Below are 134,686 nucleotides of genomic sequence, written 5' to 3'. Positions count from 1 at the left end.
GAATTTTTAAGGTTAAAAGTCACACCTCTAGATTACTATTAGGCTAAAAAGATTGAATATAAAAACCAGGGTATATTCTGATATCCTCTTCAATCTTCTTTTCAGAGCAGTCTAAATTTAAGTGTATAGCTCTTGCACCTCCTCTGTTAGATTGATTCCTAAATATTTCATTATTTTGGGTACTATTGTGAAAGGTGTGTTTTCTCTAATTTCTCTCAGGGAGTTTGTCTGTATACAGGAATGCTATTGATATTTGACAGTTGATTTCAAATGGCAAATAAATATATGAAAAAATGCTAAACATCACTGTTAATAGAGAGATGCAAATTAAAATACAGCTGAGATTCTGTCTTATTCCAGAAAAAATGGTTCTTATCAAGAAATCAACTAATAATAAATGCTGGAGGGGCTGTGGGGAAAAAGAAACCCTTCTTCACTGCTTGTGGGAGTGTTGACTGCTGCAACCACTGTGGAAAGCAGTGTGGAGATTCCCCAAAAACTAGGGTTAGAGGACCCCTCTGAGTATTTTTCTGAAAGAATTAAAAATATCAGACCACAGAGATATATGTACACTCATGTTTATAGTAGTTCAATTTGCAATAGTTAAATCTTGGGAACAACTCAAATGCCCATCAACCACAGAATTGATAAAGAAGATGTGAGTTTTTTTCTTTTTTGATACAATGGAGTACCACTTGGCCATAAAGAAGGATAGAGTTGAGGTATTTCTAGGTAAATGGATGCAGTTTGATACCATATTCTTAAATGAAATAAATCAGACTCACATGCTGAAACATTATAATGTCTCCTTGGTGTGAGAAACTGAAAGAGTAAATAAGGATCAAAATTTACAATAGATATTGTGAAATGAGAAGAAATTGTTCAAAAGGAAAGAAGAGATAGGGTAGGGGAAAGGAGGAAGGAAAAGGGGAAAAAGATTTTTTAAAAAAAGGACAAAATGGAAAGAAAATTTTGTAAATAAAGAGGGGAAGATAGATTGAAGGGAGGAGAGGGGATTGGGAAAAATAAAGAAATCAAAATATATCATATCCAGGTACAAATTTCCTATGATGACTATGATTATTATATACATTTCAAATGTACAAATAAATTTAATTATATAAAAATGTGTGCTAGTGCTGATCCCATGGAAGAATTTGTTGGAACTGTTGGTGGGATACAACCTTTGATATTTTTGTTTGGTATCAAAATTTTACTGTTAAGTAAGTTACCTGTCAATCCTTTCATGGCTTGTGCTGTGGCTGGACTCCCGCAGAGATAGTAGTAAAAGGTAGGGCTTTTGGGAGATATGTAGTATTAAAATTCCCATTAAAAAAGGGTTGGAGCAATCCTCTTGCTTTTATGCCACATATTAACACACAGAAGGACCCATCTCTGAAGAGGAGGGCCTACACAGGCACCATAGCCTTGGTGATTGAGCTTGTACTTCCGGGTATCCAGACCTGTAAGCAGTAATTTTTTTATTGTTTTTAAATTACCCAATCTAAAGTAGTTTGTCAAAATGGTCTGAACCAAGTAAAACTGCATTTCAAATGAACTAATTTCCCTGGTTTATTTGTGACCCTAAAGTTCTATCTGCCTTTTCGTTCTAACAAACATTTTGGTTAGTAATTTTAGATTTGTGCGAACTGGTGGACACATTACCATGTGTTTTGGTTGGGTTTTATTAGTATTTAACCTGATGGTGACAGTTCATTTGATGTCTTTTTAAATTTTATACTGGATGAGCTGATGCTTGTCTTGTGAGTATAGACCTACTCCAAAGAATTCCAGTTCCCTCTTCTATGTCTGGGTACTAAGTCAGCTTGTGTAAAGGTAATTCACAATTCTCAAGCATGCACAGAGTCTTGAAATGAAATAATTTTTAATTACCTCTTAAAAAAACAGAGTGTATCTCTGAACACTTGCCTGATGGCATTCCCTACTTAAAATGTGTAGAAAAGAAGTAGAAAGAAGGAGGATCATAACCTCTTAGACTGGACTCCCTGTGGATATATAAATTCACATTGGTTATCTTCTTCATGCTTATGTAGCTAAGACTTACAATGCAGGAATAAGAAAGGGGAAATAGCGAGGTACCTGACTTCAGTACGCAGGAAGAGACCAAGGGGCCTGTTTAGGAGAAGCTTGAGGATACCATTCAAACCTGATTCTAACCTGAGATTGAAAGAATAGACCTCCAGGGTCAGTCTTTTGGATTTTCAAAGAATTCTGCTGTCTTCTGAAAAACAAAGCCCTTGCCACAACCTGTCCCTGACCTCTCCTTCACCCTACCCACTGGGATATGTAGAACTGCCTATATTGAAACTGTTCTTGGCAGTAAATGTTCCAGCCTTGCAGACATCTAAACTATCTGTGCACTGCTAATTGGAGGCCTCTGTGCCTGGTATGGCTACAAAGTTTCTTTTCCCTATGCATTCTGCCAGGACTCCCAACCACCTCTCTGATGGATACCAATAAAAGCCAGGAGCTTTTGGAGACAAAGCCTTTTTCTTCCAGAGAGAACATTGGGTCATCCCAGAGCTCCTGAACTGCAGAATGTTCTTTCTTTGTCTTTCTTTTGAATCTCTGTGCCATATTGCCAGGTGGGTTAGACTGATGCCCTTCATCAGGAGTTTAGGTAACTGTAAACTTTTAGACCGATACCCTCAGGAGGGTTATCAGTATTTGGAGTTTTACCATAGTGAAACAGATTTTGTGAGTTATATCTCTAAGATTTTGTAGAGATGCTTCCTTAACACCCAGATGCCTAGCTAAGAAATCATTGCAGGGTAACAGAACCAAGCACAAATCCTTCACAGCTAACCCTTAAATAACAAACACATTTTTTAAGGGTTCAATGGAATATTCAACAATTTATTTATAAATCTATGAGGGGATATAAAATGAGCAATTTCTTTTTCTTTTTGACCAAGTAACTTGCATTTGAATATCAATCTAACCTCCAGGAAGGATGTTTTATTTTTGATTTTTTCCTTTTTGACACAGAAATACATTTTATTAATAAAGAATGTTGAGATGAGTGTTCCAATTTAAATAGAAGAATGCTTTTCAACTTGACAATCATTACACTAAATCTGACAATCTTGTTGGCAGCTATCATAGTTTACAGGTCCTTTAATTAACATTTCCTCTATTTGAGGAGGGATGTTTTAGAACAAACTCCAGGAAGAAAAGAACAATCTCTTTGATTAAGCTTCTTCCATCAGGTAAAACCTGGAAATGGTAGGAGTGCCAAGCGTTTGGCCAGCGCACTCAACATCCTCCTTACAGCAGAGCTCAGCAGCTCGTCATGTCTCAGTGCAGAGAGCCGGGACCACAAATGCTCAGCCTGCTCCAGTTCTGCCCCAACCTTGCAGCCTCCTGGGTGGCCCAGAGTCACCTGTGTTCATCATGAGTTTGAGTTTCCATAAGTTCTATCCTTTTGCCGATGCTTTCCCTCTTTCCCTTTTGGCTGAGAAGTCTGACCATATTGCTTACAAGTAAATATCCCTGATAGCAATTCTTGACCTGTTCTTCCAAGACTTGTACACAATGCATAATACAGACTATCACCTTTCATGAGGCTTCCAGTGAGCGAGGCCATCAGACTACTGTGGTTGCTATCATAGTTGTTGTTGCACTCATGTTATACATAGGGCCAGTCAGTCTAAAAAAGGTTAAATAATTTGCCTCATACAACTTAAGCTAGCATACATGCAGGGTTATCATCTGAACCCAACTTTTCCAGCTTCAGAGTTTTGTATTCTTTCCACTACGTTTTTCACCTACAATGGCAAGAACATATGTCCTACATTTCTCTGTTCAGCCCCGCAACTGGAAAGACTTTTCTCCATCATTCCAGATGCCTCTGTGCAAAGTATGATGATAAACTTTCACAGATGTCTCTCAGCCATCTCTATTTCTGTCCTGCTCAGCTTGAATGTGAGGGTGTCTTCCACCATCCTCCCCTTTGTACTCTGTCTCATTGATGAATCATTGGTTAGTAGAATGCTGGAAAATCAACTGTTTTTTCCATTCTACAAACTTTTTTAAAAAGATTTCCAGTTCCTTCTACTTACTCCCACTATATAAAAGCTACAGATTCTGAGATTCTACTACTTTCATTTGGGAGAACATTCAGCCATAAAAAAAACATTTTATAGCTAATTTATTATGTCTCCAACCTCTCTACTATTTAAGTTGTAAATGTTTTACATTATCCTTAATTTATTAAAATGTGCTGTGAGAAGTCAGAAAATGTTGAGGGAGCACAGCTAATATGCCCTGGCATCAACACTCACAAAAGGTTATGCCTCCTTGGGAAAGCAGATGCTTAAGTCATACCAAGGCTTATTTTAAAGTTCAAAAATGAAATTATCACTGCACAGAGACATCAAAACAGTACTTAGATAAAGAGTATGGTAAGAAATCAATGAGTGATACTTTACATGAACAAATACTATTTTACGGTCTGTTAACAATTCTGTGCTTGGATGAGCAGTTATTCATATTATTTTCTAACTGGAGCATTGTTTAAAACCACTGGGCTATAAAATTATGTATTACATTGCCAGTAGAATAAAGTGATAAAAGAGTTGAACTGTTTTCAAATGACAGCAACAGAAATCTTCCAGGACCAGTGAGTTTATGCATAAGATGGGTGGGGAGTGGAGAAATGTAAAAATGCTTCAGTGTGTCCAAATAAGTGACAATGCCAGAAATTGGGATAGAAGAGCCATAGGTTTCATTGAATCTTTTGATATAAACAGAGGTACAATTAGGATTTTCTGGGTCAGAAGACTCAGCTGAATCAATAAACACCAGAGAGGGTGCTGGTGTGGAAAAAATATGATTATTAGATCCCATTAGGCTGGGCAGGGTCTCCAGAAGTCCTCAGGCTAGTAGGGAGCCCCAAAGATAACTAGGCATTTGAGGCCTGCTAATAAAGCAGGAGTACTGAGAAGGAAACTTTCTGAGGCACAAAGATAATCAAGACTCTTAGGAAATAGGATGAATACCAGGATTAGAGCTCAGTGATTTTAGATTGGGCTTCTCATGTGTTTTCAGTCTGATTTGAAGAACTGACCACACAGAATCAATGATTACCTCCACCTATTTGTTTGCTAAATCCTTCTACAAAATCTGAATAAACTCAGCGTTTAAAACCTTGATGATTCTTCCAGTGCACTTTTGTTTACTACTGTATCTTACTCACCTTTGCACTGTGCACTCCATAGCTGAAGGGTTACCTGTTTTAGTTCTTGGTAAATCTATAGTGAAGTTCTTCCTTTAAAACTAACCTGTAGCCTGAAGGAGAGTATTATTTCAGCAGTTCAGAACAGGTATTTTAGACTCAGAACTGCAGCAGGCAAAGGATTGTTGGTAGACTTAGAGGATGAAAGTGAGACTTTTCAGTCAAGGACACAGTTCAAAATAAAATAAATTGAAGGTGTCTGATTCAGTCATTTTGTGTTGCTATACAGAACAAATGCCCAAGACTAGGTAATTTATAAAACAAATGGATTGATATCTCATAGTTCTGGAGACTGAGACATCCAAGGTCAAGGGGTTGCATCTGTGAGAGCTCACTTCCTGTGTCATAACATGACCGGAAGCATCACAAGGGGGGTAGGGGTGAGGGAAGAGGAGAGAGAGGGAGAGAGAGAAAGAGAGGGAGGGAGAGAGAGAGAGAGAGAGAGAGAGAGAGAGAGAGAGAGAGAGAGAGAGAGAGAGAGAGAGCACTTTCAAACCCTAGCCCTTTTCCTCTTCCTACAAATCTGTTAATGCCATAATGAGAGTCCCACTTTCCTGACTTAATTTCACCTTCATCACCTGCCAGGAGCCATTAACATGTAAATTTGGGAATGGTTTCCAATACTTGTACTTTGGGGGCGGGGGGGACACATTCAAACCACAGCTGTGGTGAACAAGCAATTAACAAGCATTTGGGTGCTAGATGGAAAAAACCCAGAACAAATAAGAAGCAGAGAAAAGAGGTAGCTGAGAGAAGAAAAGTCAGATGAATCAATGAGATATTCCCAGTGGTGGGAGAGTTCAACCACAGGGATGCTTAATCTTTGAGTCTGAGGTGTTTCTGTAATTGGTAACTTGTTTCTCTGAATCTCCAGGCTTTATATTTGTGACACATCTCCCCCTGCTTGTGGGGAGGGAAATCACTCAGTTTAATACCAAATGATTTGTTGATTATGCAAAGCATCACAAGTCTAGACAGTAAGACCAAAGACAAATTGTATACCTTTCACCTTTCCACTTTGTATTCAGTATAGATCTGGCATTAAAATAATGGATCTTAAAGCACTCTGATCATTGCAAATACACACTTAGAATCCTTCAGAATGATGCATTTCTTAATTCAGCATCCAACTTCATATTTTCATGTCCTAAAAGTTCATTATTAAACTCATTAGTGGAGGGTAGTTAAAATTTCAACACAAAGGAGTGAAAGTGAATATATAGAATTCTATGCATTCACCTTGTGACCAAAGCTTTTCATAAAATCTCTGACACTATTATCTCTTGAGGTTGAGAAATTATTTTTTCCAAGAATGACTGGGATGAGGGAAAGGTAACATAAAGAAAGAAGGAAAAATATGTACACACACACACACACACACACACACACACACGATAGATAATTGTACCACTAATTTCTATTGCGTTTTGAAAGGAACATTTGATATTTAATTGTTTGATCATGCTCATATACCTATATTTGTTTATCTGAGTAGCCAATATGAAGATAACAGTATATAATACAATAACCATTTGTTAGTTTCAGATCACCTTGTCTGAAATTCTGTATTGTTTTATGTTGGTTTATTTATGTCTGTGTATTTGCTGATATGTTTTGGTTCTTTTATCTTTAAAAATAAAATTTAAAAAAGGAAATTATTCTTTCCAAATGACTTCTTGTAGAACACCAACATTTCAAAATTACCCTGAATTGCTCTTACATTTTTTATTGATTTTTGTCAACAAGCTTGTATTATTCCCATTTAGCAAACCTGATACTCATGAATTAACACTGAGTGTTAACTTGTATAGGGAGAAACCAGCACAAACTTCACATCTTCTGACCATGAGACTAAAGAACAGGAAGTATTGGTAAGTGAGGGATTAATCCAGCCATCATGGCCTGTTCCACAAATTTGTTCACTTAAACTTTCCACAAAACACTTGTGACTTTTATGCAGGGGGGAACCTTGCTTAAGCCCTTTTGGAAAAATACAGAAATTAAAGCAAAATTTCTATTACTAAAAATTCTGGCACTGGACAATGTCATAAAATAAGTTATACAACAAAATAAGATAATTATGGCAAAATTATTAATCAGAGTTACTCAAAAAATTATAGTATATAAAAATTCACTGCACACATGCAATTCTGGCTATAGAGTGACACTTGTCACACCCAGGCCTTACCTACAAAGAAGAAACAAGTTTTCTCTGCCTTGTCTTACTTTCTCTTCTTAGGTAGTAATGATAATAGTGATGTTAATTTAAATATCATTAGACTGCACACCTCATGCAGATTTTCACCATAGACTCTAATTTTATCAAAACTGTAACACTGTGTGGTACAGAATCAAGGTACAAATATTTTAATCTGAAAACGAGAGGTGTTAAGCATAGAAAATTCTGTCTTCTATTTCTATGCTGAAAGAAACTGTCAATGAGTCTTTGGTTGACCAGTATTGCATGTCTATATCTGTTTTCATGAGAAGCCACTTTGAAGATATCAATATGTAATACAACCACCATTGTTAATTTCCTATCACTTTGTTTGTAACTCTGTATTGTCTGTATTGTGCTTGTGATATGTTGTAAAATGTTGTATGTCTTTTAATGTTTCCCTCCTTTTATCTTTAAAAAAAAAAAAGCATAGAAAATTTAGGAATTGAGTGTTTTTATTATTTATTTTTTTTGTACCAGGAATCAAACTCAGGACCTTGCCCTTGCCAGGCAGGCATTGTGCCGCTGAGCTATTTCCCGGGCTCAAGCATAGACAATGTAGATTGCTTACTTTCACAGTACTCATCAAGGGCATTGATGAGGCTCTGACCCAGATCTTGTGGCCAGCTCTGTGGCTGTGACACAGTGGAGAGGAATGTCACCTTGGCTTAAAGGCACTCCTGTGCACAGGGAGCTGATGTTATGTTCAACCAGTCCCACAAGCCTGCACATAAGCAGCTTTCTTTCTAGTAACAGTCGTCATTAAACAGCACTCTCCCCTTTCTGATGGCTTTGCAATGGTTCCCAGATGTCTCTCAAATTGAGTTAAAGACTTCCCAGTTGTAGGCTTTGTTCTTTTAGCAACTGGCTTGTTTTCCCCACTTTGTGTTCTAGGTGTTGTCAAAGTTTTATCCTCTTGTGACACTCCTCCTAAAGCTCTCCTCCCTGCCAAACCACATTCTTCTCCTTTAGATCATAAGAACTCCAGAAAGCGTCCCAACTTCCTTCCTTTTTGCTTTCTGTGTCTACTTCTCGGTAACTTTCCATAGCCTGGCTGGTCCATGATGTTTTTTTGTCAGATGCAAGCAGATGGATTTAATGAGGAGGTTAACAGTTTTTAAATTTAATGAGGAGGTTAACAGTTTTTAAATTAAACTGCAGGCCTTTTAAACTGAGGTGAACACGGAAAGTTAAGAAAAAGTGAAGGTAGGACAGAACTGATGCTAAGAGAAACAACTCAAGGGCCCAAAATTCTGGAAGACAAAAGGAAGGAGATTTATAGAGGGAGTGTGTCTGTCAGCGCTTCTTGATCTGAGATGGCTCCACTTAGGATCAGTCTCTGAAAATTCTGTTTTTGTCTCCTGCCTTTTCTTTCTCTGATCCCCTGTTATGTCTTTACCTAGATGTCCCCACTCATGTGCTCATAGGTGTGGCTCTTCAAAGGTGACTAGATCTAGGGTGTGTAAATGTGGATCTAGGGTGTGTGAATATGGGTGAAAGATATGATAATTAAATTAGTGAACTGGTTTGTTTAGCATAGTTCTAGGTGTGGATAATTGGAAACCCCACCCTGCGTGTGGTTGGTGACATGAAAAGGCTTATTGCCTGCATGGGATAAAAGGGTAAGGTGGGGCCTTCTGCCCCTTCTTTGCTTTGCTTTGTCCTGTCTGCCCTGCCATGGACTGTTTCTCCTCTGCCTTGCTGCCCTGCCTCAGAGCCAACCAACAGTAGACTGAAACCTCTACAAATAGCAAGCTAAAATAAATCTTTCCTCCTTTAACTTGTGGGCATAGGATATTTTGTCTCAGTAACAAGAAAAGTAAAGACATCTCCTATGGAGACCAAGAGCTGATTGTCCACACTGCACAGGCCTAGCATCCTCTAGCAGCCTTGGAAACACCTCCACCCCCATTGTTTTTATGTCTTTTGGTTGATATACAAGACACTTCCTTCACTAAATTAGATTACAGTGATTCATACACCATTTTCCCTTCCCTAAAAGTCTGAATAATTTAAAAGTTATAGCCACAAAAACAACTTTCTATTTTAATTTACAGAACACTATCACATTTTTAACCCTATTAAAGCTATGACATGTGGGAGTCTCAGCAATTTGTTAAAATGAAAAGAACAGTCTGGAAAACAAATGCAACTTCAAAGTAATTAATTTTTTTTTACTTTATTAACACCTTCAACTGTATGAGGGATAGTAAATACTAGAGCCACTTGAAAATTATTAGCTTTCATCTTAGAAGCAATTTACGTTCACCTCCAACCCTCACAATCACAGTCTGAATGAGGTAGATCACACATAATCATTTCATTTTCTGTGTTAGGAGGGTGAGGATTGCAGGATAAATAAATTTCCTAAAGAACATGCAGCCACAAGAAGCCAAATACATGTTAAGCATCTCTAATCTGAAAAACCTAAAATTTTTAATTGCTCCAAAATTCAAAATTTTTTGAGAACCATGACACCACAAGTAAAAAAATTCCACACTTGCCTGCATGTGATGGGCTACAGTCAAAATGCAAATGTATGAAAAAATTGTTTAAGTTTATCTTCAGGATAATGTGTACAAAGTATATATGACATATAAATGAGTTTTGTGTTTAGGCTTGGGGCCCATCCCCAAGTCATCTCGTTATGTAATATAAGTTAAAAATCAAATTCTAAATACACCTGGTTCCTAGCATTTCATATGAGGGATCCTCAACTGCTATGTATTTTAACCCATCCTGCCCAATATACTGACTACATCCCATGATGTACTAGTAAGCAGCATTCAGTCCTTGCTTGAACTAACACTGTTCTACTTGATCAGAGACAAGGCACATGGTAAATGGTAATGCAAAGTCTAAATTTTTATTTTCTGCAAAAATAGCATAATCCACAGATGGAGACTATTATATATTTGTGTATTATCTCAATATGATATAATATTCTCAATTTGTGGTTAAGGAATATTACAATTTTACTTTAATGTGGCAAAGTCACATGTTCTTTTATGCTTGTTCTGTTTTCTATCTTTGAATGCAAGTTAAATTTCAGAGTAGAGGTCTCCTACAAATATAATCTGAGTACTTGGACACTGGAAGGGAATTCTTACAAGATAAAATTTTTCTCTTTAATTTATTAACTTCTTTACTAGCTGTTATGTGGAATGAGACTTTTATTAAGTAGGAAGTAAAGTTTGGAATTTGAGTATTATGATAAAAGTAATTGTCTAATGACTAAAACTGTCAAATGACTACAAATGACTTTTTCAATTAATATACCTCATTTCTTCTGAATAAGATGTTTAATAATATCACAAGCTGACTTACCATCTAGTTCAAGATGTTTGGCATATACCGAAGTGATGATTAACACATTTGTTATCCCTTGGTGTTCTCCTCCTCCCTTCTTGTCTTTTTTCTACTCTCCCTCCCCTCCTTCCCTCATTCCCTTCTTCTTCCCTACTTCTCTCCCTCCCTTCTTCTGTTCTAAACTCTTCAACTTTATCCCTTCCACTCTTGTCATTGCTCTGGCAGCTGATTTGGATATATGACATGTTATCTGGGGCTCATTCTGTCACTTTTTCCTTCTCTGAGATTTCACTTTTGAATCCTACTCTTCCCAAGATGCATTGCACCACTACCAGGCCTCACTTAATCCAGCATCTTGCCCACTTCTCTTCTGTTTTGTCTTTTCTTTCTTTATCCATTTCTTTTATGAAAACTTCAGCCGTTTAAAAATTGAGTGTAGTACACCACTCATCCTGTCTCGAAAAGGTAGCATGACAGCAAGAGAGACAGAGAGATACGGGGGGTGCAGGGAGAAAGAGAGAGAAGATTTTTAAAAATTCATTTAAAAGGTAGAATTTTTGCTTACCACTTGGAGGACACACAAACACAAATATCTTTCTACTCAATTTGAAGCAGTTGGGTTTACTCTATTTTTAGTATTGCAACATATATTAAAACATCTTCATAGTTTTAGATATTACAGATTTTAAACACTATATATATAAAATAATATAGAAGATACTCTAAGATCAGGACACATATTAATACCATCTCATATTTACAAACATATACATGTGCAAAGTGTATTTTCATTTGCAGACATGTTCATATCGGCATATATTTCCAGACACATGTAAAGCTCTCTGTCCCCTTTCAACTCTTTCCCTACCTTCCCAGGCTATTATTTTGAGGCTATCATATTGTTTCAATATATGATTGTGTATATTTACTGCACAAAGTTAAATCCATAAACAATACTGGTTTATTTTATTATAATCACATTTTATATGTCATTTTAAAGAATACTGTATATGCATTTTAGAGCTATGGTCGATTCTCTGTCTATTTTATAAGATTTATATAAGAAGGTCTGTTTATTGTCTATTTGTATTGTATTCTATAGTAAAGATGAAAGAATGTTTATCCATTTGCCACTGATAGAAAGTTAAGACACTCTTGCCTTACTTAATAGCAGGCAGACATGAATAAACTTGAGATGATACTATGAACATATGAGAAGATATTTTTTAAAAATTTTATTTCAGAAAGCCTAATGCCTGAGATACATGTTAGGCAGTAAATCAATGTCAGTGAGTAGTAAGTTTCTATCTGGTCTATATTTCCACAACCAATATGAAGATCTTCATACAAACACATAGTTTGTGTTTGCTCCATTTCTTCAAGCATGTAATATTAGCAGATATTAATTTTTTGCTTATCCAATAAGTATATCTCATTTAATCACTCTCATTTTAATTAGAATTTATTGGATTATTAATGAGGCAGAGAATTTATTATTTGTTTTTAGTCATTTCTGTGTCTCTTTTATGACAGTTTTTAGTCTGAGAAATTGGTTTATTGTAACTGTTTATGTGTGCTATATGGTAATCATCTGATATTCAGATTTTCTAATTTCCTTTTTGATGGTTCATTATAGATGGTGAGAAATGAAACTAACATTTAAAAAGATCTCATACCCTGAAACTTTGCTGAATTTATTACTTATAGTAACATTCTTTTGGATTCTTTCAGACTTTTTATACATACTATCATGTCGTCAATAAATAATGATAGTTTTACTTTTTCTTTTCCTTGTGGATGCTTTTTTTTTTTTTTTTTTTTTTTAACCTTATACAACAGATCTGGCTAGAAGTTCTAGTACAATATAGGGTTATAGGAGTGATGGCAGATACCCTTTTCTTGTTCCTGATCTTTGAGAATAGCTTTTGTTCTTTCATCTTGAAGTATGATATTAGCTATGGTCTTTTCATAGGCACCATTATCATGTTACCTGCTATCCCTCAATTTCTAGTTTTCAGACCATTTTGTTCAAATGCTTTGCCTGAGTCAACCGAGATAACCATTTGGTGTGTGGTCTTTATTCTATCAATGCACTGACTGATTTTCTTCTACTGAATCATTTTCGCATTTCTGAAATAAATCTCACCTTTACAATGTGTAATCCTTCTAATATGCTCTTTGTTTTGATTTTCTAGTATTTTGGGGATTGTTTTTACACCTATATTAATAAAGAATATTGTTCTATTATTTTCATTCCTTGTGGTGCATTTTTCTGATTTTTATATCAGTACTGCTAAGCTTTTAGCTTAAGGTCTTTTTTGTCTGCTTTTAACATAGCAACCTCAATTCTCTTTTGGTTACTATTTGCATGGACTATCTCCTTGTACTTCTACTTTCAATTTATTTGTGTATTTAGATCTAATGCAAGTTTGTTATGGATAACATGTACCTGACTCACGCTTGTTTATTTTAAATCAATTCTCCCAATTATTGTCTTTTGATGGAAGAACTTAATCTACTTTCTTTCAATGTAATACTGCTTAAGGATTAAATTCTACCATTTTGCCATTTTCTGAATATTTGCATGTTACTCTTTTCCTTTATTATTGTTGTTATTACCTGTTTTATGTTTATTTGATTATTTTCTGGAAACCATTTTTATTTCCATTCTAAAATGCATAGTTTATGATTACTATGAAGATTAATTAGTATCCTAAATTTATAACATCTAATTTATACTAATACCAACCTAAATTCAGCAACATACAAAACCGTTGGACTTTATGATGTTACAAATCATATATTTATAAATTGTGGGCTAATACTATACATGTATAGTTGTTTTAATATCATAATCTTTTAAATCATGTAGGTATTTAAAGGGAAGTTATAAGCCAAAAATGTAACACTACTAACTTTTATATTTTCTTACATGTTTTCCTCTGCTTGAGACATTTATTTCCTCATTTTGCATTGAGTTAATGTCTAGTGGTCTTTCATTTAATCCTGAAGGACATCTCATACCAGAACAAATGGCTACCATCAAGAAATTAACCAATAACAAATTCTGGAGAGGCTGTAGGAAAAAAAAGAACACTTCTCCACTGTTGGTGGAGTGCAGACTTGTGCACTCACTGTGGAAATCAGTATGGAGATTACTCAAAAACCTGGGATTAAAGGTATCATTCGACCTACCTATTCCTCTTTTTGGTATCTTCCCAGAAGAATTAAAAACATTATATCACAGCAATATATGCTCACCCATGTTTATAGCAGCACAATTTGTCATAGATAAATCTTGGAAACAACCCAAATGCTCATCAACAAAGGAATGGATAAAAAAAGATGTGGTCATTTTATACAATGGAGTACTTCTCAGCCATAAAGAAGGATAAGTTTGAGACTTTTACAGGTAAATGGATGCAACTCAAGACCATACTCATAAGTGAAATAAATCAGATTCACATGTATAAACACTTATTGTCTCCTTAGTGTGTGAAATTGAAAGAGTAACATCCAAATAATATCCAAAATGTACAGTAGATACTGTGAAATGGGCAGAAACTGTTCAAAAGGAAAGAGAAACTCAGTTTGGGGGAAAGGAGAAAGGAAGGAAGGGAAAAGAAAAAATACATATGAAAGATAGTTAAGATATACTATTAATTTCTCTTGTTCATTGTAAAGAAATGTTTGTGCTAGTATTGTTTAAACAAATTTTCATGCCCATATTTGTACTCTGAGTAACTACTTTGAAGATAAGAATATGCAGTGCATTAACTATTGTTACTGTCCTATTATCTTGTTTTGAAATTTTGTTTTATTTTTTTCTTTAAAATAAAATTTTAAAGAATGAATTAAGATGCTTTATGTACATGAAAAAGGTAATCACTTTGTACTGAAAACATGTGCTAATAAACATATTAAAAAACCCTGAAGGACACTAAAATTTCTCATAAGGTGGGCCTCATGGCAGTAATGTCTCAGCTTTTGCTTATCTGTAAATTCTTAACTTTTCCCTCATTTCTGAAGGTCAATTTTGACAGAAATAAATCTCTTTGTTAATAAGCCTTCCTTTCTTTTAAATACATCACCCAAATGTCTTCTATCCCAATGTTTTCTAGTGAGAAATGTGATGTTTACCTTATTGATAATCAATCATATACAATAAGGAGTTTCTCATTTGGTAATTTTAAGATTCTTGTTACTTTTATCTTTGTACAGTTTGATTATAATATGTTTTGGTGTAGGTCTCTTTGACTCTTGTATAGAATTTGTTATATTTTTGGACATGTAGTTGCATGTCTTCCATCAAAGTTTGGAAATTGAATCCACTTTCTTCCATTGTCTTTCTCTCTTCTGTTTCTGGGACTCCCATAATATATATTTTGGACCATTTGATGGTGTCTGATGGATCTCTAAGGGTCTTTCAAATTTTCTTTCTTTTTTTTCTTGTTTGAGTCTCAGACACAATAATTTCAATTATCTTCATATGGATCATTTTTTCTACTGGCTCAAATATGCTGTCATGCTGCTCTAGCTATAACTTCTAGTGAAGTTTAGCATCAAAACTTTCTCAGTGTTCCTTTTGCTTTCAATTTTTTCTTTCAGTAGGTCATATTTACCTATTTCTTTATACTTTGTGATTTTTTTTTGTTGAAATAAATCATTTAAATATTATACTGTGGTAAGTCTCAAAAACCAATAGTCTTCTTTTGCTATAGTTTGCATTTTGTACTTGTTAAAGTGTACTTTTTAAAAGTGGCTTTCCACAATGGTATTCCTTATTACTGGTATTCTCTGAAGTCTCTATTCCTTAGCTGGTGGTTGGCTAATGTTTTGAATAGTAGGACCTAAAACAAAATAGAAACAAAAAACCCTACAAAAAACACAAAACCAATATCAATTACAACCCACCAATCCCAGTATTTCAGATTATTTCTATAATAGGCCACTTTAACCTTTAGCCAGACTTGCGCTTACCCTGAAGATCAGCCCAGGGAAAAAGTATAGGCTATTCTTATGGTATTTCCGTGCATATATTTTGCATTGGCCAAGCACATCTTTTCTAAATTTCTCTGTGCACATTTTTAATATCCTGATTTCCTATGAAAATTCTCCCCAGCTTTTACCCCCATCCCATACACAGTCTATGTTATGTCTCCACTGCACTCATTTGACTCAGGAGCTTATGGGGTGTTCCTTCAGTTTGCAGAGTTTTTAGACAATGCCTGCTGCTTTTACAACCTAAATTCCAAGTTGAGCAAAACAGGTGAATGCCTTACATCAGTGGTGGCAAATCTATGGCGTGTGTGCTGTAGTGGGCTGTTTGTATCACAGAAAGCTCTAATCATTGCCTGAACATCATTCCTTCAGTTACATTTTATGAGAGCTACAGCAGACATGCACAATGTTTTGTGAAGAACTGAGCTTCCTCTGGAACCAGGTACAATATTTCCAAGTTGGGAACACAGGCTGTTGCTGCCTCAAGACCAAAGCCACGGCTGCAGCGAAAAGAGGCTAGGACAACGGCAAGTGAAAATGTCACAACATTTTCCTATTGCTTTGAAGCTCACTTTTTGCTGACTTAATATTTCCTTACTTGTCATAAAATTTTGACTCTTTTCCTGGTATTCTAGCACAGTGAGTTCTCACAGTTTCTTCTTGCTTGTCGATGTTTATATGGAAGAATGAGATACAATTATCTTCATGATTTCCACTGTGATCGGACTAGGTATAAATATTGCTACCTTATTTTCTTTGTTTTGTTGAGACAAGGTCTCACTATGTAGTGCAGACTGGCTTTGAAATTGCTTATGTAGGGGCTGGGGATTTAGCTCAGCGGCAAAAGCGCCTGCCTGGCGAGTGCAAGGTCATGAGTTCGGTTCCTGGTACCGGATAAAAACCAAAAAAAAAAAAAAAAAAAAAAAAAAAAGAAATTGCTTATGTAGCTCAGGCTGGCCTTAAACTTATGGTGATCCTCTTGCTTCAGCCTCCTGAGTTCTGGGATTACAGGAATGTGCCATCACGCCTGGAAATACACATATTAACTAACACTCCAAATGTTCTATTTTCCACTTAAAGCAAATATTACTATGGGATTTAATATAAGCACATGCTTCAGTTGAAATAGCGCTTGAATACAGTATTTTACCATGGTGAAGTAGCGGATTAGGGCATTGCCAGAAGGCTGGATATTAGGGCATGACCTGTAAATCATGCCCTAGATCTGACATTGGAAGAGGACAGAAAAGACAGCAGCAATTGACTTCACTGTGACTGATTCCCCTTTGTTCTTGCAGGGGTCTGTCTGGTGTTCACGGCATATCTTTGCTTTTCTCACTTGTTGCACTTCACTTTTTCTTCACTTCTTTTCCTTCTTCTTCACTTACTTTAACTAAATGTTGCATTTTCAACTTCATTGATTGTCTTATCCAGTTCTTTGAATGTGATAACAAGAACCTAGAACCACTGAATTCCCTAATGTCTTCCAACGGTGGTTCACAAAGTTTGGAGAAATTGCAAGTTTTTATATAAAATCATTCAGATAATTGAGATAAAATGTTTAGTACTTCAGTGTCAACTCATGTATTATTTCTTCATTTTCTTCTTCATCTTCATCTTCTTCCTTTCTTCTTTCTATTCTTACATTTTGTGTTTAATTTGATGCTAGATGACCAAACAAGTGTAATATTGCTTTGGCTTAGCTGCTCTTTGTTAAAAATACACACACACATACACACACACTCACACACATGCAAAAACACAAATCACAAATGTCTGCTTCTTGGAGTTAATGCTGTTACTCCAAAGTAATCTGAGCCCTCGAGTTATATTGACATTGTTAAATTCTTTTGTAGATTGTACTGAGCTCAGTAGATTTTCTCAATTACTAAAAAGTTTTTAGATTACTTATTACAGATACAATTATCTTCAAAGTTTCCACATAAGTAGGAAGTCATTATCTATATTTCCTATAGCAAATAATATTCTAAATCCCTCATATATTAATTAATCTGACTTTAATAGTGCACAGAAATAAAAATTATTTTGCAACAATGATTTTATAAATGTGAGTGAAAACATGATAATTATACAGTGCATGTGACTCCAGCATCTTCGGAATGTGTACAGACTCTCACACCCCATTTCCTGATTTTACATTCTTCAATGGATGATTCTCTCCCAAAACAAAATACTTCACTCAGCCATATTGGACCAGTGCCTGCAATAATCAAATACAACTGCATTAGTAAGTATAGGTAAATATCTATGTTTTAGGAGGATAAAATTATTGATCTATCCACTAATAAAACAAAAATTTTAATATTCAAGTTCTTTATTCTGACGATATAAAAATGAATCTTCTGCTTCAGAAAACTTTATACTCAGCCAACATACAAAGTACTAAACTGCAATAATGAGTTGAAACAAAGGTACAAGTTCTGTGAAAGAATAGATTAAAGAGTAAGAATAGATTGTGGAGGACCATGCTTTAACACAGTAACTATGCTTTGAAAGATTAGTAGCTGTTATTGAAATCTAACTGAACTCAATTTTGTCCCTAACAGGAGCTTAATTTTCAGATATGCTATGTTCAATTTATAGAAACATGATTATAGAAGAGTATTATTGTGGAATTGTTATATGAAAATTTTCTTTGAAGACTAGTGTTTTTATAAATTTTTAGAATTAAACAGGACACTGGAGCCTGGCCTGGTTTTGCACACCTGTAATTCCAGCACTTGAGAGGCTGAGGCAAGAAGAACACCGTGAGTTCAAGGCCGGCCTGGGCTACATAGTGAGTGTAAGGCCAGCCTAGACTAACAGCCAGACCCTGTCTCAAAAAAAAAATAGAAAAAAAAATTAAACGACATTTTTATTTCCACATGTAAAATAAACCAATACATTCATGTAATCTTTGCTTTCACTAGAAGGATCCAAACATGAGACAAAATCATATTTGGTGTTCATTATTAAGGTACTGTAATTATATTTTTACACTACACTATATTTTCTATTTATTATGATAGTAATTTAATAGTTAGAAATCAAGTAATGTAGAACCTGTATTTTTGTTACCATTCTTTTGTTTACTTTTATGGTACTAGAGATATTACCTATGGCCTTGGGTATGCTATAGAAGTTCTCTATCTTTGGGCCACACTCACCAGTCATAATACTGGTAGTATAAAAAAGAAAATATTTTTCTGGGGTGATCAATTACAACAGTAATAACTAAGTTGGAGAGGTCAAATATTTTTTGAAGTACTTCTAGCAAGATCAAGCCTTTTTGACTTGGAATTGTATGGCAGACAACAAGAAGGGTCTAAGAGGATATGATTTCTAAATCATAAACCTTATCAGGAATTCTGTTTTTTTCAAAATGATCTTACAGAGTGTAACATGTCTCTCACATGTATGTGGGAGTGTGTTTGTGTGTATTTCAAGGGCGTAAAGTCTTATAAAAATCTTTGGAAAACCCCAAAGGGCTACTCAAATACACAGGCAAATGATAATAATTGTAAGAATAGTAACACTACTTTCATGATAACATGGAAAGGAGTAAAAGCAGCAGGACACTTGTAATTTGTATTTATTACATTTCATTCTTTATAAACTAAGTTTTTAAATTTTTATTTTATTTTTAGTTTTTATATTTAGCACCAGGAATCAAACTCCGAATCTTGAGCTTACTAGGCAGGGACTTCTGCTGCTCAGCTATATCCCAGGCCCCTATGAACTGGATACATAAACAGCAGTAAAACTGTTGGAGGTAGCCAGGGCTCTCTCATATTTCTGGAAGGCCAAGAATGCAGTGGTTCCATGGCTTTGTTATCAGGTACTGTGATGTGGTAGCTGCATATTTTGCGATCACGTGATTGGATTTAGATCTCAGCAGTGCCGAACTTTCAGAGCTCAGGCAGAAAGAATCAAGAACAAGCATCCTGCCATTGGCTGTCCCACTTCTCCAGCAAGGCAGAATAGGAGGGAAATTACTTAGTCAGTTAACACACTGCAGTGTGAGCACCCATTTTAAAAAACAGAGGTAAAGGAATTCATGACTGCTGAAATACCAAACCTATGCTGATTATGCCAGTGTAAGCTTACTATTTTAAAAATTTACTATGAAGCAGAAAAATATCCAATGTGCATTTGGTCTATTATATTCTCGAATCCTCAAATAACCTTCAAAAATGAAGTATTGTTATTGTGCCATTTTACTGCTGAGAAATGTGAAAATTAGACAGAAGAAGGAACTTTACCCATTATATTTATCTGGTGTCTGCCCAGACCTGGTACCTTTCATCAATGATTTACTACAATCCCCTGCATTTTAGACTCAATCATGCCACAAATCTTTTTTGAGTGCCTGTCTGAGTGAGCAAAACTGAAGTACCTACTCTCAAGGACAGATCTCCCACTGGGAGCTTCTGTTCTAGTAGATGAAGCACTGAGGCATGTTGCAGTGGTAGAGGTGATATTTGTGTGTAGAACCTGTGGTTCTTCTTCTACTCCTTTTTCATGCAGACACATAGATGTGATAAATAAATGCTGCCTTTCAATAACTCACCTCTTTTGCTAAGTGGAAAAGATTCAGAAACAGTGAACATGTTTCCAGTGCTTGCATAAAAGACAATTTGTTACATCTTTGTGCTTCTAATTCTTAAGTTTACTTCTTATAATAACCTTGCAAAATAATGGCAATTATTTCCATTTCATAGATAAACTGCGAGTTGGAAAGGGTGTATGCCTTTCTCAAAAGAACAGAGAACAGAGCCAAGCAACAAAACATAATGATGTTTAAAACTAAGTGATATTCATTGGTTACATAGGTGCCCAAATAGAGTTATGGAAATAATTTCCAAAGATTTGTTATTTTATTTTTATGTTAACATATTCAGGACTATGGCGCCTAAGGGAAATTTTTATTTAATACATATATCCCATCTGATTCCACATTGTTTTCTGCATTAAAAAATTAATGCAAAGGTAGCAAAAAGTTCATAAAATTTTATCCTCATTTATACCTAAAACAATAAAAAACAAATTTGTTTTTATTTCTTTAGATAATAACAGTCATTCCAGGATTTTTGTTGTTACTATCTTTTCTTTCTTTTTTTCCTCTCTAATCTACTCAACGGAAACATATAAAATTGATGGATATATTTTAAATGTGTTTTATCCTCTAATCTTTCATCTCTCTCCCTGCCTTTTCCCCTGTCTGCCTACCTGCCTATCTATTTTATCTGTCATCTATCTATCTATCTATCTATCTATCTATCTATCTATCACCTATCATCTATGTATGTCTGTCTATCTATCTATATCTATCCTTCTATGTATCAGTAATTTGCTTTACAATTCAGTGGCTGTAGGGAGGACTTATATTGTAATTCTAAAGGTAGGCAACAATTAAAGTGTTGCCTGTGGGTTCTGGAGTTCATGAGCTTGGTTTTATGATGGCTGGAAGTATTCTTTGCAGATTTCACACATAATTTTATTTGCTCTTATTATTTTATTTTTTTTTTGGTTTTTCTCCGGTACCGGGAACCGAACTCACGACCTTGCGCTTGCCAGGCAGGCGCTTTGCCGCTGAACTAAATCCCCAGCCCCAATTTTATTTGCTCTTAAATGTGTGTGTGTGTGTGTGTGTTTGTGTGTGTGGTGTGTCTAGGGATCAAACCCAAGGCCTTGTACGTGCTGGGCAAGTGCTCTGTCACTGAACTGCATCCCCAGTTCCGACCCACCCCCGCCCATATTTTTCTTAAAAATGAAGATATTAGCTGTGTGTGGTAGCACAAGCCTCTAATTCCAGCAGTCTGAGAAGGTGAGGCAGGAGGATCACAAGTTTGAGACCAGCTTTGAAAACTTAGTGAGACCTTGTTTTTTTTAAAAAAGGGATAGGGATTACCTCAGTGTGAACTGTCTGTATTTAATTCTAAGTAGTAAAAAAAAAAAAGACATATTAATATTCTTTGCTTTTTAGATTATCATCATTTTATAGGGAAATAGCAATCATATTTCATATATCATCCAGACATACAGTAAAATGATGCAATTTAAAATTAGCTGTTGAATAGATTTTTTGAGAAAGTAAGTCATTAATAGTTTAAAATGTCTGGATATATCTAGTAGTAGTGGTAAATGCATTCACATCACTCTTATGATTCTAGTTGGAAGTGCTTTGTGAAGAGCTTCTCTGAATAAAAACATCATGTTCTGCATGAAAGTTAAACTGCCATTGGAATCAGAATACAGCAGAATGGAGAGACATAGACTGCAGTTTGGATTCTAGTTTTGCGGTTATGGGGAAGCCACTTACTTTTCCTGCATTTTATTATAGGCAGAATAAAGGGATGAGGCTATATAATAGTACTAAAATTTCACTTGTTTTTAGCATTTTATGATTTTAAAGAATCAAGATTTTAAAATATCGTATTGCTTAAGGGTATTCAGAAGGATGTTCTATCTAGTGGAAGCAGTGTGATATGGGATCCAGATTAAGAAATGAACTTGATATGCTCATTCCATCACCCTCCTCGCTATAGAAATTTGGGCAAGTTTTGTGACCGCTATTAGCCATGCTTCCTTTCTCTCTGGAATACTGGGGCCATCACCTCTTTTTCTTACAGACACTGTGAGCATTGAACATCATAAATAATGTTTTGCCATGTCCAAAACATTTATCATATATCATATAATTATGATATCAGTATATTATAAGTAACAAAATAGATATGTTATGAACTCTGTAGGCTATAAAATCCCTTCCATAATACCCAACACCCAAACGTCTACATTTCCGAGCTTTTAGTATGGAAGGAGTAGTATGTAAAAATCTGAGATACTGACTATGAACTCAGGAGAAGATGAAATAGCTACTCCCGTCCAGCTTTTACTTCCCTCATCAGGATCCACACAGGCTCAGCTACACCTGAATGGACTCCCAGAGGTGCTCCAGTGTCAGGTAAAGCTCACCTGTGTGTGCTACAGGCAGACCCTGGAACAACAGAGAGGAAAGCCTTGATAGGAAATGAGAAGTGACTCCTCTCCCTTCACTGTGCCATGCAGTGAAAAACACCAGATGCCTCTCAGAGCTTCCTTAATTTAACTGGTTTTGTCTACTCAGGAAAAATAAAGAACATTTCACTTTATGAAAAAAGTGCATCCAAATGAAAGAACCTATTTAAGGGAATGTGCTTGAAGCTTTATTCCAATGAATTGTTTTGCTTGCAGCTGCAAAACTAGTTGTTCTTAAAGCTAACAAGGATTATCTCTGGTAAGCCAGGTTTGCTATTTTAAAACCAGAAAACTAGAGAGGAGGGGGTATTGACACTGTGTCCAGAAAATTATATTCTTTTTGTAATGGGGAATTATACCAAAAGGATACATTTACATTTTTCTCTTTTTGTTCCAATTCTGGCAATTTTGTACCACACAATGTTAATCTGATTCTTCTTATTTTCCTAAGAAAATAATAAATAATTAAAACTGTAATTCATATCCCCTTTTATTTTCCTACCCATTCACTCATATTTCTAAGTTTCTTTTTCTGCTTATATTTCACATTCAAAATTGCATTTTCCCCATCTCCTTGGTAAAAGTGTAAATTAAAGTGGGAGAAACAGAAAAAGAAGGAGGAGTCTATATAACTTCACAAAAAGGTTGTTTGCCAGGTGTAATCCCAAAGCAGCTTACAATGTAGCTTGTCTCTTAAAATATATCCAAGGAAGCAGACCATGAAATTTAGTTTTATAAAAAAACTTTTTTTCAGAATGAATAAACTTGGTTCTTTTATTTTTTTGTCCCAGCTTTTCTGGCTTTATTATGTAAAATCCTCCTAATTATTCTTCAGTTGTTTGATACTGAAGTGTAAGCAGAAAACTGAAACAAGCTGGGTAAATATTGAGTAGAGTTAGGAGATTACAGGAGTTCCCTTCACACATCTGTACAGTGGAAAATCACGTTTAACTTTCTGATCTTTGAAATATCATCCATGTCACTACACAGTATTATAGGTTCCTAACTCTTCTGTCAAGGAGAATGGCAAATAAGCTTGCAATGCCTGTAAGCCCTGATGCATGTTTCTTTTACCCATTACTAGCTGCTAGCTGTGATCTCTTTCACTACTGAGCAACCCCTGGGCTTTCTAGTGGACAATTTCCATATGTTACTGCCCTTTAGATTCAAGTTCTCTCTCTCTCTCTCCCTCTCTGTCTCTCTGTCTCTGTCTCTCTTTTTCTGGAAATTAAAACTCTGAGACTTAAAAACCAGAGCTAAGATTTCAATTCATATCTTCTTAGTTACAAAACTCAAGTTTTTCCATATTTCTTCATCAGGTTGCCCCAAACGTGAAAGGAAAATTTAAAAAGCTGACACATTTTACCATTTCATTATAAGAAAACTGAGACACCACCATAAACACACAACCTCATTAAAACTGGACATACTAGACAAGTAGTCAATTATATCAAGAGAACCTAAACCACAGGTAAGTAATTTCACAGAAGGCTAAATGCTATTGTTTCAAACCTTACTGAAACAGAAAAATATTTTCTGCTTAATATTTCAGGTTACTTATTTTCTTTCTTTCTTATCAGCGGTTTAGATTAAAAACCCCTAGAGATATAAGCAGGAGGGAATAAAAGGTTTAAATAAGAGAATTTTATTTGTGAGACTAGGCCTTAAAAGTTAATGCAACCTGAAGACAAGATCTTCCAACAATGTGTTTCCCACTTACGCACGAAAACTAAAGAAAGAAGATCTTTGAAGTCTCCAGCAAGGCTTCATGCTCAGAGAAAAAATAAAACTGGGGTACCACATACTGTATTTTGCAAATCTTATTGGTTTCCCCTGAATTAATGTACAAAAATTGCTATTATCCTTCTGACTTTGGTTATCTTTATGTAATAGGTAAGATGTTTGTCTCGAGATCTAAGGGTTAGACTTGTTTCTTAAAGAAACAAAGCTAAATGCAGAATGGTCAGCTCTCTGGCTGATGTAAGCTAGAAAAGAACTCATCTAGATTAAAGATATTTTTAGGATATTTTTCTTCTCTTGTGACAAATTATCTGAACAATCGGTAAGCACTATATTTTATTTTGCACCCTAAGTATATTTTGAGGATCTTAAATTATCCATTATCTTGAAAGAGGTTTTACCATTTATCAGATGAATAAAATACTGTGGATAAGAATAGCATGTCTTCTCCTAGAACAGCAGATATCTATTTCATGGCTGCTAATAATCACTTGAAATGTTTTATAATTTTGTATTTAAAATAAATAGCCTCATTGTGTGGACCTTAGTTATCAGAGAAATGGACTTGGTTCCCATATCATATTGTGGAAACTTGGATCAGCAGCTCGGTCTTAGCTAAGTGACTGTATTATTTGATTCCTTTTTCTATCTTCTTTGGGGAAAAACCCTATGAATCTTAAATTTTCACTTTAGGAGGTAAATTTTTTGGTACAAGAATGGTTTTAAGCCCGCAGTTTTGAGAATAAAGTTTAGCAGATGTGAAAGGGGTAGAAAATTTTAAAACTTTGAAGATCTTGGACTAGGTACAGTATGCACATTATGGCTATATTATTGTATATCTAGTCTCTCCATGAAATTTAAGGATCCTTATGCCTCAGATATTAGAACCCGGGATCCCTGCTTAAATCTATGCCTTATATCTGATATCAAACTTCATTTAGACAAAGGAATAAAGGATACAAGTAGGTCTATTATCAATATTTTTTGGGTATTAACATAATGCCTAACCTATAGTCATTATTCACAAACTTACAGCACAATATAACTTAGCTATCTTTTAGGCCTTTAAAAAAATCTATCTTACTTTGTTCCAATCTTCTGATCTGGTGATTTGACCTACTCTCCTATGTTACCTATTTATAAATATTTATAGATAAGATTGGCCAGAAATGTTATTTGTAGATGGTTATCTGAAAATGCCATTTTATCTTTATAATTTTACATGCAATTTCCCCTGCATTTTGCCAGCTTTTTCACATTTATCTAGATTAATAACGTTTATGAAATCAATTTAATTTTTGTCAATATCAACTTTAAAGAAACTATCAGATTTGGACAGTAAAGTAAGTAGGAAATATTAATTAAACTATGCATTAAAAGTGTGTGTATGGCTACCCTTACCTAATCTCTTTCTCATTCAAAATTGAAGTATCTGTTTAATTATATATAAAGCTTATTTTAATACGGTAATTTAGAAAAAAATCCATAGTGAAAATTTCATGGGTATGTATTTAAAGATTTTGTCCCCTGCAAATTCTCTCTAGCCCTTTTAGTACTCACAGAACAGGTTGCTTAGTCTTTGAAGTGAATGTACACGAATACACATGCACTTAAATAATTGTTGAATGCTTGGTCAACCTCAAAATGAAGGGAAGGTACCATTTTGCTTCCTTTGATACTTTCCTAAAATAGGATCAGCCAGAAGTAGTAGGTACAAAAACCCATTGCTTTTTTCGCTTTCCTGGTTTGTTGTTATCATTAGCAACTACAGGAGCGCCGTAGAGGATGAACAGTTTGCCTCTTGCCTGGGAGACCTCATGGGGAGGCAAAATCAAAGGCTGGCACCTTTCTCTCCAGTTCCACAGAAGAAAGAGTATTGGTGATCACATATATTGTTCAGTTCTTCCCACAACCTGGTTGTAAAAACTCACCCGTATTGCTCGGTTGTTCCCCCAGCCCAGTTGTATAAACTGAGCCACTGAGGATGTGTTACTGCCTTGACAATAACCCACTTGTCCCTATTCTTTTATCTGCCTGCTGCTACAGTAGTATTCATCAGTTAAGTGAATCTAAATGAAACTTAAACATTGCAGGCTGTCAGAAAGCATATATCATTTGTATAACATTCCTTTCTTTTTATTTTTCCTTTCTAGGAAAGATCATTGAAAAAATAGTAGAAAATATAATTTTCTGTTGTTCAACATACTCCTGTCTCTACTTGGTTCATCTCATTAAAGAATCTCTAATTTTTTTGGCTTTTTTTTAAAGTAAGATTTTCTTTAAATTACCTTGTCCAAAATAAGCTGCTCTGTGCACGGTTTGAACTCCTTTGTATCCCAGACTTCGACAGATGACAGATCCAGCTCGTATTTCCCAGTGATCATCACAAATGGTGCCCCACTGGCCCTCGTGGAAGACCTCCACTCTGCCCTCGTGAGGCTTGCTACCGCCCACCAATCGAACCGTCTTAGACAAAACTGTAAAATCAATCAACCAATAAATACATGGAATAATTGTTAATTTATATATTATGCCATAACGCTTTTTTCTTTTTTCTTTTAAAGACCTTAAAAAGAATAAAAAATTAGAAATGATACAGAGCTTCAAAAACAAGATAATATGAATTTAACAATGGTTGTTACATTGCACACATATAGCTGTCTTCAAAGTAGTTGTTCAGATTACCAGATATAGACGTGCAAAATTAGTCAAAGAACAGTTAAGGCTTAGTACTTTTTTTGACCAAATTTTTATCTTTTTAAAAAAGCATTTTAACATTTTTTTCCCTTTTTCCAGTAAGTTCATCTATTGCAATAAATATTAAACTTTCTAGCACCACCTATGGACAAAGTGTTTTAACTGCAAGAATTGCATTCATAAAAGATAAAGGGCAAAATCTGTTGTATGCTAATATTTATTATACAAATGAGAACATTCAGGAGATTAAAATTCTAATGACCTTAACATGCAACAGCTATGTATTCATTAAAGTTATACAGATTTTTTTCATACTACTTTACAGATTCATAATGAAGTGGTTCACTATATTCCTGGCAAACTAACATACAAACTTGAGTACAACTCATACTTTCAGAGATAAGGAGATAGGGAGTAGATATTTTATGACAACATAAACAAAAAACAGATACCAAAGAACATGGTATCTTTTGCTGAAAGAAATAAGTAATTATAGAGAGAACATTCTTCTACAAATGGCAAGGATGCTCCTCATTCTGAAGTCTCTGAATTCTCCCCCAAAGTTCTCCTGAGGGCAGATGAAAAAAATTGATGAAATTAAAAAACAAAAATGTTCATGTATATTTAGTTTTTTGGTTTTTCTTTTTTTTTTTCCCCGGTACCAGGAATCAAACTCAGGACCTTGCCCTTGCCAGGCAGGCACTGTGCCTCTGAGCTAAATTCCCAGCCCCTGTTCATGTATTTTTAGAAATGGCTAAAGTGGAAAGGTTTACAAAGATATAAATAAGTTCATAATTATGAAATTTTGTTCTGTAGTATCTAATGAAAATTCTCATATGTATGTTAAACTTTTATAAAATCTTAATCATGCTATAGAGAGATTTGCATAAATATAAAATTCCCATTTTCCAAAGTCAATATATACATTTTGAACCTAGGAACAGATAAGTTAAAGTGTACATGACATATTATAAAGCAGTGCACTTAGACTAACAAAGTTCTTTAAATAGCCCATACTATTCCTGTGAGTATTTGTTTATAAAATTATTTGGGTGAAGAATATATTGAAGGGCAGAGTAAAAATAGTTCTAAAAACCTAGTACAAATAAAGATGAATAATCACAAAAGCCAAAGAATAGATACAGTTCTATTTCAATACATACTTTCAAAGAAAAGTCTGAGGAACATCATATTATCAAAAAGAAGTAATTACCAAATAAAATATTTCTCTAAAGTGAAAATGGCATTTTGAGAAATGAATTTTCATAACTCCGTTGAAATCAATATTTTCCCAATTTGTGTAAATTTTATTTGAGCCAGAAACTCATGGTATTTAAAGAAAACTGACAATTTCTTATAACAAAATGGAGTCACTTAGAAACATAAAAGTGGCATGTTAATAGATACTGTAATTATTTTCATGATTCCTCCAAAATATAATTCAGTAGTAAATACTGAGTGAATGTAATCAATATCAGAGCACACAGGGCATATCTCACTCAATAAGTACAAGTTACTATCATTAAAAAAATAGGGATACTTTGCTATTATAGTATTCAATTCAATTACTGGATAAGATACCTGGGTGACCCAATCACTCACTATAACTGCCTAAGAAAAAGAGAAAGAATACTCTAAGAAAGGACTGTGTAGAGCTTTTCAATTTTAGAATCATATTGCATTAACCAGTATAATGTCCAAGTGTTTTACTCTCCCAGGTATAATATATACAAGCATAATAGAGTGATCATGCACGCTGTGAAAATAACAGGCAGATTGAAATACGTGCTTATGCGAGCTTGGTTGTCCCATTGTCCAAATAAGTGAGTGCAAACATTATCACTGTGCATCATTTATCTCTTATGCATCCCCAAATGTCATTAATGAGCCATATTTGTCCTATAGCAACGGTTCTCAAACTCTAATCTTTAGCAGAATTAAACATTGTTGGCCCACATTCAGAGTTTCTGATTTAGTGCATCTTGAGACAGGTAATTTTCACTTTTAACGAATTCCCAGGTGCTGCAGACAATTTGTGAGGTACTAAGTAGAAGACTGTATTTATGTATTTATTCATTCATTCATTCATTTATTCATGCATTTTTCACTGTCATTGCATTTGATCCCACCCCTGTGAGGTAGGTACAAAGACTGTATTTTAGAGGGGAGACATGTCATGCCTGAAACAGTTGATGCTTATGCGGTCACTTACTGCGAAAAGAATGACTATAAATTTTTTTCCAAGCTTCCTCTGCTCATGGAATTCTGAGAGGGAATAATTCTGTCTACTTAAATTCTTCAGGGGCAAACACACTTGGGTATGTCTGTGCATATCTGTAGCCTGGAATATTTTTCAGCTGCAAATGAATGGATGATGAGTGACCACCCACCGTTAATCCTTAACGTTCTGTGAATTAATGTAGACGAAGAGGCAATAAGCCAACACTCATTTGGTGACCCACATCAGTCAGCTGGTTTGCTTTGACAATGGAGAAAAATTCTTTTTATCACCAACCTCAGTCATAACATTTCACAAAATCTGTCATAATATTTTCTCTATAAGACTGTAGATTACATTTTCTTCCAATTTTCTATGACATCCTATGGCTTAAAGTAGGGTGCTTCCTGGGGTAAGCTCGCATTTTTACTCGTGCATTTTCATTTGGAAATTTTTTTAATTTTTAAATTTTATTTTAAATAAAATAAAAAATAAGAACAAAATTTTAAAAATGATACAGAATTACAAAACAAGATGACAGGAAATCAACAGTGGTTAGGATTTTTTTTTTAAATGTAACTATTTACATTTTTCCAGATAAGCCTTACTCTTCTTTATTTCTGAGGCTTTGTTCTTTGTGTTAAATTTCTTGTTTCTCTACCCTCCCATTTCTCTACCCTCAATCTCATGTGTGGGCAAATTACTTTTATCAGATTCTCACCACTGGCTTACCCCAATCCATTATAAACTTGTTTTTCTTTTCCTCACTAGACTGAGATAGTTATACTTAACTTGTCGACATCCAGCAGAATGAAGGTTGTCACTTGGTAGTCTCTTCATACTAGTATGAATGAATGAGTGATGGTCTCATTTTGATACATGGATTACCTGAATGGGTTACTCTAGCAAATGTTTAAAAGATCCAGCAATAGAAGGAAGAGAATTTAATAATCTTTTTCAACTCTCTAGAGGGAATGTAGTTTCTATGCATAGAAACAGTAAAGGAAATCATGAAAGGAAGGTTGATTTAATTGGCACATATACAAGTCCCATTATTGGAAAACCCTCAAGCTGGCTACAGAAAGCTTGTCAACATGGAAGAGCTTGATTGGAAGGATCTTATCAAACACATTCAACACCTCATCTTTTGGATCAGCTGGAGAGAAGATGGAAGCTGGCGAGAAGATGTATCACTTAGTGGAAGAGTAAACATAAACCAGATTTGAATCTATATGGTAAGGACATTGTTTCCCCATGGACAAACAGCATGGAAAGCCAAATCACAATCTATGAGTTATTAGTCTGATAAATTTATTAATTTACAGTGAAACATTATCAGTGAGATTTTTGCCTCTGGGAATGACTAGTGCTTTCTCTTTATGTGTAATGAATTCAGTCAGATGAGGTGACTTGTTGACATATTTCTGCTCTGATTGATTGTACCTTCATGCTATAGCTCAACTTTCTGAAAGCAATCCCACTATTCATATTTCTTAGTTCTTGAGGGAAGAATATAATCCTGTTAAGTTGTTTATATTTTTAAAGTATGTATATAAAATAATAATTTATGTGACATATTTAGGCATAGATGACTCACTCATATTTCTAAAGCCATAAGGCACCAAAAAATAAGTAATAGACCAGGTAATTTATAAGAATAGTTTTGTAACCTAGTCTGAGGTGACAGCTAAAAGTATAATAAAAGTGAACACTCTCAGTAGTTACTTTTGTTCTGTTTACTAGTGTTTATTTTTAGAGGTAAATGTAGAATAGAACTACATTAAATATCCCAGAATGGAGGAAATATTCATTATAGTTTATACAGTTGATGGATAGTTTTAGAGCTATTAAAGATAACCGTCAGGATGAACATGTAGCAAATGGGGGCAATAATAGAAATTAATGACTCTATTAAGATTAAAACAATATAATTAAGCAAAAATTTTCAATATAGCAATACTAAAAGGTTTCCAATCATATCAACAGTACTGATGCATGTAGAACAAAAAGTGAATATGCGCTTTCCACCTACTTTCTGTGATTACGGTAATACCTCAGTTCACCCAAGCTGTTTGCAAACAACTCAGTTTGCGAACAAAAATGTTTTGTAAAATTTTGCTTCTGTACGCAAACTCTGCATCATGTAAGGGACGCAACTGTCTTCTCTGAACAAACACAAACACAGCCATCTTCCCCAAATCATAAATAAATTAAGTGTGTAAACCGTGGTACAAGTGTATATTGATTAAAAACTAAGCTAATTTAGTTAAAATAAATGGTAGCTTGTCTATTCACTCTTGCTTTTGCTGTTATAAAGCATCTATGACTCAAGTAATGCTAAAATTCTTAAATAACACTGAGGAGAAGGAAGCTCATAATGACAGCATACTGTCATTTATGTAAGATGCATGAAACAATGCCATCCATTGTTTATCCATATATCCACACGTGGTAAATGCATAAAAATATGAGTGAAAGGAAATATAAATTCTGGAATAGCAAGGGAGGTGGGCATTATGGGGCTGCAGTGATATTTACAACTTTCTAGTTCTTAAAAAAACAAATGCCTGTTCTCAACATGGTAAATGTCAACATCTTAAAAATTCAAGTGGAATATACATGATGATTTGTTAGCTGTTTGCTGTAAATATTCCTCCTTGTCATTATGTCTGAAATACATTTTATTTGAAGCGTAAAGCACATTCATAGCATTGTTGATGGAGCTATATCTGAAACCTGAATAAATTGTGAAAGTGCATCATATCTGAGTCTTTCCTTTAAAAGTAGCATAAATCCACTAATCTTAATTAGACACACAAAATCTCACTTCAAAAGAGAAGTCAGGGTGAATGTGAATCCTGGCGATTTCTTTGCCTGTGACTGTCACTGTTATTGAGGAGAAGTACTAAAGTGACAAATGACTTTTGAGGAGTGTAACTATTTCACTTCAATTACAAATGGAACCTGACTTATGAGGGTTCAACTGAATGATTTTTCAACATTTACAGTGGTGTGACAGCAATAATAGACACTCAGCAGAAACTGAACATCAGATTATCTTCTCTTGGGTCAGCAATATGCCCTCCAGTACCCTCCTCAGATGGTGGTTAGTGGCAGCAAGTTGTAGCTCCCAGTCAGCTCTGTGATCATCAGGGCAAATAAATAGGACAATACTGTGTGCTGTGTTGCTAAGCTATTTTGGCAGGTTAGGTATATTACATGCATTTTTGACAAGATATTTTCAGTTTATCAGAATATGTCCTTAGAGAAAACTGAGAAGTCTTTAGAGAAAACTGAGAAAATTGCTGTGTTACTTACCTCAGGGAAATGTTTTCTTTTTTCATACCACTTATTGAAATTAGGATTTAGGGTTAAATTTATTAAAATGGAATATGACATATTAATATATGCATTATGTACAATATAATGCTATATATATATGGTTGCAATTAATCTAAACGTCTTTGAAGTGCAGCAAAATTTTTCTGTAAAGAAAATTTATTATTTAAGATCTTAATGAGATAATTAACACAATCCAGATATTATTTGGCAAAATAGAGCTAGATTTCTCTGGAAAAAAGTAATATAACATATTTTGGGTCATACTCCAGAGGTCAGGAATTTTGGAAATCTCAGGATAGAGTAAAAAGAAGAAAACTAGAAGAAGAAAATGTCAGTGGGCAAGAAGAAAATGTCTGAGTACAATTGTTACGCTGAGCACAGACAGACCAACAGCCTCTATGGAATTCCACACAGTGCAGCCTGAGGCTCAACTCAAAGTTGTAGACTCTTCTGGTTGTGCTTTCCCTTTATGCCTAAGGCATAGTGCAATTCTCTGAAATCCCTAAGCAGAGTTAGGGAACTGCTTCAAAGGAGAGATAAAGTGCTCCTTGCTGGGATGAAGTGGTGTAGAGGGAAGGTTGCTGCCAAAAGTAGCTATGTATATGAGTTTCCTAGGGCTGCTGTAACAAAGGAACACAAACTGTGTGACTTAGGAGAAAAACACATTTTGTCACAGCTTTGCAGGCCAGAAGGTGTCAGCCTCCTTCTGAAGGCTCTGAGGAATCCTCCCTCACCTCATCCTAGCTTCCTGGCTGCCATGTGTTTCCCGGCGTTTCTTCTCTTGGAGCTTCCTTGCTGCCATCCCTCCCTCCACAGTCCCCATGTTCTTCTTCCCTGTGTCTCATGGGTCCTTTTCTTTTTAAAGACATGGTCACGGGATAAGAGTCCTCCCTAATCTAGCATTACCTTATTTTAGCTTAGTTACTCCGCCAATACTTTCCTTCCAAACAAGGGCACATGATGAGGTTTCAGATGGATTTGACTTTTTGGAAATATTAGTAAACCCATGACTATAGAGGTGGCAGAGATTTGCAAAGAATACAAAAGAGCAAAATTTTCCTTAGAAGTGGTTTTGGCCCTAAAACAATTTTATTTCAGTATCAAAAACAATCTGACCCCCAAGGTTTGAGGACTACAGAATATCTGGGTAGTACACATTTTGTTTAAAATGGAAATTATTTAGTTAGTGAAACCAACCATGCTCACACTGAACATCCATAGTTCAGAGGCTGAACAATGAAAATATAGATTAAATATTTATTGATTTAAAATGAATCACATTAAGTTGAGGTGATAATTTATAAGTTTAATTTATACACAGGAGTAAATTATTTTAAAGAGTAAAATTAAAGAGAAGAAACATTTCATATATTTAATTTGTAAATTTTTAAATTGATTCATCAGACAAAACTTTAAAATAGTCTTGCTGAAACATTAGTAAAGTTTTAGTATGCAAGAACTTGGTATTTAAATTTCTCAATTAAATGAAAATATCTTCATTGAAAGAGACATATTGATTTTTAAGAGATTGTATTTATTTTAGTGCAGTCATATTATTACTTAGAGATTTATTTCTAGGTGCCTTAATTTCTAGAGTTACTTAGAAGAGAAACTTAAAACTTTATAAGATGGAATTTAGTTTACTTAGCTGTGGGTTTTTTAAACTTTTGCTTTTCATTTAAAACCCTGTAAAATAAAAAGAGGTCATCCATTAAGAATTAAACAGATACTTTAGAAAATTTCCATCATAAAATAGCGTAAATTATGTTACCATTCTATCTTGTTTCTGAAATTTAGGCCTCAAACAGACCTTTTAAAATGCTCCTACTAAAACATTTGAGACATTAATAAATTATCTAACTTCTGTGAGCTTTCATTTTCTCATTTATAAAATAAATGTAAAAACTCATATCTCCCAAGTTTGAGTTTCAAGATGTGACAGTAATAAAAAAGTGAAGACTTACAGTACTGATTCTATCTCATTCTGAAAGTTATTCTGAGCACCCAGGAAGAGCTGTGAGGTATTTGGGATGTGAGTGCTGTGGAGAAAAATGTTCCAAATGTATCCCACGAAAGTTTACTCTGAACAGTTCCCGGCAGTACTGACAAGTCAGCAGAGAATTCTGTGACTTTTTATGAGGAGAAAATAACTTTCCAAAATAACTGCGCGTGTGCTTTGACTTGCAGTTGGAGGCAGTGGAAAGACAACATACCTTCTCCCTGGTATATATTTCGTTCATGCTCAAAACTGTGCAGGTCTCAGCAAGCTGCAATCAGACTGACATAATGGAATTGGTAGAGAACAAAAGTATATGGTTTTCATTACACATGCATAGGGCAGTAGTGGCCATAATTCATGTCTAACAGCCGTGCCTAAAAGTGTACAGCGGTAAAATATTGAAGCCTCAGAAATTCAAAACAGAAACTTTCTCTTCCTCTAGGAAATAATTGCTTCTCTTTTCTTTACCATTTTAGTGTAATCAAAATACCAACTTGTTGGAAAAAAGAAACAGATTTGAATTGGCGTATTTTGTTTGGGTGATAACAGAAAAAAAATGCTGGAAGTAAATGCTGGCTCTGAATGTACGTGTTCCCAGTTAGTTTCAAGGGCCAGGTGCTTTATTTCAAAAGGATCGAGTTTCTGCTCCACAGAGCAGGGGCGGGTCCAGTGTCTTGAAACAGGGTGCTTCTCAAAATGTGGAACCAGAGGCCCTGTTCTAGTTCCCGTGATTCTAAGAGCTTGCTTTATGATCATGAACATCTCGTTCAGCCTATTTGTACTTAAATTTCTTCATTTGCTATGTTTTGTTTCATTGACCTTACAGGACTACTGTGAAGATTAATTTTTCTCATAACTACATTGTGAAAAGCTTTGCCAGGGGAGTGAGCTTAAAGTGCATTACAATGCTGTTCTTAATTTAGGAAATCTAAAATCAGATAAACCAAGGTTCAAATTGCAGACGTACCACACATACACAAGCATATGATATCATACAGGCTCCCAACAACTCTGAATCTCGTGGGAAAGTGGCATAATGATAGATTTTTTTGTGAGGACTGAAAGATGGAACCTTAGTCTACAAAGTCCTTTGTTGAAAGTCTGGCACAGAGGGTGTTATTATCAATTATTATTTCTTAAAATTTTTATTATTAAGAAAGAATGAATATTGTTCTCAAATATTATATATTTATTATAAGAAATATTATTATTTCTTAAAAGTTTGAATTTTTTGCCCTAATGTTTAGGAATGGATGACGGCAGCACAAAAGTACCATATATAAAAAAAGGCTTTTTATAAACCACTTAGCACTTTAGAATCCCAAAGAGAGTTTTTATAAATCACCTTTACCTGTCCACAATCCAATCCCCAGAAACTGGAATTTGCCTTGTCAAGTCCATTCAACTGGATGTGATGATCTGAGAGGTTTTTTCAAAGTTTCCCATAGTCTAAGAACAGCTTCTACAACAGTTCCTACCATATGAGAATGTGGTACGGCTACTTAGTTATAAATCTTTCACATTATGTATGAATGAAACTAGCACATTCTTGCTGCCCAATAAGCAATCAGCAGGAATATTCTAGATATTTTCAAAACCACATGGTAAGACTGGTCCACTGACCTGAACCCTGCACTCTGAGATTTTTCAGGGGGCAATCTTGTCTTAACAGCTACTTGATAGTTACCTCATCTGTTTTTCAGTGAATCTGATCCCTCTTTAGACAGAGTTATTAGTCAAGCAGAAAGATCAGGATCCTAGCTAAGACCCAAAATATTTCCTTTGGTGGAGAGAAAGTGGCCCTTTTTCTCAGACGTGGGTAGCTGTAAAGCTCATGCAGCACAGCAAGAGCCTACTTGACAACTGATGTGGTATATATAAAGGGTCAGAGAGAAACCTGAACATTGTAGCACAGGTCTGCAACCCCAGCTATTTGGGAAGATGGGGAAAGAGAGAGTGAGCAGAGAGAGAGACACAGAGACAGAGAGAGACAGAGACAGAGACAGAGAGAGACAGAGAGAGACAGAGATAGAGAAAGAGACAGAGACAAAGACGAAGTCCAAATGATTTAGTCTGAACTCCTAGATCCTACTAAGCCTGAAGCTATGACTATGTGTTTTGGAATTGTTAATTGTGTGAGCCAACACATTATATTTCTTGATTAAATAAGTGTTTGCTATTTCCTACTTAACTATTCATACAAATATATTTGAAGAAAAGTATAACTGATCACAAGGTCATTCAGAGATAATCTCAATAACTTTGGTTATTGTCTACTTAAATTGCATTACCCTTTTAATTTTTATTACTTCATGAAACACAAAAGTATGAAGGAATATCACTGAAGTGTGAAAACAGAACATTGGCAAGAAATGAAGTGAACTAGTTCTCATGACTATAAAACATCAGAAGGCCTTAAATTTGTTTATGGTATAATTTAAGCTTTCTTTCAAACAGAAAGACAGGCAAAGAAAACTGAATTCATCTTGCAACATATTTAGCCAAGGCTGTGAAGATTTACCAAAGGCTACCCACAGACACAGGGTTGATTCTTGACAATTTCCTAAATTGTCTCTTTTATAAATTCATTGTTGAAGTCCTAACTTCAGATGTGAGTATCTGAACAAAATTATCAAGGTAATTGAGGCTAACGGAGACTATAAGGGTAGAGCCTAATTCAGTGGACTGACTGTGTTCTTAGATATGGAAAGATGCGAGGAGTTCAGCGCAGGTCATGATGGAAAGGTGACCATCTGTAAGTCAAGGAGAGAGGCCTTAGAGAAATCAGCCCTGTCCACACTTTGATTGTGTACTTCCCAGCTCCAGAAATGTGGGAAAATGTTTCCTTAAAGTTATTTAAAGTATATTGTTTGGGTAGTGTAAGCAGACTGACAAATTTTTCTTTTCCTTTTTTCACTTTTGTTCTTGAAGGTTTGCAAGTAAAAGGACAATAAAACCACAGGGGGTGTAAACTTGAAAAGGCAAGTTACTTCTCTAGTAGTTTACAGGTGACAATTTTAGGGACCACACCTATTCTTCTGTGATTTGAACTGATTACTTGAGATTCTTATTTAAGGGCTGGGGATACAGCTCTGTAGGGGGGTGCTTCCTTGACATGTCAAAGTTTGGGTTCTACGCACAACACAAAAGCATTAAAAAAGCATTTATTAACAACCTTTAAATGATATGTTAATAATAATTTATTCAACTAGTTAACTAGCTACTGTAAAATGAGGATATTATATATTCTTTGGTGCAAAAATTACATTTCTTTGTGCATGTGTTTGGATGTAGTAGTTATCAGGATAGACAATAAGCTAAAAAAGATTTTAGGGGGAGAATATTTTATAGCAGAACAAATAATCAACTTATAAGGGAAAATGAATTATGCTGTAAGTTATGTGAAAGTTTTGTGAAAATATTGAATGAAAAACCTAAACATTTTTATTCAGATAAAGGGGCCCAGCACTTCTAGGAAGTGAAAATCCAATTTTACAGCAAACAGTAGGAAGTAAGGTCAGTTAGCTAAAGAATTCACATTAGAATGCCTTATGTATGCCTTCAAATATATAGCATTTAGTCATTATACTTTAAAGTAAATCAAGCAGGATATAAGAAATTAGGAGACCCAGAAATGGAATAACTAGCACCCTGGGGAAAGATCAAGAACCCGTAGGTTAACCATAGTGGGAAGAATTCTTGAATACATTATGTGCAAACTGTTTTCCTAGGGAACTTGGTCTTGAGATTAACAGTATAAGAGCAGGACCTTTTCAGAAATGCTAAGTTGAAGGGGCTACAGAACAGATTGTGAGCTATACTCAGCAAATGCTGTAATATGAACAAAATAAATAATGTTGTGTTTGTGTGAGTCTCAGTTTCTTACTATGAAATATGAAGCATGGAGCCAGCTGTCTGGAGAGGGACAGGAAAGCCACCTGGTCCTCAGAGGTTGTAGAGGAATGGGAAGCATTGTATCAGATGTCTCTCCTCCATCTGCACTCCTGCACATACTGGATGAATTTCAAGTGTACTGACACAAAAGACTTGCATGGAACTACGTAGATTTTCTCTTCCTTTTAGTTGGCTCTGGTGAGATCCAGGCTATAAGAGACATTTAGGGTAGGAAATAAATAGGGCAAGTGCTAACTGCTTGATCCATCACTGATTTAAATCTGTTTCAATTTGCAAGACATATTAGTAATTCACTCTACCAAGAAACACATCTGTTGTGTTAATGAAGTGTTGTATTGTCCTATCAAAATTTTGTGGAATCACAGAAAACTTTAGATACCTCACAATTGTCAAGAATGAGCAGTGTTGATTTCATTGACCTAGACCTATTGTTGCTCGGTAGTCTATACCCTGCTCTTAACTTGTACTACTGACCAAGTACACTGCAGAGTTAAAAACGAGGTACAATAAAGAAGAGACACAGCGTTGCAGCCAAATGATACTGACAAATGTTAAACTGAGCCAGTTATTGAAGTAAAGACAAAATAGTACCAACTCTTCCCCAGCTGCACATATGCACCTCTCATTAGTGATAAAAGAAGCTTGTGAGCATCCCAGGAAGACTGTTTCTGAGTAATATTCCTGGAGAAGAGACCAAAGGCAATGCCTGGAATCCCTGTGAAGGTGGAAACGTAACTAAATCAAGTAACCCGCTTTGGAATTGGACTTCTTGTAAGAATTTTTATTTCTTTAGGGTCTTCAGATTATGAAGCTCATTCTAGAAAACAGACCTCGCATTACAAGTCCTGTTTTTTTTCTTCTCCTCACTATCACCACACCCTCTAAATATTTGTGGTATGTACATATACAAAGTATATAAAATAGCATGGGAGAGTTGAATAGCGTCATAAGGCCTTTGAAATTGATGGACCTGGCCTTCAGTTTCTGCTCCTTCACTTCCTAGCAGCAAGCCTTCTAATCTATGAAATAGGGACACTGAGAGCACTTACCCCAGCGGCTCTTCTGAGTGTTAAACCTGATAATGTTCCTAAAGCACCTGGATCACAGCAAGTGCCCTCTAAATATTCCTGACATAATTATGCAATGATCAGAGATGGCAGCTTTAATTCACACAACTAAATGCTTTGAGAAAAAGAAAAAAAAATTCAGTGAAGATCGAACTGAGACTTCAGTAGAAATCAAACCATGGACAAACTGATGTTTCATATCACTGTATGAGTTTCAAAGTAAGATGCTCAAAATTCACAACTTATTTTTAGTCTCATTGGGAATGAACAAAGTACACTTAAACATCTAACAATTATTATTTAGGAATCATTTAGGAATTAGGGATTATTTAGGGATGAATTTTACAAAGTGGTTAATGATGTGGTGAGAATTCTTTCACTTACTGCACTACCCTGCCCATTTAGGGTGAGAATGGGGTCAACCATTCATTGTGACTAGCATTGGAATTTGGCATAGGCTTCTTTTTGTTATATGTTGGTAAAGGTTGTGTAATTTCACATTTGAGCTGTGTGTATTCATCATCTATTTTTGTCTGAAGTTAACACAAAGCCTTTCTATCTTAATTTGGAAAGGTCAAGTCAGTATTTCATACTGAACAATCTATATTTAGTCCAGGATGTTGGATGACTTGTGAACCGAATCCTCTTGAAATGCTTCCCAGGACTGTAGGGCGCAGGGCCATTCTGTAGCCAGTGTGGATGAAGTTCTACTGGCAAGACAGTTCTCCCCAACCTCCATGACCGAGCGAGACAGAAGTCGTGCCAAGTAAAACCATGGATCAAACTCCACTTCACCTCTAGATGTTTGCACTAATTAACTACACAATGATGGTATTTTTCTAATACTGAGGACTGTTTTGACAAATGGCTAATCTTCCTTTTCTTTCTGAGGATTTTGGAGTCATGCAGGTACAGCCCCAACCGAATACTACTGACAACACTAAATTTGTTTCAACGCTTCTTGGAACTTTCTCAACAGAAATGCCTTGGGCTCAGGCTCTACCCTTCACAGCCTGGACTCTTGCTTTATTAGCCTGACATTTTGCTCTGACCTCTGTTGACAGCTTCTCGCCTCTCTTTAGTTGCTTCTTTATTTATAACTAATGCTCTCCCAGTAGGCCCCGACAAACTCACTGATTTGTGATCTGGTGATACTTGTGTTGCTCTAGCTAATATAAAATCTTGTCTTATTCTCTAGCATCTCTGTTTCTGTCTCTGACGTTTATTTGGTTCCTTGCATTTCCATTTTGCTTTCTCTACTGTTCTGGATACACATTTAAAATGTCTGGGAGATACTAGAGAGGAATATAAATTTCAGTTCAGAGAGATCATTCTGAACCATAATTCATGAGTTTAAAGCACTTTATGATTTCACAGAGCATATTCCTCCCACAAACAATATCTTGTTTGGTCCTCACAACAACCCTGTGAGGTAGGTGTTGACATGTCCATTAAGCAGGGCAGAGGATGGAAATGGTGGTACACATGCAGGCATGCTACCTGGAATGTATTAGAACTTTAATGGGGTGGAGTTTGGAGCTGTGGACTAAAGCCTAAATGAAAGGACAGTTGTGGAAATGTGATCTGTTAATCAGTAGAGAGGCACTGAAACATGACAGAAAATCCTACATTTCTCCTGAGTCTTTCTTTTCTCTGATTTTTCTTACCTTTCTTGCTTTCCCATTTTCTTTCCTTTCTTTCCCTACATAAAATATATCTTTTTCTACTGGAACATTTCTTCTTCTCCATGCTTTGTACTTAAAACATGAAATACAGGAGATTTTTGGTATAAAAAACTATCAGTATTATTTTTTCATGGTCAAAATGTTTTTTGTGAAATGAATAAATAATCTGAAGAATAAATAGGTAATTTTAAATTCAGGATTTTGTTCAAATGTGTTGAATACTCTCAACTATATTTCTCTTTGAAACTCAGAAAAATATGCTCTACTTTCCAGAAAAAGAAGACAGAAAGGTAAATTAAGCAAATCAAAATCAATTTTGTTTTTAATATTCTAAAGAATTAAAAATCTTTATATCCTTTGAACAGAGGTACAGCCCTGTTCTTTCCTCAATATACATCCCTTATGACATAATTACCTTTTATTTGTCCATATGTCTCAGACAACTACCTCTGGAAAGCTAGCCATGCCATGTAGTTTACTGGCCATTCAGCTCCAGGAAGTACACACAATGAATATATACTAAATAAATGAGTGAATGAAAGGGAATGGGTTTCCTTTATGTCATCTCTGCCCTGGTCAACCACAAAGTTTCAAAACTGAAAACCTACCTATAACCAGTACCCCGTGAGAGTTCTCCTAGCACTTAATGGGTTACATTGGGTTCAGCACAACTGAGTGGTGGGGACAGCAGAGGGCGTCGGGCCCTGCACCTGAAGGTGAACTGGTGCACTCCACCAGTGGACGTGGTTGTGAGCAGCCTGGGGATGGAGCTGGTGGTGGGAGAGCAAAATATAGTATGAAAAAAGTGGCAGAGGCCCAATAGTACCAAGGATCAGAAGAGAAGCCATGTAGGAGCTGGGCATAACACAGGAACCAAAGTCATTTGGAGGCAGCACAAAGGGATCTTGGAAGTCAGAAGTGCTGCTGACTTGTCCGGGAACGAAGAGGCTTTTACTAAGATGGCATCAGAGCGAGTCCTGCCCAACCCATCTGATCTTAAAAGCGTTCTGACCAAATAAAATCAGGGAGTTGTACTGGTCTTGACACATATATAAAAGAAGAAGTAAATGATTATTTTATTGCATTTAAATCATGCCTGAAACATATAAAATATACATTAAGATAATTCAATATAATATTTCATATATCAGAATTAAAGATGTAGAGAATCAGGCATTTTCATACAGGGGAAGTTGGTAAAAGCTTTTTGGAACCATTTGCACAAATTCATCAGGTTATAAAATACATAACATCTTTGAACCATTGATTCAAGTTCCAGTAAATCATCAAGTGAAACATAGTCTCAGATGATCATGTGTGAAGGCGAAATGAAGCATTGTTTATTAAAGCCAAACCAAGGCAAACAAAAATCAGTAAGTTTTCACAATAAGGGGCTTGAAAGGTCTTGTCCTGGTAATTGCTATATAAAAGAATATTGGAGTAATACATAGTAATTAAAAGAAAAGTGATGGAGCCATCTGCAATGAGGACAGATAACATATATTAAACATGGAAAATGCAGCGCACATTATATTAGATGTGCATATATATGATATTTCTTTTTTGAAACATTGTGGTGTTATGCATTGTCTGTGTGGTGGGCATAGAGAAGAATCTGTATATGTAAATAGCCTCATTGCTTTTCCAGAAAAGAACACACATAATTTCTAAAGTAGCCACGAAAAATCTGTAACTGACATTTCTGAGCATGGCTTTAAAAAATGTTCCAAGCATTTACTAACCCCAGGTACCAGGGTGGCTACTCAGTTTACACACAAAAAACATAAAGAGGTTCCTTACTTGCTAAATCCAACTAAAGTCAATGTTCAGAAGCTCAGAGAAAGCCTCAGGGGAAAAAATGAAGAATAAAAGATTAAAAAATAATAAAGGTACAGATAAAGACACACATAAAGGTAGGGAAGCGAGACTTAGAAGAGCTCAGCTGAAATTAAATTGAGTGAAAGAAAGTAAGGGAAATAAAAGGTATACCAAAGACAAAAATAAGTGCTTTAAAGAATAAATGAACACAAAGAGTATAAAAGTTATGATGTTTCTGTTATCTTAATATAATAACAATAATCATCATGAACTATCACTAAATATTCTGGGAAGACACAGAAGACTCTATGTTGTTCAACTCTGAAAGCATCATGATTACTGTGTGCTAGCCGGGTGCAGTGGTGCCTGGGATTCCAGTACTTGGGAGGTCGAAGCAGAAGTGTTGCAAGTTCAAGTACCACCTGGGCAACTTAGTGACTTAATGAGACCCTGTCTCAAAATAAAAGAAAAATAATTTGGCTGATTTTCACAATAAATGCTATAAATTGTCTAAATGTGCTATCCATACATAGTAATAGGTTAAAACACTTATTTTGTGAAGGTGTAGCAATAATGGTACTGTACTTTTTATTTATTCATTTTTTTTAATGGTACTGGGAATTGAACTCAGGACCTTGTGCTTGCCAGGCAGGTGCTTGTGCCACTGAGCTATATCCCCGGCCCGGTACTGTACTTTTAAAACAATGAATACAGCTAAAAACTGCCAGATTTGGGTACATCAAGGGATTTGTCATGAATTTGCGCAAAGCAGATCCTGAATGAATAGATTATGATCATTTTGTATTAGCTATTCCCATCATAACGTGTGATATTACACGGACCTCCCACTGAGAACATAGGAAAGCCGCATTTGATTCTGAGAGTCTACGTGGGGATTCCTCCTTCCTTTTCATAACCTTTTCATTATATTGATATAGATTTTGGCCTAATTACTTGTACATGACAAATTGATGGCATCCAATTTAATATTTAGCTTTTGGTTCAATGTATAGATTCTCTAAATTGCACCAGGAAGTCTGCTTCCTACTGAGAAACATTCCTGTTGTAAAATCTCTTCTCTTGCAAGTTTGAAAATACAGGATCTGAAAATAGGATATGGAATTCCAGTTTTTCAAGTTTTTAGTAAAACCAAACAGAACAATACTGGCATGCAGAGAACTGATCTATCAGGTTCTTGGGCTGGCTAAATTTCTATATATAAGGTTTTAGTTAGCACAGCTAGTAGGTAAAAAGGCTGTAATTGTTTCTATTCATAAACTTGATTTTCCTTCAGTGGATACAAATTGACTAGAAAATTGAACAATTTTCTATGTGGAATTTTTAGAAAATAGTGCTCATCACAAAAACAGAATACAAATGGGTAATGAGACTGAAAGAGTTGTATAATTTAATCTATTTGTTTTACTCCAATTAGCACGTTTTACTTGTGGAAAACCAAGCCCGGCTTCCACAGCTCTCTATGGATCACGGCCGAATTTCCCAGCATTTGTCTCAAGCCCAGACCATTAAGGCAACAATCTTATTCATTTAAAAAATGCATACAGAAAATAAGAATTTATAAACTTACAGAATGTGCTCTGACCGCCTTTTTCTCCCTTTTGGCCTTTTTGTCCAGGATTTCCTTAAAAGGGAAGAAATAGGAAAAAATAGTTTAATCAGCACAAGTCAAAATCAATTAACCTCCTCCTTACATTGGGGAATTGAATTTAGAGCTTTCTACATGCTAAGCACTTATTCCACCACTGAATATACCCATAGTCCCCCAAATGCTTGCTTTATAGGCAGATAGGACATCACACGATAGTATAAAATATCAGTGTATAGCAAGGTACAGATACTGAAATAAAATAATAATATTGATATTAATAATGTCACTTTTTAAACCCTATTATAAACCTGATATACTATGTCAACTTACTTATAAAGGTATTAAATATTCCATTTTTATAAAGGAGGAATTTACCAAAAGCCGAAGCATGCCTGCTTTGTGCTCATGTACCCTCGTTTTCTTTGCTTTGACAGCTTTCCTCCCATCCCCAGGAGACCCAGAATCTCCCATTTCACCCTAAGCTTTGATCTCTTATTTTCGTTATCATTTGTCTATATCATTTTCCATTCCTTCAGGGCAGAGCACCCCAAAGACTGAGGTGTGAATGAATTTCTGGGAGTGCTGAATTTCTGGTCTCCTCAATAAGAGTGGACAATAGAAAGGTTCACAGGGCATCCAAACCTCTATGCTGGTCAGTTTTGCCTTTGTAAATCACCACCCATTTATGTAGGGGGGTGGTATGAATATTGCCATTCTGTATGGAGGTCAGACCAAGGTTGGAGACTTTGGTCTTCACTAATTGTTTGCTACTTTATCCGCATTGCATTTTTAAAGGAAACATCCAGGGGTCGTGGGGATATACTCAGTGTTAGAATGCTTGCCTCTTGTATATGAGGGCCTATATTCAATACCCAGCATACTTCCCACCCCCTCCAAAAAAATAGGTGCAAACAGATGCCTTCCTAGCATAAATGTAGAACTGATTCTAGTGCTATCTGTCTCAAAATCAAAACTTCGGTTCACATTTTTGATCCACTCCCTACGAATTCAAGAATTTCCATCCTTCCCTCATTGTTTAAAAGCCACAGACTTTGGAATAACACTTGTGATTTTAAAAACTTGTCTTAAACGATTTTACTCTACTACTTTGCTCTAGGTATGCAGCTGAGGATTGTCTTTAAATCTTTTCAAGATAAAAGTTCATTCCACTACAAAATGAAAATAAAATTCCCCCCATTGGAGAGTTGCCTTGAAAATTAGCACCTGTATCCATAAAGCACAAGCTCATAAGTGGTGGTAGCCCACTTGTTACTGTTTATGCTTTTCAACCCCTGCAGCTTAACTAGAATGTGATGTCTGTGATCTTTCCTCTCATTGAATGAAAACAGGACTTTTTTAGTGCATTTTGTGGCACATTAGTTTTAATTTTATTTTAAAGTTTTAATACTAATTATTTTTTGTTTTAATTGATTGTTTCCGCTGAGCTTTGTGCTGAATGTTTGTTTTTATGTACCTCTTCAAGAAGATTTCTGACCTCTAATTTATCACTCTTAAACATTGTAACGTAATGTGTAACAAGTAGCATGAGAAATTTAATTGAAGAAATTAAAAAGTGCAGATAACTACCAACTGAAATTTTATTTTGAATATTTAATGACATGCCAACTATTCCTTAGAACACTATGATGGGGATTTCTAATTTTTAAATTGCTTCATATAATTGGATTATATTTTATATCATTAAATTCACATTAAATTTTAATTGCAATTTTATGTACTATTTTAGGAACTGTTTTACTATTTTAGGTACTATATTAGGTATTATTTTAGGTGCTAGTTTTAGGTACTTATTTCAGGTACCATTTAGGGAGTATTACTAGTTATTTTAGTTACTATTACATTATCATAAACCATTAAGTACCACAAAGTCTTCAGCATTTCTCTTATTTTTCAATCAGGGTACTTTTATGAAGAATAGTAACACATATTCAAATTATTCATTAATAAAAGTCTAAGAAACTTTAAAAATTATTTAGAAGAGGGGACTTAAAACAAGTTGCAATTGATCAGTTCTAATCCTTACAGAGAACATAGTAAAATACTCAGCTTAATTTAGCCATTTAAGCACTAGTTTCACAATTTGGAAAGGGAGGAGAGATGACAAGTGATTCTCGGGAGCCTTGCTATACAGCCATGTCTTAGATTACTGAGCATAGGAAAATTCCAGGGAGGGTGCTAACTCACTTTTGATTTAATCTTATTTTGTAGCATAATGTACTTAGGAAAACACAAGAGTTCAAAACAAAATCTTTGCTTTTTGTCAGCCATACTAAATAAACATTATTATTTGAGCAGATCATAGACTAATATATAATGTTTTTACTTTAAACTTAGAAAAATGTTATCATTTCTTCACAGAATTACATTAAATTATCTAGGAATCTGTAAGTAGCTTTGCAATTGTGTCAAATTTAAGGTTTTAAGTATATTTGTCTATTGAACTCAAATTGCCCATAAATGAAATTCAGCAATCCTCGAGTGATGTCGATAATTTCAAGCAAATTAAACAACAAACACTTCTTCCCATATTGCCAAAAGAGCCTGATTAAGGATAGATGCTTAGCAGTGGTTGGTACATAAATACACCACTCACTTCAGGTAATCAAGTCTCTAGTGGAGACTAATTACAGGTCGCTTACTTGAGGCTAGCTGATTTTTCTCCAAGCTAATTGGCAGAGACACAGTTCATATACACTGATTCAGTAATACCACAACAATTTTGTCAGAATTTCTAAACTCCAAATCACTGATAACACCAAATGTCAGTGAGCATGTGGAACAACAGGAATTCTCATTCATTGCTGGTAGGAATGCAAAATAGTAGAGTCACTCTGGGAGATAGTGTAGTAATTTCTCACCAAGCTAAACATATGTTTACCATGTTTTTCTGAATCACACTCCTCGGTAAACTTTATGAATAATTGCCCAAATGTGGAAGCAGCCAAGATGTCCTTCAATAGGTAAATAAATAGACTGCGATCAATCCATAAAATGGAATACTATTGAATAATAAAGAGAAATAAACAATCAAGCCATGAAAATATAGAAATCTTGAATATATATTGCTTGTATGAGAGGACCACACTGTATAATTACAACTATGACATATAGAAAAAGGCAAAGCTGTGGACATAGTAAAAGGATCAATAGTTCTCAAAGGTTTGGAGGGAGGTAGTAATAAATAAGTGAAACATAGGGAATTTGTAGTGGAGTGCAGCTATTATGTATAACATTGCAATGAGGGATACATGACATTATAACGCCATCCAATGTACAATGAAAAAAATGATCCTTAATGAAAACTCTTGACTTTCATTAATAATGATGCATCAGTATTGGTTTATTAATTGTTATAAATGTACCATACTAATGCACAATGTTAAACAATAGAGGAAACTGTATGCGGGGGAGTGATATATGAGAATTCCATACAGTCTATGTAATTTTTCTATAAACATAAAATTCACTTAAAATAAAATCTATTCAAACAGATCTTTTCTCTTAGTAATAATTTTTCTCATAGTAATAATTTACTATGAAATTAGGGAAACAGGGGTTGGGGATTTAGGTCAGTGTCACAGCGCCTGCCTGGCAAGCTCAAGATCGTGAGTTTGATACCCCATACGGGAAAAAAGAAAAGAATAATAAAGAAATTAGGGCAACATAAGCCTACTCTCTCCTACACTTCCTGTGTAAAGTACATAATCCAAGCTTGGGATATTGTCATAATCTATCATTATGTATGTAAATATTGAAGTGCTGAACAATGTCAATTTTTAAGCACTAATAAAAAAATTCAGGGAGTTTATTTTGTATAAGGTAGAATTTTAGGGTTTTCTGTATTTTGCCACACTAATTTAACAGGGTTTGACAGAATGGTTATTGGAGTGTCTAAACTCTGCTTGTTTTTCTTTGCCATTCCTTTCACTTTATTTGTTCTAATACTACAAAATATAATTCTTTTCTGCTGTTTTTGTTTTTAAAATTAAGCTTATTGGTACATTTTAGATATACATAATGATCATATACATTATAGGGAATTTGTACCTGTACATGATATATTTTGATTCCTTTGTTTTTCCCCAATCTCCCCTCCCCGCTTCAACCTCTCTCCTGTCCCCTAAGTACAAAGCTTTTTTTTTCCTTCTTGGTGACTTCTGGTTGTCTTGAGCACATAAATGCTGTGTGTATTTGCATTTTAAACTATTCTTCTTTAGGACATAAAAACTTCCTTCAGGTGAACAGAAATCAGTCTTAAAACATTTCAGGCAACCAAATAACCAGCACATGAGTGCTATTATTCAGATTTTGATGAAATATTTTGTTGTTGAAGAATTTCAAAACAGCTGTCTATGAGGTAGTTATTTTTATAGTCTACAACAAAATACATAGCATTGTAATACCTGGCCTGCCCGTAATTCCTGGTGGTCCTGGTAAGCCTCTACTTCCAGGAAAGCCAGCTACTCCTCGATCACCTTTAAGACCTGGAGGACCTACATGATTAATGAAGAAGAAAGGAAAAGAACAACAATTCATTTTTCAAATAGATATGAGAGTACGATGCATGAATATGAAATAAGTGAATCTCCATGTGGAGGAGATCTTTCTTAAGATGTCATGTGTGCCATTGAAAGCTAATATAAGCCATAAGCGTGTTGTAGACATTCAATGACATGCTGTTAGCAGAAATACAAACAGGAGACAAACTAAATCCTGGAGCTTTAACTGATTTATATAATCCATCAGCGATCTTCAAATAGCAGATTTTGCTATAGCTATAATGATAACTAGCTGAAGATTAAATTTTTAAGATTTACAAGAGGAAAAAACCCAAATTCAAACAATGAAAAGTGTTGAGTATTTATTTAAAAATTGAGGCTCTGTTTCTTGAATAAACTACAAAATCTCTCATGAATTTGTTGCATTCCCCAAGAATGTAAGTATAATCACATACAACACGATTTATTTGTGGGTATATCGTGGGTGCATATACAAATCTAGAATTTTAAATATTTAAAATGGTTATTATTTTGTCTATGGTAAGAATGAAAACTGCATGTAAAAGCAAATGCTGTATTCTTATGGGATAAAACTTTTTATCCCAGTGTTTAGTGATTTGGCATAAGCTAATGAAATAGTTTAAATGTCTTACTTTATCTTAAATGTCCTTATCAGTTCATAAAGATCTCCGTGATTCAGTGTTGAGTTGGATCTTTGGTAAGCTATTTTATGATAAATTGGTTATACTTCTTTTTTCCAGTGTCAACCTTTAACATATTACCTTTAGTTTACCAGATCTAAGAGCCAGAATTTATGCATACTTAGTTTATTTTAAAATTCTTTCCTTGGGCTGAGATGTAGCTCTTTGGTATAACACTTGTCATCAAGGAAGAGGCCCTGTGTTTGACTCTCAGCATAGTCAATCAAAACAAAACAAAACAAAGCAAAACCAAACCATTTTACTGAGTCTCATTCATGTAAACTAAAATTATGCTAATTGTCCTCTAAAAATATTCAGTTTAAGAAATATATTAAGTAGTTAAAAATATTATTCAACCCAATCTAAAACTTTGATTCTAACAGAAATTAAGCATATAACTAAAGAGATGATAAGTAAAATGCTAAATTATATTTACAAATTTTAGTAATACCAGGACATTTTAACCCAATTACTCAGTATTACTGGTTTTTATACGTACTACACTGTCGTACCAGTGTATTTATCATGTATACTACCTAGTAGTATATATTGGCTGGATTTTTTAGTATAGTATGAAAAGTTCTAACATCTGTTCTCAGAACCAGCTGATCAATCAACACTCATAACTTCATTATACAATCAGACTCTGTACTCTGTTAGTGAGATCTATCAGTGAAGTTTACAGGTAAAAACACTGACACTAAGATGTCTCGTTTTAAAAATAATTTAAAAGAGTCACCCACTCTCTGCAGAGTACACTTACACATAGCCCTCATTTCTACTATTTCCTCAATGAACCCAACAAGTATCTGTGAAGCACATGTGTTGCAACAGTCTGTCCATTCCTGGGCTCGGAACATCCTTACCCATCCACATCTGAGAGGGTAGAGACAGCTGGGAGAGGCAGATGGTGATAAAAGTAATAGATTAACAAATGTGGTAATTTTGAAAACTAAAACATTGGAAAACAGGAATAAAATGGAGGATGCCTTACAATCTGTTTCAGAGAAAGAGAACAATAAGGCCTTTCCGAGGATGACTCATTGACTACTTCACAGTGACTTTCAGAATGCAGCTGCTTCATCATGAATTATGGTACCTTTTCAACAGGTAAACAAATGAATCCACAAATTCAGCAAATGGGACCCTTGCACAGATAGCAGTCAATTATTATACTATCTATTACAGAAACGTTAGCAGATTCTATTTGGCCTGTGGAATTACAGGACTTGTTTAATGATCTTTGAAATGTAGCCCTTAAATATAAACACCACTCTTTAATTTTATTCCAAGAAACTAGATTTTTCAGAGCCTTTCCTGTAAAAATAAGCTCATTTCCTACAATAATCTGCAGCAAGGCTAAAGGGTTTGACATCAGTTTCTAACTCTCAGGCAAAAGGTACAATGACACATAGAAGCTCAGCTATGAAATATTAGAGTTCTAAAGGCCCTTGAAAATCATCTAGTCTAAATCTGTCATTCCATAGAGGCAGACACAGAAGGCCAGAGGGATCAAGTCACTTGCATAAGGTTGGTCTGATAATTATGCGCATATGCTAGCAGTTCTCTATTCAAACTTTCTTCCAGGGTCTTGTGAGCTGGTTAAGACCTCTGGGTCCAAACACTGACTCTGGCACTTACCAGCTACTGACTGACACTGAGCAAGTCATTTAACCTCCTTAAGCACCTGCAAATTGGTGTATTATTTGTTCCTACATCACTGATTTGTTGTGCTGATTAAATGAAGTAACCAATGTAAAACACTGATAAAAGTGCTTAGCATGCAATTAACACTACATGAACCTTCCTTCCATTCCTCCTCTTCCTGCTCTTCTGTAAAACAGTCATTATTTACACCAGGCTTTCTGTGAAAGTGGTTAAACTTAGTTTTATTTAATAACATATACAGTAATTAGTGACTTTTTGATACCTTGCCACGACTTTTTTGGGGGGTGGGCACTATTTTTTAACCTCCAGGCAGGCATTTGTGCCGCTGAGCTATTTCCCTGGCCCCAATTTTTTACCTCCAGAGGAAACCCACTTTCAATTCTGAGGCCTAGATCAACAGCCTGCAGGCAGCGATGTCCCTTACTTGGCATATTTAGGGATTATGTCCTTGTTGAAGCTGAGGGAGAGGAATTCCCGGGTCAGACTAAGGAAGAGGGGAGTGAAGGTAAAGGAACATATGACAATAAAGACCAATAAAATAAGGCTCCTGTTTGCCACTGTTTGCAGTCAAGACAGACTTTATTTTCTCCTGCAGAGACATGAGTCTTACAGTGGAGAATTCAAGTTACTTAACAAAAAGAACATAGTACTGGTGGATGATGAAAATTTTACAACCCAAGAGAGTCTTTATTTTTCTTTCTAGGGATCTTATAATCTAAAACTTGGGTTTATTTTGATATTTATTCCACTGAGTATAAGCATTTTATTAGATGCCCTACAAAAAAGGATGATTTAGAAACTCAATAGGAATTCTTTATTGGAAGCATTGCTGCCATGGGAAAATAACCTTGAAACTGCCCTCTGAAAGTATCTCAGATGAGGGATCCTTGACCACGATGTTCATGTCCTTTGAAAAGTTACTAGTCACATTATAAGCTTTGCTGGGACAAAACATTCAGTATATATATTTGAGTAAAAGGGGGTATATCACCTTGGGCATTATTCCAAGGAAATAACACTCCAAAGTATTCTAAAATGTATTTCTGTTTTATTATTTTGAGATAAAGCATGTCTCATAATATGTTCACACCAGTGCTATAATAATTTAAGTTTCTGAGACATACATGCGTTGGTTAGTCTAAGTGCTTGACAAAATGACTTTGGTGGGATCGAATGAATTTAAAAATGGAGACTTAATGAACTTGCCAAAGATCAGAAAGTAGATTTATTAGGCTGAAGCAAGATGATGGCTGTGAGTTCAAGGCCAATGTGGGCTACATAGTCAGTTCAAAGACAACCCGAACTACACAGCAAGACAGGTCTCAAAACAGCAATATAAACTAAATTAATATTGTGACTAACCCCTGTATAGTCTTTATTTACTGACTTTAGTATCAAATTTAAGGCAATCAGCTAATCTGGCAAAGAACTAAATAAAGTACAGGAATTAAATAGGGAAGTTGCCCTTAGATGAGATCTTAGTGACTTTAATACTTTATTGTCATGCACCAGACCAAGTGGCAACTTCATAACCTCACCCAAGAGTCCATTTATCACCTAATCAACTATAACTAACTTTTTCATGAGGGAACTGGATAATACCTATTTGTGTAGATGAGCAGTACCTATAGCAACAAATTAAGCTCTTGTTAATAGAATCAAAGAAGCTTTATAATGGTGTTTCTTTACTGTATTAACAAAAGCTTTTACATCTTTATCTCATATATCGACAATTCAGAAAGAGCTGCAAAAGACATACTCAAGATAGAGATTTGTTCAGCAATTTGTAGCCCACACTGAACCTTTGTGGTTGAGTTACAGCTTTGACAACTGAAATTTGTAATAGAGAAGCTGACAGATCCTTGACAATAGCAGCTCTGGCAGCTGCTGTAATGCTGGTTACTTCCCCTACTTATGACATTAATGCACCATTGTTAAGATCTGCTGAGCACTAGTCAAGGCGGAGGACCTTTCAAAAACTCTTCCCTGACATCACTTCCAGAAGCACACTGATAACAACCTTCCAAAATATATATATGAGATGAGTCTTCAAAATATGTTTAAAGTCTCTTTAAATATAAATTTTATATGTTACCTTTAAGCATAATGATGTGACATTTAGGCAGCAAATTCTTTATTTTCTAAAAACTGTTTTCCTGATATAACCTGAGCTACTCAATACATTGATCAGAAAGAACATTTCATGTAATCAAAAACCAGAAAAATATGGTGAAATAGGAGGTATTGAGATAATCTTGTCACAGAACGAAACATTTTAGTTATAATTAGACCATGTAAAATCACCCCTAATTTTAAACAGCGTGTAAGAGATTTGATTTTTAGATAAGTGTAGCATGACTGTCATGTTATTGTTGTTGTCTTTTTCATTTTATTAAAGCAAAGAAAGTTCATGCTACTTCTTTGCTGTGTGTTCTAGTATTGTCTTTGAAAATGTTGCTTTCAAAATTACAACACATAGGAAAATGACATGAAACAATTTTGTTTTAAGTAAAATAGAAAGTGGCTGACAGAGAAGAAAAAGTCATGGATATTCTAGTCGCTATTTACTCACAGATTTTGTGCATTTATGCAAAAATAGTCTGATCAAAGATTATATAAGACATATACTCCTATATCCCTTGACTCATATTTGAGTATTTTTTATATCTTAAAAAACAGATCTTGCAAATGTTTTTTCAATGTGAAGATAATTTTGCATGTTCTCCTTCAAATGTGACCTACAGGGAGGTCAGGTGTATACTGTTTGCAATCTATGATTGAGAGAATACTCCTTACATTCATGAACAACTCCATGGAGTGGATCCAGCTAAAAAAATATAATTTTCTTTAAAATTGAAAAGTTAATTAAAAAGTTAATCTCGCTTAATGCATTATTTTAGTCTGCTAGAACACTTACACTTTCCCCCAACGCATTAAAGAGTAAGTTCACACGTGCACCCAGACATATAAATCACTGGAAACAAAAAATATTAGCTATTTTCTTCTGCATACATACATGGCTGTATACTACTTTGCCCAATATTTAGGGTATGAGTAATCTGTTACTAGGACCGTACCTCTTGCACCTGGAATGCCGGGTCTACCGACTTCTCCAGTGAGACCTCTGTCTCCTTTCTCACCTCGGGGTCCGGGGGGACCTTCAAAAAATTACATTACTCATCATAGTTGTAAAACACAAATAAAACATATTTGTCATTTATCAAGATAGTTATATAAGGAAATTCCATCTTTTATTTGTTCATCAATAACATAGAATGTATAAAACACATCTTCCTAAATAGAATACTCATTTTTAATACTATAATGCTCTTTTGATAAGGATGGCATGGTCCTAAACTCAGGCTCCTAAATATATATTATTTATGTGTAACTAACACTTTTCTAGATCCTGAGAGTCTGGGGAAAAAGAGAAGATGCTACAATAAATTAAACATTAGTATTATGCACATAATGGGCAGATTTCATTGTATTAGATACTGTGTAGAAAATATATAAGTAAATACTTAAAATACAAGTGTAATATTCTCAAGGGAAACAAAAATTCATGCACCAAAGATAACCAAAGCTGAGCATGGTGGCGCACACCTGTAATCCCAGCACTTCGGAGGGTGAGGCAGGAGGATTGTTGTGAGTTCGAGACCAGCCTGGGCTACAAAGTGAGCTCAACTCCAGGCTGAACTGCATAGCAGGACCCTGTCTCAAAAAGACAAAACAAAACAAAACAAAACAAAAACAAAAAAAAAAAGGATAACCAAAAGCCATACTGATGGTACTGACAGAAACACGTGTATCGGTCAGAGAGATGGAGATCAACCTGCATGGTCAAAGACGAAGGAGACATCATTAAAGAAGTCGAATTTGAGGGCTAATTTAAAGAATGAGTACAAAGAGAAAAATGTAATAATTCTGGACATGTGGGAAAGATGTGGCAAAATATGGAAAAGAGAAATAGTTTTTCAACTAAAATATTAAGTAGAACCCTTAGATCACTATAGGAATTACAAAATAAGGTGGACAGATTGCACAGAAAACTTTGCTTATTTCTCAGGTGACCCGAGTGCTGCATTTTATATTGACTTCCCAAGACAGATATCTGCTAATCACCTTTCAAAATGATTGCACTATGTTCCTAGGAATTAAAGGAATCCTGTTAGCATTCCCTCTTCCGTCTTGATTGTACAAGACAGTGTTCTTTCCTTTGCTTAAAGCAGAGCATTTAATTTTCTTTTCAATCCCCAAAGAAAAAAGCAAACTTGGTACCATGGGATAATTAAATAGTGGTGTGTTAGGCAGGCATTTTTAATTGCTGCAGTTTGGACAAATATGCAACCTCAGGGCCATATACAACTGTATTTAGCATCCCCTATTGGAGGTTGCTTGTTATAAATTGTAAACAAGTCCAGAGGCATAATTTATATACAGTTCCAGGAGGGGTGACAAAATATAAACTGTCATGAGTAAGTGTACTCTGCCAATTTCTTTTTTGCTTCTTTTGACATCCTTGTCCCTACTTCTCAATTTATCTGATCTTTTCTATTTTTCAAGATGCAACTAGGGGTTGAGAAGCCGAGGATATCCATGATTCTTCCCAATGTCACATTTTGCCTTTCTCTTCATATTCAAAATTGGATGGTAATATTTAATGATATTTTTATTATAAAAAGCAAATGTATTTTTGTGGGATATATAAAAGCCTACAGGAAATTATGAGGGAAAGTATAATTTATACTTTATAATTATAATTTATAATTCTATTATTGTAAGAGAATAACCATTTACATTCTCTCTATTTCTGTCTGTCTCATATTCAGCTGTGTGGGTTTTTCATGTAATCATCATGTAAGCTACACTATTGTGCATCAGGTAAGTAACTAGGGAATTTGAAGGGATAGCTTAATTGTTGAGAGACAATTACTTAGGTGTTGCACAAGACATGTCTTAACTCCGCATCAGTGCGAATCTCTGTGCATTGCTTAGTCTATCTAGCAAACTGTAGTTCTTCCCAGGAGAGGGGATTGAGTATCTACTGCCATGATCAGAGCTGCATTCTGTTCATCACTACACTGTGATAAATGAGAGGAGAAGCTGTGTACAATTTGTAGCAAGGATTTTGTTGAGAGAATAAAACCTGCAGTTCTCAAGGATGGTGTTTCAAAAAGAAGCGCAGGGGCAAAGACTAATTTAGTAGTTAGGAATCCAAAGCAAGATACAGGCAGAACTAGAATGTGTGAGATGAAAAGCAAATTCCACAGACCAGATTGAGGCTCTTAGCCTCTAAATTTATTTCACCATTTCTTTGGTAAGTAAGAAATGACTCCTTCCTAATTATTACTTTTTTTTTTCTATTTTCTTCCATGTAGCTAAAGTAACTATAAAACATTGCTCATTTTGCGATATCAGTCTCAACAAGTACAATTATATTATTTTACAAAATTCAGAGTTAAAGATCCCTCTCTGTCTGCATCTGATATCTGAGTCCTAAGGCAAGAAACCAGGTAAGGGTTTTGCTTAAATAGTCTAACTAGTTATGTTAGATGCTATACTTTTATTATTAGTCTAATCTTCAGGTTATTATAATTTTGTGTATTATAAGTTTGGTTTTTACATATTATAGTATCTCTTTCATTGTGATCATCAAAGTATAAAAAGGATTTATTTCTCTTTTAGATAGTTTGGGAGGTGAAAATAAACAAGTCATTCGTTAGTCACTTCCCTCCTAGTGTCTTGTGTAAAACTTTTGATAACATTGTCAACATAATGTTTTCCTCTGACCTTCCAAATCTCGCATTCCCTCTATCCTGCTGTAACTCATATCCTATGGCCTTGCAGCTGGATTAATGCTGGAAGTTTTTACCTGGTCTAAATGGATTGTGTCTATTGAACTCTCATATTTCTTTTGTGTTAACTTTTTAAAAAAGGAAACTTTTATAATGTATCAAAATATATAATACATAAAAGTATACTTTATTCCACCATGTTATGGAAGAAAAAATAATTAATTTTTCAGTTAGAAGACTTCAAATATATTATTGTTACTTTCTTTGTTCTCTTTTAGTGTCTTCAAGATTCTGTACAATAAACACATTGACCAGTAATTGGACATAATGTTAGCTGTCAACGCTCTTGATGACACATGTCAAAAGAAGTAAAATTAATATTGGCCAAAATGTAGAATTTATTTCTGAAGACACAAGAATTCATGTTTTCCATTATTTTAGCAATTACTTTGATAAAATTTTTAATATAAAATCCTATTATATACCTTCTCTGCATTATTATTTTTTAAAAAGAAAGGGTAAGACTTCTTTGTAGTTACAAGAAATGTATTGATTTTTTCTGATAATCTGAGCAACTTCAATGAAGATAACAGTATGTAATGTAACAATCACTGTTAATTCCTATCCTTTTGTTTTGAAACCTTGTATCATTTTTATCATTTCTGCTTTGTTTGGTTTTGTCTATGTTGTCATTATTTTGTTATTTTTAAAAAATTCTCTTTAAAATAAAAAAAAAGAAATGTATTGGTTTAGACTGCTTAACAATTATACTCAGCAATAGCTCATAGAGTAACCTAGGTATACCTTACCATTTAAAACCCTCAGAATACAACAACATTAATAATATATCTAAATTTCCACTGTGATGTCTTTCCATGTCTTGTTCATTATGGTTATTAATTTTCTATTTCATCCTCAGTATTGTTTCATATTCATATTTTAAAATCTGCTAAATCTTCTAGGCTATGGCTTCTTAACCCTATTTGCCTGTCTGTCTGTCTCTCCCTCCCTTTCTCTTCTTCCATTTTTCATGCTCACTGATTCAGATATGCATGATCAAGAAGAGGCCTTAAAATTGCTTAGTCAAATATAGTTATGAAGGGCAGAGGCAATGAGTTGCCTAAAGTCTTAAAACTCATTGGATAAAACCAGAGTTAGGACACTTCTTTCTGATGCTTTATGGATAATATTTCAAAGCTGTTTGACTTTATTTTGTCATCTATTCTTCATTACCCCTGAGATGAATTTTCCTTCATATATAAAGTGGTTAGTTAAAGACACAATTCATTTTTTTATATTCCAATAATTCATCTTCATGGCATCGTCATTTTTCCACATTTATAAGCTAGACAACGAAATGCCAGAGGGAAAGTTTTAAAATGAAGCCAGAAAAGCAGGTGACTGTCAAGCTGAGAAGGGTTTACACTTTATTCTAAGTCCAAAGGTCAGATATTGGAAAGTCTAAGGATGGGAGAGAAATTATCTATTACATGTGTGAGGAGTTTTTAAGCTAACAAACTTTTGCTCCATGTAGAATGGGTAAAGAGTGGATCAGTATGACCAGTTGGGAGGCTGATACAATGGACCAAGGTGGAAGAAGTTGCTTAGGTTAGAGGAGTACTAGAGATAGTGAGGGAGTTTATTTGAAAAATTGTCCACAAGTAGGGTTAAGAAGATTCATGGATGGATTGTAAGGGAGATGAGACTAAGAGAAAAGTCAAACATAGCTTGGAGGATCTTGAAGTGAACAACTGGTGGGACAGTGATACAACTGAAGAAAAGACAGGGCCCGCAACAGGTTTGGGAGAGTGAGTAGGGGTGGGTTGGCAAAGGGTCAAGGATTTGGTTTTGGATTTGAAAAGTTTTGGATACTTATTTGAAATCAAAGATAGAGTTTAATTGTTAATGAAAGGTTGATTAATTTAAATTTTTTCCTGTTTAAATAAAGTATATAGTTTATCGTCTACATAAAATATAAAGTACAGTAATAAAAAAAATACTCCTAAAACATTACAACTCAAGAAACAGGTATCTACTAAAGTGCTCCCCATCTTCTTCACCTACTTCCTTATTGGATAAAAATCTGAATTTGATGTTTCTTATTTTCTTTCATTTAAAAAATTACCATACTTATTAAATATGTATGGGACCATATATGCATATTAATTAATGTTACTAAATTGTGAGCATTAATATCAGGAATTATACAATATAGTCTCCGGGGACTTGTATTTTTTGTCAACACTTAGATTATCAGATTTTTTAACTTTCCTATATATAAAATGAAATTTCATGAAGTTCCAATTTCTGTCCTTTAATTACTGATGAGAAAAATATTAAAATCATGAAAGAGAACTTAACAAGCATGAAAGATAGAATGATCTGATATGACTTTAGAGTTACAGAGGGAAGGATAGAAAGAAGTATGCAGAAACAATATGCTAAGATGTGGAAACTGATAATGTTCTCATTAAAGATAAATATAAATACATTGATCTAGAAAATAGAACAAATGTCAAATAGGTAGATTCTCAGATAAAATCATGAATTAATAAATTTATAGATATTAGACACAAAGAGATTGACATACAGATTAGTAGCAGTCATTTTAAGAGCAGCAAGCAAAGCCAGAAGTCAGGGGGAAAAAAAATTCTTTGAAATACAATCAGTCCTTTGTATTCTCAGATTCTATACCCACAGATTCACCGACCATCTACTTAAAAGGAAAAAGTATCTGCACTGCACATGAAAATTTTTTTTGATACTACTCCCTAACTGGTAGAATATGTTGACAGTTACATAGCATTTACGTGATTTTAGGTTTTATAAGTAATGTAGACATGACTCAAAGTATACCGGAGGAGAGACTTGTGAAGAGACAGATTTTTTGTATCTATGCAGGTACTGGAATCAATAACCCAGTGGTACTGAGGGACAACAGTAATATAGAAATGTATATGTGGTAAGGTAATTTTAAAGATCAAGATTAAAACAGAGAAAATGAAGTAAAAGTTTTCACCATCAATGGGATTTCACTGAATGGACTTCCAAAGCATACACTTTAAGCAGAAAGAAAATGATCCCAGAAGAAGTTGCTGCGATTCATTTAGAAAGTGAAACAAGTGATATACTAGCAGATAAATCTAAATATATACTGTCTGTATGAAGAAAAATACTTTCTGAAAAATAGAAATGAATTACATTCAAACACCAGAAAACCAGGAAAAAAATTCATCAGACAAGATAATTTAAGTTCCTTATATATTTCAGAATGATACATTATGATATTGATTAATTATATAGACTTTATTAGGATACAATTCACAGGCAACCATTAAGAAAATAGGAATATACTATAAAGTGTCCAATGTCTTTGCGGTAATATTTATAGAAAATCCAATAAAAGAAAAATCTCAATCAATTTTTAAAAAGACAAGAAAAGATAGCAAATAAAAGTAAAACAAACTGGAAAAACAGCACAAAAATAAGTTGGCAGAAACAAATATAGCAAAAAAAATTGTTACATCAAATAAATCAAAGAAAATAAAATGTGGAAAATATCTACACTGTAAATTTAACTAAATGGTAGTGTGAAATATATATCATTTGTGCTTATTAAAAATCAGCAATAGTAAATTCACCTAATTTTATTAACAAGAACTGAAAAAGAAATTACAAATTATCATTATTTTATAAGGAGTTCAAAAGACCTAATTTATAGTATAATCAAGTAAGAAGTAAGAAAGAACTATAAATTTTGAAAAATAGAATTAACAGACATGGTGTGAACATAAACTTTGTACTTATATAAAACACATTGGTCTTTGATACACTGTGGTGTGTTCATCAACAAGCTATTCACTGGATTTTAAGGTATTTATTTATTTCTTTCTCCTTAGATGGTAGCCATGGGTTATCCTTTCCCTGTATGATCTGACCTCAAGATCCTGTCTGTGCATTTATAGTAAATAAACACTTGAAAACTATTTATTTTAAACCACAGAACTTCAAATCCCAAACTTCTGCCTATATCTCATTAACACATGATATTCTCTGGGGAAATGAAAAAACAGTTTACCTTGAATAAAAGTGATATTTCTCAATGTCTGAGAATGTTCCCAATCTTTCAATCTGAGGTCATTGGTGATATTATTCAGCACTTTCAATTCTTTTTTTATTTCCTGTTCCACATGCTCTTGTTCTTCTTTCAGAGACTTAATTTCTGCTGATGCATTGTATACACTCTCCTGCACTTTACTAATATCCTGTGAAGCAAGTGAACATTCACAAGTTTTGTTATAATTATCAAATATGTAAGTTCAAGAAGCCTTGGAAGTTCAGGATTCTATAAAACATAATATTATGGGGATATTATAGAAGAAGAAGCATATGGAAATTAGCAAACTACTTTGAAATAGTAGTTCTTTGGTTGTGAAACATTTCCTCTTTCGATTAAATACCCAAAATTTTGCAGGCCTAGCCAAAGCAGCTCCCCTCCAATTGAATGCATATGTGAAGGAGATTTCTATTCCCAAATAGTTAGATATCAAATGCTAGAAACAAAAATTAAAACTTGTAATATGACTTTTTATTTTTCTGAAGTGATATTTCTTTAGAGTATACTTAAGGTGGCCACATATTTCAATTCTTATAAGTTTCTAAATTTACACATTAAACCAGCAGTAACCAAAGCTTAATGTTGCAATTCTCAGTGATAGTGAATATCAAGGATAGATTTGCATGTTCAACAAAACCTCAAAGTAGCATACTTATTGTATTTGACTTTCAATTCTGATCATGTCTGTATTTAAGGCTTTAATTTTATCTATTAGTAGTTGTATACATATTTTGTGTGTATTTATACACCTGCATACATACACACAGAGAGAGTCTGTGAAGAAGAGATAAGTGCACCATGTTCTGGAATATGCTTTTTGTTTGACAATATATTAAGAATACTAGGGGCCAGGGATATAGCTTAGCAGAACAGAGCCTTGCTTGGCAAGTGCATGGTCCTGAGTTCAATTCCCAGTACCAAACGAAAAAGAAAAGAATATTTACCTATTAAATTTTTAAAGATAGACATTTTCAATAATTTAGTGGAACTATACTGTATATATTTTTGTAATTTTAAGACTTTTTAAAAGTTTCTTTTTTATTAGTAGTATATATTAACTATATAAACTGAGTTTCATTGTGTTATACATAGGGATGCATGTACCAGAAGATGATTTCATTTACATGAATACAAATTATTGCAAATGGGTCCTGTAGTTCCAGATACCTATGGAGTAAAAGTTTGGACACTAGGAAGTGATTTTGCTATTTAGAAACCTGGAATTGCTTTTGAAAACTATATATGATGCTCACATTTGCAAAATTTCAATTTCAATTGCTTTTACTGGGAGGTGGGAAATTGATTTAACTTTTTCTAAATCTTATACCATATTGATATAAACTTTCCACACTCTACCAACAGTAGCACTGTTGGAAATTCACATTTAATTTTGCAGTTGTCCAGTCTTTCCTATGGAAAATGGAGATGAGATATCCCACCTGTATTATCCATCTATAGTACCAATTTTCTTCCTTTTTCTTTCAAATTAAAGATTATTATAATCTTGATAAGTAGAATGTTGGTATTACTTACAGGCTTTTTTCCCAAAGAGCATTTAATGATTTGGCCACTCATTTAACATACTTATCAGTTCACTGGAAATTGACCTTCCTATCGTTTTCTGATGTGGGAGCACTATGTCACTTTATGTGGGCTCAAAGATACTCTGTCACTTTTGCTGGGCTTGACACATTTACAAACAAGGTGTGCATTTTCTTCCATCTTGTTCATCTTCTCTTCTCATTTCTACATAAAGTAATAGTTCTTTTCTCTTCAGGTTAATGAAAGTCTACTATAACTGACATTTTATCTTCCTCTGTCTCTCACATCCCTCATTCTTGTGGACAAGTTCTTCTTGAGATCATATTTGAAATGAATACATTGTTATTAACAATGCGGGAATCACCGCCTGCCAGATTTTGGAAAAAGCAAGAGGGAAAAGGAGTGAAATGTTATGGTTATTGTGGAGATGAATTTGCCAAATAAGTCAGCATGGTGAAGCAGTGATGCTATACCTTGAAACAATTTAAGATGAGGAAGATGTAAAAATTCCAAAGTTTTGAATAATTGAGTCACAAAAATTATACAAATGAAGGATTTTTAACGTGTTTAATTCACTTTTAGTCAATAATTCCATTGGTTTTCATATGCTGTGCTACCTTTAGAGATGTATTTTTGCTCATTAATTTAAAAAATCACTAGGTGTACTGATGATTTTATAAAGAAAATAACCTTTCTATGAATGAATCTACCTAAGTCAATTTACTCCAATGATTGGAATTACTTAACCAGTGATGGAAATAGAGGGTTCACATGACAGTCTAAGGTCCTACATATTTTATCATGTTATTATTTTTCACATGGGTAGTGAAGTACTAGTTAAGCATTTATTTTCCATGGAAAAACAAATAGAATTATGCAACAAATGACACAACTTAAAATACAAGATTTGTTTCTTAATTTGTTTCTCGTAAGAGCAAAGTAATCCAGGTCTTAATCAAAGTTGGTACAGAATGTTCTAGAACAGGAGTCATAAAGTTATAGCTCATGGACCAAGTTCAACCCACAGACTATTTGTGTAAATAAATGATTGTTGCCCTAAAGCTTTTTTCATTTCTGTCCATATTGTCTATGTTTGATGCTTTCATGCTAAATGAGGATGCGACAGAAATGTATGGTCCCCAAAGATTAAAGTGTTTTCTTCTGGTCCATTACAAAGACATTTTACTGCAAGCTGGTCTTCAGTCCTGCTCTTTTTGGTGGCAATATAAGGGAATATATGCTTGTTTGGCATCCTGACTGTGCTTGTGCTTCTCCTTTGCTGTGTTTCTCAGTGAAAATGGTTATCATAGTGTCCATGGAAATAGAAACTTTAATGTGTATTTTATCCTGTGATGCTAATACTATAATCATACATTACTATCCTATTATAAACTTAGGATGACAATACGTATACATTATTCAAAATTTAATTCTTTAGTTTAAGCTACTTTTATATATAAGAACAGGCATAACTCAAGAATAACAAAATAAATCAAAATTCAATTTTATAAGATATTCATGTAAATAAGATTTCCATTCCTTTGGTGAAGAAATATTGGTTCTATTGTAAAATTCACAAATATAAGGTGATCACTTGTACAGGCTACCAAAATAATCTAAAAATTACAATTGGCTTCAATGGTGTAAGAATGCACAATGATGTTACAAATAAAATTAAAATATCTTAAAGGACTCTATATCCAATGGAAAATAATTACGCTTTTTGCTAGGAATCTGGACAAGGCACTATGTAAAGGCACTTGAACCTTTTAGTCAGATTACTGGAAGAGTCAGGGTAAATAGCACGGTGTTGAAATAGGATTTGCATAGTTTGCTTTCCTGGACTGCCAGAGGAGACAGGATCTGGGTGGACTTAATTCCAGAAAGTGACCTTGTAGTACAAAAGCTCTTACCTCTTGTTGCTTCAGTGTAGTCTCTTGGACTTTTCTATTCAATGTTTCTACGTTGAGCTGCAACTCAAGCAATGTGGTGTTCAGACTTATTAAGGACTTGGAAATTTCATCTATTGCATTCCCATGTTCTTGGACTGAGGACACTAAGGTACTTAGCTGCAGAAGAGCATCATTAAATCTTTGATCAGTTGTCACACTGAAATTTTGGAAATGTTCTGAATCTATGAAATTGGATTGTGCGTCAGAAATGTATTGGATTCTCTTCTCACTGTGGTCGATATGTTCCAAAACAATTTCTCGAAATTTCATTTCATCTTCACTGCCATTTCCTCTTCCTAGACTTTGAGACATATCATTTGTATGAATTGAAGCAACCGTGCAATTCTTCACTTCCCATTTCAGAAGATGAGCTGCATTTTTAAATAAATATAAACCTAAGCATGACTTATCCTTAAGTGCATGCATCATTCCATATTATATCATTCATTCCACTTATTTCATTTCTTTCCGTTACAGCATGTTGAATACTACCATAAACTGAGTATTTTCTTTAAACATACAATGACTGAATCACACTCAGTAGATCATAAAGTCTCCCTCTCATATTTTACATTGGATTTTATTCCAAGATTATGTAATTTCTACTAAACTGCTGCCTACATGAATCTTCTGTCCATTGAAGTTGATTTTTTGTATGTTAAAACAGGTTCCAGTTTCCACTACCAAACTATTAAAAAGAAAGACACTATTTTATATATAATCTGTAAATTACTTTTTAATACAGTGTTTCTTATGGTTTGTGTCTAAATGTCCCCCCAAATCCTCATGCAGTCATGGGACAGGATTTTAGAGTTTATGATTGATCCATGATGCAATGCTGGGATTAAGGTGTGAGTGCTATTCCTGCCCTAAGGTGGATAGTTTTCATATGCAAGGGAGAGAAAGAGGCTGCTTGCTGCCACTCCTCCCTTGTGCTCTTGTTGCTTTTGCTGTTTTCCACCACCATGAACTGTTGCCCTCTGCCATATGCCACCATGCCGTGGAGCCAGCTGAGTACAGACTGAAACCTCCACAAAGAGTGAGCTAAATAAACCCTTCCTTCCTTGATTCTGAGTGTCAGGTATTTTGTCTCAGCAATGACAGAAAAGTAACTAAGACAGGGGTATATCATAAATAAACAAATACTCTTTAATATTAGCTAATGTTGTCCCACAGAAATAGTTCAATAACCACACTGTGTTCTATGTATTGGTTTACCAGATTTATTTAACAAAATCCCTATATTGAGTTTGCTTCTGCTTTTGCAATATATTTAATGTTTTAATGAACAGTCTTAGCATAAATTATCTCTGAAAAAATATTCTATCCAGTGGCATTTGAGAAGCATACTGAGCTATTGATACATATTTCCAAATGAGCATATGTTTTCTAAACAAGCTAATCATTCCTCCAAACTATACAGCAATGTGCTGTGTAATTTCTAAAAAGAAACGAAAATCACAAACATTAACTTTGCTGAAAAAAAAAACACACAATGAAGAAAAAGTTAAACACTATGTTATTACTACCTGTAGTGGTTAAGATTTTGCTCTTTTTCTATCTCTAGATGCATATTTATCATCTACATATATGTGTGTTTTAGTCACAATTATGGAAAGTAAATTTTATATAGTTTATAAGTACATATATACAGCTACACTTGAGTCAGTTAGTTTTTTTTTGTTTGTTTGTTTTTTGTGTTTTTCTGGTACCGGGAATCAAACTCATGACGTTGCACTTGCCAGGCAGGTGCTGTGCTGCTGAGCTAAATCCCCAGCCCCTAAGTTAGTCTTCTATATGATAGTACTACTAGTTTATAGATGTTTGAGGATTAGATGAGGTAATACACACACACGCACACACACACACCCCTTTCCACACCTAACTCAGGATACCTGTTACATAAATGTGAGTACCCTGCCTGCTATAGGACAAGGCTACGTGATTCTGGAATGCCTCTCCACTCCTCACTGAGCTACTCTGGGTAACTTACTTATCTTTTTCCAGCTTACCTTTCCTCAAAAATGTAGCAGTAATATTTACCTCAACAGTGATTTAAGCCTGAGTGAAATCAAGCACATAAATCCTCTACCAGACAAATTGACACATTTAAAACCTTTGTGCAACTACAAAGTGCCAATTCATGAAAGATAGTGTCTTAGTTATAGTGCCCCTAGCAGTCACTACCTTTAGTTAAAGAAGTGCCTGATGATCATAGCTATTGTAGCAATGATTACACTGAGAATAACTGTTATAATTTAATTGCAATTAAATTACTTTTAGAAATGTTTTATACTTTCCTGGTTAAATTCCCTTAACATTAACTTACTCAAGTTAACAAACTATAGGTGATAACATGTTGATGTTATTTACAACAGTGATTATAGCATTGTTTTCTCTTTAACATCAAATGAAACTAATTTAAACTTTACTTTCTCTAACAAAATATTCGGCTATTTATTTTATAGCTAGGTGAACAGTGCCAGAGCATTTACGTTCCAAAGCTCATTTCTTTAATTGTTGTTGGACAGGTAGCATTTTGTGACTTTACTATTTCATACATGAAAGGAGATAATATTTTAGACCCTGCAAAGTCCTACATAGAGAGTCGTATTTGATTCTACATTTCTTTTTAATGACTAAAATGATCATATTTACTTTTTCATGTGGGTAATATCTTTTTCTATTCAAAAATTGTATTGTTTTCAGTGACGTATTTTTAGTGTCTCAGTAGCCATTCATATACATTAACCTTAGATTGTATCCTAGTGTTCTCAGACATCATTACATCGTAATGCTCTGACATTAATTTAGCAGCTTCTTTAAGAAAAGGTAGCATACAGAGTGAATCATATAATTAAGAAAACATCTTTCAATATATGAGGCATGTTAAATTTAAATCGCTTCTCCATACAGTATTTTATTTCATCCATCAATTCATATATCCTGAATGGAGTAACTTCTACCATTTGAATGATATATTTTGCCCACATATGTAATTTTCTAATATCAAGTGGAATTATATAGTTTATTGGGGTTCTTTTGTGAAAAATATTCTGACCTACAACTTACTAAATAGTCAATTGTTTATTATGAATGTATAAGGGACACTGTGAGTTCTTTTCTAAATTCTAGTGAATTTGGTACTGATATGAATTAAAAAATGGGAATATTTTCATGTTCTTGTCAATCTTAGTAGGTACCTAGTATAGTTTCAGGAAACAAATTACATTATATCAATCATCATTAGCTCTAGATCTAATGTGCTGACTTAGTGGTATTTTCTAATAGCTTAGAGATTTTAGAGTTGATTACAACTTGAATTCTTTTAAGACTCCTGTCTGCATTCTGATTGGATCTAGTGCCCTAGGCTGGCACTATGGGCTGTGTCTTTGGATAAAAGAGATGAAGTGTATCTAAATTCTAACTAGTGTACAGCTAATAGCCCCAATCAATGATGTTACTTTCAGCCATGCACCTGGGACTGCAGACAACACAGAGAAAACCTTGTTTCATCAGGAAGTTGGCTCATTTCAGGCACAGTAGGACCTTTTGTTTGTGATGGCTGCAGTTTGCTTGCTCATGGGCTTTGCTGTTGTGGACGCATTGTGTTTTTATGCTTCTCTTCTTGTTTGTGTTTATTTTTAATGTCTAAAATGAATTTTTTCACAAGGAAATATGTTTTCTAGATAAAATCAGCACCATTTTGGGGTATGCTTTTTTTTGGTTATAGTTCTTTTAAATTGGCAAACCATATTTTACTATAAAAATTCAATTACACTGAGAGACAATACACCATGGAGTTTAAGATCCAGAATTTATAAATGGGAACTACACCTCTATTACTGAGGAGTCTGTTTCCTTGTGTCCACAATGAGGATAGTTATGGGGTATGCTCACAGGTTAACTATAAGGGTATATTAAGATAATCTGTGGAAAGTTTATAGCCCAATGCCTGGACACAGAAAATATTAAAAAACAATAGCTATTCTTACATTGCCATTTTTATTTTTTTCTGAGTGGAATTTTAGCTCTATTTTAGAATATGTCCTTAGATTGTCCCTTACCAGGAAGTTGAGCCTTGTATTTAGAAATACTTTCTTGTTCGGCTAATTAGTATGCACTTAGAAATGTATTTTATTCAAAGACTATTCCTTGATAGAAATATGGCCAGGCACTTTATCAGCCAGAGAGAAAAGGAGAGTGGCAGGAATATAAATTCAATTGCCAATCAAAATCCATCAAATACATAAAAAGTTTTCTGTAGGACAATGATGTTTATAATATTGTTGAGGTATATACACCTACTCCTGTACAGATCCTCAAATTCATCCCCAAACTCCCCAAAGAAATACATACCTAGAGAAAACCATATTTCCAGCAACACAGGCCATGTTTTTTACTTGAAAAAGTGCTTTAATTTCATTTTTAGAGATGTTTAAAATAATAGCCATGAAGCCTGTAGTTATGTAAACCGTATAAACATTAAATGATGTAAAGTCATTATTTTACAATGAGAATTCTTTTCTACTTTCAATAATAGACACAGGAGATTTACACATTAGGCTTGTTTTTTTAAAATAATCATTTCTTTTTTTATTTTAAAGAAAACTAAAAAAGCAATAGGCTTGTTTTTATAGTATATGCATTGTTAACATATGTTAACCTGTTTTTTTTTCTTCACATTGGACAAGAATGCTTATCACAAAATGTGTGGCCCAACCTTAGAAATATATCGTACTTTAAAGGAAAATGTATTTTTAAATAGTTTAAATTATGCCATATGACTTTCACATATTGCATGTTTGTCTTACCATATTCTATTTTGCCTAGTTTTAGTAGACATGCTGCTGAAGTGAGTAATCTTTTGCCTAGTTTTAAAGGTCTACCTGTTTCCATTTAACACTGCGTAAATTTCTTTTTTAATTTAATGAATTTAAGGAACACTTTGTATATGAAAACTGCTTTCTGAATCTACCATCTAAAACAAATTGAACGCTGCTTGAAGTCTAGAGTACTGTACCTGCCACTATTCCGATGACGGGTATCAAAATGGCAAACACAAGGAGATAAAGGGCAATCAGCGCAGTTTTGAAGGACTTCAGTTTCTCTTGGAGGCCATTTTTAGGATCTAAAAAAAAAAAATCCCAGCATATTGTTAGAAAACTTGCTCTTCTTACTTGATTAAAATTTTGTAATTGCCCCTTATGTAATAATCAAGCCTATTTGGGTAAAAAATAGGAATAAAATCCTTATTTACAAAATAGGAAGCAAGAAGATGGGCACAAAAAAGCTGGTACAGGTCTCACTGTGAGCATTTGACTTATTTATACATTTACTAAATTTCCACAAGTTTTGCTTATCTCATTTTATGGAATTAGCTGGTAAATTTTAATAGAGCACTGATATATGCAAGCATATATTTTATTTTTCTATGTATTTCATGTGGCAACATATTCCAGGTAAAGTTCTCCAAGTAATTGTAAATTTTTTAAATATTTTAACAAGATAAGAGAAATATTTATTTTCAATGACAAGAAAATTTAACTTTCTTTACAAATTCCATCTTAGTAGTTTTACATTCAAATACCTCTTATGATTTCAATATAAAATAAAAATTATTTTTCAATGAGATAAAATTGTTTGCAATTACTAAGTCTGGTATAGACCACTGAAGCTCATACTTTGGATTTTTCAGAACATATTAAAGTAGCAATAATCTTTTAGCTTCATTCTAAACTTAGTCTTGTATGGAACAGTGATTCATAAAATGGGATGTTAATTGTGGGAGAAATACATTGAGAGAGAGGGGAATCAGTTGCAGAAGACTTTTCTCTGATGAAGTGAATAAAATATCCATTAAAAATTCCCCCCTCTGGTCATTTATCTTATTGTTCAACAAAAGAGAAGTAACACTTGTTTTCTGTTTGCAAATACCTAAACCAAAAGCAAAATATAAGATATTGCTTTATAACATTGCCTGACAGATTGTCAGAAAACAATTTCAAAAGCAGAGTAAAGAAAAAAAAGGAAAGAAAGGGGAAGAAAAGGTTGAAGAAAAAAGAAAAATAACCCATAATCCAAGCAAGATGGGCCATTTCCCCTTTCAAGTTGGTTAGCCCTGAAATCTGTTGTTTTTGGAACCAGGTATTGAACTCAGGACCTTGCACTTGCCAGGTAGGAACCATGTCTCTAAGCTATTCCTGGACCCCAACACTGAAGTCTGTATGTCTTCTTTCTTATTTCTAACTCATCACCACAAATTCTTCGTATTCTACCTGTTGCACATCTCACGTGATTCACTGTTGCCAATGTTTCCGTGCTTTCCTGCCATTCACTCATTACCTATAGCAGCTTTTGCTTTATCTTCTGTCATGTGCATTACATTGATGCCTCAACCTCCCACCCATCTTTTACACAAGACACAAGATCTACGTGCCCAGGGATTGAGTTCTATATTCCAGAGTTGCCTTTGTGGGACCTCATGTGTTATCCTCTAAAAGCTTTATGTGTGCTGCTTCTTCCAACTGAGATATCTTTCTAATCCACCCGCTTCCACCCATGCCCTTGGATACAGGTATTGATCCTTCAAGCCTGAAAGAATTGTAAGAAATCCTTTCCTGCCACCTTAAAAAAGCCTATCGGGTTAAGGCTGAACATTGTTTGTTTTGAGCTCCTGTTGTAACCTCTTGAAACTTCCGATTCACTTTTTGTGTGCAGAATTATGTGTCCCTCCAAAATATGTTTAAGTACTGACCCTGATTACCTATGAAAGTGATCTTAATTGGAATAGGAGCCTTGCAGATGTACTCAAATCAAAATGATGTCGTACTGGATTAGAGTCAATCTAATTTAATGAATGGGGTCTTTCTAGAAGAGTTACACGGGAAGAAATAACAAATGAACAAAGGAGCAGTGATTAAAGTGATGCAGCCACAAGCCAAAGCATTCCATGAAGCGATGGGAGTTACTAGAGTCTAGAAAGCAAAAAAGGATCCTTTCCTAGAGCTATTGAAAGGGCTAGTGGTCCTTCATATACTTTGATTTCAGATTTCTAGGCTTCAGCATTATGAGAGAAATTACTTCATCCATTGATTGACTGCAGTGCTGGTGATTGACCCGAGGGCCTTTGCACTGAACTACATTCCCAGCCCCCTTTTACTTTTGAAACAGGATTTGTTCAGTTGTTCAATTGCTCATGCTGGTTAATCTTGTTCTCAGCCACATAATTTGTGATTTTTTCACAACATCCCTAGCAAACTAACCAAGCACCACCACTGCTGGGCACCCTATTCCCCCTCTACTTACTAGGAGGAAGCAGTGTTGTCATGGAACGAGCATCAAATTTGACAGAATCTGAATAACTATCAGCGTCTTCCTGGTGATCAAGAAAGATATTCCGCCGCTCCATAATGCTGTCAAACACAGAGCAAAATATAATATGTCCACATTAAATGTCCGAGGTCTTTCACATAATGCTTGAAATCAATCGGTGTAATCAAATTAAATTCCAGCAAGGAAAAACATACAGCTAATTATTTAAATTCACTCATATGTCATTTGTAGCAACACATTAAATTTGATAGTTTAATTTTAACATGAAAAGTTTTACCAGGAACCTAGTCATGTAACTTTTTATGCAAAAATGTGTATCTCTGTTTGTAATGGGTGTTTTCTGTTAGGAAAAGTAGCTTTTTAAATTTTTTTATTTTAAAGAGAATAAAAAAACATTTAAAATGATACAGAATTTCAAAACAAGATGATAAAAAATCAACAATTGTTGTTATATTGCGTATTGTTATCTTCAAAATAGTTGTTCAGATTACTAGATGTAAACATGAAAAGTTGATCAAAAAATTAAGCATTAATTGTCCCTTTCAATAAACCAAAATAAATTAGTAGTATAATTATCTTAGCTGTCTTGTGTGTATATATATATTTTTTTCCCACTTCCTTCTTTCTTTCTTTTCTCTTTTCCCCTATCCCAGTTGTTCTTTCCTTTTGAGCAGTTTCTTTCCCTTTCACAATACCTATTGTATCTTTTGGATCTTATTTACTCTTTCAGTTTCTTACACTAGGGAGACAAGGCAATGTTTACACCTGAGGGTCAGATTTATTTCACTTATGAGTATGGTCCTTAGTTGCATCCATTTACCTATAAAAGACTTGAGATTATCTTACTTGATAACTGAGTAATAATCCATTGTATAAAAATATCACACCTTTTTTATCCATTCCTAAGTTGATGGGCATTGGGTTGTTTCCAAGATTTAGCTGTGACACATTGTGCTGCTATGAACATGGGTGCACATATATCGCTGTGGTATGATATTTTCAGATTTTCTGGAAAAATACCCAGGAGGGGAATAGCTGGGTTGAATGGAACCTCTAAACCTAGTTTTTTGAGGAATTTCCACCATGGTTTCACCAGTCTACACTCCCAAAAGGGAGAGGGGTTCCTTCTTCCCCACAGCCTCACTCACATTTTGTTATTGATTTCTTGATGATAGCCAATCTTTCTAGCATGAGATGGAATCTCAGTGCTGTTTTAATTTGCATCTCTTGAATGACCAATGATGTTGAATATATTTATTTGCCACTTGTATGTCTTCATCTGGGACGTGTGTATTCATCTCAGATGGCCATTTCTGGATTATTCATATTTTTCAAATGATGGAAAATTACCATATAGTAGAAAAGAAAAAGATAACTTCTCTTAAGGGAAAAAATAGTTATGCACATTTTGTACAAATATTTTGTGTGATCTTTTATCAGAGGTTTTGGATTAAATTCATTGAAAAGAGCTTTATAATTCAATTTTTCCTTGCCAAGGGATTTGCTTATCAGATTAGAAAATAAAGCCTACTCACTAGGCTGGAAATCATAGGAAAATAAAGAACCCTCTTTCTTTCTTTCTTTCTTTCTTTCTTTCTTTCTTTCTTTCTTTCTTTCTTTCTTTCTTTCTTTCTTTCTTTTCTTTCCTTCTTTCTTTCTTTCTTGACCTGTTTTCTTTATAGGTATAATCAGCACTCTATGTCACTATCCATAACTTTATCTATTTTACCATGTATCAGAATCAATTTAAACATTGTTATGGTTGATACATTGTGTCAACTTGAGGAGTCCAGAGGTTTGGCTAAGTGACTGAACAGGGATCCAGGGTACTTACTTTGTATTCATCCTGAGCCTTTGCAAGAAAAAGAACTGCAGAGAGTGTGGGTACAGAGCACTGCCCCCAAGCACCCAGGGTGGGTAGGCTGCATAAAAAATGAAAATTAAAATATTTGTTGGTTCTTCCACAGAGCTCCAGTCTTCACCTTCAGGTTGGTCATCTCCTGGCTTCTGGTGTAGGCTCTCCAGCCTTCGTTGTAGGTTCTTCAGCATTCTGTCGTAGACCCATCAGCCTCCTGATATGGACTTGCACGGACACTGCAGTGAGCCCCAGGCCTGGGGCTGGGCTCTTCAATCTCCAGCATGCAGACAGCCTCTGCACACTTCCTCATCCACTCTGTGGCTGACCATTATAAGCCAAACGTACAATTTCGTGTATATTTGTACATCTTGTGTTATATCTGTTTCTCTAGTAAACTCTGACTGATACAAACATCTTAAAGGTATTGATGGGCTTCATACCCAGAGTTTCTGATATTTGTGGGGAATGGCAGTGGTCAAGAATTTGTAACTCTACATCAATGAGTGCTAAGTTATAGTTAGGTGGGAGCACGAAGTTCTGATGTACTATTGCACATTCAGGTAATTATAGATAACAATAAAGTGTTATACATTTCAAAAAGCTATAATAAAAGATCTTGAAGTTTTCATCATAAAGAATCATAAATGAGGAGGTGGATTGTTTAACCTGATGTTTAAAAACTTTTAGTTTATTCGTACAAGTGTGTAGTTCATAATGTTTACATTCCTTGTGAGAAGTTTTTACGGTACATATAGATAACACATTTTTGTTCGTTACTACATCGTCTTTACCTTCTATCCCCCCCTTTATTCACCCCTTGATCTAATTCCTTTTTTGTGTGTACACATTTTTAGTACATAATATTTATATTCCTGTGTGGAGTTCATACATGTACATAACACATACCAATTCTTTCTTTTCAACTTGGTTTTAATGTCATCCAATGTACACACACAGTATATCAAAATATCACATTATATCCCAATAATGTGTACAGTTTCTATTTTTATGTACCCATTAAAATAAATTTAATCAAAATGTACAGCTCCTGGTTTCAATTATCCTCTATCCATTACTAAAAAAAATAAAATAAAATAAAATAAAATAAAATAAAATAAATTTAATCAGGGCTGGGAATATAGCTCAGTGGAAGATTGCTTGGGGAGCACACAAGAAGCCCTGGATTAAATCTCCAGCACTGCGAAAATACATAATACATGCATAAAACATACATGTATAAATTTAAATTAAAAATATACTCAAGAAAACAAACTTCTCTTTTGTTTTGTTTTTGTTTGTGGTCTTGGGATCTATTGCAGATCTTGAATATGCTATACACATGCTCCAACAGCTTCAGCCCCTAAAATTCTACTTGAAAAATAAATAAATAAAGCTGATTGAAAATAAAACAGAATGAGAAAAGAATTCACAATTCTAATAAGCTCTCAACATGTTCTGCTGCTGGTCTTAAGATCACATTTTAAGAACATTTTCTATGAAAAGAAAGTAGGTGGGTTTTTGTTTTTTTTGTTTTTTTTGGGGGGGCACTATTCATTTTATTTGACTGACAATTTAACATAAAGCGCACACCTTCTGATCATTTATTTCCTCAAATGTCGAGTAATGGATTGAGCCCTGCACGGTTTCAATGGAGCACACTGGCAAATCCAGGACACTGAACGTAAATCCAACCTACGATAAAGGGCAATTGTTCATATGAAAAGATTCATCCTGCTTTGGGGAGAAGCAGTCACAAGGATGTGACTCAATTTCTATCAATATATTTTTAAAGCCTTTCTAAGGAGATGTTTTATTTGGCTGCTTGCTATGACAGTCTTTGAAAATACATCATCTGAAAACTGATTTCTACCAATCCTGTGTTGATCTGTTCAAAGACTGTGTTCTTTAAATGACGACTTCTATGAGTGAAGTGGATAGAGTAGAGTAGAACTAGGGCCTAAATTCTTTTCTTTTCCTGAGACTGAGGCAAAGTAAAAATAATAAACAAAGCAAGCATGATGATGCACACCTAGAGACTCACTTGCTCTTGCGGCCAAGGAGGGGATCACCTGACCCCAAGAGGACAACACCAATCTTAGCAAAGTAGCAAGGCTTCAACTCAAACATAAAAGTAATTATCTGGAAAAACTGTAAGAAACTACGTTGGACCATTCAGATCCAGCCTTTATTTCCACTTACTCTTCTTTAATTTACTCTATCATGAAATTTGGATAAGAGTTCTACCTTTCAAAGAAAACAAACAAAAAAATTTTGAGGTAACTATAATTTAGCTAAATTCATTTCAAACTATAATTCAAAGTAGCTGAGGCTATGTAGTAAAAATTTTTAACTATGAATTCAGTTTATAGAGAATGGAGTCACAAACATTGTGTTCATACACACCTGGTATGTGACTAGAAATATTTTCTTTTCTGACTGCTTGCTTTCCCCTTCTCATGGCTTTGATCCTTACATCTGAGATATTCAGACTCTATTTTCACTGAAATGCAAAAGAAACACCTTAGATTATTTTGTTTCCCACCTAGGAATGTTTATGCAAAAGGTGGAATGTTTCTGCAAAAGAGGTTTTTCAGATTCTTTTGAATCTAGACTGAACTATGGAAGACTGGCAAAATATTTGTTTTGGTTCAAAATGATATTGCCAGAGCAACCTAAGTATTTGTTAAATGGATGACTTGGTTTGCTTTCTGTAAGACATTAGTCTCATATATTCCCTTTGTTCTTGTCCGTGAAATAAGATCGATGGGTGAAAGAGGGGAACTGAAAGAGGTATGCTTCACCTGATAAAGGAATTTTTGGACTCAGAATTTGTGGCTGTTTTCATTTTCCATTCTTATTCTTTTCATAGCTTCCATGGATCTAAATTAAGCCACTGAGGAGCTGCCTCTCACCTGTTCTTCATTTACATTTGTTTGCACTTTGTAAGTCCCAGTTGGCCCCTGGCTTTGACTATAGAATTGCAATTCTCAAGGAAGCACTACCAGTTTTTCTATTAGGATAGTTGTTCTTTTTAAATTTGGGGTTATCTTAGTTACTTAACAAGTTTATCAATTTTGGTTGTCATCTTCAAAATGTAAATACCTTTGAAATCATTGTATCACCATTCCTTCTGCAAAAATATCCTATCATTTTGTTTTGAAACTCTGTATCATTTTTATTGTTCTTTTTTCTCTCTTTAAAATAAAAATTTTTAAAAGGTGAAAAAAAAAATTTCCCCTGAAACTACTCTCCTGGTATTTCCAAGCTCATAGGCCTCTGTGAGAACCACAGCCCTTCCTGCCTCCCAAACGTGGGTGGGGAGACAGGAACTGCAGGATTCCGTCAGCAACATTTGCCTTTAGCGGTCTGACTGCTGACAGGCCTTTCATAAACATTCATTTTCCTGAAAAACAAAAAAAACTTGATGAATTTCAGCAACAACACAGATCAATCAAATTTGGGGGTTATATTTCTCAAAGAAATCTTTGTGATTATCAATTTATCGAGAGCTGATCTTTATTAAATCTCTATATCTTTCTTATATAATGTCTTATATTTTGAAGAAATATTTTGCAGAATTATAATACAGTGGCCTAACTTGTGCCTCAGTGCGGTAGCATAAATGTTATTTCTATCCACACACTTGCTGAGGCGCGGTGTCAAGTCATTTACCTTGTCATTGTAACAAGCACTGTGCAAGTGAGCAGTAAGCTGAGATAAGTGTGTATGGAACATTCTCAGTCTTCCAGAGATCTTAGGCACTAATAGAAAAAACAGCATTCTTTGTAAATAACCATCTGAATTGTGATATGCATAGAGCAGTCACAGTCATTAGACAAAGGGGAGAGATTAACTTTTTGTAGAAGCACAGAAAAGATAATATTTTATCAGTGTTTTGAAAAACGAGCAGAAATTTGTGGTGAGATTATTGGAGAATAGAAAATATGTTACAAACATAAATACATGAACAATGTGGGGTTCCAAGTGAATCAGCACCATGGACGCAAGAGATAGGGGCACAGGGTCCAGTCAGAGGCTGCAGAAGCTTCTAGCTAGAAGCTTCCAGCTTATGCACTGATTTTAATTTTTTGGAGTAAAGAAATCAATCTGGCTTTCCAGAATAAAATACTGAAATCACTCTACAATTAAGGAAAAATTATTCTGAAAGCATTTTTAGCTGTAGTGAACTGGATTACTATTACTAGTATCACAAAAGACATTATCTATTAAACATTGTGCCTTTTTTCTTTTTTGCCTCAGAATACATCCAGTTTTGTCTTTTAAGTCTCCATGTTTTGATCTATCTTTACTTTATAATGGTGGTAATAAATGTTTCATGTATTACTCTATTTTGAACTGTGATTTTTTCAGACAGAGTTATTAAACATTTCAGAAAGAAAATTCTCTAACCAATGTCTGAGTTCTGCCTAAATAACCACATTTGGTCTATATAACACCTCTGATAGGTATAGGTGACTTGTAGGAAAACAAACACCAAAATCTATTGAGTGGAATGATGCAGGAAAAATACTCTCCCTGGCTTCTCTGGAGTACACTATTTCTGCAGGTTTTCTGGTGGATGATAGAGCAGGAACTACATCACATGTAATGTAGCAGGAATTAAATTACATGCATTACAAACTGCATGATATATCGGCATATATTTTTTCCCAAAAAACAAAAACCTAGGTTAATCATAAAGAGCACTGTCATAGGCTTGCTGACATTTGCTTGTTACCTTTGTTACTTTCTCTGTACTCTGTCTGGGGTCTGCTCTAACTTCAAGGGCTTGAACTGCTCTCTGTATGGGAGGTGGTTCAGTACAATCAGCTGAGCTCTCACGTTTCACAACTAGATGTTTTTTAAATGACAGAAGCGGAAGCAATGGTACATTTTTCAAACCAAGCTTTTTCCCCTGGGATTTTTGATGCTACCATATCATCCATTTATTATTATTATTATTTATTATTATACAATCATGATCTACTTATTGTATAATGAAGAATGCATGGCACCGTTGTGCACATTGGAAGATAGAGGTAGGAGCTAACAAAGCAGTCACTCAAATCAGAAGCCACAGATCTGTTTGAGACCACTCTCACCTCCAAGATCTACCCTGATTACATAGCAACTCCTGACTTCCTCGGATTCATTCCTGACCCAGCTGTCTGGAGTTTCAGATTTTCGCTCCTTTTTATTTACCCCAGCCAGGCATCTTGAGTGGTAGCAATGGGATAAGAGCATTACAAAACAGGAAAAAAGTTAAAAGAATTGATAAACAAATACCAAACATACCACCTCAACAGAGAATACAGAGAAGAATTGAATACTTTTTCAAGAAAGAACACATGAGACACACAAATTTAAGAGCAAACACACTTAGTCCATAAGTACAGGAAGATGATCTGGCACTGAAGACCTGGGAGAACCGGTAGGACAGCTGTGGGAGAAGAGCAAGAAACAGTCAGGTTCGGGAGAAGAAAAAGAACTAGAAAGCACGAAGGGCATCTGTAACACGCATGTGGAGCTGAGCTGCTCACCCGTACGGCAGAGGCAGTAGCACACTCCTAGAAGATCAATAAATAGTTAAGGTACAAAGATGCATAAAGATGAACAGCCTCGCATATATGTGTGCCTGAAAGCTGTTTGAGTTTATGGCTCCTGTCTGGAGACACTGTACTGGTAATTGCTCTGAGACAGAGAGCAAGCAGCATTCCATTCCCCCTCAAGTGTTCCTCCTCATCCTCCCACCATCTCACTACCACAGTGAGCTAGGGCCCAGTTCTTCTGCTTTCTCTTTGGACTCCCTTGGTGATCTCACCGGCTTTGTATGTCCTTATTAGGTTAATTAATCTGCTTATGTTTGCCAGTCTATTGTAAAGGACATAAGTGACACAAATACATGGCTGGATGAAGAGAAGCATGGAGTGAGGTGTGAGCGACGGGCCCTGGAACCTCCACCCGCTCTCTTCAGGAGCAAGGCCCCCAGGAATCTCTTCATATCCAGTCATCTGGAAGCTTTCAGAAGTCTGATTTTCTGTGTCCTTCTGACTTTCTACGAAGGCTGCACCGCATAGGTGTGAATGCTGATAGACTGAGTGGAGAAACTCAGCAAAGCTGGTCTGTTCACATTCTCCTTAACCTCTCTGTGCGGCACTTCTTCCAAGATACAGCACATACCTCCTCCGCGATGAGGAGGGTCTCAAGGCTGATTACCCTTTGATAGGTCAGAATTTCTGTGATTTGCCATGGAGGGATATATGAGCCAGGAATCACAATTGAAAACCGAAATATATGTGCTGGTTCATATTCTGGAAGGCTGAAGTAGGAGAACTGTAAGTTCAGTCCAAGTCTGTGCTACATAGTGAGTTCAAGGCAGACCTGTACTACATAGTGAGACCCTGCCTCCAAAAAAAGTACAGATGATAGTGTTACCCCCTTCATTTTCTTTCTGGTTGGATTTTCTCCTCAAAAGGTATCACAGTCTAATACAAAATAGTTTTTCCATATTTGTCTTATCTCACATGTGTCTTCCCTCGCCCAAGTTAGATCTATGATATGGGTTTTCATCTCTTTAGCTCAGGGACCAGAGTTTCTGACTCATAGAAAGTTATCACTGCACACATATCATTGAAAAATTACAGAGGTAAATAAAAGCCAAAATATTCAGCAAGATGACTAGATTTCAGATCTCAGTTTATGTGCCATGCAAAGTTCAAATTTTATTAATATGGAAATTCTTCTTTTACAGGCTGGAAAATAAAATATTTTTCTCTGAATTGCATGTAACTAGCAAACTAAAACAAAGATATTTCACTCCGAATGTCCCCATTTTGTTTTAGGGGAATTTATTATTAGAATATCAGATTATTTCTGATATTCTAACTACTTGTAAACTAAGTACTTTAGCTATTATAGCGATAACATTTAAATAATGTTGTAGTATAAACACATAGAAGGCCTATTAGAAGCCAGTAAACAATTCAAACAATTCAAGTGTGCCTTTAAGTAACATTTCCAAAGTTAGAGAAAAACTAAATTCACTAAGCCAACTTTTTCAATCAAATGTCAAATGGTAGAGGATTATGAAATCCTGTGGGTTTGTATAATCTATTAAAAGCATGTTCTCATGAGAAGTGAAATATATCTGCAATGTCAGCTTATAAACAGTAAGTTAAACATTTATAGAAGTGATAACAAGAGAATCACAGTGAAAGAATTTCAAAGATAACAAGTTTGGAACCCTTTATTTTCATGATAAACATTAAAAATATTGTAACAATAATGTAAATAGGCATAATAAAACTTCTGTCATCTCATCATCCTAATACAGGAAAGGAACTTCATTTTTCAGATGAAACTTGAATCTGTACAGACAAATATATGTTACACAGTTGATGTCATAAAGAACATACATATTGTGGATTTCCAAAAAAATTTATATAAATTGTTTTACATTTCAAGTAACTTTTTTCAATTTTAAAATAATGAGCTACACAATAATTCATCAAATATATGTATCTTATTTGTATAGCCATTTTACTATATTAACATTCTAATGTCATAAACAATATTCGTAAGTTAGCTTTATACTTTTGAAATGCTTATTAAGGACAGTTCACCATAGGTTCAACTACCTGGCTAAAGGAAAAGTATTTTGGACTTATCTGTTGCCTGACTTCTATTTAAAATAATGGTACATTTTTTTAAATATATCAGTCATATATGGGTATAAAGGTTTTAAATCCAACATCCTTGTGTAGTACTGTTTATTTTTAGAATCATGTAGATGTGCGTGCATGTGTGGTATTAGGGTCTGAACCCAGGGCTTTGCGGTTGCTGAACAAGCTCTGTTTCACGGCCTACATCCCCAGCCCAAACTTCATTTAGATTTTGATACAAAGAGTTAAATCATACCCAAGGCTTCCTCTTTCCTTCTTTCTCTCTCTCTCTCTCTCCCTCCCTCTCTCTGAGGTGGGGTCTCATCGTGTTTCCCATGTGACTCCAAATTCTTAGACTCAAATGATTTTCTTGCCTCAGCCTCCTGAGTAGCTAGTACCACAGACACCATAGTGCAGAGACAGTTTCAGTTTTTGTTATTAATGTGAAAGGACAGTTACATGTAATTATGTAGTGTTTATTGTAGTTCTTGTTTTGTTTTGTTTTTGTTTTTTTTGTTTTCCGGTACCAGCAATCGAACTCACGACGTTGCGCTTGCCAGGCAGGCGCTGTGCCGCTGAGCTAAATCCCCAGCCCTGTAGTTCTTAGATTATTGTGTATTTATACCCATTCACTGTATTCATTATACAACCTCAAGAGCTTTATTTTTATATGTATGTGAAAATGAGTTATTCACATGTAGTGTGTATTTACCACCTGCCTATTTATATTTTCTGTACATTCTTTCTTCTAAAATTGTTTTCTATTTAGACTCATCAACATTTTCGTGTTAAGCTTTGGGGTAAACAGTTATCTTGTAACATTTATTATTTAAGAATAAATCCTGATATTCATGCAAGAATAGTTGAAAAGTATATCAAATAAAAATCAAATTGCAAAACAAAAAAAATCAAATTTTATATTCATGCAACCAATAGCTCATGGCTGAGGAATATGTCTGTAAGACAGGTTCTAGTAAAATATATCCACATTCTACCTAATATCAATTGTGGTCATCATTAGTAGAGAAGGCAGAAAGAGAGCATCAGTGTTTTAATCTAAATATCTAGTTTTCAGTTTTGACTGTTATTATTCAGATGTACGATCTTAGGCAAATGTTTTAACTTCTTTCAACTTTAATTTCTTTATATATATATATATATATATAAAGTATGATTATAACATTAATTGAAACAATTTGTGGCTGAGAATATTCCTCAACTCCGTGGTAGTATGTGCATTTAGGCATGCATTCAATCCTAGGTTCAATCCCCAGCAGCAAAACACTAACATAAAGAATGACCATGAGAGTTAAAAATGTTTTTCTGTAAATTGCCTGATACATAGAAAATTATCAGCTAATAAATAATTGTTATTTGAAAATTTTATTTTTCATATATGGATTTTTAAAATTTTATCCTTGCTGTAGCTCCATGAGATATATAGCCTATTTTCTCATTTTATATCTCTGAAAACCAGGAGCAAAAATGTTTAAGTAACTAGCCAATGTCACCCAGCTGGGAGTGGGGATTCTGGGATCTGAAAATAAGCAGGCAGTGTACTATTAGAATATTAGCTTTTAACCACCACACAAAACATTCGTAATCTCAGTTATGTGCCTTTATTTTTACCATTATTTTCATTATTTGCAAATGACAAATACCAACCTCTCATGGCACTCTGTTTAAGTCTTACCTAGTTTTCAAGATGAACCTAAATTCTAACATCTCCATGAAGATTTTTTTCTCTGATAAGTCTTTCTGAAGGTGAAGTAATTTCAGCCCCTCCTACATTTCCACAGTAGTTATTTATAGCAATTTTACTACATTACACCTGTTGGAGTCTATGCCTTAGATAATGAATGCCTGAGAACAGAATCTTTCATTCTCTGCATCCCTTCCCTACATCTACTTCAATCACCTACTTATAGTAGACATCCCATAATTGTTTCCTATATAGGCAAGTCATGATTACAAAAAAAAAAAATTAATTCAAAGTGGGAAATACTGTGCAAAAAGTAAGGAAAATAGAGTACCTAAAATTTGTTAAATTATACTTGGAATCAAGCCAATATTTTTAACAAAACAGGCATAATTTATATGGTAAACATTTTTTGTCAGTTGAAACTACAATTTATTTAGTGTATTTCATGAATATTTATACATATATATCCATTTTTTCACTCAGCAAACCTTATCAAAAAAACCTTTGTAGAAGCATTTAAAGTAACCAAATAAAATTAGTAATACCAGAAAATATTCCATTAGAAATATGTACACAACCCCTCTTTCTCTCTCACACACACACACGAAGCGGACACATACAATCAATAGAAATACTTTTGAAAAAAGACTTTTAAAAAGCCTCTTTTACCTTGGATTGTAAAGAAGGCAGCACTGATTCCTCCACTTCCTTCTCTTTGCAATTGAAACCTAAAATCTTTATCTGATAGTATCTCAGCATCTGGTCCATGAAGAAAGGAAATGACACATTTGTGTTGAAAATTTTTCTTAGCAATGTGTTTCAATAGCATTTTCCTCAACCCACAAGTTTGCAAAATCTAAATGTGTCCAACTCATTCCTCTTCCCATGTGGGACACCAAAGAATAAAATGAGAAGTAAGAAGGAAAAGAAAAGGGAGTTGTCACAGGGCACGTAATTTACAGCAGGGTGATCTTTCCCTTTTAGCAAGTTATGTGTGCCTTATAACATTCAATAATTCCCACAATCTCTTCCTTCATATATAAATTTGAGAGACGACTTCATGTTTGATCTACTTTCTTTCATCCTTTTTCTTACATGCTTACCCTGGGCCTAAAACATGGAAAACTCGTGGAAAGGATCTGATGCTTAATAAATAAAAGTATTATTCAAATAATGCTCAGTTCACCTCTCTCTATACTGACCCCAAGCATTATCTGTCTTTGGCCACCTAACAAGTTATTCCTTTTCCCCAGATGCATGCAGGTCTCAAGTATGGGGTCAGAAGAAAGGAAAAACCCTTATGTTGTACAACTCTGTCAGAGTTCTATGTGTTTTATCACATTTACTGGCACCCAGTTCAACAACTTCACACATGATGTACATAAAAAACATTCAACACTACATTGATGAGTTTTTACAACAAATATTTTTGAGAGAAGGTGTTTAGTTAACACTTTATAGGCACTGCTGTGTGCTCTAAACAGGAGGAATCAGATTTCCTATCAAAGGATGGTCAAAATTGATAAGCTCAAACCATCTTGCATGCTGATTTCAACACCTGGTAAGATGTATATTTTTTTCTTAATGTGGGGTCATTATATGTATTATCATGTGTCTACAAATTCTCCATCAGAAATGGTATATGTAAAACAAACCACAAACATCTAGATCATGTACATGAGCACCTTGCTCTCAGTTACTATGCTAGGATCTTAATCACTTCATTTTTGTTGCTTTTGGAGGTAAGCGTGTAGGCTGAAAGCTCTATAAGATTATTCCTGGTGCTGGGCATGGTTGCACATACCAATAGTCCCAGGATTCTGTGAGGCTGACTCAAGAGGATCACAAGTTTGAGCCCTGCCTGGAAACTCAGTGAGACCTTGTCTCAAAATTTAAAAACAAAACAAAAAAATCCTAGGTATACAGCTCAGTGTGAAGATCCAAGACAATATGCCTAGGAAGAAGAATGGGTAGCAACTGATTCTTTTTGTTTTGTTATGCTTTATTGTTTGAGAGGGGCCTCACTGTATAATTCAGACTAGTCTTAAACTCACTATGTAGCCCTGGCTGGCCTTGAACTTGAGGCAATGCCAGAGCCTCCCAAGTGCTGAGATAAAAATTGTGCATGCCTGGCCAGATGAGCCATTCTCAAGGTAATCATTAGAACACTATTGTAGTCAGTTTGCAAGGGGAATAATTTAATATAGGACACAGTATTTATAGGATTATTTTATAATAGTCACCCAAAGAGTCAAATACAAAAGAGTTCAGGAAATCTGTCCACACTCTAAAGACCAAAAGAAGCCAGCTGAGGGCTTGGATCCCACAGCAATATCCTGAATGAGCCCAGCTGAAGACCTAGAGAACATCATAATGCCTCTCACAAGTCCAACTGGAGGCCAAGAGCCCACAATAATGTCTCATGCATGTCTGTTTCATGGATTTGCACTGGGAAGGCCCAGTCGTCAGTGGTGGAAACTAGAAAGTCTGTGCCAGCAGGATGAAAGATCTTTGCCAGCAGGCTGAGGAATCTGCACTGGAGCCAGGAAGTGACACTCAAAATAAGGACCAGAGCTCCCCGCAAAAGTACCACAGCCATCCTCAGCGACATTGAAGTTCGAAGCTCCTCTGATGATGAGAACATCTGCATTCATAACAAGAAAGCCGGTCTGACAAGCTCCTCCAGGAGAATCAGTGATAATCAGGAGAACCAACAGCCTTCTAACAGCTCCTCTTCTTCAGTTCTCTTTTGTATTTTGTTGGCAACAGTCCTCAGGTGGGCCTCCTATTCCCATGCTGATTCAATTCAGCTGGGTGTTACAAGTTGACCACCCGTTGTCAATCCACTGCAGTCTACCTCTGGTCAACTTGATAACCATACACATTTCCCTAAACCATAGTCTCTAGTGGTAGATCTGTGAAAATTAATATGTCCTGGTCTATTCAGATTTACATTAACAATTACATATATACAATTCTAATTGCACCCATTCATGCATCAAAAGTAATATATTTAAAAGGTGACTGAAATTCAAGGTTGAAACCACAATACTTTGACTAATTAACCTAATTACAAACATATATGTATATATATAAATGATACTAAAATTATACTAAAAGAACTATCACAATCACAGTCCTTGCTTCCCATTAACTTTTAGCAAGGTATGGCAAGACTAAAAATCTGGGATCTCCTGTATTTCTAATACCCTCTCATCTTTAGGTGAAAGGCAGGGAGTGTAGCTCAGTGATAGAGCACTTGCTTTACATGCTTGGGGCCCTGGGTTGAATCTATAACATCCTTTAAAAAAAACTAAAAGTAAATGAATAAGGAATAAATAAGTGGCCAAAAGCAACAGAGGCATTAAAGCAAGCTGCACAGTTTCCAGTTAGGTCGTTTTGAACAAGAAGAAGGGTTATACAAAGCACAATGTAGTATGCATATAATCCAAGGTACTTAGGAGGGTGAGGAGGATCACAAGTTTGAGGTTAAGGTAGTGACACCTAGTTTCAAAATAAGAATTTTAAAAATCTGGGATATAGGAAGTCCTAGGTTTAACCTCCATTACCACACAGGCGCACACACACACACACACACACACACACACACACACACACAGATGCATGCACACAGACACACACAGAAACACAAAAGTAGGATCACAAGCTGACTCAGGCCAGACTACCCTGAAGGCTGTTAAGCTATTCCTTAGACACAGTGGTTTGAATTTATCACGAAATTCTTGGGGAGGAGGAACTGGAAACTAACATCAGAACTCACTCTACTTCCTTTATAATTATTTGTACATACATCTCATTTTAGAATATGGGGTCTACCAAATCCAGAGTTAAAGAACCCCTTCTTATATTGTTAGTCTGGACACCTCTGAAGTCAGCACTACAAGATTAGAAAAGTTGACTCTGGAAATCACAAGAGAAAACACCAATGTACCAAGTTTTCAAAAGTGGGAAATATTTTCAGTGAAAGTGAGCTCTATTTCTATTTTTTTCTATAATATTGTTGATTTGCAGCTGTACTTCCACACTACAAACCATTTCCTTACTCAATTACTTCTACATTCTTAGGCAATCTAATTGTTCACCTAAAAAACTCCTCTTGCCCTCTCTTTGTATAAATATGTATGATCCATATGAAGACATATTTATCTAGATATAGTTATATTTGTATGTATATTATGTTTTATATTACATAAATCACTATTTGCTATTAGTCTCTGATCAAAAAACTTGGCAGAAAACCAAATAAAATGTGTTTAACACTGGGGTTAAATGAATGAAAAAAAAATGTCTAAGAGAATTGTACTTTATTACATCATTTAATTTCACAACTTTGCCAGCTTATTTTCCTGATTAAGAAACTAAAGCTTATAAAACTTAAGTAAACTTTCCAAGATCATAAAGTTATAGATCATCAGGGCTGGAAATCAAACACATGCTGATTTCAAAACCTGGCAAGATATATATATATATTTTGTTAATGTGGGGTCATTATATATGTTATCAGGTGACTACAAATTCTCCATCAGAAATGTTATATGTAAAACAAACCTCAAACATCTAGATCATGTACATGGGCACCTTGCTTTCAGTTACTATGCTAGGATCTTAATCATTTCATTTTTGTTACTTTTGGAAGTAGACGTGTAGGCTGAAAGCTGTGTAAGGTTTTGCCTAGTGCTGAGCATGGTGGCACACACCACCAGTCACAGCACTCAGAGGCTCACTCAAGGGGATCACAAGTTCGAGCCTAGCCTGAAACTCAGCAAGACCTTGTCTCAAAATTAAAAACACACACACACAAAAGTCCTAGGGATACAGTTCAGTGTGAAGCTCCAAATTCAATACCCAGTATTGAGGAAAAGATATTTTGTCCATTTTTCGAATAAAGATTTAGATCAAATTGAGAAATGAATTGGAAGAACTGAGTTAAATAACCTAGGGCTCATTATAATAGAAGCATGCTGAACTCAAAGCCTAAAATTGTAACAGGTCATTAGTCATAACAGATAAGATATGACATTGGTGATAAATTTCCAAAGATAATATTTTTCATGTTCTGGATTCACAGCTACAATTATGATACTGATTTAAATATAGGTTTTAATAATTCTACAAAGGACACCTACCTTCACCTGAATATAATGCATTTATAGGATTATCAAAACATACTTCATGAAGACAGATATTGAAAAACTGCATGTCAGCAAGCTTTTTGTCTGATTATCATAAGTAAAAAAACCCAGATATTATCGCTAATATGATATATAATGACATCTAGACAGATGTTTCCTAAAAATATTTTTGAAGTAAAATATAGAAACTGGCTAAATATAGTGTCAGCCTAGAGAGTATTTCGCTTCTGTTAAACCTATAATAATACTTTGGTTTGGGGCTGGGGATTTAGCTCAGTGGCATAGTGCCTGCCTGGTAAACACAAAGTTATGAGTTTGATTCCAGGTACTGGAAAAAACCAAAAAAAAAAAAAAAAAAAAAAACCAAACCCTTTGGCTCATCCATACAATCTTAAATTGACTAGTAACTAAAATTTTTAGCATTCTTAATAGAATTTTAAATTTAAGTTTAAAATCTATTCTATTTCAAACATTAGTTAAAAATGTACATTTATGGAATTTAGGCCAAAATTTATGCTTCTATATTTTAACATAAAAATAATTAAAATGTAGCAGCACTCACTGGGGTGAAGAGATCAGTATATTTCTTTTTCTTGAAGAAACACAACACTATATCCTATCATCAGTGTTTAAAAGAAAGTGGATGAGAGACTTATATTCCCAGTTACATTCGTGTCTCCACACCAAGAAAAAAGCCAGACAAACTAAAATCAGTGTGCTCTGGCCCATCAGAGAATTGAGGCTTCAGGGCAAATCACCGTCCTGAAATTCAGAAAAGAAAGGCTAAGATAGAGAATGACAGAAGAGACCAGTGTTCCAGGAGTAGAAGTCATCGGAGGCACAAACTGGTGTGAACACCGGTAATTTGGATAAATTGCAGAAGCCTTAGTGTGAACCAGAGTGAGACTAGGGAACAGGGGGCTGCAGTCTTAAGAGGGTTTTCGTCTGTTCACGTCCTTCACCTCTGAGAATTCCCCTAGCTCGCTACAATGTAGAGCCAAGAAAAATCGCCCGATGTCTCTGGCGGAGGGAGGGGAAAGTAATCCTTTGCAAATCTACTCTCACTGTTCTCCATAACACAAGGCATACTTTCCTTACCAAAGCCTTGTCTTATTCTGAGTGCCTAAGGACTGTTACTTAGCCATAACTCCTGCTAAACTTCCGGCTGGATAGAGGGAAAATAATTGAAAACTAAGAAACACTTGGGGAGGCCACAGTCTAGGGACATGGGCTCACTAATGACCAGATCTGATGGCGATTGTGTACTGCTTCCCCTCCCGAACTCCAACAGAGCTGTAGTACAGCACGGGGCCTTTCTAGGCTCTTCTAAGGAAGTTTGTTGGGAAACTCAAAGCCAATAGAGGACAGTAGAGGAAATTTTAGCTTCTAAAAGCTATATCTACAGGAAACATTAAACACAGCCTAACTCCTAGCCAGATTAATATAAAACTGCACACTAAAAGTAAGTAGAGCTGAGACCCTAAAAATCAGACACTCCTTGGACAATTAAGGAAGCAGAAGTATTTGCAAAATGCTAGTGACTAATTTCCTTGCAAGCTCAGCTGTCTGCAAGACGCAACATTCACAATTTGCCCTTTCCTCGTGATCAGGTCTTACTAAAAAGGAAAAATGTAAGAAAAAAAGTGATTGTGAGCCCATTTTCATGTGCTATTTTAAAAACATGAATGCATGTTGATTTGAATTTAGGGAAGTAGGGGTTCAGAATTAGGGTGAAAGATAAGTTTAAAAGTTGCAACATTGTCAATTAATGTAAACGTGAGCAAAATACAGAAAGAAAATTCTTACCCAGAATTATCTGAAATAGTTATGGGATGTCAGTTTATGGGTTCCAAATGAGAATAGGACTCATACCACAGTCCAGTGGATTGTAGCAAAATGGATAACTATGCTTTATGCAGTCTTAAGAGTTCCATACCTTTTATTCTCACAGGTGGGAAAAAAACAAAAACAAAAAAACAAAAAAACACTGTTTGGAAATGAGAGAATTTATAAGCTCTTATATAAATTATCTAGGGTCACATGGACAGTGACAGAGCATGCCCTAGAATGTGTATTCTATGAAGCTCTTTCCACTAAGCCACTCGGGTCACCCAGCCTTTAGGAAAAAATATACAGTAAGTCCTAACTTAGGAACAAGTTCCATTCTAAGAGAACACTCCTAAGTCAGATTCCTTTCTAAGTCAAACAAAGTGAGCCGTAGACACCTTTGACACAAACTTATAATGCACATTGCTTTGTGCTTCCTAGCAGTCTCCTCCGCATCACCACTGCTTTTCCTAATTTCTGGACATCCCGGGCTCTGACTGAGCACGGTGCTGCTGTAGACCACCACATGGTACGGTGAGCACACAGCAGCCCAACTGTGACAGTGTCCAGCGAACACAAGAGCTACTTCGAGATTTGTTTGCATCTGCAAATGTTCATAATGTGAGGTCCGTTTGTATCTGTAAAAGTCTGCAACTTTAATGTTTGTAAACCCGTGGCCTACTGTAGTAACATAGTCTATGCATTTCTATATCCCTCCATAATATCTCTAAAACCATGACTGATAATTTGTAGGAGTGCCTCTGAAGCTCAAATCTTCTCTTTGCTTGATTCACTCTTTCAAGGTCTATCTACAAATATATTCATATCCTAGAGTACTAGGGGTTAGGACTTGAACATATGAATTGTGGAGATCACTATTCAGTCCATAACAAGGATTATATCATACACCTTCCCTGCAGTCATCCCTCCTGGGCATCATAGCAAACTGACTTACTGGAGCACAAGTTTTCTATAAACAGTAAAAGAAGCTCAGAACCCACACCTTTTAAAGTGCTAAATCTTGGCCCAAGTCCACCTTGTGGTGAGTCCTGTGAGATGTAGACCCATTCTGTGGTTATTTCCTCAGACATAAAGTATGTGCTGAAAAAAGAAATATTGAACATTTGCCAGGATCCACATTGCTTTTCTGAGCTGTGGAGTAAAAACTTTTGTGGTACAGGGGCAAAATGAAAATCACTTAAATGCTTCTTTCTCACCAGGATAGTAATCCAACAACAATACTCCATCTTGGGGAGGGATAGAGATATGAAAGCCGTAATCAGACATTTCATGTGGCAGGATTGTAAAGCTGAAGAAGTGATTTGTGAATAGAATTCTCAGAATGGCTTGTTAACACATTTAGTTTCCTCACAAATGTCCACTAGAGGGCACTCAACCAATACCCTGCAATGACAACACACTCCCATCTTGTGAGTCAGTTAACCTCTTTTACACAACTAACAAAGCAGTCATGCAGCAGAGGTGGAAGCAATGAACAGACTGAACAATGCAAGCTTGACCTTCATAAAACAGTCTAGTTCCTGCCTATACTGAATCGAGTGTGCCAGCAGCAGAGACACACTGAGCCTGCCTAGTACAGTCTGTCCTGTCCTGAGGTACTGTATTGGTAATGCTTAACTTCTTCCGGGGAAGAATGTTTAATCTTCACTGGAAAACAAAGGATAAAAAATACTTATTGATGGTGTGGGTTTGCCTGTCCTGCTTGCAGGCCTTCTTCTGTCTTCACAATTAGCAGAAAGACAACATTGCTTCTGAACAAGGCTCACACTTTATATTTTCTATTATCTTTATTCTCAATTTAAAAGGCCTGAGGAATGCGTTCTAAATGGTTAAATTTGTCCAAAGGCCCAACACAAGACCAAGCACTTTCCCCTACAGGTAAGTTTTATAACACTGTCAACTCCCTCACAAAGCATGGATGTTAAACTGGGAGAAAGATATGGTAGAAAGGGAACACATCAGCATTAATTTCCTGTTCTTCTAAGTTTCACATTTATTATAGCATTGTTTTACTTTTCATTTCCTGGTCCTAATTTTCAAATAGAATGATAAATAAGAACATTTGTGTGTGTGTATGTGTTATTGCAGATTGAACCCAGAGTGAGTACTGAATTACATTTCTAAGTTTTTAAATTTTATTTTGAGACATTGTTTTGCTAATTTGCCCTGAGAGACTCCAGATTTGTGATCCTTCTGCCTCAACCTCCCTAATAGCTAGGATTACAAGCATGAGTCACCCTGTCTGGCCTCTATTTTTAAATTAAAACATTGGTATTATCCTATATGTAGGTATGTAGTTTTAAAATGTGTGTGGGTTTCTTTATGTGTGATTTTTTTTTGAGCTAAAATCAAACCATCAAACCCAGGGCCTTGCACATGATAAGCACTTAGTGTACCTCTGCAGTAGACTCTAAACTCCTTACTACCTTTTTTAAAACTGAGAAATATTTGGAAGAAATGTCACAAGTTAGTTCCTTCCAGTCTTTACAATAAACTTACATTTTAAAGAGACTAATATCCCATTTTGAAATGGAGGAAACCAAGTGACTATAACTTTGAGACTATAACTCCTTAGCCAAGATCACTAAGACAATAAAAGACTAATTTGGATTCAAATTCAAGTTCTCAGTAGATTAGTCTTTCCAATACTTCATTATCTGTGGACGTGATCCTGATATTTGAAGTGGGCTAATGTCTTTTGATTAAAACATATGAGATGCTCTTTCAGTTTTTGGTGAATCCTCCTTTGTGAGTATCTTTAGGGAGGCAGGGGGAGTGTTCCCATTACAGGGCTGACAGAGCCTCTTTAGCTGCCTGTTGGTCCCTGCAGCCCAGGCTGTTACTGGGCCAAGCCAATCACTTAATCTCACCTGGTTATAAGTTTTCTGAAAAATCAAGAAGTGACAACAAAGATGTCCGGATAGATATGAAGTTGTTCAAAGCAATGATTCAAATGAAAATCCAGAAGTTTTGTTGTCAAACAGCAAGCGTCCTTGTTGCTCTGAGCAGCATCCTTCATGAAAGCAGCTCTATGCTTGTGTGTTTAGCTTTCCTTACTTCATGTTTGCTATTTTCTCAAACTGAGGCCTCCAGCCTTCCTATCGATTCCAGAAGGTGCCAGATAGTCTTCCTCCCCACATCCGCTTAGGTGCATTTTATTACGTTGGCAATGTTATTTGGTATAACCAAAGAGAAGCTGATGCAGAGAACCCAGCTGATCTGAAGAATACTGACCATTCTTCCTTAACCAATCACTACTCTGTAGGCCTTGTGTTTTCTCTTTTCTGATTCAGTGTTTGGAGTTCAAAGTTGAATAATTCATTTTATCCCAGTTGTAACTTTCTGAGTGATATGTTATCTCTCACAAATCATAGACATTATGAATAAACAGATTCTTACAAGAAAATTTATCATGTTTGCCTTCATCAGCACATATATGGATATAACCTGAGTTTTGTGATCTTTAGAGTTCGCTTATTTTAAGATATCCACTCAATTTAGAGACAGAGGAAAATATTCTCATTTTCCAAATCTATGATGAAAAGAATAGTTAGGATTTCTTTCATCAATTAGGCCCAGGTGCCTGACATGTGATGGAGTCCTGTGGCTCTCTATACAACACGGTTGTCATCTAAAAAGCACCCAGCTAAGGAGAACAATGTGCATTGATGAGGATGAAAGAAAACGGTGACTTTTTACCATTAGCCAAGGTGCAGGGTACCCTACAAAGGACACAAAAGCAGCAGTATCTTTTGAGTAACAGTTCAAAGAAGAAGATGATTTAGAAATGAAGAAATGGAGCTAACATGAATTGCTCAAGGTTGCATTTTTCTTTTTACTGTAAATGACAATTGCAATGCTTAATCTTGAACTTTCTATTATTTGATATGAATACAAATTGTCTTAAGAAATTTCTCTGCAAAGCAGAAGCATTTTGAAAATTTCAATGAGTTCTTCCCCATCTGTCGTAATGCTTACAATAAATGTACACAGCACTTCACATGACCATCTTAACCAAAGGGAACAGGTTGTTTCTCTCTGGTTGTTTGTACATCATATAGAAGAGATTTTGTTTGTTTGTTGGTTCATTTTATTTTAGCTCACCGTGGTAAAGTCTGGCATGTTGACTAGTCCGGTCTTTAAAATCAATTGAGAAAAACCTGCTTTTCTTACATTTTAAAATATCTACTAGCTGAGGAAGATTAAAGAAAATTGCTGGAAAATTGGTACTGGCATAATGATATTTACATCTTGAAATAGATTCCTTGCATCTAAATCATTTGCTGCATTCATATAATATAGACAGAGAGTAATGCATGCCCTCTAATGATAGAGTATAAATCAGCTAGTAAAAACCTATTGCAATAAAGAAACACTGCAGTTTATTTAAGAAATGCATTATAGAGCTTTCAGTGTTTTCCAGAAATGAAACTTTTTTATCTTCTTATGATCATTTACTTATTATGGACAAGATTGTTTCTGAAGCATGTGCAAAGTGCAGTATAAATATTAGTACCTGGCTGGTCAGTTTTCTTTTTTTTTTTTAACTATTTAGTTTTATCCTACCTCTGGTACTTGCTAAGTGCAACATTAGGAAGGTTACTATACCTCTTACAATCCAGAAAGTTCCTTTTTTAGGGTTAGGAATTGAACCCAGGGGTTAAGTCCATATTTTTAAAGCATGTATAATTGTGCTCAGAATCTAGTATATCCTCCATAAAATATTATTAAATCATACAGCAAATTAAAATGCTAAAATTTAAAAATGTAAGAATAACAATGAATTCTCTTGATCAGTGTTCATATATCTTCCTGAAAGAGCAATCTCCTAGGAAATATTAACTAGTCAGTAAGAGCCTTTCATCTGTAGTTACTGATTGTTAGATAATAAGTATAAACATGGTATTTTATTCAGTAAACACAATCCAGGAATTCACTTTGCTATAAAAGATATGGGTTGTTTATTTTCTGTGTTATTTGTCTTCAAATAGAATTCTTTTGTCTTTGACAACTCAGCAATTTAAATAGATAACTTAAGTCTTAGAATACTTGGAAAGACTCCTGTTATGTGCATCGCTCTCATTAATTTGGTCATGAAGTCTAATGTTCTAGCACCATGTTAAATATCTCAAATTCTAGGACCCTGCTGTGGTTTCAAATCCTGGATCTACTACTGCTTTGTTACATTGCTTTGTGCAAGTTATTTAAGTTCCCTGTTCCTTTTTTCCTTATTTGTAACAAGAGTCAAAGTGTATGCTATCTTATAGGGTTACTGTGACAATTAAATGAGTGTACAATTGTGTTTTCCTCTAGTGGGTAATCATATGTGATAATGATTATTGGTATGATTATAATAATTCTTATTGCGAGGCTATCATATTTTTATTGTTTAGTGTCCATTTCTGAGCCTTTGAAATATATAAACAGTATTTTGATCAAATGTCAACTTTTTGACATTGCTTAAATTTTAAAAATATACTTATTGGTGTTCTGTTACTAATTGGATAGATAAGTGAATGAAATGAATATAAAAATAAAATAGTCTTTTTTTAGATTTAAAATCTGGAATGGACCTGTGGAGAATTAGTATTCATGAAGTAGATTCTTCTTTTCTCCTGGCTATTTAAGGGCTCATAATTGCCAGTCCTCATGGGTCCATGTGACTATTGTCCATGTCACAATAAAATATAAATAGAAATAATGTGAGTCATTTCCTAGCTAAGAAAATGGGAAGCACCAGCTCAGGTAGGAAGGAATGCTAAAATTGTTCAATTATAGATATTCAACAGTAGCTTATTTGTTGTAAAGAAAATAACATAATATCAAGAATAATATGCGGTAATATGTAAAAAATAATATACCGCTTTGAGTGCTAAGGTAATACCATTTATTAGAGTGGTAATTTTGTCATATTTCAAATAAATTACAATGCTTAAAGTATTCACAAAGTGCAATAAGGAATAGTTTATAAGATTCCCAGTAAGATATGTTCTGTAGAACTCTCAGAAATTCTTTGAAAAATATTTGAAGTGGAATCAACTTTATATTCATAGATTCAATGGAAAAATTCCTTTTATTTCTGAATTATATGTACTCCAATTATATTTTTGCTATTTATCAAAACAAAATAAAATTGAGGAAATGGCATATTTACATCTATTATTGGCATTAATATGATGAATTAATTTAATTATAAAAATTAAAAAATTTTTCAAAACACTTGAACCAAATGTTCACTAAAACCAGTATTATCTTATTCATAAGTATAGCTAAGCAAATTATGGCCAATTACCTGTTTTTCATAAAGAAAACTTTGTTGGAATATAGCCATAGCCCTTTTTAAATATATTTTCTGCAGCTGCTTTCACTACAACATCAGAGTAGGATATTTGTGACAGAAAGTGTTCTGGCTACAAAGATGAAAATAATATCTGACTTTAACAAAAACAGCTATCTAACTTGCTTATAAAGTTAAGTGTTCTATTAGTTTATCAGTTTTTCAAAAATATGAATCTCACTCAGATGTTAATGTCCTAATAGAAAACTATATTCTTTAAAGTATTTAGGAATTTCAAGCATGAAGATATTTAACTTAGACAGTAAAGTACCTATAAAATGACTGGAAAACTGAAGGGGCCAGGTCCAGGCTAGGGCTGTTCACATGTGCTGCAGCTTGGACAATGAGATCCTAACATGCAGGCAGGACTTTGCTGAATAGACATGCTGAACCTACTGTCAGTGGCCAAATACAGATGTAGGAAACAGTACAGGTGAGCCTTACAGCTATAATTCTGAAAATTGAAGACACAGTTAAGCAATACAGTCCAATTTTAATCATGTAAACTTCTAAAGTAGCCAAAACTGAACTCTTGCTTAGGGATACATACATGTGGTAAACATAATAGACAATAAATTGCGTGCTTATCTAAAGGTCATCCTACTACTGATTTGCTCTGTGGGAGAGAAGCATTATGCTTGGGAGGGAGCAGGTAGTGAATTCTGGGAAGCAGAAGATTTAGTCTGTATTCAAGGATCATTGCATAGATGTTTGTGTATAATTTAATAAACTGTGCATATCTATTTACTTTTCTATATATGTATCATGTCAAAATTAAGTGGTAAATTTGAGGAACTAACATTTACTTGTTTTTGTATTACTTATTCTTTTTAAAAAAGTGATTTTTGAATTTTTAAAAGAGATGGTAGGGATTGGATCGATGCTTTGTGTGTGCTAGGCAAGGGCTGCACTGCTAAGCTAACATCCCCAGCTGTATATTTCTTTTAAATCTTTCTTGGTGCAGAGGAAAAGCGCAGCAATTCTCACACAATAGTAGCCAGATTCCCTCCCACCCCTTATTAAATGATTTATTCTTTATTTACTGAATTGAAAGCTGCTGTGAGCAAGGAACTTTTATATTCCTCATAACCCTTCTCTTTTCTGTGTCCATGTGTAACCCTGACTGTATGTGGAGAACATTTCCTATGGTTATGATAATTGTTTTACTTCAGTTTGAATTTTTGACGTTTATTGCTTAGTGTGTTTTACCCATCACTCATTCATGGGCCACTACAGCCTTTTTTTTTTTTTTTTTTTTTGGTTTTTGGTTTTTGTCCGGTACCAGGAACCGAACTCACGATCTTGCGCTTGCCAGGCAGGCACTTTTGCCACTGAGCTAAATCCCCAGCCCCAAGCCTTTGTTTATTTCCTTTGTCTTTTCCACAAATAGCATAGTGATGTGACCTTAACCACCTGCCCTTTAATTCTCCTGTGTAAGTAAAAAGGCTTATATCTAATCTCTTCTCCAGTGATAAAATCCAAAGGTCAAGGGATGGCTGGTCAGTTCATAAAGGGACAGTAGGACTTCAGTCTCTGTGGTTTGACTATTTGAAAATAACTAAAGGATTCAGATAAGCAGTAATTTGTTAATTAGCAGAGGCACAAATTCAGATGCCACATGCTGTGAGTTTGGTGTGCAGCAGCCTTACTTACCTAATGAGGAAAACTAATGGGTCATACGCCGTCACTAATGCAGCTTTATTATTCTGTTAACTACACAAGAACTTCTACATTTGTTCTCATCTCATTAAACAGAAGTCCTGAAAAAAATATAAGCAACCAGTACTGAAAAGTGAGAGAAATTCAGGCTATGTAAATTAAGCATAGATAATAATATGGTAATTATTTGAATAAATGCTAAACTCACAAACATTAATTAGAGATAAGAGATAAATATACACATTTTTCCTGTGGATTTTAATTATTATATTTTTATAAAATTTATTTGGGCATTACTGTTAAAAATGAGATATTTTATTTCCAAAAAGAAAAACAGTGAATTTTCTTACTTTTGAAATTTCCTAGGTGTGTTGGTTTGGGGCTTATTTTGCAAGGGGAACAACATAATACAGGACACATACTTTATATGATTATTTATAAGTCACCCAAAGAACAGTATACAAAAGGGTGCAGGGATCTGTCCACACACTAAGACCAAGGAATCCAGCTGAGGGCCTGGATCGCACAACAATGCCTTACATGAATTGAGCTGAATACTCAGAGCTCATGACAATGCCTCCCATGAATCCAACTAGAGGCCCAGAGCCCATGACAACATTTCATGCAGGCCTGTTTCACAGATCTGCTGGGAAGGCCCAAAGGTTAGTGGTGAAATCTACAAAGTCTGTGCCAGCAGGATGAAGGACCTGTGCTAGCAGGCTGAGGGATCTGCATTGGAGCCAGGAAGTGATGCTCGGAAGAACCAGAGCTCCCCCAAAAGGTACCACAGCCATCATCGGCAACAGTGAGGTCCTGAGCTCCTCTGATGATCAGGATGACCGAGTTCCCATCAGGGAAACCAATGCAGCAAGCTTTTCCCAGAGGCTGGCAGTGCACCATCTTCCCCGGCGGAACCAGAAAGCGATGCTCAAAGTGAGGATCAGAGCTCTCCAAAGTGAACTGAAGCCATTCTCAGTGCCACTGAGGTCCCGAGCTCCTAGGAGGATGGGAACAGCCAAGTTCATCATGCAAGCCAGCTCCCCCTAGCTTCTCTCAGTTCCCAACAACCTCCTTCTTTTTCTCCAGATCTGCCTTTATGCTGTTGGCAACAGTCCTCAGGTGGGTCTCCCACACCCAGCACCACACTTACTCAGTTCAGCCTGGGGTTATAAGTTGACCACCAGTTATCAATCCACTACACTAGGTGACATTAGTGCATTTAAGTGTAAGCCAAGGTATATGATTTTCATTGCCATTTAAATACTAGAAAGATTATGAAGGTAGAGCCTTAATTCTTCTAATCCTGTTTTATTTTAGGGCTATAATAGATCCAGTATGTATGAAGTTTCCACTTGTTATCTGTACTTACACTAAAAGGATGGTAATTTAGACAATAGGCTTAAATTTATCCATTTGCAGATACTAATGACATATGTTAGCTGATCATGTGTACATTTCATGCATTGTTCATGATTGCATTCCTCAATGAATGTGAATTAAATCAGAAAAATGATCCTTTTCAAATTTAAATAACATGTAAATACTTGTTATTGTAAACATTTCCATAGAGTTAAGGCACATATCATTATTGCCAGGTCAGTTGATACTTGGAATGCTATAAAGAAGTCATTAACAATTTGTTTAGAGCATAGCTTTGACTTCTTTTACCCTAGGGCCTCATGTATGCCACGCTCCACCCTGTACCACTGATCTATACCCCCAGAGCCAATTAGACTCTTACATAATTAGTAGAATTTCTGAAGTTAAGAGGGGGTAGAAAAAAGCAGAAAAGAAGGATAGAAAAACTGTGTTGGGGAATATTTAATTTAAAAATAAGTTTATGAAAATCAACTTATTTTTGTTTAAGTTTGAAAGAGATGCTACAGTGAGGAAAATGCATCAATATTATGATGAAGTCAAGGTTTCTGATGTTGTAGTGAGCTAGACAGATAATAATAGTTCTGTGGTTGGCACTAGAAACATTTTCCGAATATGCAAAAGCCTATCTACTAGCTTCTTTAAGATTTCAAGATAGGACTTACAGTATATATGAAAATATATACATACTGTAAAGAAGAGTGAGTTAAATATTTTGTTTAAAGTGATAGAATTTGAAAGTATATTCTGGTTAAATAATTATTTAATAATATTTTGCTATTAAAATTTCAGCTGATATCCATAAGTGAAGTTAAAGAGAGAATTTCAATGTTAGTAAGTTGGGGTTTTTTTAAATGTTATTTCAGTGTGGTAACATCTTTGTGAGGGTTGTACTTAGTGAATTATGAGTCTTTCTAAGGAAGCATTCTTACTGTTTTAAATATCTATTGAAAACCAGTGACCACATTTTAATATTCATAAAGCTAATAGGTAAATATTTTTGAGAACTATTTTGTGTTTGAACACAAAATGACCCAAACCACATCATTTTATGTTGCATCATAAACTATGAAGGTACCTTAGAATTATGAGATTATATATTCTTATTAGATTTTAAAATACAGAAAAATATATTTATTTAAATAGCTAATGCAGTATTTTATGTATTTTCATTTCTTTTTGCAATCTCTTTTTAACAACAGTGATTCCTTCTATGTTTATCACTTGATTAATGTAACAATCTCAAATCTTACCGGGATATGCTATAAATCTAACAAACTGGGTGTAATAAAGATAATAGCTATGTATTCTAGAGTTGATAGAATGATATGTATTGGCCTCAGAAATAAATGCCGTATTTCTTTGTTTGTTTGTTTGTTTGTTTTTTTCCGGTACCGGGAATCAAACTCATGATCTCCTACTTGCGAAGCAGATGCTGTGCCGCTGAGCTAGATCCCCAGCCCCTATGCAATATTTCTTAAGTGAAGTGAATAGTGAACAGATTTTGCATACATATCAAATGAAGAGAGAGATATCATGCATAGCATAAGTAGAGAGAGATGAAGACCACAATAGAATCATTCATAAGTAAAATACTTATACAACAGACATTATAATATACATATTTTCTTTCTTTCCATGTGTAAAATAGAACTGTTTTAAAAAGACTTTTCATTGAGTAGTATGACTATAATCAACCTTTTAAAAATATACACACCTTAAAATTAGAATAGAGAGAAAAAAATTTCCATAATATAACATGAAGTATATAACTCTCAAAATCATTTTTACCTTTAACTGTTCTTTAACAGAAATTAGCTGTCCTCTAGTTTGGTGGTACCTAAACTTTTTGGCATCAGAATCTGGCTTTATGGAAGATAATTTTTCCTTAGATAAGGGCAGGGAGGGTGGTTTTGGTATAATTCAAGCACATTTCATTTCTTGTGCACTGTATTTTTATTATTATTAGATTTTAATATACAGTGAAATAATTCTCCTAAATTCAGTGTCAGGTTCTGACTTAAAGCCTGCCACCAGAAGCAGCCTTCACTTGCCACTGACATGGTTCTGATATGAGTCTGCAAGCTTGATTTATTATGGTCTCTGAGAGCTCAAACCTCTCTCCTAAGGTTAATCTGTATGTGTAGCTCCTCCCCAATGCTAACATCACCACCTCAGATCTGCTTCAAACGATCAGGCATTAGATTTGCACAGGGAGGATGTAACCAAGATCCCTTGCTTGGGTAATTCATAGCAGGGTTCATGTTCCTATGAGAATCTATTGCTGCTGCTGATCTAACAGAAGGCAGAACTCAGGTGGTAATCTGAGCAATAGGGAACAGCTGTAAATACATATGAAGATTAGCTTGCCTGTCTGCTGCTTGCCTTTTAATCCTCCTATTGCACTTCCCTGTTCCTAATAGGGCTCAGATCAATATGGTTCTGTGACCTGGGAGTTGAGGATCCCTGCTCAAACTGAAATGGTATTGGATTAATAATATCCCTTAGTTATTGCAGGCTGATCAGGTCTGCAATCTCCTGAATGAGTGTATGTGAAGGCTAAATAAAAGAGGCAAATGGAATGACTTCTGGGCTCTAGGAGGATCAATGCCCTCTCACAGAATTTGAGATTCCCTTGGCACAAAGACCAGGATCTTCTCTGGGTGGACTCTATTTATTTAGTTATCAAAAAAGGGGAGGGGAGTATTTAAGAAGGGTGGAACCACTCAAGGACTTCTCCAAGTAAGGTATTAAATTAATCCACCCAGGAGTGAGATGCCTGAGGCTATAGTCTTTATGTAGTTGAGATTGGATCCAGGTGTCCTTGGCTGCAATTCTGTTTTATCTTTTGAGGCTTTCCAGCTTAATCTGCCATTACAGGCCTTAGTAGAAATTAGTGATTCATAGAGGTTCACTTACTATGGGTCCACCGCCCATCTCCAGACAAGGAGCGTAGCCCTTGGACAGACTCACAAGTAAACATGAGAAGCAAATTGGTTAATTTAGGTCTTTCTCAGGGCTGCTTAGTAGTGGTCTCCATCACAATATGTTTCAAGTTCTCATTTAAACCTTAGAGGGTTGATAACTTCTAACTTGCTTCTTTAGAAAATTAATGATACCTTTCAAAGACCTCGTAGACCTTTGTGGACCTTAACTACATTTATACGTGAATAACTTTAATTGGGGGGGATACTACTGATAAATGCAGTGTTGTGATTTAAAAGAAATTTTACAAATTGAGCGTAAACTATAGATATGAATTAGTAAAACTATTAAATTAAAATTTCATGATATTTCAGAAAATGGATCTTTATTTCAAAATGATTGAGATACAACATTCTTTAGTGTTGGGAAGTTAGAATTGGGAATAAAAGAATTTTGTTGAACATTTGACTGATACCAATTACAGAGATTTTTTATGTTTTGTTTCTACCTTTGTACATAATCCAGTCCTTGGTCTTTTGGTTTTCTCTAATTTATTAGTTTATCATTCCTGACTCTTTAGTAGTTAGGATTACTTAATCACCTACAATTTCAACAAGCTGTTCATTTTTTCAGTGACTGGCATGCAAATCTCTAATTAGGCAAAGCACGGACATCACTTTTAGGTCATATTGGGGCTTCCAGGGTGGGTGAAGGATAAATATTTCAGATGACACAGAGGGCTCCTTACTTATTCATTTCCAATTTGATTGAACTCTTCCAATGTGCCAATCTCCTATTATTATTTTATCTTTTAAGCATTTGATCTAAGCTTTTGTTAGTGTCTTCAAGTTTCTATCAAATCTCCAAAACTGGATGTTTCATATGACAGTAAAATGCTTCTTTAGGAAGCCACTTGTCTATATACACGTTGTAAGAACATCACTGTAGCTAAAATCATAGCAACGACTACAGAGGTAAAGATATTCTTCTAAAAACCTCAAAATAATGATAGAAAGAAAACTCTAATTAAATACATTGCATTGTTTGACTGAACACTATCAGTAAGGTTGATCGTTTTATGTTATGATCTGAGAGTACATGCTCAAGAAACTAAAAAATAACACATTTTCATATTAAATTATATGGGCACAGATTTAATAATACACTTAGAGAAAGTAGTGCTAAATAGTTAATCAGATTAAGTAGTTCTAAACAGGACTGTAATTGGAATTCTTGGACACAATAAAGTTGGTTTGCTTAGTCCATCTTTACCTGTGAGTTCCTGTTATCTATAAGCAATATCAATATTGACAATTTCCCTTGACATCACTATAGCATTTGCTCAGCATTTCACAGTTGTGTGCACATAAATTAAAAGACAAAAGTCAGATTTTAATTCCCCAGTTTCTGAGGTTGCTTTGCCCCCAGGCTACATCTGTGTCAAAATTGTCAAGATCTGATTTCTGTTTAAGAATTAATGTTTTACTGTCTTCTTTTTCTTAGCTGAGGGCTTCTTACACATTGTTTCTACTCCTTTACAAAATGCATTTCCTTGCTATACAAAAACTCAAAGTGGTCTCTGGAAGTCCACTTATCACCTATTTAGAATTTATTTTATTTTCAGTCATGGTTATTAAAACTTGAGTATAAGTGAAAATGCAGTTAGAAGAATAGATTATGTCAACCCTCCTCTTGGTCATCTAGACTACTATAACAAAGTATCTTAGACTGAATCATTTATAAACAACAGAAATTTATTGCTCAGTTGTTTGAAGACTGGAAAAATCTAAGATTAAGGAAGAAGGATATTCAGTTGCTGACTCTCTACTTAGAAGGTGGTGATCCTGATACGGTGTGAGGGGGCACATCAGGCTTCTTTTATAGGCACTAATTTACTTGAAAATCTAATGGCTTCCCAAAGGCTCTCCTGTCTTAATTCCACCACCCTGGGAGTTAGGTTTGAACATGCTAGGGGGTAGTGAGTATTAAACCCAGGGCCTTCACACTTTATTTTTATTTTGAGACAAGGTCTTGATAAATTGCTCAACTGCCCAGTCTGAGATTAAATTTGCAGTCTTCCTGATTCAACCTTCCAGGGTGCTGGGGATATAGGAATTTGCCCTCCTGCCCAGCTCAGTATATACATTTTGACAGGACATGAACATCCAGACTTTGGCATCTCCTTAACTTCTATAAATCCTGAAATCTTATAATGATGAAAAGCAAGGAGGTTGGCTCAAAAACAGGAAAAAAGGAAAGGTCACAGATTTGTCTTTAGTTGTCCTTTTTTGCCCTTTCCTGATTTCAGGTTTTATATTGCATCTTTCTTATGTTAAATTCATATTACAATAAATATTTTCATACAAAAATTTCAACTCTAGTATCATTGCCATTCTTTTAAACAAGACAGTTCACTTTATGGCTTCTCATTTAAAAAGAAACTGAGTCACCCTATGTCTCTCTAGTTGCCACTTCATTTCTCTTTGTAGAAATTTCTTAGAAGAGTCCACATGTATTTTCTCCATTTCTTTGTCATTAATTTCCCATTCCATCGCGGTTGCCATACTCATATACGTGTTCTGCAAAATCTGCTGGACACTTTCCAGTCCTTATCCTACCAGAAACCTCACAGCATCTGATTCTATTGCTCCTAGCTTTCTATCTTTCCTTTTCTCTTTTTTCCTTTCTTGGAGGGAGTCAGGTTCTCACATGTAGTACAGCCTGGCCTCAAGCTCAAAATGGTTTTGCCTCAGCATCCTCAGTGCTGGGCTTACAAAGGTAGGCCACCATGCCCAACAAATGCTAAATTTCTTTCAAAGCTCACTGTAGGATCTATTCAATTCTCTCTCTCTTCCTTTCCTAGTAGATAATGACCTTCATTGTGCTTTTAAATAATATTCATATGTCAGCAGCTTCCAATTTTATATTTCTAGCCCAATACACTTTAAGGTAATTTAGCTAAATACCTAGTTAGCAGTCAGATATGGATAGTTCCCAGATAGCTCATAATGAATACACCTAGAGGGCTACCTTAACGTCTTTTTTCTTCTTAATAACTCTTTTCAAACATAAAAATTTTAAGATCCTTTCTTTCCCTTTGTACTTTAAAGTGTAGGCTTTTAAATTGCTTAAAACAAATTAAATTGAGGTAGTATTGTGTATTATATAACAAGTGATTCTTTTATTATGATAGGCATATTTCCATAATACTTCTATGGGTAATTGATTTCTTATAAATCTGTTTAATCAACAAACACAATGCAAAATATGTGTCTATTCCCTTTGGCTTTCTTAGCTCCTAAACCTTTTACCTCTAATAAAAAGTTTTCTAAACTTTTTACCTCAAATAAAATTTTTGAAATTATACTTGTTTTCATTTATTTCAGATCCATTACATTTTGAAAATATTATATACAGGCTTGTTACATTCATTCTAAACTATTATAGATTTATAGGTATTATCTTTTTACACATAGAATTTTTATTTGAGAACATTTTAAACTTGGCACAACATATATTGCTTTTTAAAGCAATAGTTTGTATTGCATATGTTATAATTAGGTTCCTTAAATTTCACAGCTTAACCTTTTCATAATGGTAGAAATAAAGAAACATCTATTGATTATTCTTTTAGTAGAAAGGGGTATATATATATGGAGCGAGATATAGAGATTAAATATTGTAACTAGATATTTCATAAAATTCTTAAATATAAAATATTTAATATATAATTGAATGTATAAATGAGTATATAAACACTAAATATATGCTCATTATAAACACTAAATATATGCTCATTAAACACTAAATATATGCAAATTTATCATAAAGATAAATTTATAGTTACATAAAAACAAATATAATATAAAATTAAAATAAAAATATAAAATAAAACATAAATAATTATAAAATAGTATAGTTAATTTTGTGACTGTATCAGCTTATAATTAATTATGTGATTTTCTAATTATTAAATATTAAATATATTATTTGCTATAACTATTCAAGATATAATTATTATGGATATAGAAGTATTTATTATCATCTAAATATAAATATAAGCTATGTTTTATAAATTAAATATGTATTGAATTATATCTAATTATATGATTGTTATGGTAATTATATAAATATACTTAATTATATTGAAATATAAAATTCACATTTATATATCTTTAATTTTTTTTCTAGGGCGGAATCCTAAAAGTGAAATTCTTAGCTGAAGTTCATAGACCTAGTGTCCGAAAACTTATGTTAACTTGACATTTCAACCAAAAAATGTTTGTCTCTGTTACAATGTGTGTCTAGGTGTCCCCCCAAGCCTCATGCACTCATGGGACAGGCTTCTAGAGTGTATGATTGATTCATGGATTAATGCTGGGATTATGAGTGTGAGTGCTGCACCCACCCTAGGGCTGATAGTTTGCACACAATGTAAGGGAAGTAAAGATACTTGCTACCAGTCCTCCCTGTTTGCTGTTGTTGCTTTTGCTGTTTGCTGCCATCATGAACTGTTGCCCTCCACCATGTGCCACTCTGCCTTGGAACCAGCCAAGTATGGACTGAAAACTTCACAAACTGTGAACTAAATAAAGCTTTCCTTTCTTAATTTTGTGCACCAGGTATTTTGGCCCAGTAATGAGATAAAAGTAACCAGCGTCTTTTACCATAGCAATAGTAAGTATAGTCATTTAAAATTTATACTTGTAAATTTTATCATTGATCTATAACACATGTGTAATTTAATATATATTTATTTATCAGTTAGGTGCCTCATGTTTGAAATATTTAAAGTTAATTTGGAATTTCATCATGAGAATTTTCAGTACATTCATGCTTGCTTATTAATTTTTAGATTTGTATTTTCCTATTCTTTTTTACATTACTTATTTTAAATTCTAAGTGCAAAATGCTTTGCAAATCACTTTTCTTGCTACTGCTTGGTGCTTTTTAACATTCAGAAAATGTAAGCAATTAAATATATAAATATATTGAGTTTTTAAGTAGTGTATTCTAATATGATTTTACATCTAAGAAGGCCTCAGCCATGGAAAGAGTAACTTAGAAAGTTAAACTATTTTTCATAAAACAGTTTCCTTTATGCTGGCAAATATTTTACTGGTTTTAAGGCTAGGAGCTGAATTGTGGTTACTGATTTTTCACACTGGGATCATAGCTTATTTCAAGCTACTAATTAAACCTACAATCACTTAAAATTCAGCCATTGACTTCTATAAGCTGATTCCTGCACACCATTTTATTTCAACCTTTAATTCACTAGGCAAGGTGGCACACACCTGCAGTCCCAAAAGCTCCTCCTTTGCGGTGGGGGTATCACCTGAGCTCAGGACCTTGAGGCCAGCCCGGACAACGTAGTGAGACATTGTATCCAATCCAATCCAATCCAATCCAATCCAATCCAATCCAATCCAATCTCGTCTTAATTCATATACACTATCTCATTACACAATGAAGAGAGAAGATGGGACTTGATTTTTTTCCCAAAGAATGGACTTCTTTTCCAGAAGAAAATGGGTTAAATAACCCATCCGGTACTAGTCAGGTACTAGTCATGTCCCCCTTTCACAGGGACAAAATACCTATGATAAATAATTTAATGTTGGTAGTCAGCTTTTCCCAGTTGTAATTGTAGTTGTGTCTTACAATTACAAAAAGTTTGGAGTTTTTTCATTTCTAGGCAAAGAAAGGTATTCAAGATGACTTCCAGCCCCAATTCTACACAAGTCTACCTCCTGCTCATTCCAATGAGGCCAAGAAAGGAGCAGCTTCTAAAATTGTTTACCATTTTGATCGTGCCCAAATCTGGGGGTGGGGGAGTGTGGGAATTATCACTCCCATGTCTAACTGGCTGTAGTCAGATCTCCTATCTGCACAGGGTGTCTACCCATCCTGAATTAGAGCCAGCACTTACAGGACAATGGTGTGTGTTTCCCTCTCCTCATCTGACCTACCACTAGGACACTGTTAGGATGTGCTTTTTCCAGTAATTTTATTAGCTTTCTAACTATGAATTTTTTTGTTCTGCCTGGCTGCTGACACTCTCAGGACACAATCCTGCAATATTTGGGGGCCTCCTCACAAAGCCACAAAACTGTTGCTTTGGATGTACAGCCTGGAGTGGTTTGTGAGTTCAGGATGCCTGTAGTCTTCCATCTTCTGAGTTCCAACTCAATGAATTTTCACACATGGATGCAATCATGTAACCATGACATTAATTGTGACAAAGATTATTTTAACAGTCTCAAAAGGCTCCACCTTCCCTCTTCATTTAACATGTTCCTTCCAACCAAGAGGTTTGTGATTTCTAACTTCATATAAATTAAACATCCTTTATCTTTTTTATTTCTAGATTTTACATTCTTATAACTTTGTAGAAAGGCATATTTTGCCTGTTTTATGTTTAACATGTTATTGTGGGGTTCATATTTAAGTTTTTGTCTTCACCATCATCTCCACTACTGTTTTAGTTGGAGAAGGTGCTTTTTAATGTCATGATACAATATTGAAACTCTCAAAAATGTATTCTCCATCTTCACAGAAAGAACAGGAACTTCTCTCATTTCAGAATTATATCTCCAAATCATATTGCTATTGATTTTGTAGAAGTATTTTTGCATTAAGGTCTGCATCACCTGTCTTGATTGAAGTAATATTTCTGGCATATGTTTATTTTTCACAAGAAATCATCCACCATTTAGTATCATTCATCCATCAGGGAATGATGAATTGTTTTCATAAAGTAACATTTTAATTAGAATGAGAATATAATTGATAGTTTAGCTTTATGAAGATTGAATGAGCTTTTGTATTTTATCTGTATTAATTTCTAAGAAAATTTTGCTAAAATCCTAACACATTTGTAATATGATATGGATTCTTTCCATACTTTAGTCGATCAAAGTCATTCCTCTAAAACTTGTTAACAGTTCTATAAAATCTGATTTTGATTCCTTTCAAATTCTTTTTTTTTTTTTTTTTTTTGGTTTTTCTCCAGTACCGGGAACTGAACTCACGACCTTGCGCTTGCCAGGCAGGCGCTTTTGCCGCTGAGCTAAATCCCCAGCCCCCCTTTCAAATTCTTTATCTCTTTTTAAACTGGAAAATTCATTTTAATATTTGTAAACTTCTCTGGGTCTCCTTTGAATCTCTTTGTACTATCTGATCCCATCTTTCATTCCACAGCTATGAGAAGGTCAGTTCACAGTAAATACAAAATATAAGCTGAATGACACTTCGATTTACCCCAAACCCTTACTGGGGTCCTCTTGCTTCCTCCCCTGATGATGATATCACTCTTCAGAGTTTCCCTGGAACTTCAGAGACATCATGTTTTGTTGATTTCTGTGAGGTGACAAGTCCAGAAAATGAGGTGTGGCAGATGTAAAGAAAACAAGAGAGACAAGGTTATGGGATTGGGGGCCCACAGTCTCTGAGACTGAAGCCCTAGTTGCAGTTTTCTCCAGCTATTTCTTACAGTCTTTTCTTCACACAAAGCAGAAATGAGAAATGGAAGTGGAAATGTGCAGATTAGTGAGAATATTACAGCTTAACTATCCCAGGTCTGTACTTTAGCCTACCTGGCCTTCATGTTATAGTTCCTTTGTACATAGCTTAGCAAGATATCTCATGCTGTCCTAGCAGCATTCCACTGGGAATAAGGTCCTGTTTTTATTTCCTTTACCACTAAGCTTTTGCTAGACTTCCTCTCGAACAAACAATCTTACGGCCTGGTCAGGCTCAAAGTCCATATAGGTTACACATTGTAAGGTAAACTGTAGAATGTCCTTCTCCACAATGTTTAATGACATACAACTGTGTTTGATAGAAACTGTTAGTTAAGTAATTTTATATCTTCCTCAAGGCATACAATTCTGGCATATGACCTAAGTACCTTGTTATAATCTAGGCTTGAGCATAAATCACTTATAACACCGGTCAATTTGATAAAATATACTAGTACTGTCTTCCTTTTTCCCCTTCTGAGCTCTCTTACTAAGATCAAGTTAAAAAGACAAAGGCACAACAAAACTGCAGATTACTAGCACACAAACCTTTGAATTTGGCTTTTCTTGGGGATAGAGGAAGTATCCAAAATAAACCAGTATTAAGTTTTTCCTTGTATTACACCTTTCATTCATCTGCTTGAAATGGAGCTGAAACTGAAGAATGCATAAGGATGATCACAAGCCATTTACCAAGATAGAACTTCCTCCACTATATAGCTCTTATTATAGCCTAATCCCCCTTTGCTTCCAGTTTTCTGTGTACCTTTACCTTGCCTATGTTAATTGGCCCTTAACTTGCAAAGTTAGGGGGACTACTTTGTTTTAAGGTGCACAATGGACTGTCAGGTATAGTGAAATAGTTCAGTACCTCCCATATCTTTTTAATCTTTCACCTTAGTTTAATGAATAATTCAAAGTAAATATTAATGGCAAATGTTTGAATCAGTGGCTGAATAAATGAATAAATAATTATACTTACAACCAGTCAAACAGCTGGAAACTAAAGTGATTCCTTCTTCCACTGACTTTTAGTCCAGATGGAAGGAAAATTAGTTAAAGCAAAAATTATGAGTATTTCCTCCTCCATTATCCCTTTATTAAATACTGCTAGATAACTTTCAACAGGTTTTCTTTAATTGGAAGTACCTGTTTGGGATTACTACCATAGACTTATTAAGCAATTTGCAGTAAGCACTAAAAAAACCCCACAGCTTTAAGTATTATATATAATTGAAAATTTAATATTAAATTTAGGATTTCAGGTATGGAAACTATAAGATATAAACAGAAATATTTTCACTTTTATATAAAATGAGAATTGTCACATTTTGACTGAGAATCACTGAAACTATTAAGAAAGTTTTCAATTTTATGTAGAATGAGAAGATCTGCACTGGAGTGTTTATGAGTATGCATATACAGCTTTGTGTAAATATATATGTGTATATATATATTTACATAAATATATAATAAATATATATTATATATACATATATAAATAAATATATATAAATAAATACATATTTGTATAAATATATATACATATATGTATGTATATGTAGTAGATTTTACCTCTAAACTCACAGTAACTTACACAATAAGTCCATATCTAAATAAAAATTATGACTTTTTATCTCTTTGCTTGCTTGTAACTTATTACAGATCCATAGTTATGAAAGACTACAACAGCACCTCTTACTACTTTAATGTGATAATTTAAAAATTAAGTAAATGAAGATTTTATTGTAATATAAAATGCATAATATATCTATATTTACACCAAGATTTTATCCCTCAGAAAATTGGCTTAACTCTTGACTTACCAAAAAAACATGAAGATAGCATATATTAACATTTGCTGCAAATTTTATGTCTCTATATAAAATAGAGAGGAAAAGAAATTAGTTTGTGTAACCTTTTATGTTTTAGCAAAATTTGGAGAATAAGACACATATAAAGAAGACAGCTTAAATTTTTTATAGTACTACTAAACATATAATAGTGCAAATAACTATATATTTCAGTTTTTATTTATACACACAAGTAGATATATGCAGTATCTTAAGGGGGCCAAGAGCTTCTGATCATTGCATTCACTACTGATTTGTAGTTTCATCCACTCATAGCATCTTTCCACGTGTTCCCCTTCCCTTATACAGAAGATGAAATAAAAGAGGCAAGGATGAGAGAGACTCTTTTCTCAGACTGTTTTTCTACTAGCAGAAATCTGCAGTAAATGTACTTGATGGAAGGATTTGCCATTACAAACCAAAGCTGTAGCTTGTTCCACAGTCCCGGGTAACTAGAATCATCTCCAGTCTGTTCCATGTTTTGGGCCTCAACATAATACTAACAGCAGGAAATTTGATGAATAAACTAGAAGGCTTGGATGAACATTATCTTTTTTTTCCATGTAGGTCTTCACAGAAATTTGAAATCATCAGTATTCTCTGGTCATTTTCAGTCATGTTTGCGAATAGAGAGAAAGCAGGCTATATATTCCAAAAGTGATAAGGACCAGATTTTTTATTTTTGAAATCAATGTCAAAGAAATACACCATTTTCCTTTTTTTCTTTTTTCTTCTTTGCAGTGAGTATTTCATTTGGGAAAATTTAAAATATTAACTTTAAACAATTTTATTTTTATTTCTCACTCCTTTTTATTCTAATAAATACATTTAAAATATTTTTCTTTAAACACAGGATTTTAAGGTTGCAAGGACAAAATAATATTTTTCCTCAAGCTCACATTTAGCATTACACATTTTCAAATTTCTCAATTTTTGATACCTCTGCTTGATAATGTTGCTCTTGTTTGCATGCAAGGAAAACTTTTAACACTCCCAAGGAAAGAGTCTTTTTGCTATTTTGAACATCAAATCCATAATATCAATAACATTTAATTTCTAAATATGCTTCTTTTCCTGAGAATATATAGTATTGCCTATAATATAGATTATTTCATAATATAAAGCTGAATCCTGAAGAAGTGCTGGATCTACATAGTATTTACATAACTCAGTAGAAATTGGAATGAAAGTTCATGTTCCTTTGAAGTATCTGAATAGCTGATACGGAGATGAACTCTGTTCATATTTTATGTGTATATAAACTTAACACTTTTATGACTACAGTGACTGTAAGTTTCGATTTTTCTCTAGTTTATCTAGAATTATAAAATGATGTGGAAAAGAGACATTTGTACATTTTAATCTATTTTTAAGATAGATAAGGTGTCCATAATTACCATTTTATTATTATAGATATTTCTCATAAATACCCATTAAACTTTTGAAGAGGACAACAAAAAATAAAAAGGTCATATATTCCCCAAAGCATGTTAGAATTCAAGGTCAATAGTTCGGTTTTATGCATATTAAATGTATGTATTTTTATTCATTCTCTTAATGAATCACACAGTTTATACATTGAAGTCATAATTAAGATGACCCTTAATACCTCTGTCAAATATATTCTGTATGTATTACTTGGACATACTTAAATTATCTGCAGCATTCATTGAAAATAAAATTTGAACCAGTTTATGAATTACTTATTATTGTTTCTTTTCTTTTTGCATAATGAATTTAACAAATGTAAGGAGAAAGTTATCCAAAATGGTGACTTCTAATGTCATGGGTTGTTATGCTTATTTTTGAATAACTTATAAATGGAACCATACAGTATAGTTGAGGCTTAGATTCTGTCTCATAAATTTAAGGTGTGAATTACTGAGGCCTTCTGTTTCTAGGTTTTTCATTCCAATTGCTAGGTACAATTCCATTGTACAAATGTAAATTTATTTGTCCATTTTCCTGCAAATTGACTTTTGTTTGCCTTTCACACTGAATTAATTTTTAAAATGTGGCTATGGAGATTTTTGTGTGTATTTTTTGGTGTGTTCCCACTACATAAAAATATTATTCATATTCATCTTCTTGATTAATACAAAATATTGGATTTCAAGGTAATGGAATATATGTATGTATTAGCTAACTGTCCTACTACTGAGACCAAATATCCAACACCCACAACTTAAAGGAGAAAATGATTTATTTGACTTATGTTTTCAGAAGTGTAAGTCCAAAATTGGATAGCTGCAAGACAGAAATATAGTGGGGGAGCAAAGCTGCTCAGTTTGTGACTATTGGCAAGCAGACCAGGTCTTGGTGCTGAGAGAAAGAAGTGAGAGGACTGGTACAAACCAAGAAGTGCTACCTCCATGACCCAACTGGTGCCCAGAAATTTGTTTCATCACTCCCCTAGACAGTCCCAAAGCCAATGAACTTGACAATCTACCTAAACCTTCACAGTATGTATCAGGGTCAGTAGATGATAGTCTTCCAAAGTGTTTGTGCCAATGTACACCAATACTAGCAAAAGATCAGTTTTTCATGGGATGGTACTATACTTTTTATTAATTTGATATTTTCTACCTACTTCATTTGAGCCATTTTTTGTAGTGGGAATTTTAATTTGTGTTTTCCTGATACTAATAAATTAGAGCACCATTTCATGTATTTTTTGACTTTTGGATATCCTAATTTGTAAAATGCTCTTTGAGTGTTTTGTTATTTTTCTACTAGGTTGATACTTTTATTGAGTGTAAGACTTTTCTATTTCATTATACAAACTTCTTCAAAAATTATAGTTATGTTTTTTCTCTTAACTTTAATCATTTTGAAGAAATCTTTGCCTGTAGCATAGTCTTGAGGGTTTATGACATCCTCCAAAAGCTTTATTTTTTTTATTTCAATGTTAGATCTACAATGCAGCAGTAATTGATTTTTGTGAACTGTGTAATAAATGTTTTATTTGATCTTTTCCATGTAGACATCTAATAAACAACACTACTTATTAAAAAAGACATCCTCTTCAAATTACCTTTTAAATCCAAGCTCTATCACAAATGAAACGACTTTCTGAGTGTGGCCTTATTTCTGGCTTTTTTCTGCTAATCATGATGTTTTCAAGGTATTAGATAAAATCTCAGATATAGAATCCACTTAAAAAGCAATTTGTGTTTTACAATAATAAACATAATTTTGCCTTTCCAAGACTCAGTACTTTGTTTTGCAAGTTCTGTTTATTTAAGACATCGAGATTTTTGCCTCACAATGTGACAAATGAACAGTTCAAACTTTTTCATGATCTGAGAGGTAAAGAAATTTCTTGCTCTTGTTTGTCATTATCTTCAATGTGTGGTTTGTCTCGGTAAGTTTTTAGAACAATTGACCACTCATTGTAAGTAGAATTAGGTAACAGAAACTTCTAATCTATTTAACTGGAAATATCATGCTAATGCTAATATACTCAAAGGAAAATTATCCCATTGCCAACCCCCTGCATTGAAAGGATTAGACTCATATCTGAAGATAACACCTGGTAGATTATGAGACTGCCAAATTTCAACTTGAATATAAGATATACATTTTACTTTTTCTGTTAATTTTTCTTCCTCTAGGTGAAAAAATAAAGTGAAAAGATCTTTGTTTGCAACCATGATAGAGAAACAAAGATTGGATTTACCTTCATATAAAGTAGCTATAAAACTAGGTAAAGTATGGAAATTATTTTCACACTTTTGACAAGAGTCAAGACAGCACTTTATGAGGGAAGGAAAACTCCAAGCTGAGCCCCTCGTTTGCCTCAACTTCCTGTCTGATGAACCTTTGAAGCTGAAATGCTAGGAAAAATGTGGATGCGTTGGCCCAAAGTGGAAGTGATTATGGATCACGTAACAAGTCAGCAGGCAGCAGGTGAAAGTGGAGTGTGACAGGTACTACAGGCAGCTGTTACTCCTACATCTTATTTTCGCTACATTCAAATATTGTAGGTGAGTCTTGGTTTTTGATGCCAAGCCTTTGGCCCACTGTTTGTTTCCTGTCTGAAATTTTCCTTATCCAAGAATTGTACAATAGTGCCACAAACGTGTCACTTTTTATGAAAGTTTCTTTAACAAAAAGTGTAGAAGAACTCTTCAAAAATTTCATAAACCTGTTATTTAGATGAAAGTATATATTCTTGTAGTGACAGGAGTGTGTACTGGCTGCTTGATTGATTTCTGGGTGAAAACCACTGGAATGATGGTCTAAATGTTAAAAAATCAAGTGGCAGTAAGGCAACAATGTAATTTTGTTTCATTTTCCTGGAAAATACTAACTTGTATGAGATTGAATACTTTGTATACTCCCTTTCTATTATCAAGAACAAACAATTGGGGATGGAAGGAATGGATTTGGAAGAATAAACTCATCCAAGGAGATGAACAGCATAATTTTACAGTGTTATTTCTTTAATTGACTCAAAATTGGATATTCACTCACTTTTCAGCTTGAAGAAAAAATAGCTTAAGATAAAAATGAGTACATCTAAGCAAATATTGATGTTTTTCACAGTAAATAAATAAATTGATCCACATTTCCTGTACATAGAGTGATGAATTCCAACTGATGTTAAATCAAAATAGAGAAATACTTCAGAGTCATATGAAAGTAGAGGAAATAAAGAAGAATAAATTTCAGTGAATTCAACAACAAAGCAAACTCAACACAGCAGCCTTTGAAGCAATGTGCTTTTTCAAAGGTAACTGACGGCTTAACTAGTTGTCTAGTAAATTAGAACTCAGTAATTAAGAACTTATGCTGGTGGCTGGAGATTTAGCTCAGCAGCACAGCACCTGCCTGGCAAGCAGAAGGTCGTGAGTTCTATTCCTGGTACCAGAATGAAAACAAAAACAAAAACAAAACAAAAAAAAGAGCTTACGCTGGCCTTACTGGTCATTCAGGGACTAGAGAGAAAGCCTACATTTCACCCACTGTCTAGACATTCTCGTGATGCTTATCAGCTGTGAAGTGGACAAACACAATTAAACAAAGGAGTGAGAAAATGGTAAGTGAGTTTGTGTCCTAATCAAAGGGTGTTTCCGTGGAGCACCTTCACTGTGTGCAGCACAGTGAAGAATCATCAGAAAGATCATCATTGTTTTCATCCTTCCCAATAGCATCTTCCATGGGCCATGATGCAATCATTCCAACAGAAATGAAGGTGGGTATGCATGGGCTGAATCACATGGTTCTGTTAGTGAATGACCACAACCTAGGAGCAGAACGTATACTCATTTTCAGGATTAACACTGGTCAAATTTCAAGGTCAAGAGTGGGACATAAATTCAGTCCACTTACCTTTCTACTCACCTAGATTTCTATCACTAAAGCAAAGCATTACTTCCATCCATCTTGTGTATACTATTCAAGTAAACTTTTATTAAATCCCCTTCAATTCTGTCCATTGAAATTCAGATATACTTGCTAGCACTGCAGCTGAAAAAGGCAGGCATATCATACAATTTAATCTCATGATTCTTTATCATAATAATTACATTTCAAGTTCTTTCACATTTCATATAGTACTTTGAAGCATCTTTAAAAAAAAACTTCCATTATAAAGCCTACTTCTAGTGTCTTGATGATGGCTGCTTTAAATTCTGAATAAGAAATTGAAAAAAGGAGATGATACTAACATGGGCTTACTGCCCAGTATAAATAGAAGCCTGTACCATAGCACTGGATTTCACAAAATGAAAGAGCTTTATTGTGAGATTGGCTTGCAAGGATGTTAGGAGCAGAAAGCTCAAATCTTTTTCACCATAAGTGTTGGAATTTCCCGTGACTGGACCCCAAGAAGCAGAAATCTTAGTGTTGTTCTGTGGAGACCTAGGTGGTCATCATGTCTCTTCAAAGGCCATATGCTTGTTTTTAAGGGCAGTTATCATGTCTGCACACTGGCTTCTTTTCCTGCCTGTTCTTAAAAGACTTGATCAAAATGTCTTTGGGTGGATTCTAGAAAAATGTTTTGTTATTTAAGAAATTTAAGTCCAGATCTTGTCCTATTTTTTAGTCATATTATATCTGGAAATATAAGTTTTCACATTTTAAAAATAGAGATGATAACAATCCCAGTCACTGGGTGTTTGGAGGACTCCACTAGAACCTTTCTTATGAAGTGTTTAATCTTACCTGTGAAGTGCTTGTGTGCAGTAAGTCTTTATAAATACTTCTGTATGGGTAAAAAATAAGGTCAGGAGATAAAGCAAGCACAAATAAATTCATATAGATTCTTATCACAGGAAAACGGAGTCAATTTTATCTCAACCTCAAGATCGGAGAAAAAGTTTTTCAGAACTCTTAAAATCATGGCAAGGGCCTCAGGGAATAAGATCTTATTAGAATGACTCTTTCTTACTACTACAATGATCCTCTGTGGTCTCAGATACACTTCATAAAAGACCCCATAGATAAAAGCCAAGCTTTGGGAACTGGAGCCCCCAGAACCTATGTACAAATCTTTTACTTCAGAATTGCTATGGGAATTTTAATCAACTTCCTTTGTATTCATATCCTCTATCAGAAATGCAATGAAAGATTAAAGCTGTCCTCCTGTGTATCAGGCAGAGGCTGCCAAAGTCATAAACACATACATCTGAGCTACTAAATTCAAGTCTCAGCTGTTCTGAATCTCTATCCTTTTCTAGCTAATGGAAATTGTCCTGGGCCCACATTTGTGGATATCTCTTCAGGGTCCCTTACGAGTGTTGACCAGAGAAAATGCTTCCCCTAATGCTTCTTGTCATTCCTATACTTAGAAGTAAATGAATCACGAGCAATTCAAGGCACTTCAGAAAAACTGGTCCTACCTTTCACTGGGACTACTCCAAGTTAAGTAGCTCATCTACAGCAAGGATGTTACCTAACATGACAGGGCCAAGATGTCACTGGCTTACTGAGGTGTAAGCAATCCTGAGATTGTCTTAGCTTCCTAGAAATTTCTAGTTTGACCAAAACTCTTCCAAACTTATCTTTAACTCATTGATGTAAAGGCTAGCACTCCTGCATTTTAATATGTTGGATTAGTTTACTAAATTTGCTACAATTCATTAACCAGTATCAATACATAATTATGAAATAAGTTGCATAATCCACATTTGGTTTCACTTTGTGTTGTAAATTCTAAGGCTGTTGGCAATGCCCAATATATTCCCTCATTACTGTACTTACAGAGTAGTTTCACTGACCTGTTAATATTGCTAGAGAAAATAGCCTACTTATACAGGAGTGTTCATAGTCATTATGACTTTGTAAATATATATTTTGAGAAAAAGAGAATGAATAAGTTGATAAACAAATATGCCTCACACTATGTTCACCCAAATTTTTATAATATTTGCTTTGAATGATAGATTTAGAATGATTTTAAATTTCTTTCTTTCTTTTTTTCTTTTGGGGTGAATTTTTACCCTTGCTATTATACTTCACTTTTGGATATAAAAGTTAGGTTATTTTTGCTAAAAATATTGGAACATAAAAGATAAGAAAACAGGAAAGATTCCTAGAAAGGCAAAAGATAATAATCCAAATAATGATGCTAAATTACAAATTGTGTTAAAATTTGAAGGAAGATGGAACTTACCAAAAGAAATAATGTTTTTATGCTTTAAGGTACATAAGATACATGTAATATGTACTTTTAAAAATATCATTAATAAACTAAAGGGATTCTACTAGGAAATTTTGTGACATAATTAAAATCTTTTCAGATGTGAGATCACCTAAGGTGAATATCCACTGGCAAATCCAAAGCTGATGGCTCTGCCTTGCAGTAAATTAAAGAAATTTTGGGGGATTTTACAAAAAGAAAAAAACTCCAATGTAACTTTGTGAACTGATTTCTAAAGGAATTGTTTGTTAAATAACCATACATCTACTATATCACTAGATAAATTTTAATGAGCTTTACTTAATAAATGAATTCTCTTACCTCTTTACATAGGGAAGACATTAATTTAAAACAGACAAAATAATCCGGGAGTAGATGAAGGGCAATCTGAGCCCTGCAAAGGGCAGCTTAACTTCTCCCTAGCTCAACCATTCAAGTCAGATTGCTTCATATTTCAAGAAGTTTCTCCATGCATCCACCGTTGATGAAGTCAGCGCATTAACAGAAATTTTGTATCTATTTCTCCATTATGTCTATATGGGAAGTACAATATTAAAATATCTCAATAATTTGAAGTATATCTAAACAGCATGAATAGTTAAATAATCTAAGAAAAGTCAGTGATGTTAAAAACTAGACCATTGCTTTGACAGAATACATGAAAAGGTCAAACTATAATGAGGAATGATTTCTTTCTTTCTCTCTTTCTTTCTTTCTTTCTTTCTTTCTTTCTTTCTTTCTTTCTTTCTTTCTTTCTTCTTTCTTTCTTTCTATCTTTCTTTCTTAGAGACACTGTCTCATTGTGTAGTTCAGGCTGACCTTGAAGTCACTATGTAGTCCAAGCTGATCTCAAGCTCATGGCGATCCTCTTGCCTCAGCCTCCCAAATGCTGGGATTATAGGCATGTGCCACCATGCCCTGTGGGGAATGGTTTATTTTGTCTCGGTTTCAGAGCTCTCAGTCCATGGCCAACTGTTTCAATCCACTGTTTTAGGTCTGTAATGAGGCAGAACATCATGGTAGGGAGGATGTGGTAGAGCAAAGCAGCTCGCCTGTGGCAGCCTGTAGAGGAGAGAGAAAGAGAGAGACAGAGAGAGAGAAAGACAGAGAGAGACAGAGACAGAGAGAGATAGAGAGGGACAGAGAGTCCAGAATTCAATATCTCCTTCAAGGGCTCATTCCCAAAGACCTAACCTCCTAACCTTCTTCCCATGCACCTACCTGTCTCCCTCAGATTCCTCCACTTCCCAACCGCTCCAAAAAGGTGACAACCAAGCCTTTAGCACAGGCCACACCCAAACTATGACACCAGTTTCTGGACTGAGTTGTCCTAATCTCAAGTACTTCAGAATGGGACCTTATTTAGAGATAGAATCATTATAAAGATGATAAAGTTTAAAGGAGGTCAGTAGGGTAGGTTCTAATCTGGTATAAGTGGTCTAGTAGCCTAAGGAAAAAGGGAAATTTGGAGACAGACCTGTGTAGAGAGATGTGACAAGACACAGAAAGAAGATGGATATATATATCCATATATATATGTATCAAATCCCAAGAATATCATGGGGATTAATTAAATCTAGGACCTCAGGCATGCCACTGAGCTACACCCTCAATCCCTCTGCTAACATCTTGATTTTAGACTTCTGAGGCAATAAATGTCTGAGGCAATACGTTTCTGTTTTTTAAGCTGTCCACTTGGTGGTGTTTTGTTGTGATCAGAACTGCAAAACAAACATAGTCCATGTAAAAGCATATCTGGAGTTTCTGGGTTTTAGGAAAAAGCTTTTCACCAGTTCTTAGAAATAAATGATTTTCAAAAGTTAAGCAACAAATATTTTACATCATTGAAATGTCTTATTTTACTCTGTATGTACTTCTCTGAAACATAAGTTCATCTTTCAAAAAGAGATTGAGATATATGATTAGTTGGAAAGACCTGGATTACCCATGACTAATTTCTTACAAAAAGTTAAAACATTTTGAGAAAAATGTAGAAATTCAGAGTTATAGATTACAAAGTTAAAGAAAAAAGCACATAACCAAGGGCAACATATCCAAACATAATATCCTCCTGAGGAAACTGGTAAAACTATTTTCACTTTTACAATCTTGGCAGGTACATTATATACCTTTGAGTATTTCCACTGACTCCCCTCAGGATATATCTCTTTAATAAACTGTAACAGAAACGTTAAATGTATACTGGAGAGCTGCAATATAATGCTTGCATTTTAAAGTTAGGTAATGATATTTCAAAATACTTTGAGATGCAACTAAATTACATATATATTACTTAAGGATATATATGTATGTGTGTGTATATACACACACACATACATATATATCCTTAAATAATAACTAAACAAGTATTTAACACCTTAAAACAAAGAGAACAAAACACAGAGACCAAGAAAGGAAAAAAGAAACCCATGATCAGAGAAAATTAAATGAAGAAACAGGCTGAAATCATTTTGACACTGCATTTTACTAAGCAGTGTCATTTTCTGGCAGTGGAATTGCAGTAAAATTTTGTAAAATAATATCCTTAATCTCCTCTCTGTGCTTCAACTTTAACTCAATGTTTATTTATTGAGCAAGTACAGTGGCAGATTTCACACTTCCCTGGCCACAGACCTACTTGTCTGGAATGAGAATTAAAAGTGATACAGAAGAAACTACCATGTACTCACAGAAAATTATTTAGAACTGCAATCCTCGGAATAAGACATGATTTCCATGCAGAACATAGGACATGTTATTGAGAATGATGAGTCCTAAGAGGCAGATAGAGAGGAATTTCTGAAAAGTAGATTTGACATTTGCAAGGAAATAGCTTTATAGTGGAGAGCCCCAGTTCTGTGAAAGTTTGGGAGAAGAATCTCTGGACTGTGAGACCTTAGCTTTCAAGATACTGAGGTAGGAACGAGGTTGGCGTATTAAAGGGCAGAGAGAGCAGGGTGCCTGGAGAGTGGAGAGCACACGGTCACCCATGTGTGGAAGAGCAGGTGAGGAAAAGGACAAAGGCTTGGTCAGGAAGGGTAAGTGATGACAAGGAGCCTGGATCTGAGCTGCTGAGAGGTATCTGATGGTTTAAACTTGGTGATGACATTCCCAGATTTATGTTTTTTAAACACCTTGTTGTTTGTTCTGAGAACAAAGCATCTTAAGGAAAATGTAATGATAAAGATGATTTCCACTGTTAGACTTGCATGCAATAAATATGTGTTCATATTTGCCAAATGGTTAAGGGAATAAATTGCTAGGTTGTAAGTGGTCTGTTGAGGAATCTGTATACTGAAATTATGTATTTAATAATAATAGTGGAATCCTGGATGCCTGGAACCGGAAGATCTCAAGGTTGAGCCCAGCCTGAGCAACTCAGAGACTTAGTAAGACAATGTCTGAAAATATAAAATACAAAATGAAAAGGCTGGTGATGTAGCCCAGTGATGACTCTCAGTTCAATCATTAGTTCCACAGTGAAGGAGGAGAAGGAGAAGGAGGAAGAGAAGGAAGAGAAGAGAAGAAAAAGAAGGAGGAGAAGGGGAGGAGAAGGGGAGGAGGGGGAAGGGAAGGAGGTGAGGAGGAGGACAGAGAATAATTATTTTAAACATTATCAGTCCTACATATCTCTGGATTGTGCTAGTAACAGAACATCTTTAGAAATGTGATATAGTGAACTGAGCGATTTTTATCCTCCTTCAGAACACAAATATAAAAAATAGTAAAAGGAGGAAAGATCCCATTAACTTACAAGGCAGAGTCAGAGATAACAGTGTGTGAATTTTTAATTGACTATTATATGTCTCCGAAATTATACATTTGCTTCGGATGTGTTCCTGAGGATAATACAACATATCCATCAATGATGATTAAAATTAAAAAAAATTCACTTCATTAAAATTCATTTAATAATCATTCATCCCCTAATGTTTTCAGGGAGTGTTAAAGGATGAATAAAACCCAGTCCCAGACACATGTGGGGGCCGCAGCACCTCCAGGGCTGCTCCTGAGGGTTCTGCTCCCACGTTTCACCTTTCAGAAGATTGATAAACATTGAAACTTAAGGATTTTGTTGTTTAAAATTTGGCCTTATGGGAAAGTTGTGTGACTGTTTAGCTCACCTACTAAACCAAAGGAAAACCACAGAGAGAGAAGTGTACCTCCCCAGGGCAAAATAGGAGGGGCTTAGCGAGGGAACTGGGTCCCTGTAGGTTGGTGTGAAGAGCGGCCAGAGAAAGGGTAATTGTGTTTCTTACAAAGGGCTGCTCAAAGTGAGCTCTAAGCAGACCAGTTCCAGAGGTCATCCTGCCCTCTGCCCAGGGGAGAGTGGGTTAGAAAGCATTTATAATTACATGGAAAACTTATTTTAAAAGGGAGGTTTTAAAGAATGAAAGAACACCTACCTCCAGTCTTCTGCCCTGGTTTGAGCAGATCCAGTCCTGGGTCCAGGTCCATCTTCCGCCAGGCCTGCCCCAGCAGAAAATAGACATTACTGAGGGTCACAATCTCACAAAGGGGAGGGAGGTGAGGGATGGTGGAGCTCAGAGCTATTAGCAGCCCAGCCATGGCAAATGGGTTTCCCACTGAGCTGGCTGTATGGGCCTAGCTGAACCCAAGATGGGTATTGGAGTTAGTTAAGAATGTTGAATATTTCAGATGTAAATACATGGATCTCTTTCTTTGTACTCACAAGCATGAAGTGCACTACTGAAAAATAACCTGTCTCTGTTACTTTATTTAATTCTTAAACACAATAACCACCACCCTCAGTTTAAAATAGGTGGAGTCATTTTGCCTAATGTTTCAGTCTATAGTTGCCTGGTATCAAGGCTGGCAGGGCTCAGGGGTATGACAGAGGAATAGTTGCTCACCTTATTGCAAAGAGAAAGCTCAGAATGGACTAGCTAGAAAAGAGGGGCCCCCTCCTTAAAGCAAAGTCTTTCACTTTTGAAATTTGAAGCCTTCTGTGAGTGGTCCATTGCTGGTTTCCCCCATGGCCTTAAGCCACCTTTTCTATTGTCCTGTTGTGATATACTCGGCTTCTTTGTAATGCTAATCTTTTCACCAGCGAAGGTCTCCTCTGCTTCATCTTTGTGGGAAACATTTTTCAGGCAAAACTGAAAACTTTTTAAATGGGTTTTTTATTCTTAATTCTCAGTATAAACTTAGTTAAGAGCAGCAAGCAGTATCTATGCAACAGCCTGAATATTGATTTGAAATTTCCTCTGCCAGATTACTTGGTCCACCACTCTTAATCTCATTTTCTGGGTTTCAGGACATGCACAAAATGTAGACACAATTTTCACCAGAGCATAAACTATACATGGTCTGGAGTACAACTACCAGTGAGGTCTTTATTCCCAGCTGAGGCTTCTTTTTTTTTTTTTTTTTTTTCCAGTACCGGGAATTGAACTCACAACCTCATTCTTGCCAGGCAGGCGCTGTGCCGCTGAGCTGAATCCCCAGCCCCTAACTGAGGCTTCTTGAGCCTGCTCCTTACCGGCTATATTACTATCAGCATTTGGTCTCTTGAGTTCTAATGAGAATCTCCCATCAAGGTTGGCTTACAGGGCCCATCTAGCCTTCATCTTCAACCCTTTCCAAATGCCTCCAGCAAAACAGTTCCACAGGTTTCTGAGCCACATGTCAGCATCACAACCAAAACTCCATTCTTGGTACCCAAATCAATCTTAGCTACTTTTTTCATTGTGAGATACAATACCCAACACACAAATTAAAGGAAGAGAGGTTTATTTTGGCTAATGTTTCAGTCCTTAGTTAGCAGGCTTGAAGACAGGATGGCATAGCACATGGCGATGTTGGGGAAATAGCTGCCCACTCTAAGGCAGACAGGAGCCAGAGAATGAAGCAAGGAGCTGGGAAAGGAAAGGGACCTTTTTCGGCCATGCTCACAGTAATCTGTCTCTTCTGAGCAGACCCTACCTCCTAATAACACGCTAATTATACTTCCTCCATCATCCAGTCACCTCTCAAAAGTCCTGCCTATGAGTACATGATGTCAACCATGATATAACCAGAGCAAAGGATGATGGGGTGGAACTGCATAATGAAACTGATGGTGAAGTATAGCTGCCTCTCTCAGTAGCTCTGATTCACCTTCTGAACATTCATTGCTGTTGGGAAATTCAGTGCGTTTAACTGTGTGGTAGTGGAAACACCAATGGCTTCACACAGTATGGACCCGGGGATCAGTTTTGTCAGAAAGCTGTTATTGCCAGTCCAGGTACAATGTTCCACGCATATCAGTGCCACCTCCCCACCACTGGTGGTACAGAAAACGGCAGAAGAGATTTACCCTTCCCTGGGGTTCAAAGTCATCAAAGTCTTCAAGGAATGGAGGGCATTTAATATGTCCAGAGAAATCAAGCATTAGAAAAGAAATAACATCAACAAAAGTGTGAAGTATGCAAAGTACATGTGACTAATTCAGGGTGAGTTGTGGGCCTGGTGGCTGTTATGATTTAGATCAAAAATGTCTACCAAAATCCTCGTGTGTGTGCAAGGTGATCAGAGGGTAGCACTGCTGTATTCCTCAGTGCATTCATCCGTTGATGAGTTCAGTAGCTGAGCGTGCTGTGAGCTGAGGCCTGGTTGGAAGTGGGTCACTGAGGATGAGACCCGGAGTGGAATATTCTCATCCTTGGTTCCTACACTCTTTCTGCTTTCTGGCTGCCCCGGGTTGAGCACTTTTCCTACCACTGTGTCCCTCTGCCAGCCTCTTTTCTACTTTGATTTGCTGACCATGGGCTGAAACTACAAGCCAAAGTAAGGCTCTCCTCCCTTAATCCGTGGTTGTTGGGTATGTTGTTCCAGAGATGAGAAAGTGAGTAAGTGGTGGAAGTGAGATAGGTCTGTGAGGTGACATTTTTATAACATAACATATTGAGACTTTTACCTGTGAGTAACTGGATATTATTAAGCTTTTTTTTTTTTTTTTTTTTTTTTTGGTCTTTTTGAGACAGGGTTTTGGAATGGAGTTCAGGTTAGCTTTCAACTCACTTTCTAGCACAGGCCGGACTTGAACTTGCAGGGATCCTCCTGCCACAGCCTTCCGATTGCTAGGCTTACAGACTTGCACCACCATGCCTGGCTTCTATTATGCCTCTTAAAAATGGACAGCAATGTCCTAATTGCCACAATGATTTAGAAATAAAATTTAAACTTCAAATGACTTCTCCAAGACTAATTGTTTAGCATTATCTATTTTCCTAATGATGAAGTGATCAAAGCATCTTAATGTGGTGCAGGAGAAGATACTTCTTAAGAGAGAAATAGTGGTGCTGATGGGTAGAAAGAGGGACAATTACATTCAGGTAAAATCCAAGAGGTTTTAGTAGGACAGATAATCGAGTGTGATATTTAGAATTTTCCCTTTTGTTTACAGTTGTGTTAACAGTTTATTTCCACATAACTTGTTTTAGACCTTATATCAATGTTTAATATTTTAGACTCTCCACAACAATAAAAATAAAATATTAAAAACTCTAAAGCAAAGTTATGTTACTGTGACTGCAGTAGATATGTAAATAGCAAAACATCTAAAATTGCCAAGAACAAGTATATGGCTTGGTTCCTGGAAAATTTCAATTGAATTGAATTTCTGAGATTTGTAAATACTAGATTTTAATGTCTGTACTTCTGTTGCCTTTCATTGCTCTGGTGGAATTGAGCTTCTTCAAGTGTCATTTGCTTTTTTTCCTCTGATTCTCTTTTGCATGGTTATAAAGACCCTACTTACAGAATAGAGAAGGAAAATAAGAAAATAAAGAACGAGTACTCGGGAGCCTTCAGTGGTTAACTTCTACAGCTCCATAGTTTTGAATAATATACTGTGTATAATAAAAGAGCTCCTTGCATAGTTTCTAAGCATCAGATGCCAAACAGGAAAAATAAGTAACAGAATCCAAGTCGTTTCTACTACAACTTTATTGCCCCTGTGTGACACATTTCTGTGCATTTTACAGCTTTTCCACTTTTGTCCAACCTAATAAAAGAGTTGGATACTTCTCTCCTATCCAAACAATTCAGCAGCAACTGTAAGGATAATAAAAAATGATTTATAGCCCATTTGGAAAATTTCTTGAAGAGGTTTAGAACTGTCTCATAAGTCTCATCTTAATGTGAAATAGTATAATTCATAAAATCCTAACTGTAGAGCAGAATTAAGAAAGAGGGCCAGTACAAACCACTGTATCAGGTCCAGGTGGAATAATGCCAAGCTTGTTCTAATAAAAAAAATTCTCTTTTGCAAAATACAATGAAAGGAAAATGTTATGTGTACAATGTTTTAACAAATATTTATAAAGTTTTATCAATATGTGACTAGAAAATTTATTATCCACTATGGAAACAATGACAACATAATAAATCACAACAAACCCAAAGAAAAGAAGACTGGTCACCTTCACTGATACTTTTTCTTTAAAACTGTCACTGGGGTACATTTGCCTCTTTTGTACCTAGATAGTCTGCTCTTCATGTATTCTCTGCTGAAAATTCTTCAGTTGTATTTGTGTTAGTTAGCTTTCTGTTGCTAGGACAAAATACTTGAGAATTCAAATTATAGGAAAGAGAAGTGTTTTTTTGGCTCATGATTTTAGTTTTAGTCTGTGGCCAATTGGCTTTGATGTTGTTGGGCTGTGGCTGGACAGAGCATCATGGCAGGCAGCTCACAGCAGGCAAATGCTGCTCACCTCATGGTGGACAAGAAACAAACAAGGGAGAACATAAAGGTAATGGATCCCAAGTCCCCTGCAAAGCCTTGCTATCATTAGCTGAATTTCCTTCTGCAAGTCCTCCTCTCCCAGAGATTCCACAGCCACCCTGTGTCACCTTAGGTTACCAACAAAACTTTACCCTGTGTTCCTTTGGGGTACATTTCATGTCTGATCTCTACTCTTATCCCACTGCAGTTGAAATATATGTGATGCTTAACCAGATCCATAAACCCACACGATCCATTCTACTAGTACTCCTTTACTCTGACTGCTACCGTTAGGATTAGTCTAGTCATTCTTGTGCTTTCTTCCACGCACTGAGTTTGCCAACCTAATCCTACACAGTGGTTTATTTTCATCCTGTAGGAACAGCAGTTCTCCCAGATGAGTGCCAGTTGGTTCCTTTTCTCCATTTCCATTTCACTTCAAATGTGAATCTTCTAAACACTCAAGGGAATGAACACCGAGGTTTTCATTTTTTAAATGTAATTGCCTTATTTATTTTTTTCCATTGCACTTCACACTAACAACTTCTAACGTTAATTTATTTGCTCAGATTCCAATTTTATGTTTGCTACAGTCAGCTTCATAAAAACAGGGTCATTTTATACGTGGTGAACTGGATCACAGGCATCCCTAACCTGGCCCAAAACGTCCTGACTACTTGCCATAGAATTGCTGCATAATTGAGTGTAAGGATAGATAATATACAGCAAGTTCAGCAGAATCTATGAAAACTTCTATACATACTACAACTTGAAGAAAAATAGGTTTTGGGGAAGTGAGGGTCATATTCAAATATGGCAAACATATTTATTTTTTTACTTTTAGGTCCAAACTATTACATGGAATGATAAACTATGAGAAATTTTAAGATGAGTATATTTTAAAAGTTAATATTTTTATTTATCCATTCCTTTATATATACACACAATGATATTTGTTAAAAGCCAAAATACAAAATGCTTATACAAAAATGCTAAGTACTTGTTTTATAACAGGATTTAAAAAGCACAGCTTCTAATTTTATAGAATGTATCCTCTAATGGGTGGCAATAATAATAATAATAGATTTTGCACAGATTAGTATAAAATAACTATTATAAATGTCATAAAAGGGAGGTACATAAATGATGAAAAGACTATGTAATTTAAGGGAATTACATGTGAATAATGGCAAGGGATTTTTAAAGACTCACTTTTGTTTTTATTAAATATTGAGTAGATAATCTGCACACAGATATTTTTAACATATGTAAAAGGTGTAAGGTACGGGAGTAGCAAATATGTGTATGATCAACATTCAGCCTCAGAAATAAAACTTGCATTATCTTTTTAACCTTGTAATTGTGCTTCTTTAGTCTTAATAACTTCTCTTTTCCCTTGCTGCAAGCTCTGTGTTAATTGTTGAAACTTCATTGATGTATTTGTAACTTACAAAGTATATTTGTCACTTTACAGTTTGTACTGTTTTGTTTATAATGCACAAGATATAGTCATGGCTTTATTGTCTGTACTGTTTATGTTATAAACTTCATTAATCACATACACTCAAGGAGATTTGGAAAATCCTTCTTCTATAATTTTATTTCACTCATCTACTCTGATGATTGTCATTTCATTGTGTAAATTTGTCCCAGCTCATCTAGTCATTCTTTTGTTAATGAGCATACATAACTGGAGAGGGATTTTAACCTGATAGTATGTTCTCATCTTCACCTTCACAAAATGGTTCAAAATTATTTTCCTAAGAGCATATTGCTCCTTATTTTTATAAGCATTGTATACCAGTTTATTCATTTAAACTTATTTGTAAGCCTGACAACAGATTCTTTAAAAAATAACTCTGTTAAAAACACTACATAGTTTTAATTTACATTTTTCTGATCATTGGTCACCTAAAGTTCAAGTCACTCTCATTTTTCAGTTCTGGTTGTGTTTAACAAGGCAGCATTGGATAATGAGTATTTTTAATCCTTTTATCATGATTTCTTCACAGCATACCATAGCACCTGGCTTTCTATCTACCTGAGTATTCATAGTCAGTCTTCTTTGTTATTTGCTTTCATGTGCTGTGGATCTCTATTCTCTGTTATTGAACTCTTTTGCATCTGTGCTCACTGCTCCGGTGATTTAATCTACTCACTGATTTAGACATCATCTGCAGCAGTGGTCCCAAACCTTTTAGGGATGAGTTATGTGGGAGACAGTTTTTTCATAGATGAGGCTGGGGTCCAGGGCAAATGGTTTAGCAATGATTTGAACACTTTACATTTATTGTGCACTTTATTTGTAATATTTTACCTTGTAGTATATAATGAAATAATTATAGATCTCATCATAATGAAGAATCAGTGAGAGTGCTAAACTTGGTTAATGGTAAACAGGGACAACTGAAACATATTTTTGTTCAGTTCACTCCATAATCTGACTTTTGATGCTGTCATTGCAGAAAACCCTTCTTCACAAACACAGTATGTCATAAACAGAAGCAGGCTTTTCTGTGATTTTCTGGCAACCTCAGAGTATTATTCCTTGACTTTAATCCAGAATGTATGGAGCCTTGAAGTCTCAAACATATGTTTAAGGCCACTGTTATTTGTGATCTCAAGTGTTGCATTATCTTCAACCATGAACAAAGTTTCTTTACCGGGGTCATAGATATATTGCTTCCCATTTCTAGAGTCTTTTGTGTTTGGGAAGTAGTGCCCAAATTCTTTTGAAATTTGAGACAGGTTACCCTGCACCAACTGGATGGAAGAAAGCCCTGCCTCAATTTCTTTCAAAATATTCACAAATGCTTGAAACACGGGAAAAATCCTGATGTTTACACCTCAACAGTCATTTCACTTTGGATGTAAATGCAGCCACTTTGTCTGCCAGCTTGAATATAGTTGCCAACCTGAACATAGTTGACATTCTCCATAGTGACTGATTGAAGTCTTTGAGCATATCACACAAGTAAGCAAATTTTGTGATCTATTTCCACTCAGATGTGCTGCCAGTGGTAACTGTTTTTCTAAAAGAATTCTCTGGAGTGACTATCAGAACTCAAAAACTCTGGCCAACAATCTACCTTTAGAAAACCATCTCACCTCTGTGTATGAAAGAAGATATTGTGTAGGCTGTGTCCCTGCCCTAACAGGGTGGTGCGAACAGATATGAGTTAAAGCCATTCACTTTAATGTGTTTGATAATTTTAATAACGTCCTGCACAGCACTGGTAAGTTTAAGTGACATTTTTCAGCTAGATTGCATTTCTCTGTTCGCAGTGCACATACTTCCATTCAGAAGTGACCTTTTTGACCTGAGTGATGAAACCCTAAAGTTGTCTAGTTGTGGCAGTCATTCATGTGTATACTGACACAAAATGACCAGTTCAGTTTTCCTGATATGTAGCAATTCAAGGACTTCAATAGTTCTTCTGGTGTGGTGTTGGTTTACAACAAAAGTACACATAACATAACCCTCACGTACATCCTACTGAAAAATATTTTGCAAGAAACAAGGATTCTTGGGGCTTCTCAACATCAATAGACTTATCAGCCTGGAATTCATGCTACAGTGACTCATTAATTTCACCAGTTACCTCTCAGTATGTCCTGCTATTTCATCAGTTCATCTAGCTGTGTGCTAGTTGAAAGAGAAACAATGGCCGCTTTTTGAATTGCAGCTTCTTCTAAAAGTTTACACTAAATGTCTCTAGCAGCAGACAGAAGCAACACTTCACTACCAGGGAAAAGTTTCTCAGCTTTGGTTATGCAGTTAGCCCCTAAAAATGATGCTCCTAACATAGACATTTGATAACATGATGGCCTTCAGTAATAGCTTCTGTTCTTTGTGTTTACATTTTCAATGCAGGGTACTTGGTATCCACGTGGAAAACAGTTTTGAAGATGTCAGGGCTCTGTTGGATCACCAGTCATGATCTGGTATGCAAAGCAGGCCTGGAAAACATGAAATCACCTGTTTCAATCAACCTGTAATTTAAGTAGTATTCTTGGCCTTTTCTTCTTATTGGAATGTCTTCTGCTAGCTCATTATTGGATCTTTCCCCCTTTCAAAGAAGCTCTCTAGGGATGTTTGTTTTTTCCTCATTTTAGCTAGGGGTAGCTTGTGGGTTTACCAAATCTGGACTGAGGCAAATGTTCAATGCAGGGAAAGAAATAGACGCACATGTTAAATAAAATAATGGTATATCCATTTACACACTAAAATAAGTGTTGAATTTTGACTTCAAGACTGCCATCAGATACAACTGTATGACTGAAGTATACAAAGTCACTTGCCCCAAAAAACCTGCCACCAGATGCAGCCTAGCTGTTACTTACCACTCTCTGATAGGGTTTTGATATGAATCTTCAAGCTGGTGGTTTTTAATGATCTCTGAGCAGTTAAACCTCTCTAATTTAAATCTGTAACCACTTCCCAGTGGTAGCATCACTGCCTCAGTGCCACCTCAAATGGTTAAGCATGGGAGTCTCCTAAGGTATGATCCCTTCCATTGCACAGTTGATAGTAGGGTGATTTGTACTAGTATGAGAATCTAATGCCCCTGCTGACCTCAGGTGGCAATTCAGTGGATGAGAAGTGACATCAATCAGAAAAACTTGTGTTTATTTGCCTATAGATCACCTCCTGCTGTATGGCCCAGTTCCTAACAGGCCATGAACTTGTATTGGTCCACAGCTTGTAGGTTGGGAACTGTTGATCTACAGTATAGTATTTCCTATATTTGTATCTGCAGCCCACAAGTGTTCCCTGAACTTTAGGCCCATGTTTTCAAGAACTGCTGCAATGGCATCACTGCACTGACATAATTTGAGATCCTGGTATTACCTTCAGGAAACCACTCCGTTTCAAACATTCACAACTTAATTCAAGCCAACTCAGTTCTTTACCTTTCTGATGTTAAAAATTTTGTAACCACTTTTGACAACTCTTTTCCCCTCAGAAGCATCACTTGTCATGTAAATAAATCCTGTCATCTCTACTTTAAAAATATATCTACAATTCTGTCACTTCTCATTAAATCAACATGTGCCACTCAGATATCAGCACGGCATTGTCTCGTTTTGATTTGGACATCAGCTCCGAACTGATCTTTCAAATTTTCTCCTTGGCTATCAAGAGTTTTATTACACCTCAGTCATAGTAACCATGTTGAAAAGTAAAAAGGAAGTCTTGGGATGTCATTCCTCCATGCAAATCTTTTAATCTCTCCCAGTTTCAGAGCAAAGAGCAAAACCTACACACTGGTCCAGAAGGATGTGAAAATTCTACACTTCATTATCTGTATTATCTGATTTCATTCTCCCCTGCACTCCTTCATGGTAGCTTTCTTCTTTTGATGGAATTCATCAAACCTACTCCATCTAAAGGACATTGTACATAATTTCTATTCTTCTCCATTATTCTGACATATTCTTACAATTATCTTGACATATTCTTAGCCATTATTGATGTGTGCTACAGGCGTTGATACAAAATCCACTTTCTCTAGGAGATATTTCTCCAATATCAAATGACATTTCACATCATCCTCTTTGATTTGCTGTTTCATTTAAACCATTGGCACTTATTACTAGATAATATGTTATGTATTTTCCTTATTCCTCTGGTGTATGTTCTGTCATGCAACATTAGCATGTAAGCTCCATGAGAAGATAAATTTTCCCTGTCTTGCTCAGTAGCACATTCCCATTTCTTAAAGAGGCCTGGGACATAGAAGATCCTTAATTAAAGTTGCTGAATGTACTAATGAAATGAAAATCTATTTTTAACCATGTATTCTTTAACAGAATGCTCATATTTCTGTGCATCAGTGAAAAGTAATTTCTTTAAATAGTTCTATACACAAACACACTTTCTGCTTC

The 134,686-nt window shown here is 35.0% G+C and overlaps 1 protein-coding gene across 7 annotated transcripts; it reads right to left on the bottom strand.

The window, feature by feature from the left end:
• Nucleotides 1–17,786: 17,786 nt before the first annotated feature.
• Msr1 (macrophage scavenger receptor 1) lies at nucleotides 17,787–84,644 on the bottom strand. Of its 7 annotated transcripts, none has more exons than XM_013521524.1 (11): nucleotides 84,419–84,644; nucleotides 74,363–74,450; nucleotides 72,502–72,608; nucleotides 70,217–70,324; nucleotides 65,155–65,564; nucleotides 61,661–61,847; nucleotides 54,862–54,942; nucleotides 49,320–49,409; nucleotides 44,875–44,928; nucleotides 26,834–27,022; nucleotides 17,787–18,006 (listed from the first exon to the last, which is right to left on the bottom strand). In XM_013521524.1, the coding sequence occupies exons 1-11, from the start codon at nucleotides 84,576–84,578 to the stop codon at nucleotides 17,873–17,875; spliced, it is 1,608 nt and encodes a 535-aa protein (XP_013376978.1). In that variant the 5' UTR covers nucleotides 84,579–84,644; the 3' UTR covers nucleotides 17,787–17,872. The 7 variants fall into 7 exon arrangements, with proteins under 7 accessions (XP_013376978.1, XP_005398397.1, XP_013376980.1 ...); XM_013521525.1 differs by lacking the exon at nucleotides 17,787–18,006 and adding an exon at nucleotides 23,176–23,251 and having other exon boundaries at nucleotides 84,419–84,643; XM_005398340.2 differs by lacking the exon at nucleotides 74,363–74,450 and having other exon boundaries at nucleotides 84,419–84,511.
• Between the last annotated feature and the right edge of the window lie 50,042 nt (nucleotides 84,645–134,686).

Source organism: Chinchilla lanigera, unplaced genomic scaffold (genome assembly GCF_000276665.1).
Source record: "Chinchilla lanigera isolate Chin_1 unplaced genomic scaffold, ChiLan1.0 scaffold00062, whole genome shotgun sequence".
Taxonomy (NCBI): domain Eukaryota; kingdom Metazoa; phylum Chordata; class Mammalia; order Rodentia; family Chinchillidae; genus Chinchilla; species Chinchilla lanigera.
Note: the sequence above shows the minus strand (reverse complement) of the source record. Positions and strands in the feature narration are given on the sequence as shown.

Excerpts from the sequence above, each read along its gene's own strand:
- Msr1 (XM_013521524.1), bottom strand. The coding sequence starts at position 84,578 with ATGCTATTGAAACACATTGCTAAGAAAAATTTTCAACACAAATGTGTC. Across the intron at positions 70,325-72,501 it reads GACAACACTGCTTCCTCCTA|ATCCTAAAAATGGCCTCCAA; the intron begins GTAAGTAGAGGG and ends TTTTTTTTTTAG. Across the intron at positions 27,023-44,874 it reads AGGCGGTCAGAGCACATTCT|TTTTGTCTAAGACGGTTCGA; the intron begins GTAAGTTTATAA and ends TTGATTTTACAG.